General features: G+C 36.6%; 4 protein-coding genes and 1 long non-coding RNA gene across 30 annotated transcripts in view; 3 read left to right on the top strand and 2 right to left on the bottom strand.

The window, feature by feature from the left end:
- Positions 1–17545: 17545 nt before the first annotated feature.
- LOC147841879 (uncharacterized) lies at positions 17546–89953 on the bottom strand. 10 transcript variants are annotated; one of them, XM_087274386.1, is made up of 9 exons: positions 88791–88887; positions 86972–87079; positions 82961–83037; positions 72533–72640; positions 69157–69201; positions 49041–49250; positions 48869–48929; positions 21406–21450; positions 18363–18505 (listed from the first exon to the last, which is right to left on the bottom strand). In XM_087274386.1, the coding sequence occupies exons 1-4, from the start codon at positions 88885–88887 to the stop codon at positions 72614–72616; spliced, it is 309 nt and encodes a 102-aa protein (XP_087130512.1). In that variant the 3' UTR covers positions 18363–18505; positions 21406–21450; positions 48869–48929; positions 49041–49250; positions 69157–69201; positions 72533–72613. The 10 variants fall into 10 exon arrangements, 1 of the variants encoding a protein (XP_087130512.1); XR_015502938.1 differs by lacking the exons at positions 82961–83037; positions 86972–87079; positions 88791–88887 and adding exons at positions 74351–74425; positions 76373–77444 and having other exon boundaries at positions 17546–18505; XR_015502943.1 differs by lacking the exons at positions 82961–83037; positions 86972–87079; positions 88791–88887 and adding exons at positions 74351–74425; positions 76373–76483 and having other exon boundaries at positions 17546–18505; positions 72533–72637.
- Positions 48206–49483, top strand: LOC141376662 (uncharacterized). The gene is made up of 3 exons (XR_015503038.1): positions 48206–48342; positions 48887–48949; positions 49058–49483. It is a non-coding gene; the product is annotated as an uncharacterized LOC141376662 (long non-coding RNA).
- si:ch211-122l14.5 lies at positions 74629–82064 on the top strand. 2 transcript variants are annotated; one of them, XM_087274226.1, is made up of 8 exons: positions 74629–75892; positions 77544–78487; positions 78533–78737; positions 79421–79563; positions 79863–80241; positions 80596–80772; positions 80885–80973; positions 81503–82064. In XM_087274226.1, exons 1-8 carry the CDS (start codon positions 75757–75759, stop codon positions 81521–81523), a joined length of 2094 nt encoding a protein of 697 aa, XP_087130352.1. In that variant the 5' UTR covers positions 74629–75756; the 3' UTR covers positions 81524–82064. The 2 variants fall into 2 exon arrangements, with proteins under 2 accessions (XP_087130352.1, XP_087130351.1); XM_087274225.1 differs by having other exon boundaries at positions 77544–78737.
- pimr127 (Pim proto-oncogene, serine/threonine kinase, related 127) lies at positions 89667–96561 on the top strand. Of its 4 annotated transcripts, none has more exons than XR_015502882.1 (8): positions 89667–90338; positions 91992–92522; positions 92614–93242; positions 93929–94071; positions 94371–94749; positions 95104–95280; positions 95393–95481; positions 96008–96561. XR_015502882.1 is itself a non-coding variant. In XM_087274220.1 (7 exons), the coding sequence occupies exons 1-7, from the start codon at positions 90203–90205 to the stop codon at positions 96026–96028; spliced, it is 2196 nt and encodes a 731-aa protein (XP_087130346.1). In that variant the 5' UTR covers positions 89667–90202; the 3' UTR covers positions 96029–96561. The 4 variants fall into 4 exon arrangements, 2 of the variants coding, with proteins under 2 accessions (XP_087130346.1, XP_087130347.1); XR_015502883.1 differs by having other exon boundaries at positions 91992–92657; positions 92749–93242; XM_087274220.1 differs by having other exon boundaries at positions 91992–93242.
- A 17724-nt stretch (positions 96562–114285) lies between these two features.
- Positions 114286–126770, bottom strand: part of epha8 (eph receptor A8) — a 336681-nt gene continuing 324196 nt past the window's right edge. For all 13 annotated transcript variants that reach the window (XM_087274196.1, XM_087274198.1, XM_087274200.1 and 10 more), the window contains 7 exons: positions 126015–126200; positions 123519–123580; positions 123196–123405; positions 122147–122296; positions 120466–120656; positions 118320–118475; positions 114286–114959 (listed from right to left, as the gene is read on the bottom strand). In XM_087274196.1, the coding sequence (XP_087130322.1) occupies positions 114845–114959; positions 118320–118475; positions 120466–120656; positions 122147–122296; positions 123196–123405; positions 123519–123580; positions 126015–126200 (1070 nt within the window). In that variant the 3' untranslated portion in view covers positions 114286–114844. The remainder of the gene's footprint in view (positions 114960–118319; positions 118476–120465; positions 120657–122146; positions 122297–123195; positions 123406–123518; positions 123581–126014; positions 126201–126770) is intronic.

Here is a 126770-nt window from a genome sequence, read left to right as displayed (position 1 = left end):
TGAGTTTTTCCTAAAAACAAGTCTGGTGATCCCTGTTTTACACATTGGATGGCCTTCTAGATGCAACCCAGTACTGGGAAACACCCACACACTTTTACATTCACACACAGAGAACATGCAAACTCTACACAGAAATGCCAACTGGCCCAGTCGGGACTCAAACCATCAACCTTCTTGCTGTAAAGCGACAGTGCTAACCACTGAGCCACCGTAAAACTCATAATGACCAAAAAAAAAAAAGAAGAGATTTTAATAAGCTCTGAATTTGATCAAACCAGTCCATTTACTCTGTAGTCTGTCAAACGGATTTCCAACAGACCGTTAAAAGTTCAGTGAATCGAGGTGTTCACTTCCCTTTCTCCCTCAGTAAACAAAAAGCCTTATCAGACTCCAATGATAACCAGTGGTCCATAATCCATTTTGTATGTTTGACATTCAAGTGTTTTCTTGTTTCCTGAAAATGGATCTCAAAATTACGACAGCAGTGGGGAGTCTGGCTTGAAAGTATAGCGTTTGCTGCGAAGACATTAACCATGCTTGAACTATACTCGTTTTTTTTTTCACTTTTCCTTTGGTTTGCGTTGTTGCCAATCCATCAGAGAGAAAGCCCCCTCCTGTTAAGAGTAATGACTGAATGAGTGTTTGGCTTTTCTGTCGCTCGGAGCCAGTCAGAAGCGTAACACAGCTTCATTACGCTAGTGTTGCTGTGGGCCTCAACTTTTTACCACTGACTTCCAGGAGAAAGATTTCCATTAAATGAATGAATGAATGAATGCCTGCTGGCTCTCCATTATGAGACTAACAGATGATATTAGCCAATGCTGATGACATTATTAACATTAATTAGAACCCTTTAATATGTAATTATCATCATAACCATTGTCTTTCTGTTTGTTGATATTAAAAGAGATAGTTTACCCAAAAAAATGTACAATTCTGTCATCGTTTACTGACTCTTTACTTATTTCAGACCTTTATGAGTTTCTTTCTTCTGTCGAACACAAATGAGGATATTTTGAAAAATGTTAAAAACCTGTAACCATTTACTTCCATAGAATTAACAAATAGTACTATGGAAGTCAATGGTAATAGGCTTTCAGCATTCTTCAAAGTATCTTCTTTTATGTTTAACAATTATATTGGTAACACTGAATTACATTTGTAACGTTTATTATAAGTATTTAATGTGTAATTATCATCATAACCGCTGTTGTTGTTCTTCTGTTTGTTTATATTAAAAGGATAGTCACCCAAAAATGTACAACTCTGTCATCGTTTACTGACTCTTTACGTGATTCAGACCTTTATAAGTTTCTTTCTTCTGTTGAACACAAATGAAGATATTTTGAAAAATGTGGAAAACCTGTAACCATTGACTTCCATAGTATTTTTAAAATTAACAAACTGTACAATGGAAATCAATGGTTACAGGTTTTCAGCTTTCTTCAAAGTATCTTCTTTAGTGTTCAACTGAATTACATTAAGAACACTAATTAGAAGTATTTAATAAGTAATTGTCATCACAATCATTGCTGTTCTTCTTTTTGTTTATATTAAAGGGACAGTTCACCCAAAATAGTACAATTCTGTCATCGTTTACTGACTCTTTACTTGCTTCAGACCTTTATGAGTTTCTTTCTTCTGTCAAACACAAATGAGGATATTTTGAAAAATGTTGAAAACCTGTAACCATTGACTTCCATAGAATTAACAAATAGTACTATGGAAGTCAGTGGTTACAGGTTTTCAGCATTCTTCAAAGTATCTTCTTTCATGTTTAACAGAATTATATTAGTAACACTGAATTACATTAGTAATGTTTATTATAAGTATTTAATGTGTAATTATCATCATAACCACTGTTGTTGTTCTTCTGTTTGTTCATATTAAAGGGATAGTTCACCCAAAAATGTACAACTCTGTCATCGTTTACTGACTCTTTACGGGATTCAGACCTTTATGAGTTTCTTTCTTCTGTCGAACACAAATGAAGATATTTTGAAAAATGTGGAAAAACATGTAACCATTGACTTCCATAGTATTTTTAGCATTAACAAACTGTACTATGGAAATCAATAGTTACAGGTTTTCAGCTTTCTTCAAAGTATCTTCTTTAGTGTTCAACTGAATTACATTAGCAACACTAATTAGAAGTATTTAATATGTAATTGTCATCATAATCATTGCTGTTCTTCTGTTTGTTTATATTAAACGGACAGTTCACCCAAAATAGTACAATTCTGTCATCGTTTACTGACTCTTTACTGGTTTTAAACCTTTTTTGAATGTGATCTACTGTTGAACACAAAGGAAGATATTTTGAAAGATGTTGAAAACCTGTAACCATTGACTTCCATTGTATTTGTTAGCATAAACAAATAGTACTATAGAAGTCAATGGTTACAGGTTTTCAGCTTTCTTCAAAGCATCTTTTTTTCAACAGAAGTATTTAATATGTAATTATCATCATAACCGTTGTTGTTCTTAAAGGGATCGTTCACCCCAAAATTGAAAATTCTGTCATCAATTTTGGGTTTCTTCATCTGTCAAGCACAAATGAAGATATTTTGAAAAATGCTGAAAACCGGTGTTTAACGGAAGAAAGAGAAATTGCTCTGTACAAATGGGTGCTTTTTTGACATTCATCTGCAACATTTTTCAGTTTAATGTTTCATTTTCACAGGAACATTTGTAAAAAACAACATGCAAGAGAAGTGACCTTTATTGTAAAGTTTTAGCATATATGCATCTAAAAATTTGTATCCAAGAGCCATAAGATTTAAAAAATTAAATAATAAATTCTGACAGCTATTAGTAGTTTAGTGTTTTTTGTATCTGAAATCTTCATTTTTACAATACATATTTAACAAATGAAAAATAATGTGTGTATCTTATGAATTTATAATTGTTTGTTTCAAATTGTTTCATTTGTTTGTTTTAATGAGATCTATATATGTATTTATGTATACACAGCTGGAAAAAAAGGGTCCCTTCAAAATATTTCTCTGCATTTGCCATAAATAAGTATGTTTTAAGTAAACAGGTTTATTTGTGTTTAATTGTTTTATTGTACACCACTGATTATGTGCATTCAAATTTGCAATTAATAATAATAATAATAACAATACCACTACTATTACTACTGCTAATAATAATAATAATATCGGTTATAATTAATATTTATTAATGGTAATAATGAAAGTCATAATAATAATAGTAATAATAATAATAATAGTAATAATAATAACTATTATTATTTTTAATGGTAATAATGAAAGTATTAGTAATATTATTAATAATAATAATAATTATTATTAATATTATAATTTTCATTAATAAAAAAATAATAACAGTAATATTTTTATTAATAATAGCAATAATAATACTATTTTTATTAATAAATATAAATTATTATTGTTGTTTTTATTATAATTATTATTTTATTTAATATTATTAATAGTTTAATAATAACAGTATTAATATTATTATTATTGATCATTATTGTTATTATTATTATAATCATAATTGTATTATTACTACTAATAATAAACATTTAATTCAATGTGTGTTTGTGCAATTTATTACCAAATTGTTGGAGTAAAAATGTATACCCTTTTTCAGTATAGATCAGACTGACAGACAGACAGACAGACAGACAGACAGACAGACAGACAGACAGACAGATTTTCTCAGTTCCTCAGTTGCAGTAATCTGAAAGTCTAGAGTTGTCCTCTGAGGGGCAGTATTTTCCTTCTTCTCCACCATTTCTCCCCACAGACAGTGGATTGTTTATCACACACAGACAGAGAGAAAGAAACCCTTCACGTCTGTCTCTGGAAAATGACAGTAGTAATTTTAGTGCTGGTTTGAGAGAGTTTGCAGAGACTGAGGAGGTGAACCTTTGAAACGGCCTGTTTTCCAGAGCTGCAGGTCACAGTCATTTTACTGACAGACTGCAGATGACCGTTTGACAAATGACTGAGACAGAGACTAAGACGGAGACTGCTTAATTAAGCTTTTCATTAAGGGCGCTCTCATAAAGGAGACAATGCTTATGAAATATGGGCTGTAGATGATGCAGGGATGTTTCAATAATTACTGTCGGTTATCAAAATGATGAAAAGAAAAAGAGCAAGGAATCAGTGGAGGAAAGTTGGTTATTGCTATCTGATAAAGCTTAGAAATTGCGCTCAATTAGAAGGTTTTCCAGCTCATGACTGTCTAATATATAATATATATATATATATATATATATATATATATATATATATATATATATATATATATATATAATATACATAATATAATATATGAGCATATTACTGATGTATTTTTTGAAAGGTGAATTATTATGGTTTGCTATTACTTTTATAGGAGGTAATTCAAACTTCTAGTAAATTCTGAAGAAATCATTTACTAATATTCACCACCTTACTAACTGCATAGCAAAACCCCTAGCAAATTCCCCCTAATATGTTAAAAAACAACTTTAGGCTACTGCATAGCAACACATTGACAACCACCAAAACAACCGAGCATCTCCAACCAATGCTCTAAATTAACAAAAAACTCCATAGTAACCACATAGCCACACCTTGGCAACCACCAAAACATCTGAGCATCACACAAACATGACTAAGAACACCTTAGTAACTTCTTAGCAACATCTTGGCAACAAAAACATCTATAGTAAGTAACATCAAAGCATTATGCTATAAATGACTAAGAAAACTTTAGTTACCACATAGCAAAACCTAACATAGCACATACCGGAACACCCAAGAAACACACAAAAAATTTCAAGAACACCTTACTAACTTCTTAGCAACATTTTGGCAACCAAACATCAAAGCAACTTCGAAGCAATATGCTATAAACGACTAAGAAAACTTTAGCAATCACATAGCAACAAACTGGCAACCACAAAAACATCCAAGCAACACACAAAAAAAATGACTAAGAACAGTTTAGTAACATCCTAGCAACATTCTGGCGACCAAAACATCTAAGCAACTTCAAAGTAACATAAATGACTAAATGAAACTAAATGAACAATCTAGTAACCTTAGCAACACCCATGGATATTTCCATTAGACGTCGCATCCGCTGTTGTTGTCTATTGGAAGGAATGCAGCAATAAAGCCGCCATTTTAGTACAGGGTAGTGCTCCTTTGAAATGAATGTGGGAGCAAGGTGCAGTGGAGGACTGGCCATCCGGAGACATATAGATATACAGTGCATCAGGAAAGTATTCATAGCGCTTCACTTTTTCCACTTTTTTATGTTACAGCCTTTTTCCAAAATGGATTAAATTAATTTATTTCCTCAACATTCTACAAACAATACCCCATAATGACAATGTAAACAAAGATTTTTTGAAATTGTTGCAAATTTATTAAATATACAAAAAACTAATAAAATCAGATGTACATCAGTGTTCACAGCCTTTGCTCAATACTTTGTTGATGCAGCTTTGGCAGCAATTACAGCCTCAAGTCTTTTTGAATTTGATGCCACAAGCTTGGCACACCTGTCTTTGGGAATTTCTGCTCATTCCTCTTTGCAGTACCTCTCAAGCTCTATCAAGTTGGAAAGGGAAGTGACGGTGTACAGCCATTTTCAGATCTCTCCAGAGATGTTCAATAGGATTTAGGTCTGGGCTCTGGCTGGGCCACTCAAAGACATTCACTGAGTTTTTGTGAAGCCACTCCATTGATATTTTGGCGGTGTGCTTTAGGTCATTGTCCTGCTGGAAGATGAACTGTCGTCCCAGTCTGAGGTCAAGAGCACTCTGAAGCAGGTTTTCATTCAGGACGCCTCTGTGCATTGCTGCATTCGTCTTTCCCTCTATTCTGACTAGTCTTCCAGTTCCTGCTGCTGAAAAACATCCCCACAGCATGATGCTGCCACCACCATGCTTCACTGTTAGGATGGTATTAGCCTGGTGATGAGCGGTGCCTGGTTTTCTCCAAACATAATGCCTGGCATTCACCCCAAAGAGTTCAATTTTAGTCTCATCAGAACAGAGAATTTGGTTTCTTATGGTCTGAGAGTCCTTCAGATGCCTTTTGTCAAATTCCAGATGGACAGTAGCTTCCGTCTGGCCGGTCTACCATACAGGCCTGATTGGTGGATTGCTGCACAGATGGTTGTCCTTCTAAAAGGTTCTCCTCTGTCCACAGAAGAACGCTAGAGCTCAGACAGAGTGACCATCCGGTTATTGATCACCTCCCTGGCTAAAATCCTTCTCGCCCCATCACTCAGCTTAGTTGGCCGGCTAGCTCTAGGAAGAGTCCTGGTGGTTCCAAACCTTTTCCACATACGGATGATGGAGGCCACTGTGCTCACTGGAACTTTCAGAGCTACAGAATATTTTCCTGTAACCTTCCCCAGCCTTGTGTCTCGAGACAATCCTGTCTCAGAGGTCTACAGACAATTCCTTTGTCTTCATGCTTGGTTTGTGCTTTGGCATGCTGTCAACCCTGGGACCTTATATAGACAGGTGTATGCCTTTTCAAATCATGTCCAATCAACTCAATTTACCACAGGTAAACTCCAATTAAGCTGCTGAATGATCAGTGGAAAAACTTTTCATTCAGATGTTTTAAACCTAAACTAAATGAGTACTTTGAACTTACTCCATTTAAGCTGAAGTTATGAGGTATTTATTTAACTCATTGCCTTCAACACTGAGTTCAAAACTCTTTTCAAATGAGTAGCATCAACATTCGGTAAATTTTGAGTCAACTACACTCATTTCAATTGATAGAGTTTACTGTCTGGTTTTACAGTGTAGTAAATTTTATAACTGATTACTGAGAAATAGTAAGAAATAGTAACATAGCATAGAATATATTCAGAAAGATATTGGACTAAATGTACAATAATGAAGAAGAAAGCCTTGTAAAAGACTATTCAACTTAATATATTTTTCACAAATCATGCTGGCCATTTCAAATCAGTCACTAATGAAACGTCATTCTGCTTAGGATGCTGTCTACAAAGACTAGGTTTTGAAATGGAGTGCATTTTTCACAAATTTGATTTAAACGCCGTTCAAAGTCAGCAGAACCAACAGGAAATCCTTTAACAATCAGCTCAGTGTGTCTGGCCTCGCACGCTCACCCACTCAAAACAGAAAATCTTTACGCTAAATGAAAGGCGCTGGAAATCCTATTAGCACTCTCGTCCTTGGATCTGGTCTGCGTACAGCGCTGATGGCGTGTCTGTGACACCCACATGACCCTGACTTTGCATCATTAACATTGTGCTTGGACAAGCGTGTGCGTGAAACGTTATGAAATTAGACCCCCCGGCGTCCACAAACATCCCGATACCCAGAGTTTAAAGCCCGTGGGGTGCATTTCGTCACACTCTCTCCTTCAAAAACCCAGCTCCTGGTGGATGCTGTCTTTAATGCTGATCTGGAGTCAGACTGCCATGTGCGAATCCCAACTCGAGGCGGTACAGGCGGAGTCATGAACTCATTTTCGCATCAGTGTAAAGAAATCATATAGCAACACATTGGCAACCAGCAAAACATCTAAGCAATTTTTTTTTGTCTTTCTTACTGCAAACTTATATGAGTGAAAATATCATTAAAATGTCGAGGGGGGCCTTACAATATTTTCAGGGGGAAAAGGGGGTTTCAGGCAAAAAAGGTTGGGAACCACTGCTATAAATGACTAAAACACTTTATTAACCATATAGTAACACATTGGCAACCAGCAAAACATCCAAGCAACACCCAAAAAATGACTAAGAACACCTTAGTAACCTCCTAGCCACATCATGGCAACCAAAACATCAAAGCAACATGCTATAAATGACTAAAACACTTTAATAACTACATAGCAACACCTTGGTAACCACCAAGGTGTTAGAGTAACAGACAAAAAAAAATGTTCATGTGATGTAAAGTTTATTTGTATAGAGTATTTCCCTAATGAAAAAAAAACAGCATATGCTGGTAAGGTATGTTTTGATGCTGACATGCTGGTTTTGCTGGTTTCAAAGCTGGATTTGCTGGTCTCGATGCTGGTTCTGCTGGTTTCGATGCTGATCTTGCTTGTTTCAGTGCTGGTCTCAATGCTGATTTTGATGGTCTCAGTGCTGATCCTGACCAGCATCGAGACCAGGAAGACCAGCATTCAAACCGGCAAGCATCGAGACCAACAAAAGCAGTATCGAGACCAGCAAAACCAGCATCGAGACCAGCAGTAAGACCAGCATTGAAACCAGCAAGACCAGCAATGAGATAAGCAAAACCAGCATCGAGACCAGCATTGAAACCAGCATCGAGACCAGCAAAACCAGCATCGAGACCAGCAAGACCAGCATTGAAACCAGCATCGAGACCAGCAAAACCAGCATAGAGACCAGCAAAACCAGCATCGAGACCAGCAAGACCAGCACTGAAACCAGCAACGAGACCAGCAAAACCAGCATCGAGACCAGCAAGACCAGCACTGAAACCAGCATTGATACCAGCAAAACCAGCATTAAAACCAGCATAACCAGCATCAAAACACACCTTACCAGCATATGCTGTTTTTTTTTGCAGGGTTGTATACTGTTTTTAATAATATGCAATTAAAAAAATGATGTAGGAACAGTTGTTAGCAACTTTACCAACAACAGAAGCTTAGCATAGAATTAATTCGGTAACATCCATTCATTAATTTCCTTTTCGGCTTAGTTCCTTTATTAATCACCAAAGTGGAATAAACCACCAATATATCCTGCATATGTTTCACGCAGCGGATGCCCTTCCAGCTGCAACCCAACACTGGGAAACACCCATACACTCTTGCATTCACACACATACACTACTGCCAATTTAGCTTATTCAATTAACCTATACCACATGTCTTTGGACTATAGGGGACACCCTGAGCACCCGGAGGAAACCCACGCCAACACAGGGAGAACATGCAAACTCTACACACAAATCCCAACTCAACCAGTTTGAACCAGCGACCTTCCAACTGCGCCATTGTGACACTCCGATTCAGTAACATACTGAATTAAAAGCCCAATTCTGAAGCAGAAAGACAGTAATCAACTTGAAATATTGCTCACAAAGCATGCTGGTTATTTCAAAGCAGTCTTTAACACTGATCTTGGGTTAGACTCCCATGTGCGAATGCCCACCCGAGGCGGTACAGGCGAAGTCATGAACTCGGTTTGGCATCAGTGTAAAGGAAGCATAGTGACTCTTTAAAGCAGGTGAGGTTGAAAATGAGGCTGTCAGACTGCTCTTCCTCTGATCCAGCGTGAGTCATGAGCGGGTAGGAGGATGTTTGAGACGGTGCCAGTCAAGAGAAGCAGTGCCACACGGCTGAGGCAGAAATGGGTCACCGAGTGTCTGTCACTGAGATTAAACGCTAAAGCCCTTGATTGCTCACTTAAAGGGAGAGTTCGTCCAAAAATTACAATTCTGTCATTAATTACTCACCTTCATGTCATTTTAAACAGAACACAAACAAAAAAAAAGGTTTTCAATGAAATCCTGGAGCTCTCTGACCCTCCATAGAACCCACAGTTGCTCAAATATTCAAAGCTCTGAGAGTAAGAAGATCAGAAAGATAGTGAGGTGCCAAGTCATGAAGAGCTGTGTACACTCACCGGCCATATTCTAGGGTACACCTGACCAACTGCTTGTTACCACAAATTTCTAATCAGCCAATCACATGGCAGCAACTCAACGCATTTAGGCATGTAGACATGGTCCAGACGATCTGCAGCAGTTCAAACAGAACATCAGAATGAGGAAGAAAGTTGATTTAAGCGACTTTGAACGTGGCATGGTTGTTGGTGGCAGACGGGCTGGTCTGAGTATTTCAGAAACTGCTGATCTACTGGGATTTTCACACACAACCCTCTCTAGGGTTTACAGGCCAGACTGGTTCGAGCTGATAGAAAGGCAACAGTAACTCAAATATTAACTCGTTACAACCGAGGTCTGCAGAAGAACATCTCTGAATGCACAACACATCTAACCTTGAGGCGGATGGGCTACAACAGCAAGAGATCACACCGGGTGCCACTTTTGTCAGCTAAGAACAGGAAACCGAGGCTACAATTCGCACAGGGTAAGCAAAATTGGACAATATAAGACTGGAAAAACATTGCCTGGTCTGATGACTCTCAATTTCTGGTGCAACATTCGGATGGTAGGGTCAGAATTTGGTGTCAACAACATGAAAACATGGATCCATCCAGCCTTGTATCAACGGTTCAGGCTCGTGGTGGTGTAATGGTGTAGGGGATATTTTCTTGGCACTCTGTCTTTCCACTCTTGCTTCCACTCTATGGTCTGTCTTTCCACTGTTATGCAGATGACACTCGAATTTACTTGCCCTTAAAACCAAGTTCAAGTGGGTTGGAGACTCTTATGTCTTGTCTGTTGAACGTGAAAGCCTGGTTGTCTTTGAACTTTCTAGATTTTAATGAGAGTAAAACTGAAATAATTGTGTTCGGCCCGTCAAATTCTTATAGGAAACCACCAGTAAATCACCACCAGTTAATTAAAAAAAAAAAAAGTCAAGTTTTTCAGTGAAGCCTTGGGTAAAAAATCTGGGTGTTATGTTTGGTGATGGCTTGAGATTTAAAAAAAAAGATTAACGCAGTGTTCAAATCCTGCTTTTTTCAGCTTCGACTCTTAAAAACAAAGCTATTCTATCTAGTAATTAAAAAAAATAATAATTATGCTTTCATCACTACTCGATTGGACTACTGTAATTCACTATATTTTGGGATTAGTCAGACAACTGTCCCGCCTACAGTTAAAAATGCTGCTGCAAGGCTTTTAACTGGTACCAAAAAATAAGACCTCATCACACCCGTCTTACGCTCTTTGCACTGCTGGCCTGTGCACAATCATGTCACTACAAATTATTCTCTTGGTTTTTAAATCACTAAATGGCTTGGCTCCTTTCTATCTGTCAGACCTGTTGACTGAACATCAGCCTGGTCGATCTCTTCGGTCTCATCTAACCAGAGACTGTTATGCATCCCAAAGTCGAGGCTGAAATGCAGGGGTGACCGGGCTTTCGTAGTAGCTGGTCCAACCTTGTGGAATGCTCTGCCCCTCTTTATTAGGCCTATATCATCTTTGTCTGTTTTTAAATCAAGGTTAAAAACTTACCTCTTTGATTTGGCATTTTATCAATGAGAATTGTTTGTTTTAGCTATAATAATTATCAGTGAGAATTGTTTGTTTTAGCTATAATTTTATCTTCTTTGTAATTTGTAATGTGCAGCACATTGGTCAACCTTTGGTTGTGTTTATTAGTGCTACTGTATATATAAGATTGACATTGACACTCTTTGGGCCCATTAGTACCAATATACCAATAGCAAGAGTATTGTTGCTGACCATGTCTATCCCTTTATGACCAGTGTACCCATCTTCTGATGCCTACTTCCAGCAAGATAATGTGCCACGTTATAAAGTCTGAATCAAAAGTCTCAGAATGGTTTCCTGAACATGATAATGAGCTTACTGTACTTAAATGGCCTCCACAGTCACCAGATCTCAATCCAGTAGAGCACCTTTGGGATGTGGTGAAACAGGAGATTCGCATCATGGATGTGCAGCCGGCAAATCTGCAGCAACAGCTTGATGCTATCATGTCAATATGGACCATAATCTCTGAGGAATATTTCCAGTACCCTTATGAATCTATGCCACAAAGGATTAAGGCAGTTCTGAAGGCAAAAGGGGTCACCTAAATCCCCTTTCCTCCCCATTTTGATGCTTGGTTTGAACTGCAGCAGATCGTCTTGACCATGTCTGCATGCCTAAATGCAATGAGTTGCTGCCATGTGGCTGGCTGATTAGAAATTTGTGTTAACGAGCAGTAAGACAGGTGTACCTAATAAAGTGGCCGGTGAGTGTATGTACATTTTGTAAGAGCAAAATAATACCTAGTGCTTTTGAATATGGCACAAAAAAACTATAGCGTGCATAATATATTTACATTCACAGTCATCAAATTAATGAGGCAAGTTTGACCCAACGCAGAACATGCATTAATTAAACCAATCACTTACGCTTTCACTGTGATTAATGATTATAAATAGTTAATGTCATCAATTACAACAGCCTAATTATTGCTATCAATCCGAAAAAACAACAACTTTTAAGTAAGTACTTTCAACAGAAGTCTTAAATTCTTCTTTTGCAGTCTTAATTAATCAGTCTCTCCTTCTCAAGTAGATTTAAAGCTTATAGTGCGTGTGCAAAGGAGCCTGGGAAAAGATCAGAAAGAGCCTGAGTTCAGCCGTACGGTGAGGAGGGTCACATCACAACTCGCATATTAATCTGCGAGAGGCGTATCGATCAGGTAAGCATGCCGAAGCTTTCCTAGCAGCCGACCATCACTGTGCGACTCCAACAGATGCCGTTTCCTCTCGACATGTGTGCGCAGACTGACAAGAAACGGTGGTAATCGCATGGTAAACAGATGTGAGCGGCTAACTCAAAACTCACTGGAGAGGAGCACGTCGCTTCTTAAAGCACAAGGAAATATGATTGCGGTTGGCTGGATTTGGATTGAAATATCACAAGGTTTTTTCTCCACATAATCCCTCATGCCTGAATGCAGGAATGTTATGGGTGTGTTTGGAATGTTTATTCGTAGTTTCGCACCAATGAGGCTTGTGTGCATTGAAATGTTGTTTGAGTTTCCTAATTTAATTGGTATGGATGGGAACAAGATCCATTTTAGTTGCTTTTAGTAGTCTGGTAATACATTTCAGACTACAGTTGAAAGCCTAGTTCACAGTACATGACTTTTTAAGGGATAGTCTAGAGCAGTGGTTCCCAACCTTTTTCTTTGGGGCCCCCCCCATAAACATATACAAACACTGGAGCCCCCCCACCATATAAATACACACGCACGCACACACACACATATGTACTGTGCATATATATATATGTGTGTGTGTTTGTGTAATATTTAGTAATATGTATAGAAAATATTAATTAATCAGTTTTAACTTGTCTTGGCCTTCAATAAAACCAAAATTTAGGTAGGCTTTGTCATACTGTCTAATCTTTTTCTTCGCCTCTGAAGAATCACAGCATTTACGTTTGTCTGCCATTTTTGTTTTGATTTTGCCTTTACGACACGTTGACAAGCAGATTGCCCGAGTGAGCAAAATTTAAATAATTATTTAAAGTTATTTATTTTAATTATTTTCACTATTATGTTGGAATTTTAAGCATGTGTTTAGATTATTATTTTTTTTTTTTGGGCTGCTCGATTTTGGGAAAAATCATAATCACGATTATTTTGGTCATAATTGAAATCACGATTATTCAAAACCATTGCCAGTTAAAGTCAAAATTATTAGCGCTCCTGAGATTTTTTTTTTTATAAATATTTCCCAAATTATGTTTAACAGAGCAAGGATTTTTAACAGTATTTCCTATAACATTTTTTATTCTATTTGTTTTAATTTAGCTAGAATAAAGACAGGTTTAAATATTTTGAAACCAATTTAAGGTCAATATTATTAGCCCCCTTAAGCAATATATATTTTTGATTGTCTGCAGAATAAACTACCGTTATAATGACTTGCCTTATTACTCTAATTAAGCCTTTGAACTGCACTTTAATCTGAATGCTTGTATTTTGAAAAATATCTAGTAAAATATTATGTGCTGTCATTATAGCAAAGACAAAAAGAAATCAGTAATTAGAAATGAGATATCAAAACTATTATGTTCAGAAATAAGTTAATAAAATATTCTTTCCATGAAACAGAAATTGGGCAGGAAAAGGTTTGCTAATTTTCAAGAGGGCTAATAATTCTGACTTCAACTGTATACATACAGTTATTTTCCACCCTGCAATGGAAAGAGAAATAAATACAATAGAATAAAAATATGAAACAAACTGTGCTTTAAGCATCTTCACTGTAAGAAAAACACTTTAGCTACAGCATTCCTTCAGTCAAGAGCAGCAAAGGTTTTCTCGTTATGTTTGTTTAATAATAATAAAAACAGGCGGCAGGATTATAGCGCGCTGTATCTTTAATGGTTTCTCTTTCACGTCTTTTGATCCTCAACTCGTTTGTTTATTACACAAATGAGGGTTAATGTAAATAATCACTAAACACCGCGTTTTGACACCTATTTGACCATTAAAGCGCTCACGTTAAGATGACTTTAGATGTCTGCGCTCCTCTGCTCGTCTCAGTGTGTGAATGAGAGTGAATGCTGACCGGCCGCATGCTTCTGACTGCGTGATCGTGCTGCACACACACATAAGCTCTTTCGCGCTTTTAAGAGCAACACGTGTACAACTGTGGCGAAATATGATGCAATAATCAATTATCTCGATTAATGCTTTTTTATAATCGTTTGAAACCGAAATCTAAATCGGATTTTCGATTAATTGCATAGCCCTTTTTAATAGTGGACCATTTTTATGCCTTTTTCTACCTCAATACTTATCCTCTCCCGCGCCCCCCCTGTGAACTCTGGCGCCCCCCTTAGGGGGGCGCGGACCCCAGGTTGGGAACCACTGGTCTAGAGCAGGGGTCTCAAACTCAATTTACCTGGGGGCCGCAGGAGGCAAAGTCTGGATGAGGCTGGGCCGCATAAGGGATTTTACAAAAAAAAAGTCCTCAAATGTCATTATTAACAGTTTTAATTATTTCTTCTGAACATGAAGTGTCCTGAACATTAATAGAAGATTGAGTGAAGATTATGAACAGTTCTTCTGAACATGGCATCTTTTGCCTACTTCTTGCTGCCAGAGACTTGACAGCGCTTCTTCTCACAAATCTGAACCACATTTGGCTTTAGAGCGGAAGCAGTTGAGACCCTCAGTATGGCTTGAAGATGATCATCATTAAGTCTAGACCTGTACTTTGACTTATTGAAGTCCTAGGGAAAAAAGTGGGGCAACTCACTCAAAACTTCCATTCCCTCACCTAAAAAAAAGGCGTATATATGTATAAATAAAACACCCCCACCCCACTCCAGTCACATCAGTCTGTACCAGTCTGAATCTACTTATAATATATATAAGATGCAGGGCAGGCACGTGCACACATAGGGCTCAACCTGTGCAGAGCACATGCCCTTTTTAGTCTTGCATAGAAAGTGCCCTTCCAAAATGATCAAAAGTGCCCCCGCGACGCGACACACCCTCGGTCCCGCCCTGTATTTTTAAGGCTTGGTTGTGTTTATAAGATGTAAACAATGTGTGCTCATGCTTCATTTGTGGAAAACCACATTATCTTTTGATATATCCTACTTTGATTATATACAGCTACTCAGCTAACATGAAAACCACCATCATATTTCCTAGTTTCTCCGAAAAGCCTGTTTTCAAGAGGCTCTGATTGGTCAGCTAACATAATATGCTGCGATTCACTGATTGGCTCCACGTTACTATGAAAAACCTTACGCCTCTACAAGCACTTGCTTTTGTGCTGTGTAAATACACTGTCAGTTAGAGTAGCTGTTATGCTGTGCTCACACCAGACGCGGAACGCGCGGATAAATCGTGCGTAAATAAACGCATGAACATTTGAGTTTACTCGATTCATTCGTACATGAAAATCTGCTTCATTCCCGCGTCAAATTCACTTCACAATAGACGCCGATTCGCGTGATGGGCAGGGCTTCTGTCTGGCCGGTGACTGTAGCTTCATTGCTAAATGGCTAACATGGATTTTATTGAGAAAATAGCTGTTTATGTGCTTTATAAAGCCTGAAAAACAGCATCGATACGTTTGGGGCCGTGTCTGAGTGTACTAGATCCTTTCAGAGGTGCATCCAGCTCTGTGAGCTCATAAGCTCCTCAAGAAACTTAACCTGGATGATGGAAGCATTCAGCGGTGCTTCTGACTGAGCCGAGCCCAGTGTGATCAACTGTTGTCAGTGTAGGCAGGAGGATTTCACCCTGGGACGCAAACAACAGATGCTACGTCATAATCACTTCCCCACAAGAGCAAGCTCCTGATTCGTTAACGCGGCATGAATCTCCGCTGATGTTCAGATTTTTCAAGTGATTCGCGCGAAACACATGTTAAGCGAGTCAAACGCGCAAAACGCTTAATTTGTGCTGCGCTGTTCGCGTATATCGCCACATATCCCTGTGAAGTCATCACCTTCGCTGCCAATAAGAATAGAAGCTCAAAGTTTAAAGGGATGCGAGCGGGGAAGCTATTTCTGTAAGTTTTCAATGCCTCTTTGAGTAGTCTTAGATATAGCATGCAAATGCTGAAGATGTTTTATTTGTTTATTTTCTATTAGGTAGTTCAGAGGGTTCTTTTTCAGCTAGTTTTGGAATTCTGTTATATTGCATTCTTTTATCTGGCGCCACTTAATTCTTTTCCCCATTCATAAAATGAGACTCTAACTTGTATATAATATTTTTGCTATTTGACTTCTTTTCCCTTTTGTAAATAAATTCAATTATTGTTGAATTATTTGGTTGTCGTTTTGCTCTTTTGCCACCAATTCACCACAGACTGACTCACATCCAATGTTACCTCTTTAACTCCTAGAGATAAACTTAAAGTCGTAACAGGAGCCAAACAGCATTTCCAGTTTTTTACATCCTTGTTTACGTCCTCGCTGCAACATATCATTAATGCTAGACACTGTGCATGTAATAATTCAACTTTAACAAATCAAAATATTACAGGTTGTGACCCACAATCCACAGCTACATCTATTATGATTGGAGGAGTTTTAAGCCGAATCCAGCACCGAACTGGGAGAGATTCTAGAAGCTGTCCTTTGTCAAATGCTAGCTATACCTTTTTTTATATTCTTCAGAACATAATTAAAAGGAAGAAAGAATGGATGAATGGATTAATTGACTGTTCAATTGACTGACCAAATAACTAAGGTATAGATGGATTGATAGATAGATCAATTGGCCGACTGATCGATTGACTGACCAAATAAATGATGGATGGATGGATGGATGGATGAAAAACGAGTAGCGAAAACTAGGGGTGTAAAAATTAATTGTTTCTTCGGTGCACCGTGAAGTACTGCACAATTTGGTATCGGTAGAGTAATAACCATAGCCGGTTATTATGTACTGACGTTATTTATCTCATATGCGCTATGTCGCAGTAGCTTACTATGGCGAGGGAGGCGAGTATTTACAAAGTTCCAACTACTTAAAAATGCAGAAACTGCACAATTTCACTAGATGTGCGTTTGCTAGACAGTCTTTTACTGACACTTACAGCAGAAGCTCCTATTTCACTGCTACTGAGAGAATGAAAGTACTCCATCTCTCTGTCTCTGTGGCCCATTTGACCTGCTGGCATGACTTGTCCTCTCCTCTCAGCTGTTACAGTGATATTTCTGGATACAGACACGAGCGCGTGTCTGCAGAGTTTTCTCCACCGCATCTATCGTAGATCAGCTGTGATCGCCGCTGCCGTTTATTAGTGTCACTCATCTATGAAGAGCGCCAGTACGTAAGAGCCAATCACAGCTTTTTCTGTTGAGCGTGTGACCAATCAAAGCGGTGTAAGAAAGAGCTCGCCAGACAAGGCTCAGAAAGCGAGTGGGATATTTGTCTATTTGCTATAAATGCTCGTGTTGTTTAAAGGTACAGTTTATATATCTGGCTTTTTGTATTAAAGGACAAACTTGTATTCCAAATAGTTTATAAACATATTTATACATTTTAATACAAGAATTGCTTCTGTGAAATATAAAACTGAGTATGGAAAGCATCGTCAATGCACCATGATGACCGAGATATCGAATTGAATCCAATCGATGGCATGATAATCATAACCGAACCATGAGACCAGTGTAGGTTCACACCTCTAACGAAAACTGTTAAATGTATCCACTGTATGCTACATAGTATGCTTAAAGAGACATGCGTTTGATTTTTAAAAGTTTTACAATGTAATTTCCAGTGTCACTTCCATCACACACAATAAATCACCAAGCATACGGTGGAAATGAAACTTTTGCAGAGAACACAAATGGCACAAATCTCCCATGATTCATGCCTGTCCACACAAATTAAACCAGCGCGAGTGTGCAAACAGCGTTTCATGAGTTTATTTTCTACATGGCCAAACGTATCCATAGTGGAAGAAACACCTGGATGTTTTTTTGAGGGTGTAAATCTCATAGCTGCTGAAATGATTTGAAAATCATATACTGTTTTCCACCTTGCACCTTTTTTTTTTTTGCCCAGCAGGCATCTGATGAAAAACCAACCATATTTCACCTCCGCGTTTGAACGAATGCTGCTTTTAAATGACGTTATTTTGTGTATTTTTTTTCTTTCCTTTTTTCTGAGCTGTTGGTTTTGGGCTTCATTAATCAAGAAGTCCGGAGAGAAATAGCTCACTTGCTTGCTGAGGCGTTTATCTTTAGCTAATTTCCTGGCGGGATGCCTGTCATGCTGTGTTTAAAACCATGAACAGGTGTAAACAAAACAGGCCGGGGTCTCAGGACTGTCTCTGTATCTGTGGATGAGACCTGCCGCAAAGACTGAGATAAAAAAAAAAGAGAGAAAAAAAAGCACAGTATAAGTTTTGTTGCTCAGCTTTGAGGACTGCTTTTCTGTAAATGAACCTCTGAGTTAGAAGCTTCAAAGAAAGAGATTTATCAGTGTGCATGAAACAAGCATCTTGATTGGATTTGCTTACTCTGATTTCCTGAGGGCCACATATATTGATTTGTTTTTAGGCATATGCAGACATAAATGGTGAATCTGACAAGCTCTTTTATTATCATATTTCATCTAAAAAAAGGATTTTGTTGAACATTTTCATGGTATTGTGGGTCAAAGAATGAAGTATATTTACAACTTATTTACAATATAAAACTAATCACTAATTCTGAATAAACATTATTATTAGTCATTTATTCATTCGTTTTCCTTAGTCCCTTTATTCATCAGGGGTCGCCACAGCGAAATGAACCGCCGACTTATCCAGCATATGTTTTACACAGCGAATGCCCTTCCAGCTGCAACCCAGTATTGGGAAACACCCATACACACTCATTCATATACATACACTACAGCCAATTTAGTATGTTTAATTCACCTATAGCACGGGTTTAGACTGAAACCCACACCAACACGGGGAGAACATGCAAACTTCACACAGAAATGCCAACTGAAACAGCCGGGGCTCAAATCAGCAACCTTCTTGCTGTAAGGCAACATTGCAAATTATTATTATTATTATTATTATTATTATTATTGTTATATTTATTATTATTATTATCATTATTGTTATTATTATTATTACTATTATTATTATATTTAGTATTATTATTATTATTAGATTAGATTCAACTTTATTGTCATTACACATGTACAAGTACAATGCAACGAAATGCAGTTTAGGTCTAACCAGCAGTGCAATAGCAGCAAGTGCAGGATACAGGAATAAGTTATAAAGTGCAGTTATAGAAAACTATGGTGATATTTACAGATGGATGTACTATGAACATTATATACAGGTTGGATAAGCTATGAACAGATTTACAATATATGAATATATGTGCAGGTTGCTATTAATAATCAGTAGTGTGCAGATTGATAAACATGATTACAAGTGTATATGTTACAATATATGAATATATGTACAGGGATAGATAAACATGATTACAAGTGTATATGTTACAATATATATATGTACAGGTTGCTATTAATAATCAGTAGTATGCAGATAAATATTATTATTATTATTTTATTATTAATATTAAAATATCTTTATTTATAATTTACAATTTATTTATTTTAATTACAGTTACAGTTTTATAATGGTCAAAATGTTTTATATTTAATTACATATTTTTTATATAAACACATTGATCATTTATGTATAGTGTTTTATAGCATTATGATCAAATGATGGCAAATAAAATAACTAATTAAACAAAAAAGTAATTATTTAATTAATAATATTAATAGTAATTAATATGAGAAAAATAAATATACATTTTTTACATTCAAATAAAAAAAAAATTAGGAACAGAAAATACAATTGTATTTATGTTATTAAATTCTAAAATCCTACAAAGCATTACATTCATTTTATTTTTGCTACTTACCCTTTATTCTTTATTTACATTATCAAATACAATTTCAAGCATATTTAATGAAACTCACCATGAGTGATGAAAATTTACATTCTAAAATCCGAAAAATTTCACCTGCATTAAAAAAAAAATACGTTTTTTCCTTGAGTTCAAGTGTGTCCCAGGTCTGCCGTTCAAACCATCTGCCACATGCACGCTAACAAAAAACACGACTTTCTATTTAAAACTGACTTACCAATCATTTCTAATAACTGTCAAACAGTCAAACATCTTGTCCACAATAGCAAGCGCAATGCAAAAAAAACACATAATTATACATTGCTCGGAGATGAAAATAAACATGGCTAATTAACATGCAGCGCAGACGTCGCCCAAATGGGAGAAAGACAATGCAGCGTGAGCTTCTAGTTAGGCATCTGTGAGCTTCCAGGCTCCATCGGCAGAAAAAAAGCCACCCGCTCCAGCCCAGAACGGCTCACGGCAGCTGGAGCCAAAGCCCACAGCTGACAGCTGGTTTGGGCTGAAGCTCGAGAACGTGACCCGGACGCTTCCAGCTCCAATGACAAGGCTGTACAGAGACAGAGACGCTCAGACAATATGGCATTCACAGAAGAGCAAAGCGCAATCACACACCGTTTGGAGTCAAATCTGACGTTTGTGTAAGAAGCACACTCGGATACAGTATTTACATATCAATATGAACAATGGGGATTGTGCGAGGGCATTGTATGGTTTTGTCAGAGTTGTATCTGTACAGCGAGTCTCCCTCTGGCCCTCACGTCTGTCTGCAAAGAGTTCGACACACTTATGAAACACACACACACACACACACAGGTTTGTTTCACTCTCTTAGCGAGGACATGACATAGACCTACATTGTGTTTGGCATCACCCAACCCTCACAGAAACAAGTGCAGATCATATAAGAGATCATATAGTCTATAAGAATATACACTACTAGTCCTGAATTAGGTAAATAATACATGCAGCATTAATAATAATTCATAGTGTGGGACGACAATGTATGCAGTTTTCTTCTTTGCCCTCAAATATCTTGTTTTTCCGTAACTCCACAGGCATTTTGAATACATTATACCCTAATTCATCTTACAAACCGTAGCTTTAACAAACAACCTGCTGTGTCTTGAAATGACGAGGTCTTCAGAGCAGATGGTTGCTCTGTGAGGCACTTACTTGGAAAAAAAAGGACAATTCTGTCCCTCACTGTGATAGAAAATACAAGTCTTGACCAAAGAAGGACGAACTTGAATGTTCAGTCACATAATTACTGTGGTTCAGTGGTTATAAAGATCTTTTAAAGTTGTGATGTCACTCACCTGGAAAACTTAGGCAAATCCTATTTTTCAGGTTCAGTCGTCCCACTTAAAAAGAGAAGCAGAAGAAGCTAAAATCAATGTCAAAGTCAAAAGAATTAAAAATAAATAAACTTTGTACACCCAAATTTAAATGTTAGCGAAAAAACAATTAATACAAATTAAAAAAAGAGGCAAAAAATCAAGAGAAACAAAAAATGTATCAAATTTAGTTGAAGTTTGTATGTTTTTTGCAATATTTTGCATGAATTTAAATGTATTATCCTTTCATTTCCAATGATTTTTTGTGACTAAAATATTATTTTAATAAATATATCTGTTTAATAAATATGTTTTGTTCAAATGCACTAAAATACATTACCTATTTTACAAAAGAATTGATAAAAATTAGGGCTGGGCGATCTGGTCTAAAATCAAAATCTCGATTAATTCAACAATTTACCTCGATTATGATTAATGAATGATCATTTTATTTATTTATTCATTTATTTATTTTTGCAATTATAGTTCACTGACAAGTTTTGTAAAGTAAACATGCTCACATAATAAAAATGCGAGATTTTGAATAAAGTATGCGTTACTCGATTTTAAAATAATTGAAGTAAACACACTATCTACTATCTTATTTATTGAACATCAACGTTGAACAACTGAAATTAAAACACAAATTGCCTAAAACCAACAGTAACTTTTATTTTATAAAAGTGAAAATACACCTTTGTAAACAAAATCAATTATTGTCATTGTTTTTCATATTAAAAGTTGAAAATAAGCAGTATCTCTTCTAAATAAAATAACTCAATTATCCTGTAAATAATATTTTAAATAGTGCATTTCTTGCATCTTCTGTAAACAAACATTTTAATGTAAATTATCATTTTAATGTTGCAGAGAAAAATCCTGTAAATCCAGACAAATTTTATGTTTCTTAATTTTTTTTTCTATAACTGTATGTATAAACAGACACAAATTTACTATTGGGAAAATCTCAAGAAATATTATCAGATATTTATAGAGGAAAAAACAAATATTAACATTTAACTAATAAACATAATAAAAGCTGAAAACTGAATTATACTATAGTTTCTTAATTTTTTATTTATATTTACATAAACTAAAACACAAATGACCATTTTACGCCAAAGGCATATCTATAAATGACGAATCCAGACCATCGATAATTTCTTTGAAATGTTTTCCAGAATTATATTGCCCAACAAAACTTACTTTATTTAACACATTTACATAACTCACATGCTTTAAAGGGCACCTATTATGCCTCGGTTTACAAGATGTAAAATGAGTCTCTGATGTCCTTAGAGTGTGTATGTGAAGTTTTAGCTCAAAACACCACACAGATAATGTTTTATGTAAAACTCTTAAATTTAAATGAGATTGTGCTCTTTATAAAAGAGGGCGGAGCTACAAACACCCGTGCGTCAGCATAGTGGTAGATTCAAAACACGAACAGAGTTATCTCTGAAAAAAACTGAAAATGTGAAAAGAAGCATCTCAGAAGAAGGCAGTCTATGAAGACTACAATTGCTCATACATATTAAACAATTGCTTATAGATATTAAATCTAAAATTTAATATGTATAATTCCTTGTAGTTGGCTACAGCAGCTACAGTGCGAAATCTCTAATGGCGGACGACTGCTTTTCACTCAGGGCTGTCAATGCTTACGAGATCATCACTAATGGGCGGAGCTTTCTTCCTCTGATGACACGTTCAATGGGAGCATGTCAATCAAAGTGTTTCTGCAGATTGTTTTAGCAAGTGTGCAGGGTTTCTACTAGGGATGTAACGGTATCAGAATTTCACGGTACGGTAATACCTCGGTATGAATGTCACGGTACGGTATTTATTGAATCATTTCCAGGAAAAAACAAAACTTATGAAAATACTCCAAAAAAGTGCCAAAAGTGTCAATGACATACAAATTAGTCATCTATCTGTAAGCTTTGAAACAGGAACTTCAATTTTAATAACAAAAAAAATTAAACCATGTAAAAAAATTAAGTTTCAATTTAGTATTGTTGAAAACTCATCACATTCAACATTTAATCACTCACTCACTTAGATAGAGATGGGTTTAAAGGAAAATTATCATATAAATATAATCTGGTAAAAGCTGGTATCTCTGGGTATTTACAATGTCCCCTGCAACAGAAAAAAACCCTCTCATTTGGGACTGAGGTTTCTGGGACAGAGAGATATGACTTGGCCCAGGTTGACAGCAGTGGGTAACGTTGTGCATTGTCTTTCCCCCACTTGAGAGGACAAACCATGAGTGAGATAGAGATCTCATGTCTGCATCAATCTGAACAGTGTGCTGTGTTTCTGTAGTCCCCATGACTGATTATTAGTCCTATTCCCCAACTTGCAGGCACGTGCACACACAGGGCTCAACCTGTGCAGTGCACATGCCCTTTTTAGTCTTAGATAGAAAGTTCCCTTCCAAAATGATCAAAAGTGCCCCCGCGACGCGACATACCCTCCGTCCCCGCTTTACAGTACGCGCGCGACAACACAGCTGATAAGAACTCGCGCGACAACACCGCTATTCAGTAGGCGCGCGACAACACAGCTGATAAGAACTCGCGCGACAACACCACTATTCAGTACGCGCGCGGCGACAACACCCAGCTCTTTTTCATCTCCGCTTCTAGCAGCACACTCCATTTCCGCATTACTGGATCTGTAGCGACAACAGACCGCAAGGGATTATGGCCAAGCCTGGGCTGATGGGAATTGTAGTTTCCGGTACCTCCCGTTCGCTTCATTCGCCTGAGCAAATTTTCTCAGAAGACCTATAGTTTTACCGGTAATATCGAAAAAAATTAATATTGCGGTATGACGGTATTTACAATACCGTTACATCCCTAGTTTCTACAGGTTTCATCAAGTCAAATTTAAGACTTTTTAAGACCTTTTTTTAAAAATAATTTTATGAATTATTGGGCATAATGAATGAAATTTCAGAATTACATAAGGCTAAACGCTAAATGGGTTTTTAAATGGCCAAGCTAAAACCTTAAAAAAACATTAAAAACTAATTTTATTGTAAGTAAGATTAAACCATATTAATAAGTAAATAGAGTTAATAAATAAACATTTCTTAAAACTTTTATTGAAATATATTGTTAGTGATGGGATTGGTGTTGGCCCAATTGGATATAACTTTACACATAGGAATAGGAACACAGGAAAATTCAGATCCGTTTAAAATGATTTACAACACATTACTTCAGTGGATTTAAGACTTTTTAAGGCCAAAAAAATTGTTTTTTGAAATTTAATACATTTTAAGATCCTGCAGATACCCTGATGTGATTATAAATAGAAATAATGGATTTTTTTTATTAGAAGCTGGTTATAGTTAAACACTGTTGCCACACAACTGTGCTTAATCCACTTATAAAAGTGATTTTTCCATAATATGTACCCTTTAAATCCTTGTTATCTTTGTTTACAGATGATCACGGTTGACGATAAACCGCACATACTCTTCGCGGCCTCTTCATGACCCCGTCCTTTTAACTTCTCCGTCTGTCTTCTCTCCTAAAACTGCCTGTTCGCTCGAGCGCTGTGAGCTTTGTTTTCCTCCTGACCCGCGGTATAGTCTTTGATCACAGCTCTGCCCTGAAGGCCTGCCAACGCTAAACTCATCCAAACCACTTTCTCTCACCTCCAAACCCGCGGTAAGAAGCGCAGCCAGTGTTTATTCTGCTCCGTCCATCAGGAGCTGCCACTCATCATCACTCAAACAAACTCAGAAAGACGCACGCTTCAAAACCAGAGCAGAAACGATGAAAGGACAGCAGGGACGTTCATAGCAAACCCAGCAAACGCATGTACATTTACGGCACGTCCTAAGCTTCGTTCATCTTCAATTTCCACATCCTCAAATGATGATTGGCTTTAATGTTGGCCTGAAAATTACCTTTAAATAAATTTTACTTTAATATTTTCCGTTTTATAAGATTTTATCAATTTTCTCAGTTTTATTTTCATATTTCGGCACTTAAAATTTAGAAACGATAACTTCAGTTTATTCATATTTTGAATTAGCTCGTGTTTATAAATTCAGATTCATTTAAATTCTTAGTAATTTTTTGATATCTTCAATATTTTTGAATTAAATAAATTGATAATTTTTTTATTTGTGTTTTTTTATAAATTTGAAATTGAATAAATGAAACAAATTTCCTCTAGTTGCCATAAATTATTTATATTATTATAATATTAAATATATAATATTATTAATTGTATTATTCGTATAATATTATGTTTTTTTTTGTTAATATTGAAATTATATTGATAACATTATACTATAAGGCTTGCTTTATTTGTTGTTGCCAGATAACTAACTACATAAATTAAGAACGAACAATAATTCTATATTAAAACTTATTAATCATAATTAATGTTAATTATTAACATTAATTAAAATCCAAAGACTTGGTTGTTAGCATAGTAAATCAAGAAACCATTACTGAACTAGTTTTTTTATTAAGTAACACAAACATTTGAAAAACTGTAATAAATATTTAGTTCATTGTTTATGATGGCAAAAACATTAACATTAATCGCTGTAACCTTATTGTAAAGTTACCTATATTTTTTACACGTCTCATTGGAAATACGTGCTTCAGTCTACATTATTTGTGAAACTGCACAAAAACATACATTTGACTGCAATTTCTTGCTAAAATAAACACTAGGGGGCAGTATGATGCCAACTATTTTTGTTCCATTTCACACTAGTGATTTTTACAGAGACATAATCGGCCAATACATGATTATTTTCGTTTTTCTACAACACCAAATTAATACTATATAAGTTTTCTAGTGTGGTCAGTTTGCTCAGTAGCTCACCTTGTACATTGTTGTACTTGTGATGCAGAGTGCTCGGGTTTGAGTCTGGTAAAGCACAGTTCAACAAAAGGCATAAAAGCAACGTAAAATCAAAGTTAAACTATGTGGCTGCGGTGGACTTGCGTTTGCTTTTGAAAACACAATTGGTTGTGTTTAGGGAAGAATTTAGGTCAGTTGTTCACTATAGGTAATAGGGTTGTCAAAAGTATCGAGTTCGCTACCATTGGTTACTAAAATGTCTATTTTCTGCTAACATTTGAACTTTGTGGAGCATGTTCTTAAACACAGTTGATCGGCCACTGCGTTAACGTGCACAACTGAAATGACTGTGACTGGCTGTGAAAGTAAATGCTCTTAAACACTGCTGATTGCCTATTCCGTTTACATGTTCAACAGAAATAACCATCAATGATCATTTTAAAGTAGTGTTGATCTGCTAGTCTGTCTATGAGCTGACATACTAGCAATCCGCTGATGGATCTACTGATCAACGCAGCTTTGGAACTGTTCATGTTCCTGTATCTGTGTTATCACTTGGTGAAAAGCTGTGGAGAATGGTGAACCGATGACCTTCATGGCCAATCACAGTAATTTCTGTTAAACACGAGAGCACAGTGGCCAATCAGCAGTGTTTAAGTTTGCGCTCAAATGTTTGCAGGAAACGGACGCTTTCAAATGTCAGATTGTTAGCTAACTCCACACTTCCCTAATAGGCAATATGTAAAACAAGCCCTGCCTACATGTACAAGAAAAATGTGTATTTGAAATGTATAACAAAACTCCCCAAGTAACGTATTTCAGATTCACAAAAATGTAGACAGAGCCGTCTAGTGGATTTGTCATTTGAAACACGCGATGAAACCTTATCTGTATCCGTGTATCTATGTTTGCACTCGGTGAAAAGCGGTAAAGAATGGTGAACCAATGACCTTCACGGCCAATCACAGTCATTTCTGTTGAGCTTGTGAAAACAATGTGTTTTGCTCAACAGCGCTCTCTAGTGGATTTGTCAATGGTCAATTGTGTTTTGCTCAACAGCGCTCTCTAGTGGATTTGTCAATGGTCAATTGTGTTTTGCTCAACAGTGCTCTCTAGTGGATTTGTCATTTGAAACATGCAATGAAACGTACCGCGAGCAACGTATTTTACGCAAAAAATTTAGGCTCAAGCACGTATTTCCAATAAGAAAAAAATGAGTTTTTTAGAATTATTTTCACTATAATAAATATACAGACATGAAATACGATTACAATCTCACAACAATTCGTAACTTTTTGATTTAGTGATTAAATTGCGTTAATTTATACAATCCCATTAATAAATTTTAGTAAGATTTGCTTATACCCGAATGTGGGGTAGGTTTAGGGACAGGGTTTAAAGTTGTCCTTTTAAAAAATTGCAAGTTTTCATACGAATAAAATCATACAAATTCATACAAATTAGCCACTTTTCTGACACTATGTAAATTAGCTACATTTCCTCGTGAGATTGGGCTGGAAATACCAATTAAGTTATTTGGTTTCATGCTGCTTGTGAACTATAAACTGCCTCTCACTCAAACACTCAAAAAGACGCATAAAGATGCAAGCGGGGACACGTCAAGCCCAGTAAATTTGACTCTGTTCTTCCGTCATCTGTAATTTCCAGGTTCTGAAATGGAGATTGACTTCAGCTGGCCTGCACGGGTCACCAGGGTCTGGTTGACTGGCTGTAAAAGGCGTCCCGCAGAGATAATCACTGTTTCCATCACAGTGCCAAAACCCAGACCTCCTTCACACCACAGGACGGACTGGTGAATGGCTTTATGATTATGCAATGAAAGATGGAACGGGAAATGGAGAGCGAGAATTTCCAGCGAGCCAGAGCCGTAATTATATGAGAAAAGGGGCAAAATGAAGAGAAAAGAGAATGGAGGAAAAAGTGGTTTGGTGCACAAAAGCGCGCAAGCATGGTACATTCACTAGGTCTCAATTTCATTGTTGCATTTATTAAATGGTGAAAAACACTTCAGCGATTACACTCAAAAAATAATTACAAAGTTTATCATTAATTGTTTGTAACCTGGGGCGAGGCAGTGGCGCAGTAGGTAGTGCTGTCGCCTCACAGTAAGAAGGTCGCTGGTTCGAACCTCAGCTCAGTTGGTGTTTCTGTGTGAAGTTTGCATGTTCTCCCTGCCTTAGCGTGGGTTTCCTCTGGGTGCTCCGGTTTCCCCCACAGTCCAAAGACATGCGGTACAGGTGAATTGGGTAGGCTAAATTGTCCATAGTGTATGAGTGTGTGTGTGAATGTGTGTGTGAATGTTTCCCAAAGATGGGTTGCGGCTGGAAGGGCATCCGCTGTGTAAAAACTTGCTGGATAAGTTGGCGGTTCATTCTGCTGTGGCGACCCCGGATTAATAAAGGGACTAAGCCGACAAGAATCTGAATGAATGAATGAATGTTTTTAACCTTTTGATTCAACAAGGTACTTGAAATATTCCTCAGAGATTATGGTCCATATTGACATGATAGCATCATGCAGTTGCTGCAGATTTGTCGGCTGCACATCCATGATGTGAATCTCCTGTTTCACCACATCCCAAAGGTGCTTTATTGGGTTGAGGTCTGGTGACTGAGGAGGCCAATTGAGTACAGTGAACTCAGTCATATTTAATAAACCAGTCTGAGATGATTTGCACTTTATGCCGTGGTGGGTTATCCTGCTAGAAGTAGCCATCAGAAGATGGTACACTGTGGTCATAAAGGGATGGACATGGTTAGCAACAATACTCAGGTAGGCTGTGGCATTGACACAATGCTTAATTGGTACTAATGGGCCCAAAGTGTGCCAAGAAGATATCCCCCACACCATTACATCACCACCACCAGCCTGAACCGTTGATACAAGGCAGGAAAGATTCATGCTTTCATGATGTTGATGACAAATTCTGACTCTAACATCTGAATGTCGCAGCAGAAATCGAGACTCATCAGACCAGGCAACGTTTTTCCAATCTTCTATTGTCCAATTGTGGTGATCCTGTGTGAATTGTAGCCTCAGTTTCCTGTTAGCTGACAGGAGTGGCACCCGGTGTGGTCTTCTACTGCTGTAGCCCATCTGCCTCAAGGTTGGATGTGTTGTGTGTTCAGAGATGCTCTTCTGCAGACCTCGGTTGTAACGAGTGGTTATTTGAGTTACTGTTTTCTTTCTATCAGCTGGAACCAGTCTGGCCATTTTCTTTGACCTCTGGCATCAAGGTATTTGCGCCCACAGAAATCCCACTCACTGGATCTTTTCTTTTTTTCAGACCATTCTCTGTAAACCCTAAAGAAGATTGCACAGGAAAATCTCAGTAGATCAGCAGTTTCTGAAATACTCAAACCAGCCCGTCTGGCACCAACAAATATGCCACGTTCGAAGTCACTTAAATTACCTTTCTTCCCCATTCTGATGCTCAGTTTGAACTGCAGCAGATCGTCTTGACCATGTCTACATGGCTAAATGCATTGAGTTGCTGCCATTTGATTGGCTAATAAGAAACTTGTGTTAATGAGCAGTTTGACAGTTGGTACCTAATAAAGTGACTGGTTAGTGTATGTTGTCAGATCCTTAGAATCAATCTTAAACTGTTAAAATCTAATATTATTACATTAAATCAGTAAAAAAAAAAAAAAAAAATAGTGAATATGGTATAAATATATCTAGCTGTAGAAAAAGCCAGATCCAATTAGTTTAATTGAGATTGGTTTACTTAACGTACAGGGGCAAAATTGATCCATACTCCACACAATAGATGAATTAATAAGAAGCATTCAAAACGCATTGAATTTATAGATATACTATAAACCTTTTATTATTGTTTATTTTATAACTACTAAAACGGCTTTTCTTATTTAACATCAGCTTCATGCATAACTCATCATCTTTCATCATCCAGGACATATAATAAGCTGTTTTTACACTATAAATTGCATTACGCCTATAGGGAGTCCTCATCAACCACTAAAACCAACATGTGTGTGTGTGTGTTATTGTATTAAAGAAAGCTCCCGCACAGAGACCCAAGCAGACAGTGATGACCCTCACTCCATTAGAGGCAGCTCTGCACTTTGTTAATGGAAGAATGAATGTTTGGACGATTAAACTTTATTGGCCACTTCAGATGTTGCACTGACAGAACTGTGTTAGTTGCTACAAGGTGGGAAAGGTCAGCAATTTTCCGAGGCAGTCGACCCAAACTAATCTGTTTTTGAGAAGTCAATTCCAGAGACACGAGCTTCACTGCGCATAAGGAATATTATAAACATCAGTGAAAATCTGCCAGACAGTCACCTTAATTTCAGAGGTTAGACTGTTTGCGCGACGCCATTATATATATGGCAAAACAGTCTGACGGAGAGAGACTTTTTCTAAAGCTTTTTTTTTTTTTTTTTTTGAAGTGCACTTTAAATGTTTGTCAAGGTTATTTGTACTGTTTTGTATACTTTGTCTTAACTTTGACTTCTAAATAACGTGTTTTTTCCTTTGAGTTGATACTTTATACAGACTAGGCTTGTCGCAATATCATTAATTAATCTTACGATACTCTACCAAATGAAGTATCACGATACCAAGTAGTATTGCGATACTGCAATTCATAACTCAATTTATAATGAAAATGTTTAGAAATACTATGTTTTAAGTTATAATAGGCCTACTTTAAAGGTGTAGGTGATTGTCTTCAGAAACATTTTTTGTTGTGCTCTTTGAAAGTCTCTTCACAGTCTTCATAGTCACAATAGTTACAATAGTAATGATTACAGTAAATAATCTAAATGTGTTTATATGTATTTTCATATTTTGGGTAAGAAATAAAACTAAAAAATGTTCATCCAATTAATAAGAGTCGGGCCGATATCTCTCATAATTCCGATAAGTAGCTCAAACTGTCTGTCAACAAATGCAGATTTGAACAACTGCGCAGCCTTTTGTACGCAGCTCCGCAGACTTTGTGCTGCGCATTCACAAGCGAGGGAGAGAGAACACGTGCGCGATCTGTAAAAACCTGCTAAATCAAAACTTTTTAAAACCTGAATCAATATTGGAATTACCTTTGCACGCTGAAGAAAGGATGACAAAATGGCTGAAGGATTTCTCTTAGACAGGTAATGTTCTGTTTTAAAACTGTTTTAGCTTCAGATGTTGTTGTTAATTGATGTAATCAGATGTTGTTGATTGATAAGACTATTTTCAGTTTCATAAGGGACGTTTTACAGCATCGATAATGTAGATTTTAATTAGTTTTACAACAAGACACAAGTAAATAGCGCTATCCCGCCTAGCTTCTCCCTATATTGTTTTCCATGCAACTCTAATATTCACTCTGCAATAGCATGTCAGTTTGGCTTGCACACCAACTAGTGGGTTGTCTGCTGTCATGTCTCAATGCGCACATTCACGATTTCAGGAGGCGTGGCTTTGAAAAACAGTCTCTCCCCGCCATCCAAATATAACATGCTAAGCGGTTAGCATTTTGGCAGATCACCTACTGCACCTTAAATACTGTATGACATCATATTTGATCAGAAAATGTTTATAGGTTTACTCTGACACCCACTGTAAAAAATAATTCATTGGATTTTTACTCAATTTTTAAGGTAAGTGTTTGCAAACAATTTATATAGAGTGAATTTAAACATACTAATTAAATTCAGTAATGTTCAACTTAATTTGTTTGCTTAAATTCAGTCCAAGGCGAAGCAGTGGAGCAGTAGGTAGTGCTGCCGCTTCACAGAGAGAAGGTTGCTGGGTTGCTGGTTCGAGTCTCAGCTAAGTTGGCGTTTCTGTGTGGAGTTTGCATGCTCTCCCTGCGTTCGCGTGGGTTTCCTCCGGGTGCTCCGGCTTCCCCCACAGTCCAAAGACATGCGGTACAGGTGAATTGGGTAGGCTAAATTGTCTGTAGTGTATGAGTGTATGTGTGAACGTGTATGTGGATGTTTCTCAGAGATGGGTTGCGGCTGGAAGTTGGCGGTTCATTTTGCTGTGGCAACCCTGGATTAATAAAGGGACTAAGCCGACAAGAAAATGAATGAATGAATGAAATTCAGCCCATGCAAATGCTTTCAGTGCAGTTTAAAGTATTAGATAACAGAACACGCCATTCAATCTTTCTACTTAAGAATTTCACTTCAATTCAATAGGTTACTTTTAACTAGGGCTGTCAATTAATTAAAAGATTTACTATATATTTTTTTATAATTAATCATGATTAATCATGAAAAGCCATATTTATTACAAAAATAAAAACACAAGCATGTAAGTGCCATTTGAACTTCAAAACAATCCAATACCAATATAATAAATATGACCATGGTATAAATGCACAGTATAGTTAGGAGCTTACTGCCACATTATATTGTTAGCATAACATGATATATGCCTTTGGTGATTTCCTGAAGATAAATATCAAAAAATAACACAACTACAATAACTACAGCCGTCACGATTGTTGATTTCGACTGAAGAAAGAGATCGCAATGACATATGATGACATGTGCAGGTGCTGTAGTGATGTCCCATTTCCTAAGGATAAATTTTGAAGCCCTTCCCCTTCACACTCTGTTCCAAGGGGATGGGGTAGGGGTACAAAAATAGAATTGGGATTGGGCCTAAGTGTGTTTTTCCTTAAATCAAGCTAAATGCTCTGCCAATAGGTAAAGCAAAATAATTGTGAAAACGCAAAACGAGATTATTTTGCTTATTTTTTAAAAAACAAGACAACATGCTTTCCGCTACATTCAATCTTCCATGGCGGGGCGCCACGCCAATATTCATCCCACCACGGCTACATTACAGCTTCTCATTCAAAACATTTTATTTTTAATAGCGGGTAATAACCGCACCAAAACGTATTAAAGGGTAAACGAATTATAACAGCGCAAACTTTTCTGTAACCCTAGTAGTGCTGTGCGTCGTTTGTTTAACCCTTTAAGGTTACGTGCTGACTGACTGGCAGGCGCGTGATGCCAGCAAACACAACGTATAGCTGTTTCACTTTACATTTACATTTACATTTAGTCATTTAGCAGACGCTTTTATCCAAAGCGACTTACAAATGAGGACAAGGAAGCAATTTACACAACTAAGAGCAACAATGAATAAGTACTAAAGGCAAGTTTCAGGTCTGTAAAGTCTAAGAAGGGAAGTGTTAGTATTTTTTTTTTTTTTTTTTTTTTTTTTTTTTTTTGTATAGTTAGTGTGATATTTAAAGAGGCAATTGCAGATTAGGAAGTGAAGTGGAGACTAAATAGTTGAGTTTTTAGTCGTTTCTTGAAAATAGCGAGTGACTCTGCTGTTCTGATGCAGTTAGGGAGTTCATTCCACCAACTGGGCAGATTGAGCGTGAGCGTTCGCGAAAGTGATTTTTTCCCTCTTTGGGATGGAACCACGAGGCGACGTTCATTCACAGAACGCAAGTTTCTGGAGGGCACATAGATCTGCAGAAGTGAGTGCAGATAAGAAGGTGCTAGGCCAGAAGTCACTTTGTAGGCAAACATCAGAGTTTTGAATTTGATGCGAGCAGCAACTGGCAGCCAGTGCAAACGGACTAGCAGCGGAGTGACATGTGCTCGTTTAGGTTCATTGAAGACAACTCGTGCTGCTGCATTCTGGAGCAGTTGAAGAGGCTTGATAGAGTTAGCTGGAAGCCCAGCTAGTAGAGAGTTGCAGTAATCCAGTTTGGAGAGAACAAGAGCTTGAACAAGGAGTTGAGCTGCATGTTCAGATAAGAAGGGTCGGATCTTTCTGATGTTATAGAGTGCAAATCTGCACGATCGAGCAGTTCTAGAAATGTGGTCAGAGAAGTTTAGTTGGTCATCAATCGTTACTCCAAGGCTTTTCACCATTTTGGATGCAGTAATGGTTGCCCCATCCATCTGGATTGAAAAGTTACGGTGTAGAGTCGGGTTGGCAGAAACTACAAGCATTTCCGTTTTTGCGAGGTTCAGCTGAAGATGATGATCTTTCATCCAGTGTGAAATATCCAACAGGCAGGCTGAGATACGAGCTGGAACCGAGGGATCATCAGGATGAAAAGAGAGGTATAGCTGGGTGTCATCAGCATAGCAGTGGTAGGAGAATCCATGTCTCTGGATGACTGGTCCTAGAGATGATGTGTAGATGGAGAAGAGAAGTGGCCCAAGAACAGAGCCTTGAGGTACCCCAGTGTTTAGATGCTGTAGGTTGGACACCTCTCCCCTCCAAGACACCCTGAATGACCTGTCAGAGAGGTAAGATCTGAACCATTGTATAACAGTGCCCGCAACGCCCAGTGACTCAAGCGTAGATAGCAGGATCTGGTGGTTGACAGTGTCAAAAGCAGCTGACAAGTCCAGCAAAATGAGGACTGATGATTTAGAGTCTGCTTTAGCCAGTCTGAGATCCTCCACGACCGAGAGCAGGGCAGTCTCAGTTGAGTGGCCTTTCTTAAAGCCAGATTGCTTGTTGTCCATGAGATTGTTTTGAGTAAGAAAGTCCAGGACTTGATTGAACACTACTTTCTCCAGAATCTTGGCCATGAATGGAAGCAGGGATACTGGTCTGTAGTTTTCAAGTAGCGTATGGTCCAGGTTGGGTTTCTTTAGCAGTGGGGTTACCCTAGCCTGCTTAAATGTAGTGGGGAATAAACCAGAGTCAAGAGATGTGTTAATTATGTGAGTCAGTGTTGGTATGACTGCAGGAGAGATGGCTTGCAAGAGATGAGAGGGAATGGGATCGAGTGGACAGGTGGTTGCATGGCTAGATAGCACAAGTTTGGACACCTCAGACTCAGAGAGCTGAGAAAAAGAGGTGAGTGTGTGTGGTGTTGGTGTTGTATCTTGCGTGTTTGTTGTAGGTGCAGCAAATTGAGCACTGATTTTTGCAGTTTTGGTGCAGAAGAATGTAGCAAAGTCATCAGTAGTAAGTGTGGAGGATGCGGGTGGAGGAGGAGGATAGAGGAGGGAGGAAAATGTTTTAAAAAGTAGGCGAGGATTAGTGGCATTGTTGATTTTCAGACGGTAATACGTCTGCTTTGCAGAAGTAACCTCAGCTGAGAAAGAGGACAGAAGAGTTTGGTATGTTAAGAGATGTGCAGGATTTTTAGTTTTCCGCCAAATTCTCTCTGCAGCCCGAAGTTTTGAGCGATGCTCACGGAGAGCATCCGAGAGCCAGGGTGCAGGAGGACTGGCACGGGCTGGCCTGGATGCAAGAGGACATAATCGGTCTAGACATGATGTTAGTGTGGAGCAGAGTGTATTAGTGGCACTGTTCGAATCAAGTGCAGTGAGTTTGCGAGATGGAGGAAGAGAATTCCTTTTACTTCCTTTACTTTTACTTTACTTCAGGACGCAATAATATCACTCTATAGGTTTATTAGGGAGACATTCATAAATATTCCTAGCAAATCTAATAAATGCTGGAGACATATTCGTTACATTAACACACTAAGGGTGCTTTCACACCTGTGAATCGATTCAGTTGTTCCGAAACAGAGATTAAAATTGTTACATTGTTGCTCTTTGCTCTTGGAGCGGTTCGCTTTCACACTGCAAAGTTTCTAATCGGACCAAAAGAGCTAAAACAAGTCACGTGCGAGTAAACTCTCCTTACATTGGTCAGAGTGTCAGGGTTTATTTTACAGCGTCCCGCTCAGCTGTCAGGAGAGGTGGTGGTTTGGTGGTGATTGACAGGGTGCGCGTGCGTGACGTGTCTGAGGAGATCTCGACTTCTAATACTGCGCTCAGGACATTTGTCATTGAAATAATGCCACAGGTTGATCTGTGAAAAAAAGAAAAAAAAAAAGACCTGCTGCCACAGCTGGAAAAAATCCTAGAGGAAACACTGGACAATATATTTAGTTTTTCTAAATTATAGTTTTTGATTTAAGGTATTTGGACTAGAAACAAGACAAAAACAATGTAAAGCATTTTGGTCAGTGTGTATAATGTAATGCACACTATAACTAATAACATTTTACTTGAATCCAAGTGCATTCAACAACTCATAAAGCCAAATTACTTCCCTACAACATCTTACTCATAACCGAGAAACAGCTACTCCATATCCCTTGTGTAAGAACAGTCTAACAAGGCGATCAGATGCAGTCATTCTCTTGCTTTTTTATAAAAACAGCGCTGGATTGTCAGATGTCAAGGAGAGTCCTTGAACCGACTCTGCTAACTGTTAAAGAGTGTCAGTTCGCCCTGCGCTTCTCCACACAATAGAGATTTTCACACGGCTTTTCGCTTCAAACGCTTGACCTCTGACTCGGACTCAAACCACGCAGGGAGATCCAGCTTCTTTTATTGTGACATTGAGAGAACTACACAGGCAAAAAAACCTCTAGGGTCCGAACCATTAGCATGGCTTTGAAAATATGTTTTTATGAGCGTGTTCTTTTATCGGCCAGCACCTGGGAAAAGCCATTTGTTGAATGCACAGCTCTGTGACCACCATTTCAACTCTTTTCATTTAAAGTCTGGACGAAATCAAAATTTATCAAGTCTATTTTGCTAGCGCACATTGTTAGTCTTAAAGTGAACAATTAATCTGTGTGAGTCAATCCACTGAAAAAAAAGAAGAAAAAAAAAGAAACATCTTTTTTAGGTAATCTTTAATCAAAAATCTAATTGCTTTTGCTGAAACGCAGTCCTTCTCTGATGACATCAGCTTGCCTGCTTGGACAAAATATGCATAGCCACGCCCCAATAAAAGTTATATTGATGTGAATTAGGAAAATAAACAGAAGGAGCGCAAAAATAAAGCCCCACCCTTTACTCAATATTACAGTGGAGCCGAAAAGTATTCATAGAGCTTCACTTTTTCCACATTTTTATTTATTACAGCCTTATTACAAATTAAATTAAATTCATTTATTTCCTCTAAACTCTACAAACAATACCCCATAATGACAATGTTGAAAAAAATTTTTTTTTTGAAATTGTTGCAAATTTATATATATATATATATATAGGTCTGGGCTCTGGCTGGGCCACTCAAGGACATTCACAGAGTTTTTTTTAAAGCCACTCCATTGATAAAGAGGCCGTTGATGGCGGTGTGCTTTGGGTCATTGTCCTGCTGGAAGATGAATTGTCGTCCCAGTCTGAGATCAAGAGCACTCTGAAGCAGGTTTTCATTCAGGGCGTCTCTGTACATCGCTGCATTCGTCTTTCCCTCTATCCTGACTAGTCTTCCAGTTCCTGCTGCTGAAAAACATCCCCACAGCATGATGCTGCCACCACCATGCTTCACTGGTAGGATGGTATTAGCCTGGTGTTGAGCGGTGCCTGGTTTTCTCCAAACGTAATGCCTGGCATTCACTCCAAGAGTTCAATTTCAGTCTCATCAGACCAGAGAATTTAGTTTCTTATGGTCTGAGTCCTTCAGACGCCTTTTTGCAAATTTCAGGCGGGTAGTGGCTTCCATCTGGCCAGTTTACCATTCAGGTCTGATTGGTGGATTGCTGCACAGATGGTTGTCCTTCTGTAGGGTTCTCCTCTCTCCACGGAAGAATGCTGGAGCTCAGACAGAGTGGTCATCGGGTTATTGATCACCTCCTTGACTAAGGCCCTTCTCCCCCGATCACTCAGCTTAGATGGCCGGCCAGCTCTAGGAAGAGTCCTGGTGGTTCCAAACATCTTTTACTTTTGGATGATGGATGCCACTGTGCTCAATGGAACTTTCAGAGCAGCAGATTGTTTTCTGTGACTTTTCCCAGCCTTGTGCTTGAAAACAATCATGTCAAAGGTTTTCAGACAATTCCTTTGTCTTCATGCTTGGTTTGTGCTTTGACATGCACTGTCAACCCTGGGACCTTATATAGACAGGTGTATGCCTTTTTAAATCATGTCCAATCAACTAAATTTACCACAGGTAAACTCCAATGAAGCTGCTGAAACATCTGAAGAATGATCAGTTGAAATAGAATGTACCTGAGCTCAATTTAGAGCTTCACGGCAAAGGCTTTGAACACTTCTGTACATGTGATTTTTATTTTATCATTTTTTTTTTTATATAAATTTGCAAAAATTTGCAAAACTCTTTTTCCAAGGCTGTAACATAAAAAAAATGTGTAAAAAGCGAAGCGCTATGAATGCTTTATATATATACATACATATATATATATATATATATATATATATATATATATATATATATATATATATATATATATATACATATATATATATATATATATATATATATATATATATATATATATATATACATATATATATATATATATATATATATATATATATATATATATATATATATATATATATATATATATATATATATACATATATATACACACACACACACAGTTGAAGTCAGAATTATTAACTCCACTGCACTGTTTATTTTTCCCCCAAATTCTGTTCTGTTCTAGAAAAATTGTTTTAGTACATTTTTAATCATAATAGTTTTAAAAACTTATTTCTAATAACTGATATATTTTATCTTTGCCATGATGACAGTAAATAATATTTTACTAGATATTTTTCAAGACACTTCTATACAGCTTAAAGTGACATTAAAAGGCTTAACTAGGTTAATAAGGTGAACTAGGCAGGTTAGGGTAATCAGGCAAGTTATTGTATAACGATGGTTTGTTCTGTAGATTATCGAAAAAAAAAAAAGCTTAAAGGGGCAAATAATTTTGTACCAAAAATGTTTTTAAAAAAAATTAATAACTGCTTTTATTCTAGCCAAAATAAAACAAATAAGACTTTCCCCAGAAGAAAAAATATTATCAGACATACTGTGACAATTTCATTGCTCTGTTAAAAATCATTTGGGAAATATTTAAAAAAGAAAATTAAAATCAAAACGGGACTAATAATTCTGACTTCAACTGTATATTTATAAAGTGTGGAAGTCAGAATCATCCTGAATTATTGGCCAGCTGCCCTGTACATTTTTTCCCCAATTTCTGTTTAACGCAAATATATATATATATATATATATATATATATATATATATATATATATATATATATATATATATAATTATATTATCTTATATATATATATAATATATATATATATATATATATATATATATATATATATATATATATATATATATATATATATATATATATATATATATATATATATATATATATATATATATTATTCTAGCCGAAATAAAAATGTACTTACATTTGAACAAAATATTTTGCCAGGATTTGCCAAGATTATGAATAATTCCAGGCTTGACTGTACATCCCAATAAACATATTAATTCATTAATTTATTGTGTGTTTGTTTGTTTGTGGTGAAATATGACTTCAGATCTTCTTTTTTTATCCACTTATACAAATACTACAAGCTCTGGGCTTGTATTTCTCCACTCATCAGCATTGAATGTGGATTATATTACAGACTGCAGGTGTTTTGAGTATCTATTTTTATTCAGAGCCAAGATGAGTGAATTATCAGAGCAGGATCCATAACCACAATTACAAAACGATAACAGATAACATAAGAGGATATAAAGCACGACGTGAACAATTCCAACAATTACTAATCAACTTTCAACCGTAACTTGCTCGACTGTAAATGGAGACGACGTCGCAATAAAAGAACAATTAGCCGACAAAATTAACACATGCGCTTGTTAATTTGCCATATTCATAACCGAAAACTAAATGTGACCCATTTGTGAGATCATTTTAAAGAGAGCGACGCTTCAGTTTTGATAAGCTTATTCATAATGTCCTGCTCGAACGATCTCAGTCTTCATTAGGCAGGGAGACAGCAGCTTATTTAACGATAATGACGCCGCACAAAAGCGCAGCTCAATCAAGGAGTTTTTTTCAACTTCTACAGCTGAATCGCTTTAAGCAGCTGCTTCAGGTGGATCAGCAGTGAGATCTTCACCTTTCGCTCTCCCTGAGGAATACATCAACTTTTGGAGACAATCAGACGTTCACAAAAACCACTTCTCATTACATAGACCACTGCGTACTGTTAAAACCAGGCACGTGTCCAACGCAAATGGACTGAAGTTAAGCGTGGTGTCAGGACAGCTGGTTTGTGGATAAGAAATGCAGCTTGTGGTCTTCTGGAAATTGGGAAGAAAACAAACAATGCAGCTGTAGGGTGGAAAAAGTAGCGGGTGGAAGCAGTTGGTTTAGTTTACAGACTTTTAGAAAGAGAGAGATGTTTCATTATAATCCAAAAGACAAATAATATTTCAGGATTTCACCATCATTGGATGCTTTTCGATCTAATTTAAGGACATATTTTTACTCTCTAGCCTTGTTATTTTATATAGAGGTGTGAACCTATACTGGTCTCACGGTTCGGTAACGATTATCATGCCTTCGATTCGGTTCAATTCGATATCTCGGTGCATCACGGTGCATTGACGAGGCTTTCCATATACAACATTATATTTTAAGGGGGAGGCTATAACAAGCTGTCTGTATAAATACACAGACACACAGCACCACACTGTCTCTTATTCAAACACACACACAAACATAGACAGCATCTAATATAAAACACACACACACACACACACACACACACACACACACACACACACACACACACACACACACACACACACACACACACTTAAGCCCTCACAACAAGGAGAGCTTGTGCTGAGCGGAGCAGAAAAACGGAAAAAAGAAGCACTTTTCTGACGGTCCCTTACTGAGAGCTCCTCTCAGCTCGAGCTCTCCCGGCTAAACACAAATTGCGAGGGCTTAAAGGGAGCAGTGCTCGTAATGTTGAGCGAAAAACAAGAAAAAGACAGCTGTGAAATATAACCAGCTTTGTCTTTATGTAGGAAACACACTTTAGATCTTTTTAGGGTAAGAGGTTTTTGAGTTATTGCCGTCTATAACGTTAATTGAATGTGTGTCAGAAAAATCGAAAACAAAACCAACTGAACCGCGCTCATTTCTGGCGCCTCCCTGGATATACAGCGCCCTTATCATTTGCCTATGGTGCCTACTGTATGCCACGGGCCGGCCCTGAGTTGGCTAAGTGTTGTAAACACTCGCGCTCTCCTTCCTCGTGACAGATTTCACCATCATTGGATGTTTTTCGATCTAATTTAAGGACATTTTTTTACTCTCTAGCCTTGTTATTTTATACCTGTATTTTTTTGTATTCCTCTTAAATTTTTAATACTAGTGTAATGGTCTTTAGCCTTCTTGTTACCGTGTGTTCTTACTGAAAGCGGCGAGAGTGTCAAAGTAGCCGGAAGTCATTCATTTTCAATGGGAGCCGGCGGTGATAAGCGGCGAGGTACATCTTTGCCGGTGTGGGAGTCGAGGAGAGTTGAAATCAAGTTAATTTTATGGTAATGAGCTATGATGCAGTTCGACGGCAAGGAATCGTAATGTAGATGTTCAGTGACAGAGGATTCCAGAGGACAAATTCCTGTGAACTTTGGTTATGAGCACAGTTGTTTCCAAGAGTTTAAATATTGCGTTCGCCGGATTTCCAGTTATTTACGATGCTTTCTTACAGGCACTTAAATAAAAAATGTTACTGGCCACATTTAAAGCCACAGCATATGCAACAACTTGATCTTCCGTAGTTAAGTGAATTTGATAAAATGTGCGCACTATTTTTACACCAGCACACACATTTTTTATGTGGGAATGTAGGTGATTTGCTGATATGCTGCAACGGCCTCTTTAAATTTGAGATCAATGTAGGGAATTTTGACGCTTTGAGCTGGGATCGAACCAGCAACTCTTCTCATGGGAGTTGGTTGCTCTAACTGCGCGTTTAACTGAGCAATAACCCTGTCTGCTTTTACAGCTCTGGCGGCAAACTTTGACACTTTTGTCGTGTGAACGCACAGTTAGAGCACCCTACTCCTATGCCAGAAGTCGCCTGTTCAATCCCAGGTCGGAGCGGGCTGAGTGGTGTAGGACCGGTGGGGGTTACATTGGTGCCATGACCAGGATTCGAACCGGGGTTGCTGTGGCCACAATGCAAAGTACTAACCAAACCCAATGCAATCTCATGGCAATTCATAAGTTTTTAATTTAGTGGCTAATTCGTATGAATTCGTACAATTTAATTTGCAAAATTTAGTATGATTTGCTCATCAACCAATGAGGGTTGGGGTTAGGGGTGGGGTTTGGTGCCACGCCTCCTTTTAAAAATCATACATTTTCGTACGAGTTTCTTACGAGAAAATGTACATACATTTTTGGTTGACTGAACTCGTAAAAATTCGTAAGAATTAGCCACTAAACTGACAAAACGTAAAATACTTGCGTTTCCTCGTGAGATCAGAATCCTGGTCAAGCCCCCATGTGTTACTCACCGGTTTTACTGCACCAATCCCGATCTGAGCTGGCATCAAACCGGCGATTCTTTGCATGGGAGTCAGTTGCACTAACAGGAAGGCTAAAGTCCATGGCCTTTAGTCAGAGAAGTGAGGTTTACCTGCATATCATTTCATTAGCTGGCCTCCGTTACTTAGTTTTTATGATATTTTTATTATTTTAAAGCACTTTGGATCAACTATGGTTGTAATATTATAAAGTTGTGCCTATTACTAAGCATACTTGCATTTTGACAAAATTACAAACACCGATTAAATCTTTAGTTCTGTCCTACTGTCATTATATGTAACAATTCCACGTGTACATCATTTTTATTTGAAGTTTTTAATCTGTGTTTGTTATTCAATTTGTGTTTTTGTTTATTTTATTTCAGATACAGATTTATAGTAATTTTAGAATATAGAATAGAATATTTAAATTTTTTCACCATTTCAATTGCAAGAATTTTGAAGAAATTTTTTTGGTAAAAATAACGACACTCAAAAAATACAATATTGGTTGAACAATGCCATAAGTAAAAATATTTTGATATATATATATATATATATATATATATATATATATATATATATATATATATATATATATATATATATATATATATATATTCTTTATTAATAGCATCAAAACCTAACCAATAATTACTGAAATTGTGCACGATTGTGTGCATTGCATATTACCAGCAAAAGAAATTAAATAATTCTAGAATAATTATGTGTGAAATTTAGTGCACATTTCTGCATTTGAATATACACTGAAATTTACAAAAATCTGTTTTGACAGCATAATTAAACATTTACACAGGCAGTAGGTACACTGAAAAAATGAGATCTGCAAAATTGTTGCCAACAATTTATAAGAGTTGAATTTAAACAAACAAATTTAATTTAATAATGTTAGTTTGCTTGTTTAAAATCACCCAAATAAATTGTGTACAACCATTTACCTTTGACTCTTTGAATCATTTGAGTACATCTTTACAGTTGTCCCACTTTATATTAGGTGGCCTTAACTACTATGTAGTTGCATCAAAAAATAAATACAATGTACTTACTTTGTTCATAATGTAATGTACAACACTTGTGGTGCCCTTGAGATGGGATACAGGTAGGGTTAGTGACAGGTTTGGTGGTATGGGTAGATTTAAGGGTGGGTTAAGTTGTAAGGGATACTCAGCAGTGTAATTACAAGAGATGTATTACAGGTGTTATTACATGCATGTATTTAATTAATCACAAGTACAATGTAAAAAACATGTATTTATTTACACAATAAGTACATTGTAACAAATAAATAATTTCAGTGTGAGTACATATTAGATAAGGCCACAATATAAAGTGGGATCAAAGTACTCAATCTCATTTTTTAACATTTTAAATTTGTAATATTATAACTTTTATAGTGCCTATTACTAAATTGAGCATGTGCAGTTTATCATAATTACAAATAGCAATGAAATCACACTGGGTTTTCAAACTGTCAATGTCGGGTAATTAAAATGCTGTTAGCGATAATGTGCAAATGCTCCAGAGGAACAGATATCAAGAACTCAGTTAATTATTGAGAAGTGAGAGTAAATGTTATCACGGTTTAACATGTGACACCATTACTGATAAGTGCTCTTAATTGTCAAACATAATAAAACAGGCTTAAAATAGTCAGTGACTACAAAAAAAGAGCAAGTTTTGCATGCTTGTTGTTTCATCTCCAACATTATTTATTCAATTCTTGTTTTCTTTCTTCTAAAATACCAGCCATCTGGCCGCTATAGCGTTACTGGCAGTAACTAATTCCGGCAAATATTCTGTCATTTACTGCTATCATGACATGCCATAAAAAATTATTCTCTCATTAATAACGTATTTACGGGCAGAAGAGGTGCAAGTGAGAATGTGTATCTTTCACTCAAATGAAAGAGTGCAGCAGGAGGGCGAGAGAAAGAGAGAGGCAATCTAATTATGGCAAATCCACCTCAGATATACTCCAAATCATTGTTATGGTGCTAATAAGCTGTCGGAGGTGTCAACACAACTCTTATTGGCTGGACTTTTCAAAATAATGGGCTTCTTAGTTGAAGTTTTCTAAAAGAAAGGTTTAATTTTTCTATAAATAATCACTGTTTTCAAACAGGTTTCCCATCTGCTATGATGCATTAGGGTCCATCCATTTTATTTAAATTAACTTTGAAAAAAAAAGGTCTCTGTTGTAACTTTTAACATTGTTGTATTTAACTCCTAATAAAGGTCTTTGTTGTATTGGTATTTAAATGCATCTGTTTTTTTCACACTGCCTACGTTAACATGGACATCGGTTATCGATTTATTTGCTTTGATCTAATTAGGAGAATAATAAAACTATGGTGTTGACATGAGTTGCTTTTTGAGTGTTACTTTCATGATCCCGTTTTACATGTTATAGCACGTAATTCCATTAATGTCATTGCGTCAGCACGCTATACGCATTTCCTCCGGAGTATCATGCAATTTTGGGTGTTTCATTTTTAATTTGTTGACTTTAACTGCAGCTTGCCACTTTCACTTTCATTCACGGACATTTCATACACGCCCTCCGTTACCAATGAGATATTGGATGCAACTATGAACTGCTGGAAGAGTTATGTTTTAATGGAAGTTCATACTGCATGCTGAATGGAAGAAAAAAACATTAGCATTTCACGATGCAGGTGTGCAGACGCGGGTGTGCGTGTGTATGTGTGTGGACTGTCCTGTCGCAAAATGCTGCGAAAAGTTATACATGGCGGTGATAATTCGATTAAGGTGTTTACATGTCTTTAATGCACTTCAATAATGCGACTAAAATCAGCATACCCCACACGTCTTAATTCGATTTTTCTTTAGTTTGATTATGACCTTAATCTGATTACATTAATTTTAAAAGTCGCTGTTTACATGGTTAACTCTTAATCAAAGTATGTTCTTAATCGCATTAAAATCAAACTATCGGTGTCCATGTAAACGTAGTGAGTGTTAATTTTAATCGGTTAGCTAACGTTTACTAAGGAGACTGAATTGAAAAACTGTTACGTTTGGTACTTTGATATTTGACTTTGATCATTTTGCTAATTAATTTAACGCATTTGTACAATTGAACATGTATTTATAATAAAGCAATACACCAAGTATTTTATTATACCTGTGAAACGTAATCTTTTTTTGCAGTTTGAAACCATCACAAGCTTACAGTGCTATAACGAATCATAAATCTCACGGTTTGGACCACACTACGGTTATTGAGTCACGGATCGGACCATTTTTCGGATCAGCAAATAAGGGAGGAGACAAATATCATTTGCTTTTCATTTAAACAAACAAAAAAAAATGCTGCAAAAACCATTGGTTTAACAAAAAGAACTTAGAACCTGTCATTTGAATAAAAATTTAAATCAAGAAAGAACCTGCTGAAAAAAAAAGATCTTTGCTACTGTTGCTGATAATGCTAAATACAGAAATCTAACATCTTGTACAACATATCATATTTTTTTAAGCTTATAATTTATCCTTAATTTTCCTAAGGAAGTCTTTACTTGCAGAGTGAATGTTGAACTCTATTGGTCAGGTAAAAAGTAGTCCTGCCTACAAACTCACACCATTGGTTGAGATGTGCTTTGTGATCTGTGTTTACACCGTTGGATGGAATCAACCTCAAAAAATAGCTATTTATCCACATTATCCTGTACCACAGAAAAGAGCTATGATATTATCCTCTAAACGTCTTATTGAGTCCCTCTTTCAACGTTCATTTATAGTACAATAGCTATCCATTAGCCTTCCTATTCAGTTCTAATATATTGCATTTTCATTTTAAAACATTCTGGCTGCTTTTCTGAGTCTTATCTATGGTATGTATGGATTCTAGAACAGTAAAGTCCTTGGTGTGATGATTGCACTCAGCCAAGGTTGCTGTGATCTCCTTAAATGTAAGCTGTCAAACACTTTCAGTCCACCCTCACCGTTGCTGTGGTTGTTTCTTTGCTGTGAAGGTCGAGTGAAGTCTCAGACAGAGCCTTCTCGAATAAAACACTGAAAGTTTAAAGAGCCCTGCATAATATTAGTCTAGAACTGAGCTCAAAGTATTGCCTATTTAATATATGATCTGTCTTTCTACTAGGTCTGCACATTATATCGAAAAATTATCTCATTATTGGGATAATAGTATATGCAATATCCACATTGCAGGTAAGCGCAATAAATTCAGATAGTTTTATGTGCCAAGCATGTGTGTACTGGATGCATAGGTTGTTTATCTAGATCTAACCGATCCAACCAGGCTTAATAAAAAATATGTGCCCTGGGATACATTTTTGAGGACCGACAAATGTGCATCGAGAACTACGTTTTCTTGTGGTTTTTGCTTTCACAAATTCACAAGAGGGTGCTGTGTACATTTTTGCCAATCCTAAATACGTTACTGGGGCACGTTTTCTCATATGTTCCATTTCTCGTGAATCCCTCAGAGGCCGCTGTGTGCATTTCTGCACATATTAACGGAATTTTCTTGTGTGTCTGTGAGAGAAGCCGGTCAGCTTGTCATCATCCATAATACATCGGCTTGATTTCAACCGACCCCCCACACACCCTTCTCTAAACCCAACCGATAGTGTTTTCAAAAGCAAACTAGAAGAAAATATTTAGGTCAAATCCCAAAAGGAGCCTTTTTTAGAGATGTATAACATTATTTGTGTGCTATTTTAAGCTGAAACTTTAAGTACACGCTCTAGGGACATTGTATGAAATTTTTTGGTTTGTGTTAAGAATAGAATAAAGAATAAAGAAACTCATAAAGGTTTGGAATCACTTACGATATATATGAGCAATATCACACGAGTAGCAGTGCGATATGGCTGTATATCGGCACTGTTGGGAGGCGTGCGTTGTGCTTAGTGTCCCCACCAGTGCTGATATACAGCCATATTGCACTGCTACGAGTGTGATATTGTGTTTATACAAGAGTTTGACGGCAAAATTGTGTATATTAAAACAAAATCAAACATGAAGTCTCAAAAACAATTTTGTTTGAGGAACTACTTTCTTCTGGATTCAAATCATAAGCTGACAGTTAAACAGTTGAGCGTGCATCTTTTAAACTTTAAATCTGTAGTGTCTGCTTTTTGCTGGCTGTATGTGGGCGGAGTAATACACAAAGGGTAAAGAAGCTGTAGGATTTCTGATATTGCAGAACATCACACGGCTATCAGCCAATCAGATTCGAGAACCAGACAGAACTGTTGTATAAAATGTAATATATTGGAGTACATGGTGAGCATATTTCCATTTTTGGGTGAACTACCCCTTTAAAACTTTAAAAGGACTGTTGTGAATTTGACAAACCCAGGGAGATTTTCGGGTATCTGAAAATTTTGTATTTTGAAACTTTTTTTTTTACTCCATAATATTTAAACCAGGGCGACGTGGTGGCGCAGTATGTAGTGCTGACGCCTCACAGCAAGAAGGTCAGTGGTTTGGGCCTCGGCTGAGGCATTTCTGTGTGGAGTTTACAAGGCCTACAAGTCTATAGATGCCTACAATGTTATTCTGTGTGATCGTGTGCAAGAAATAACATTCCATGATTACCAGATTCAAAACCAGTAGTGCTAAAAACTGAGGTTCTGTCTATAAAGGCAAAGAAAGAAAACGGAACTGTACAAGGCCTGGGTAATCATCACCAAGCAAAACAACTGCATTCTGACAGCAAACTACACCTGTACAGCAAGGTACTTTACATTTCATTCTAAGCATTTAGTGTCGGCAGTTTAAGCATATGTAACTGTTTTTGCTGAAAATATTGCTGCAATCAAAAATGATTAATGTGTATGATTCAGCGGGAACTTATCTGATATAAATTGAGAACTGCTGAGTAAAGCATTTTTAATTGGGTCCTCACTCCATTCAGCTCTTCTGATGGCTGTTAGCCAGAGACATTGACGGTTGGCATTAAAAGCAGTGTGGTGTACAATCATATTCACGTTTTTTAGCATCTTACCCCACAACTTGACATGTTTGCTATTGCAACCGGTCTTTATTTGCAACCGGTATGCACGGTTGAACCCGTGTGACGTCATATGTGACGTAGGTTGGTAATTCCCCTATAACATACTAATTCAACATCTAAACAATGCTATTTTAATATCATGGGAAAATAAAACAGCTTGTGTTGTAGGAGCCTAACAATCATCAGCTGAAAGCTCCAGTTTGGCTTTGCTGCTCATAGGAAAATAAAAAATAAATAGTGTAACTCACATTAGGTTGTTTTCTCAGCTTCTGTCCTTCCCATGACACCTTCTCCGTCTCATCTGGATAACTATTAATATGACAAAAGAGGTGAGAGTTGCTCCCCCAAACAAATAAACATGCAGCACTGCGTGATTTATATCCAGTGCCAACACTCTTTATTAGACTGTCAATACATTACCTGTTGTCTATTTGCAGCTGTCGAGGCTGAATACACAGACAGGCCAGGAGGAGAATAAATGCGTCTGCGGGCGGGTGAGAAAAAAGCCTCCAGTGATGAGACCCCGTGATGGACAGAGTGGTAATTGTGCGCCGGACCGGATGCGTGTGATGAAGGCTTTTTTTCCTCTGGATCCCGCCCGATGTTTACCCTCCTCTGAGCTTGCTTTGCCTGTCGATCGGAGCGGGGAAGATATTGCGTGTCAAGTGCTCTCCTGGGCTAAACTATCATTTCCAAGTGTTATCACACAATCCTGACTCCCAGGGGCCTCTCGGCTGGCAGGAGCTCCAGACTTTGTCCGGGCTCAGCAGATGCTGCGCGACAGTGGCATCCCAGCAAGGGCACTGAGGATGCAAATGAGGGCAGGCTGTGCAGGTAACACTCCAATAAAGCAAATGATTAATCAGGCTTTGTATGTTTGAGGCGATAAAAAAAAAAAGAAAGCATGCTAAATTAATGGCTTATTTTGAGTCTAGCTGATAATAGTGTGTTATATGGAAAGACAAGCAGCGATTGGAAGAAGAAATGGATTCAAACATGTTATATTTTTGGCCATAGCATGCAAAAAAAAAAAAAAAAAAAGTTACATAAATATGTTTCACGAAGATATTTTCAAATTTCCAGCTGTAAAGATGTAATTTTTTTATAATAATTTTTTTTTATTAGTCAGATTTTCAAAATATTTGTCTCTCAGCTAAATGTTGTCCGATCTAACAACCATACACCGATTAAAACTAATCTATTCTGCTTTCAGGTGATGTACAGTATAAATCTCAGTTACATAAAATGTACATTTATGACGTTATGGACCACTTCTGGTTTTGTGGTCCAGGGTAATGTATCTAAATTCTAATTTTAATCTAAATGAATTATATTTACTGTTATGTTACATCTAAATATTATTTTATGAAACAATGTAACATTTTTGCATTATATAAAGATTAAAAAAATCTGTAATGTTTTCAAACATGCTTATATAATTCCAACTTTTTAACTTTAAAGCACTTTAAATTTAAGAAAGCAACATTTGGTGGAATAACCCTGATTTCAATTACTTTCAACTATTATTATCCCATACAATAAAAACGTGTCCATATTTATTCATTCATTCATTTTCTTGTCGGCTTAGTCCCTTTATTAATCGGGGGTTGCCACAGCGGAATGAACCGCTAACTTATCCAGCAAGTTTTTTACGCAGCGGATGCACTTCCAGCCGCAACCCATCTCTGGGAAACATCCACACACACACTCATACACTACGGACAATTTAGCCTACCCAATTCACCTGTACCGCATGTCTTTGGACTGTGGGGGAAACCGGAGCACCTGGAGGAAACCCACGCGAAGGCAGGGAGAACATGCAAATTCTACACAGAAACACCAACTGAGCTGAGGTTCGAACCTCGTCTTCATCCTAGTCTGTCTCTGTCACTGACTGCTGTTTATCTGATGTAATGATGAGAAGCAGACACGCTTGTGGGAAAGGTGGGCGGGGAGAAGCAGCTCATTCGCATTTAAAGCCACAGGCTACAAAAACAGCTACACTGTATTCAGACACCAAAATGGGCATTCTGAAGGCTTTAATAAATAATCTGATGGGTGTTTTGAGCTGAAACTTGGAGACAACGAAGGCTTATCTTACAGTACATCTTATAAAAAGGGTAAAATAGGTGCCCATTAAGTTAAATAACATTAAATGATGACTAAATACCATAATAAATGTATTACTACATTAGCCATTTATGACTACATTTACCTAATGGACCTAATGTTACACAACCAACGCAATCTCACGGCAATTCGTAATTTTTTGATTTAGTGGCTAATTCGTACAATCTAATTCATACAATTTAGTTCGATTTGCTTATCACCCAATGACGGTTGGTGTTAGGGGTGGGGTTGGGTGCCACGCCTCCTTTTTAAAACCATACATTTTCTTCAATTAGCTTCCTATTAGTTTCTTCGTGAGATCAGGCTGGAATGTCTTAGTTACTTTAAAACAACTATTAAACTATATACAGAAAGCTTTAAAATGACCATTAAACATTTCAATGAACACTTTTTTGTCTGTTTGTAAACATATTTTGATGATAGAGGTATGCATTTTAAGTTGAACCTTGAAAAAGTTCCAAACCAGTTAAAACAGTATAAGAAATAAAATATCCTCTTAAACTTGATTCTGTATCTATAATGACAGTATAAACCATGTCTAATGTACATACAAGGTCAGAGAGGGCAAATGTCAGCAAGTTGCATTTTAAATGATTACGCGTTACTAATTGGATCACCCCTGAACAGGGCAAATCTGAGCAAATTAATTTTGTAGGCCCAGTGTCATTTCAAGGACGACTCCAACAGTGACATCTGTTGTTCTCAGCAGTCAATGTGTCTTCTTCACCCTACGCTAACATTTGTCTCGCCTTAAAAACAGTTCTGTCTTTGACTTTTGTGGAATTGACTCCCCAGTTACTGATCATAGCACCATATAAATGATTTTAAATAAATAATGTGCTTACTTCATTCATTATTTTACTGTCTTTACATGTGCAGAGTTTCTGCAGGTTTCATCAAATCAAATTTAAGACTTTTAAAAAACCCTTAAAACTTGCATGGGTAAACACTAAGGATTTTTGAACTTATATTGATAATTGATAATGTCTTGTTGGACCAGTGGATTTTTTTCTCTCTCTTTTTTTTTTTTTTTTTTTGCTTGTCACAAAATTCAAATGTAGTTATTTCTAAGCCACATATTTTAAAGTGTCAGAAAACTAGTTTTTTTGAGTGTAGACACTTTTATTTCAATATAAATGTTTCATTTTTTAATGCAAAGTTTAACATTGTTAAAAGTATTTTTATTAAAGGGAAAATTACATGAATAATCAACAATATATTTGTTGGCTTTTGGTCCAAAGGGATTGAGTCTAACTCATATTCAACCTAATGTGTTTCTGTTATAAAACCTAACGTTTCATGTCTATTTATAAACACTATGACCACTCTCCCCTTACTTCTGTAAAGAGTTTTTGTATAAATGGAAGATCATGTAAAGGGATATGCTGCGCTGTTATTATCATGAGTAGTTGTGTAATTGTGTTTTTAGTTTAGAAATTTTAATTTGGAGAATTTGCTGGATCTCTTAGAAAAAAACTTAAAAAAAAAAAAAAAAAAGTTGTATTGAGATGCATTTTTGGTGACTGGATGGATCTCGGCCCGATTGGGTAGCTTTACTTGGACAGTGGAAATTTAAGCCATGTTTAAAACAATTTAAGACATTTTAAGACTTTTTTTAGACCCCGCAGACCCAGATGCGAGACAAGTAAAGGGGTAAAAAAAACTAATTCAATAAAACTTCAAGGTGTTTGTTGAATTCTAAAGGCGCGATGCGAGTTGTACTCTATAATCACTAAACAAATAAAAAAAGCTTTTTAGAAATACTCGTAGGGTTTAAATCTGCAACTATTGGGTTATCAGGGTGCAAATATTAACCTGAAAAGGCATAATGTCTTTTTAAAAAACAAGCATTTAACACCATTCATTCATTCTCTTTTCGGCTTAGTCCCTTTATTAATCAGGGGTCGCCACAGCAGAATGAACCGCCAACTTATCCAGCATATATTTTACGCAGCGGATGCCCTTTCAGCTGCAACCCAACACTAGGAAACATTCAACGCTATAAAAATGTATTAAATATGAATTAATATACTAAACATATTTCATTTATTTAAGGCATTTAACTGAATGCAAAATATTTAGTGGAGATCATAATATACCTGTAGGGCAAGGATTTATTGGAATTTAATTGGATTGTGAAAAGTCCGTTGTAACACTATAGGCTTTTTTGGTGGCAAATTTTATGCCAAAAAGTTAGTAACTGTATGTTATGACAAAATGTTGCATACATTTTTTTTATTGGAAAATTAATCGCTTAGCTGAATAATTTATCAAATTAGTAGACACATTAATCAATATAACTTAAGTCATTAGTGGCAGAATAAAATATAGTGTCCAATCAGGAAAATTAACAAATAAAATAAAAAACTTTCAGAATATACATATGAATAAAACTGTAAAGATTGTTGTAGAAGTGATTAGCTCACAGCAAGGTGTTCGAGCCCCAGTTGGCATTTCTGTGTGGAGTTCTCCCTGTGTTGGTGTGGGTTTCCTTCAGGTGCTGCGGTTTCCCCCTCAGTCCAAACACATTCGCTAGAGGTGAATTGAATAAACTAGTAAATTGACCATAGTGTATGAGTGTGTATGTGAGTGAGAGAGTGTATGGGTGTTTCCGAGTACTGGGTTGTGGCTGGAAGGGTATCCGCCATGTAAAACAAATGCCGGAATAGTTGGTGGTACAATCCGCTGTAGGAACCTCTGATAAATAACGGACTAAGGCGAAGGAAAATGAATGAATGAGTTTGTTGTATATAAGAGTTGCTGAAGAGAAGATTTATGGCTCATAAAACCTTTTAGGCTTTAAAGTCGCTATTTTTTTCCCTCATCAGGAACATCACTTGAAATAGTCTTTAAATGAATGGTAAAAAGTAGAGCATTGCATAATTTCCTCCTTTGGAAACCGATTAGATTGTTGTAAGATCAGCGTTGCTAACAAAGAGATGGACAAAATTCAGAGCAAAAACGACACACACTGATAGACCCTCCCAAAAGGCAGACCATGTGACGTTTTAACACAAACACTACCTGACAAAAGTCTCGTCATTGATTCTGGTGGTAAAAGCTCTAAATAATAACTTGACTTTTTGTTGATCATTTGGAAAAGTGGCAGAAAGTAAATTTTTCCGATGAATCGTGTTAAAGTGCACTCAATGATCACAAATACTGCAGAAGACCTATTGAGACCCGCATGGACCCAAAATTCTCACAGAAATCCGTCTGGTGAAGGAAAAATCACGGTTTGGGGTTACATTCAGTATGACGGCGTGCGAGAGATCTGCAGAGTGGATGGCAACATCAACAGTCTGTGGTATCAAAACAATTGTACTGCCAATTACACTAAAACCACTGGAGAGGGCAAATACTTCAGCAGGATAGCGCTCCCTCTCATACTTCAGCCTCCACATCAAAATACCTGAAAGCAAAGAAGGTCAAGGTGCTCCAGGATTGGCCGGCCCAGTCACCAGACATGAAAATTATGTCTGGGGTAAGGTAAAGGAGGAGGCACTGAGGATGAATCCAAAGAGTCTTGATGAACTCTGGGAGTCCAGCAGGAACGCTTTCTTTGCCATTCCAGATGACTTCATTAATCAGTGATTTGAGTCATTGCAGACATGTATGGATGCAGTCCTTCAAGCTCACGGGAGTCATACACAATATTCATTCTTTTCCCACTGCAGCATGACTTTATATTATATGCTGTACATTATTTCTGTTAAGTGATAGGATTTTTGTCTAAGCAAAGTCAGACCTTACTGTCCTATTTAAATAATTAAAAATCAAGGCATGATCATATTTTATTTTGGCAAAATAAGCGTAATCTAGAGGCATTTGCCTTTCATTTGAGCCACTTCTGATACCAAACGATCAACTAGAGGTCAAGTTATTATTTGTTGTTCCTAAAATTTGGATAGGCAACAAGACTTTTGTCAGGTAGCATATTTAATCATATATAATAAGTTATATTCTTTGTTACTTTGATTTCTTACACTTGCAGGGCTGATAGTGGAAAAAATTCCTGAGCCTGAACTTTTTTTCCTTGCTGATGTTTTAATTTAAACGCATTTATTTTATGTATTCGTAGTCATACTTCCGTACTTAATATAGTCATTTGACAGTACATGTCAGTCAAATTTGTTGTGGTGATAAATTAATGATAAACTAATGATTTGTTTATAAGTATCATTATGCTGTGTTGCTGTCACTGCAGCTACATGCCAGTAATGTCAGTGACACATGCCAGTAATGTCAGTGACACATGCCAGTGTCAGTGATCTTGTGACATGTGCCAGTAGGTGTCAGTATAAGCACGTTATAAGCACATTAATCTTATAAGTCTCTTTGCTTTAATATTTAAAAATCATTAGGCAAATGACACCTGTTATCTTACATGCATATATGTTGTGAGTTTTCAACATGCATCTTATTATAACTTTTTAAAGGATATTATTTAAAATACCTTAAAATGAAAATAAGTTAAATAATAAAATAAATGAATTAATTAAAAACATAGAGAAGTCCATATTGTAGGGAACAAAGGAACTGCCAGGATGCAATAATATACAGTACAACAGATAAGTGTAACCCCTCCCATACATAAGCATGTCACAATAAATTTGACTGACATGTACTGTCAAATGACTATATTGCGTACGGAAGTATGACTACGAATACATAAAATAAATGCGTTTAAATTAAAACATCATGGAGTAGCTCAGCAAATAAACTAACTTGCGACGCGATAAATTAGGTTAAAAGTCGCGTAATGATTAAATATGGTTTTGCTCGTGTTAATTAAAGAGCCCATATTATACATGAAATAGGGTCATATCTTGGTTGTAAGGGTCTCCAACAACAGTCTAATATGCATGCAAGGTCAAAAAACACTTTCATGGTCTTATAATCTGCATTTATTTTTAGCTAATTATTCCAGCGACTCCTGTATGAATCGTCCAGTGATTCATTTGTTCCCAAACCCCTCCTTAGCGCGGAGCTAATCTGCGCTGATTGGACCGATGACAGTCTGTCGCGATTGGTCGACTGCCTTCGGTCAGAGAGGGAAATGGCCAATAGCTAATCAGCAATTTAAAAAGTAATCACAGTGCATACACGCTCGATAGTGTAGACGTGGATTTTAGCTGCCACACTATGGCGAGTGGATAGTGCCACGGATAACCGAACGAAGGAGACAGTCGTGTACTCGCCATACCACACACACACAAAAACACACACACACCTCCGGATGACAACGCTCCCGCTTCCGCCCGCACCCGCCAGGTTTTAGCCTGAGAACCCGCTCCGTTTTCTGCCCGCCGCGCCCGGTCCCGCTAGAGCGGAGAACACAACCAAAAATCACCCAGTATACAGTCCAGACAGCCAAGCTGTCTTCGCTCTCTCTCTCTCTCTCGCATACATGCGCACTAACACACACACAAGCACCACGCAGACTCTCTCTTTCTAATTCGCATAGCAATATCCGTGATATTGCTAGACAGCCCGCTCCCGTCCCAAATTAAACCCGTTACCGACCGCTCCCGCGATTTATTCGGAAATTTATTCACGCGGCTGTCCCCGCGCCAGATTTCTGCGGCGCGGGAATAAATTTCCGAATAAATCGCGGGAGCAGAACTCTAGCACGGAGCTCCATAAACAAACAGCACGCGTCGCGTTTTAAACGTGACTTTGCACGCGATAAGAGAATATAGCCAGTTAACCTGATACAGTACACGCGGTTACAAGTAACAAATCACAACTAAATACATTTGCAAGCTAGAGTAAACGAGGCAAGTTTAATCGCACGTACTTACACTTGAGAAATGGAGGAAGAAACCCATCCTGACGTCCAGCAGTTACTCTTTACTGATCCTTCCTTTAACAAACTCAGATGAAGTATTCTTTGTAGCATGTAGCTTCCAGAAGTTTCCAACTGCTTGGTTATAATGCTGATGTTTCATCTTTGGGTAGAGACTCAATATAATGTCCATCTTCAGTGTGACTTCAATCGACCGGCATGTTTGTGTGCGTGTGTTTGTGGGTGTGCGTGTGTTTGTGGGTGTGTGTGTGTGTCTGGGTTTCTGCGTCAGAGGGCGGGGCCTCAGGTTTGAAATCTCCCGGGTTTGCGCGTGCACGTGAATAACTTGGTTTCGTTCGTACATCATGGCGAAACACCTAATAAGTCGGTATCAAGGCGACTCGTTTGAAGCACTATGAGTCGACTCTTTTATAGATGAATCAACCGTTTTAAACACTGTATTCTTACAGATTTAAGCCTTAGCTGGATACTTCACTTCACTTAGAGCTGTGTTACACACTACATGGAGGGGAATTTTCAAAAACCCATAATATGGGCTCTTTAATGTCATAAGCTTCGCCGGGTGTCGAGGTCACTGCAGTGACATGCAGCGCGACACTCTTGAGTGACACAGTCACTACACATGCCACTAGCGAGTGACACATGACAGTGGAAAACCGGACGTGCCACCGGAAGTGTCACTACTAGCCGCATTTCCACTATCAGGCCAGTGCGAGCCAGGGCTTATATCGGGCCAGGCCGGGCCAATCGCCTGGGAGGTTGAGCAGTGAGGCCGAAATCATGTCGCGTTTCCACTGTGGGGCTAGTAGCTAGCAGCGCGTCAGCAAACCCCGCCCCCAGAACATCCCCCGAATCGAACGTCACTCAAACCGCCCACTTCAGCGAGAATCATGCAGATAAAGCACACCATCACATCATCACGAAACTATTAAAATTAGGATAACCAAAACAAACAAATGACACGTTACTGTACAGTAGTACAACGCATGTCTATACGCACATGCCTGTGTGTTTTCATTCATCATATTCATTTACTCGCCGACCCACTGGCATCGAAATCCAGTGCTTGCCACCAACGGAGGGGCCTAGCACAGGGAGCGCACACATCCATAATATAACACCACATATATAAAATTCTCCGTTAATAACTCGATATAAAATGTATTTTATAACATCCTCTAGACAGACGCTGTCCAACATTCATCCCAAATGCTCCGGAGAGAACTGAAACATGATTATTTTTCCCTATAGGCTTTACGACACGACACTTAATAGGTGATTCCCTTTATTTAAAGATGTTGCTTATTATATCTTAAAGGAAAGTGTTCAGTGTTTCAGCACATAAGAGCAGCACGTAATAAAATATTGCCTATATTTCGTTGCGCTCAGCAGCAATGCACTAATAAAGCTCTTTATGTATTTTAAATTTCCTTTTTTAATTTTACCACGTCATATAAAAACACACACACTTGTTTGAGGACACAGAACACAGTTTGAACTTGCAGTTTTCCCCGTCAAAAAAGTGCTGCGCAGCTGAAGACAGAAAAAAAGGTCGCCTATTTCTGCTTTCACTCACCCCTAAAATGCTCTGTTTGCATGATTTGATTAATTTCATCGTATCCAAATACTTTATAAATAATATTTAAAACATTTTCCGGTGTTTATTTATTTATTTATTTAGAAAATCCTTTTTTCAAAGAGGCTTTTGAAAAATGAAAGTTTAATATAAAATTGAAACAGTTTGATATAGTACCTAATTGTTATAGCTATAGCTTTTGTTAGTTTTATATTGGTTTATTTATTTAATGTGATTTTATTATAAGCCTATCTGATAATTGTTTAAATTATTTAAATATAGCTTAGGCTATTTTATCTAGATATGACACTATTGTTTTGAGCCTACAAAAGCGGACATGAAAATTGTAAAGTTTAATGTCTTTCTGTTGTATTCATATAGTGTATTATCTCCAAAATAAATTAAAACAATAAAAAGAAAAGAAAAAAGCCGCTCGCGGCATCAACAGAGCTATGAATGGAGCGCTCTTTTCCTCGGTCTCACACACATACACAGACATCTAAACGCGCAAAAACACTTATTAAACTTGACAAAACCTCTTGAAATCCTTTACTGTCTGCTGAGTCTTTAATATGGTGTAAAGATTAGTTATTGAAACATCAAAGAGATGCAGCAAAGAAAAGTGACTTATTAAAACTATCATTTTATGCAACAACCTTACATTTAAAAGAGAAACATAAGGGCGATCATATGCAAAAAAGACCCCAGCCTATAATTTGTTCCAGATGTTTTCTTTCTCTTATTTATTTATTTGTTTATGTGTTTGGCGCATGTACTCGTGTGCGATCGGAAAACTGTGCCCGCCTCGGCTGGCCCTCTTTGGCCCAAGGTATTCGGCGGGCCGAAAAAAGCCGGCCGCTGGCCCCAAGAAAGCCCCGCTTTGGCCCGATTAGGCCCCGGAAGTGACAGTGGAAACGCCACTGGCCTTGGCTTGCTCGCTTTAGGCGCGATAGGGTTATCTGTACGTACGACAGTGTCATCTGTACATGTTAAAGTAGTGTCTCTCCATGTTAAAACTGCTACTGTGAATCCGCGTTTAAGCGCACACAATAAGCTAAAACTTGCCCCAAGCACCGGCAAAAACAAATAACAATGAATGTGTCGAGGAAAGAGTAAGGACATATCTTAATTATTTATTAATAAACTTATTCTGAGTCAGTGTCGCAAAGATCCTGACTGGCAATCTCCTGTTGGACTCGCCTTTAGAGAGAAATTCATCTTTACGGATTACATGAAGGAGTTTTTTTGTTTTCGATTTGTTTTATTTCGTCAAGTAACAATTTAAAGCTTTCTATAAATATATTTATTATGTCTGTGAGGCATATACATTTTGCTTCATTTTGTTAAGCGCTCCTGTTCAAAAACCAGACGACAGAAAGCGCATAACTTTGGTTTTCTTTATTTTATAAAAACGCTGTAACGTTTTTTTGATGTAGCCTATTACTCGTACTTTGTGAGCAAAAATGACGGATAACTTAAATTGCTCCCACTGAAAAAATGCAAGTGATTGCTCTGGCGCCGCGATGTCCTGCAAGCTTTTATAAGCAAACTATGCGCCTAATAGCACACATTCTTTAACGTTTAAGCTACCATTGTTTTATACTTGAACTTATTTATCTTTTATTTTAGGCAAGTCGTGATGATCTGAGAAGGCAAACTGATCAAACAGACAATGATGGTCTTCCGCTGGGCGATGTTCGTTAAAAAAAAAAAATAAATAAACTTATTTTTAACGAATAACAAATGCTCCAAACGTTTTTCTAAATAAGCTGAATAAAAAACGAAACTAAATATAAACACTTTGCCATTAGGCTACATACAAAACTGAACTATTTCATAGCTGAAACACTAAGTTGTTTAAGGAGAAGGGGGAAATATATTTTTGTCCCGTCTATTGCTTCACCGTTATTTCGAGAATAAACCCAGCGTAAATATGCAGATGTCATTCCCAAAACATATCAGCGTAGCCTATATGTGCCGAAAACGAAAGTTTCATACAAATTATGAATGGATTATAGCCTGGAAAGTGCAAATAAGCACGCTCCTCTTATTATCACTAAAAAGCGTCACTAATCTTAGTTCATAGAGATCTCACAAAGATCCGTTATAATTTATAAAGCTCTCTAAATTACACAATTAATCTTTTATTTACATGGCGTCTACACTCAAAAGATGATTCACGAGCACACAAAATGGCACTTAATAAAAACCAATCCCTCGCTTTCAGCAGTGAGTGAATTCTGTGAATCTAGAGAAATGACAGATCAATATCCGTGAACCTGATTTTTCCCCCCCCGCAGCCACAGTACGCCGGAAATCCGGCGTGGTGCCGGAACGCTATCACCCCTGCACTTGTATTTTTGTTTTTTCATTCTCATTTATGTAAAGCAACTTAAAATACTATGAAATGTGCAAAATAAGTAAACGTGCCTTGCAGTGTCTGACCTGAAAACACCCAGGCAAAGTTGAGTCTCAGAGCCCACCCAACATGGCGGCTGTTTCACCAGCTCTTCTTAAGTCAAGGATTAGCACGTCTAATTGCGCACCAATAGCCAAACTCTTTTAGCTGATAAGGAGCCGCATGAGTAATGCATTTCTGTCTTCCTCTGAGCGCCGTGGACACAGGCAGGATTTAGTCCTCCCTCAAATCTCCCTCTCCTCGTGTGTGAACAGCCTCAGAGGGATCATTCTGCCGGCTCTATCAACATAAGCAATCAAATCAAATGGCGCATTCACGTAGCCTCTTCAATTTAGGGCCAACTACGCAGACGGGGCACTGCTGAAATTGTTTCTCCTTTTCTCTCTTGTTGACTTTCTCATCATTTTAACTTTGGGTGAGAAAAAAAACCCTGATAAACAACTTCTTGAACTTACGACTAGTTTGTCAGAAGAAAGAGCCACATTTGAATTGTTGACAGTTAGCAATCAATTCATCGACATTCATTATTTAGCACACAGGGCCGGAGTGGGACTCTTTTTCAGCCCTGGAGTTTCAAGCCTTAGACCCGCCCACCTCAGTTCACCGACTATATTAAAATAAGGTCATTTCCAATTCAGTTTCTAATTACACTATCACGTCTTTTTTTTTTTTTTTTGAGAAAACAGCTGTTTTAGAACTTCAAATGTTCCACAACCCTTAAAGTATTATATGTCTTAACAATAAAAATGAAAAAAAAAAATTTTACTCAGACGAGGACCGAACCCGGGTTCTTGGCGTCATAACTTAACATGCTAACCACTGTACCACACGAGGCTACAAGAAAATAGATAAAAAGAGCATAGCTGCGGTAAAATAATGAATAAGAAGACTGTGGTCAAGTGAATAAATAAATTATTTTTAAAAAGTGTGACTGCTGAGAGCAACAGATTCTGGAGCTAGGCCAAAGATTTTGGCCCATGCGGCCAAAAAAACGGACCGGCCCACCGGGAATTCTCCAGGTCCTCCTGATTAGCCAATCCGGGCCTGATAGCACTGTTGCCAATGCTAAAATATAGCATAATTATTAATATTATGTTAAGTCAATGCTTATGGTGTGCTTCTGTTAAAGGTAACAGCATTAAAAATGTGAAAGCATAAAGCCTAATTTAAAAGCATCACAAACGGCAGGTTCACACTAACAAAATTGGAAACAATGTAACTTAATGAGCCCTATCATACACCGACGAAATATGGTGCAAGACCTATATATGTATATGTGTAAATATATATATATATATATATATATATATATATATATATATATATATATATATATATATATACATACATATGTATATGTATGTATATATATATATATATATATATATATATATATATATATATATATATATATATATATATATATATATATAAATAAAGATGCAATGGAGAGAAGTACTGGACATCTTTGGATGTGCAGTTAATTTCGTGACTCTGAGCCTTGCGGTGTGGAAGGGCAGTGAAAGCTCTCTCATGAATGAAACATTGCGGCTAATGAATTGAAACGCTCCATTTCCACCAGCTCAAACACACGCTTGAGCCCACGGACACAAACACACTTCATGTCCAGCCCATCTATATTTGATGCTGAAAACAGTAACTTTTTCTCCCTTGTATGGGGCTTGGTGGGCTCGGATGGCAAAGCCAGCCGATGGAATGACAGCGTTTGGTGGTTTTCGTGCAAAAACGTCTGGCTGTGAGCGTGCGTGCAGCTCTCTCAGGAGGCCTGCGTGACTCTGACTGACTGAAGCTTAAAAGAAATATAGACCTTCCGCGTGAAACAATCTTCACTCTCTGACCTCCAGCTGGACTCTTTTTGATACAAAGGCTAAAGATAACCAATCGTCCATCTGTGTTTCTCTAATTAGAGATCTGCTAGTAAACCTGCGGGAGTATTTCCAGATCATTTGTTTAGGCTTCAGAGCAATAAAAGCCAGCATGTCATTAAAGTACATTATAACAGTAGTCATATTATACAATTAATTTATTAACAATAATAATTATGAACAGTTTTCAGGTTTAGGTCCTGGTTTCGGAACGGTTCGGTATATATGTTCAGTAAAAAGCACATTAAACTTTAGTGCTCATTGATGGGAGCCTTGTTTCAGCACATAGACATACTTTCTAACATTCCCAGTGCCAGTTCAGACAGTAATTAAAAGATTGTAGTAAAAGCAAATGTTTTTTTTTTTTTTTTTGCGAAACCTAAAAACCCAATATCCATATATGCATTGAACCGTGGAGGTCCTACTGAGTATATGTTAGAGCTGCACAATTAATCGTAAAAAGATTGCGATCTCGATGATCTTAATCCAGCATTTCTACGATTCTGTCAATCATATTTTCAAGTTCAGGAGAGAAGCAATGGTGGCCGCACAAGTCTTCACAGTGTTTTACATAGGTTGTTCAGCAACATGGACACCTCCGAATGGTGTTGAAATGGTCACATGCTGTTTTTATAAGATATAATTCACCCCAAAATGTCATTTCTGTTTTTAGGTAATGTACCGTATTTGCGACAGCAAAATCACACGTGAAGTGAGCTGGCCGTCAGCTGTCACCACAGCGACTGTGAGTGCACGCGCCTCTGAATGAAGTCTACTTTAGTGAACAGAACCTACATAAGCTTTAAGATGGAAATTACAGATTGTATATGTTTCAAACGCAATAATTTAACATCAGAGTTATCATCAGCATTAATGACCAGGACAAATCTAAAGTCTGTTTAAGTCCACCATTCCAAGTCTATACAAAATTTAGCATTTTAACCAACAGTACAGCTACACAAAGCCTATTGCTGTTTTACCACATGTTTGAGAATAACAATAATAATAGCCCACTCAAATTAACTTTTATTTAATATCTACAGAATCGTGAGAACATCGTGATCTTTAGTTTAGGCAAAAAAAAAAATCATGATTCTCATTTTAGTCAAAATCGTGCAGCCCTAGTATATATACACACACACACACATATACACATATATATATATATATATATACAGCGGGGAAAATAAGTATTTGACACATCAGCATTTTTATCAGTAAGGGGATTTCTAAGTGGGCTACTGACACAAAATTCCTACCAGATGTAGCCATCAAGCCAAATATTGAATTCATACAAAGAAATCAGAACATTTAAGTATACAAGTTGAGTCATAATAAATAAAGTGAAATGACACAGGGAATAAGTATTGAACACATGAAGATAACAAGGTGCAAAATGGCATAGAAAGTCAGGAGATCTGTCAGTATTGAGAGAAAAACCCTGCTCCCTATCAGTACTAATTGATATCAGCGGCTTTAGTCCTAATTGATGGCCTATAAAGGCTTCTCATTACTCAGGAGGCACACAGGAAAGACTTCATGATGGGTAAAAACAAAGAACTCTCTCAAGATCTGCGTAGTCTTATCGTTGAAAAGCATTTTGATGGGAATGGTTATAGGCGCATTTCCAGAATGCTGAATGTTCCTGTGAGCACTGTGGGGGCTATTATCCGGAAATGGAAAAAGCATAAGTTCACCATAAACCGGCCACGATCAGGTGCTCCACGTAAGATCCCTGTCCGAGGAGTCCAAAGAATAATCAGGAGAGTTCTCCAAGAGCCAAGAACCACTCGGGCAGAACTTCAGGAAGACCTCGCATCAGCGGGTACTTTTGTTTCAAAGAAAACTATAAGCAATGCACTGAACCACCATGGCATCCATGCACGCTCACCACGCAAGACTCCATTGCTGAACAAAAAGCATGTTGAGGCCCGGTTAAAGTTTGCGAAACAGCATTTGGAGAAGCCTGTGGATTATTGGGAAACTATAGTATGGTCAGATGAAAGCAAAATTGAACTTTTTGGCAGTCATTCTACACATCATGTTTGGAGAAGAAATGGCACTGCCCACCACCCCAAGAACACTATACCAACAGTTAAGTTTGGGGGTGGAAGCATCATGGTTTGGGGCTGCTTTTCAGCAAGGGGTACTGGCAGACTTCATATTATTGAAGGTAGGATAAATGGAGAAATGTACCGGGACATTCTGGATAAAAATCTGCTGCCATCTACCAGAAAGCTGAAAATGAAAAGAGGGTGGACATTTCAGCAAGACAATGATCCCAAACACAAGGCCAAGGAAACAATGAAGTGGTTTCAAAGAAAGAAAATCAAGTTGCTTGAATGGCCCAGTCAATCACCTGACCTAAATTCCATAGAAAATCTATGGAGAGAACTGAAGATCAAAGTTCATAAAAGAGGCCCAAGGAACCTTTAAGATTTAAAGACCGTTTGTGTGGAAGAATGGGCCAGAATCACTCCTGAGCAATGCAGACGACTGGTCTCTCCATACAAGAGGCGTCTAGAAGCTGTGATCACCAACAAAGGCTTTTCTACAAAGTATTAAGTAAAGTGTGTTCAATACTTATTCCCTGTGTCATTTCACTTTATTTATTATGACTCAACTTGTATACTTAAATGTTCTGATTTCTTTGTATGAATTCAATATTTGGCTTGATGGCTACATCTGGTAGGAATTTTGTGTCAGTAGCCCACTTAGAAATCCCCTTACTGATAAAAATGCTGATGTGTCAAATACTTATTTTCCCCGCTGTATATATATATATATATATATATATATATATATATATATATATATATATATATATATATATATATATATATATATATATATATACATATATATATATATATATATATATACAGTTGAAGTCAGAATTATTAGCCCCCCTTAATTATTAGAACCCCTGTTTATTTTTTCCCCAATTTCTGTTCAACAGAGAGAAGATTTCTTCAACACATTTTTAAACATAATAGTTTTTAATAACTCATCTCTAATAACTGATTTGTTTTATCTTTGTCATCATGACAGTAAATAATATTTTACTAGATATTTTTCAAGACACTTCTATACAGCTTAAAGTGACTTTTAAAGGCTTAACTAGGTTTATTAGGTTAACTAGGCAGGTTAGGGTAATTAGGCAAGTTATTGTATAACGATGGTTTATTCTGTAGATTATCGAAAAAAAAGTTAGCTTAAAGGGGCTAATAATTTTGTCCTTAAAATGGTATTTAAAAAATTAATAACTGCTTTTATTTTAGCCAAAATATAACAAATAAGACTTTCTCCAGAAGAAAAAACATTATCAGACATACTGTGAACATTTCCTTGCACTGTTAAATATATTATGGGAAGTATTAAAAAAAGCAACAAAAATTCAAAGGGGGGCTAATAATTCTGACTTCAACTGTGTGTGTGTGTGTGTGTGTGTGTGTGTGTGTGTGTGTGTGTGTGTGTGTGTGTGTGTGTGTGTGTGTGTGTGTGTGTGTGTATATATATATATACATATATACATACATACAATCTGGCAACCTGCACTTGTGTTTGTTTTGATCCTCGAGTGCAATACCTAGTTCAACCACTGAGTGTCAAAATTACATACTGCACCTTTAAAAGGGAGAGTAAATGATGAGGTAATTTTCATTTTTGGGTGAACTATCCCATATCAGTTCTAAAATGAACCATTATTTTTTAAGTGTGAACATGTTAATAATCTAAAAAGCCCTTTTTTTCAGTATAAAGAACTAAGCTTCGAAAAAAATTTAAAAGATGTTCACAGAATCTTTGATGCTAATGAAGAAGCTTTATTTCTGAGTGTTTTATGTTGTAATATATGCAGTGTGGGCTGTAAGTGAACAGACACCTCAGTACATGCTACAATGCTGCCTAATTTATTTTCGCCGCCGCGGTCGTCTATCTTGAGGACGTTTCCAGGATTTGAAGGTGAGAAAGTTTTAAGGTTCAGTTCTTGCACAGCATGTTGCTAATTTTACTGAAGTCGCGTTCACATAAAGACAAAAGCAGCTTGCTTTCATCCATGGTGCTGAACTTTTCTCTTCAAAAAGGCGTAGATGCTATCTGATACAAAGCGCTGCTGCTGAAAAAAAAAAAAAAAACACAAGGAAAAGCGCAGGCCTGTAGGTTGCACACGGGAGAGTAAGACCAGCAGTGAGAGGTTCAGCCAGCGAACATGTGTGCCCAGAGGATGGACCGGAGGAGAAAATCAGGCTAGGGCATGACTGAGACTCCGGGGGTTTGGAGATCAATGCACATAAATTCTGTGCTCTATTTCTACACGTGCTTTTTTTTCCCCACCCTCTCTTCCTCATCGCAGTTCTTAATGAGAGCCGGATTGAAACGTGCTGATTCCCTAAAATGTATTTTTGGCATGGACATTAGTGTAATTTGCATAGAGTAATCAGACCGGTAATCAGTCTTGCTTAGTTGTTTGTCCACACAAACAAGCACAGCAATACAGGTGTGAGATTTTGCCTGAAACTCTCATCTGCATTCTATATTTGGATTTGCATCTATTCGTTTCTAATTGGGTCAATAATTTTTTAGGTTTAGTTCAACTAAGCAGTGAACATATGAAGGCTTTGTCAATCCTTTGTTCGTTTTGTTCATCAAAACTAATGATGAGATGTCTCATTTTGGTGCCTGCATCAAATTAAATGTACAAAATGGATGTCATATATTTATAGAAAGCATGTATATTACATCCATTTTGTACATTTAATTTGATGCAGACATTACAGGACAATTTCTGATGCATATAGAGGAACTTTTATTATGTAATCACTATCTGCCACTATTAAAATAAAGACTATTATTAAAATACACTATTAAAACTTATAGCAAGACATATATTCAAGTGATGCAGTAGAGACATACAGACATGCAGGGCCTTATAATTGAGGGCCTCACAATTGAAGCACAGCATGTCATGCGCCTAAATGAGAACATTCCGACAGAGCGTATGCAATACATTTAGACAAATGTATGCATTGACCAAGACAAAAACAACCCTCGCCAAAATAGCATACATAGAATCATTTAGAAAGTATGGAAACAACATGATCATATGCAAACACATAATGGTAAGCACATGCTATATGACCTTTAAGATATGTAAAAACAGAAAAACATACAGCTATTAATTAAAAAGCTAGGATCCTATTGGAGCCCGAGAAATGGCGTGATGCTACACCACATCTCACGATGACTATGGGAAAAAACTGTATATAAACTGTGGGTTTTTGGACATTGGTGGGAGAGAGATCGATCGACCACCTCTGCTGTAACAATAAACTGCTTCAACTTGAGAACTTCGAAGACCTCAGCCTCTTTTTTGAAACTTAGATGTTTGTCGAGATTCCACAACAACATCTGAACACTTAACACTCCCAACACAGACACACTCTTCCAAACCCTTCACTGCACACCATCAATATGTAGCATGCACTGCACTTTAACAATCCATACTTGAAACAATACTGCCCACAACTATGGGTACACCTATTCATATGACATAATCGCTTTCAATATTACATTGTCGTGTTTTTTTTTTTTTTTTTGAGGAGTATGCTGTTGTATTTGCACTGTCTGTATTTTGTATTGTCTGGAGCCAGCACCTATAAGCTTTTCACTCATCATAGCACACGTGCTGCTGATGATGTGACAATAAAAGTGATTTGATTTGGTTTTTTATTATTGGTAATATAATAAATTATAATAAATAATTATTGGTAAATCCTAAACATTGGTAATTACTAACAGAGAAAAGGGTGTCAATCAGATGAAATATACAGTAACATCATTAAGCAAACTATAATTAATATATACTTTATAGATTCATATTATTCACATATTAAATCTTTCTTTTCATTTTCATTCTTTAATAACCTATTTTAACACATTTTTTTCATTTTCTAATTATTTGAATAATTTTTATTTTATAGCTTCTTTTATTCTTGTTTATGTAAAGCACTTTGAGTTACCATTGCGTATGAAATGTGCTATATAAATACACTTGCCTTGCCAAACAAAAACCTGTTCTGCTTCAGATTTATTTTATTTTATTATTTGGTCACGTTTTGAATGTTTTAAATTGTGAAAATGAAATGTTAATATATTGGCAAAATAATTCTCCATCGTCATTCAGCATCACAAATATATTCATATAAAAATAAACATAACAAGTGGAATAGTGCTACTTTCCAATGCAATTAAAGGTAGCCTGCATATAAATAAAAAAGACCAAGATAAAAAAAAAAAAATTAAAATCCTATTCTCAAAAAAATATGTTGGAGCTTGTTTAAACTCCTTATGTAAAATGAGCTAAAACAACACAATTATTAAGATTTTTTGGGACAACTTAATTGTTTTATATTCAATCCACTTAAATCTGTTAAGTTTACTAAACTGATTTGTGTTGGGACAACATAAATGAATTGTGTGAAACCCAGCATTTATAAGAGTGTATAGAATTACAAGCAAATCCAGCATTATTTCAAACTGCATGGCAATACACTGGCTTCATAGCAGTAATAATTGCAAAGACAGGAATAACTCAAAACTAAATGTATCATTTTCTTTTTGATTTGTGAAATTGTGAAACTTTTAGGTCGCTACGTTGTTCTGAATTTGGGAAATGTTGTAAGGAGAAGACAGACTCTCCGTCTGGGGTAACGTACCCGTCGCTGGATCCTTGTACTACACCGGCGGGGAGCTGCAACATGCTGGGAAAACAAACCACAGGCAGGATCAGCCAGTTAACTAGGACAGTTCAAAACTTTTCCGAAAGAAAAAATCACAATGCCTTCGAAACACACTGCCTTTTGAAAGACAAGAGACTTAACTGAAGAGAGTGTTGATTTGACACTGTTCCCATTTTGACATTTGGATTCATGCAACTGTTACGGCCATGTTTGCAAACATCGCCAACGAAAACTATGCTAATCATTACAAACACAATGTTAGTTTGTTTTTTATTATTAAAGTAAATTGGTTGAACAAATACATTTACATAACTAGACATATATGACAACTAAATTAAAAGCAACACAGAAATATAATTACAAACCAACTCCAGGGCCCGGTTTTTCAAAAGTAATCCACTAGGATTTTGGATAACTGATTGGATCAAATCTTGAAAACGGGTTTTTCAAAAGAAAAAAAATGGATTACCTAATCGGATTAGATCACGTAATCCAATCTTGGTTTTGATCCGGATCAAATCTTTAGGTTGGGTTTTTCAGACCTTTTTTGTAGGATTTGGATCACTTTGATCCAAAAAACCTGGATTAAACTGATCCCATCAGAAGGGTGGATTTAGCGTGGATTTCATGCCCAAAATGTAATGAAAACTTAAAAAATGTATTAAATAATACTATTTTTGGATCATGCAGTATCTTACGAGATATACTATTTATTCATAAGGTTTTAATCTTATTTGTTTATCTGTCAGGCTATAGTGATTATAGGCTTTAACGTATTTAGTAAGGGTGTCAAGATCCTCCAAATCCTCGATTCGATTACATTTTAGATTCTAAAGTCACGGTTTGATTCGATTTTCGATTATGAATAATTAATTAATTATTAACGAATTAATTATTTGTAGCCTACCGTTTAAACTACCTGACCTGCATGGTCTTTGTTTTACCCATAAACAAATCATATAGTAAATTAATAAAGGTAAGTTACACAAATAATTACCACCTGTCAATCACTTTTTTTCTGCGGGACTCGTGAATAGTCAGTGACCTGTGTCGTTATACTATCCGTGTCGTTATGATAAGAAATGCTACACACCAGTGTGGATGTGGATCGTTGTTGTTCTAAAATGTCATTTAAAAACAAAGACCTATTAGTGTGAACAGGATCTGAGTGTGTATTTTTCGCCAGCGGATTTGCAACGGGGGCGGTGCGGAGGATCGCAATGCGCCCATCGTCTATCGGCCCAACTCTAATACTTACATAGCAGAGCTTGCAAACTGTTTTTTTTTTTGTCGACAACACGAACGTTGTCAACATAACTCACTAGAAATTCAAAATACTTCCACACCGGCGACTTCATTGAAAGAGGAGAGGGTTTAAGCTCTGTCGACGGGTCTCCCGCATCTGCAGTTAAACAAGCACTTCAACAAGCGTTTTTTCCCGCTTGGCAAGCCAAGCTGACGTGACATGGGGGCGTGGCAGCATCGACGATTCTATATTTTGATTCGATAACCAAAATTGAGCATAAATTTTGATCGATTTCGATTTAAAATTGAAATCGTGACACCCTTAATTCTTGCGTTTGTATTTAAAATCCAAAAGTGCTCAAAGTTGTATTTTCGTGTGAGGATTATATGGCTGGACAAAACATACAAGTGTAATGAACAGTGTTTTAACACAGAGCTTATTATTTGCAATCTTCGAAAAGCCTATGGGAAAATCCCATAGGGATTTTCACGAGGGAACCAGTTTTATGCTAGCAGCCGATTAGCCTACAAAGTGACCTCATAGTTCCTCCACTCTATAGCACTCCCTATTTTATTCTTTAACAATCTGTTTGTCCTGCTTCTTTGTTCATTTAAAAAATAATAATACAAATACACACACTGCTAAAATAACTAAGACTTGTCACTGCATCTACATCTTGTTGTTTTCTGAGGATCTGAAGTGCTTCTATTATCTTCATGCTTTAGATAAAAGCATCTGCTAATTGTAAATCGATTTTAAAGTTCAGTCATAGCAATGGAAAACAAAGACATCTGATTTTTGATTTGGTGTGTACTCATTTTATAAGCCACAGTCAGTGTTACCAGGAGTGTTGAATTGAATGAATTACTATTAGGTAGGGCTGTGGAATCGAAAATCCGATTTCGATTTTAGCTTCAAACCATTTTGAAAAAGCATTAATCGAGATAAACGATTATTGCATCATATACCGCCCCCTTTCCAGCTGTACACATTTGTTTCTCTTAAAAGCGCGAAAGACCGCGTGCTTATGTGTGTGTGCGGCACGCGCACACAGTCAGAAGCATGTGGCCGGTCAGCATTCGCACGCTGAGACGAGCACAGGAGCGCAGACATCTAAAGTCATCTTAATGTGAGTGCTTTAATGGTCAAATAGGTGTCAAAACGCGGTGTTTTGTGATTATTCAGATTAACCCTCATTTGTGTAATAAACAAACGAGTTGAGAATCAAGAGACACGTGAAAGAGAAACAATTAAACAGCGCGCAATAATCCTGGTGCCGCCTGTTTTTATCATTAATCAAACAACAAGGAGAAAAATCCCTCTCTGCTTTTGACTGAAGAAATTTTGTAGCTAAAGTGTTTTTCTTAGGGTGAAGATGCTTAAAGCACAGTTTGTTTCATATTTTTATTCTATTGTATTTATTTCTCTTTCCTTTGCAGGGTGGAAAATGTAATATATGAAAACTGTATATATACTGTTGAAGTCAGAATTATGAGCGCTCCTGAATATTAGCAACCCTTTTCCTGCCCAATTTCTGTTTAATTGAAATAAGTTTTTTTTTTTTACTTATTTCTAAACGTAATAGTTTTAATAACTACTTTCTAATTACTGATGTCTTTTATCTTTGCTATTATGACAGTACATAATTTTACTAGATATTTTTCAAAATACAAGCATTCAGATTAAAGTGCAATTCAAAGGCTTAATTAGAGTAATTAGGCAAGTCATTGTATAACAGTAGTTTCTTCTGCAGACAATCAAAAAATATATTGCTTAAGGGGGCTAAAACTATTGACCTTAAAATGGGTTTCAAAATATTTAAACCTGCTTTTATTCTAGCTAAAATAAAACAAATAAGCCTAGAAGAAAAAATATTATATTAAATACTGTTAAAACTCCTTGCTCTGTTAAACATCATTTGGGAAATATTTATTTTTAAAAAAATTCTCAGGAGTGCTAATAATTTTGACTTCAACAGTAATCGTTTTAAATAATTGTGATTACAATTATGACCTAAATAATCGTGATTATGATTTTTCCCAAAATCGAGCAGCCCTACTATTAAGTAGTAAGTATTACACTAAGATGAATAATCGTTTTTTTTACCTGCATTGCCTCTGAAAATAAAAACAAGCGATGAAAATCCCTGAAGATGTCTACTGTGGATGTGGTATATGTGTCCAGTTTCTAATGTTCTCCATGCGCTTGAGTCTGCTAAAAAACAGAACAAAGAGAGAAACTTTAAACAGCTCATTCGTGTCAAACCTCAGAAGAATCCCAGCATCAGAAATAAACAGACATCTCATCTCATCTCATCAGACATAACATCTCAGACTGCTGATTAACTGTGAATGACTGTTTTAAATTGATTATAGAAATTTTGAGGCCATTAATACAAAATAACAGATTTAGATTCGATTACTAGAGGCTGTAATTGTATTTGCAATACCTTGCTGAATTTGAGTGTATTGTTTTATTATCCTGTACATGTTGTGAGCACACTCTTATGTTAACACTTTAATAAAAGTGTGAATAAAATTTCTGCAATACAAATGGTCATTATTTAAATCATTTATAATTTTCCAAAGGTTGTGCATAAAAATATATCAGTGCAGCCTGGCTGTATTCTGCAATAATTCGGTTGTTTTATTTCTGAATGACAGAGGGAAAAATGCGGCATGTAGACAGATATTTTTATGGCAGCTATCAAAACTATTTAATAAAGATTCATGGGAAATTATGTAACATCTTTTAAATATGTTTGGATTCTTACCAGATAACATATAATCACCGGCCACTTTATTAGGTACACCTGTCCAACTGCTCGTTAGTGCAAATTTCTAATCAGAAAATGCATGTAGACATGGTGTAGACGATCTGCTGCAGCTCAAACTGAGCATCAGAATGGGGAAGAAAGGGGATTTAAGTGACTTTGAACGTGGCATGGTTGTTGCTGCCAGATGGGCTGGTCTGAGTATTTCAGAAACTGCTAATCTACAGTTTTTTTATGCACAAACATATCTAGGCTTTACAGAGAATGATCTGAAAAAGAAAAAAATATCCAGTGAGGAGCAGTTCTGTGGGCACAAATGCCTCATTGATGCCAGAGGTTAGAGGAGAATGGCCAGACTGGTTCGAGCTGATAGAAAAGGCAACAGTAACTCAAATAACCACTTGTTAAAATCGAAGTGTGCAGAAGAGCATCTCTGAATGCACAACACTCGACCTTGAGGTGGATGGGTCTCATCAGGTAAGAATCCAAAGTCAGTTTAAAATGTTGATGTTAACATTTAAAGCCATCCGCAATCTCGCCCCTCCATATTTGCCCTCATCCACATTTCTCTTCCTTCTCGCACCCTGCATTATGTTCCTACCTCCACTTGTCTATTCCCTGCTTGATAAAGCCTATAAAGAAAGACAACAACGCAAAAGAATAGCAAATAAAAGTAAAAAAAAACAACAAAAAAAGCAACCCAAACAGAAAAAGTGATGTTTGTTGTGTTTGATTTTGTTCAGTTACTTTCAATTATTTAGAAAAACAAATGTGCTTAATTGACCATTCTCCAATCCATAATTGACTAGTCAGACATTAGTTCTGAAATGTGTGGTTGTCAAGCTGTCAGGATTCAGACTCTTACAACATGCTTTGTTATGGTACTTTTAATGTGGAAGGTTCCCGGCTGGTTCACTTTACCACTTTGATTTTTCTGGTCTGTCTCAGTTTACCCCGAAGCTGGGGTAAAGTGAGACACAAGACCACTTTTTTTTAAACAATCATATTTTCACTTTACTTTACCCTAAATACAGTCTGATAAAATCCATTGCTAGAAAACATTCTGAATTAATGACAAATGTTTACATTTTACTGATAAATAATTTTAGCTCGCTTGCAGGGGAGCAAATGTAATAAGTGTCTCACTTTACCCCGCTCTTCCCTACTTGGGTGGTTTGTTCTTCTCTCAGTTGCATCACATTCTCCGTGTATATTTCCTCTGCATCCTATTAAACCAAGAACAGCCATGTTTAATATTATTATAATGATTTACACACTCAGACATGTGCAGAGACAAACACTAAGTTAGTGCTTCTACTCAGACTTACTAACATACTAACTTTCTACTAACTTAGATTATTTTTGTCATTTTATCATCCAATTGTATTGAATCATTTATATTTTATTGAAGTCTTTTTATTTTCTGACTGTTTTTATTGTTCTGCTTTGTTTGCCATGTATGCCTGTTAGCGCTTTGGAACTGAGAAAAAGGGCATTATAAATAAAATGTATTATTATTATTACTCTTACTAGATTTTTGAGCCAGTCTACAGTATATTCTCATTCCACAATTTTTTTTCAGTACTTAAGTGTATTTTGAGAGCATTTTTAAGTGCCATTTCTCAAAATCCAACATGAAAAATGGATGGTCCAGGACACTGACCGAATCCACAAAGGTATGTTTACATCACACTTTATTAATAGTTATGTTTATGATATTGTTACATAAATACATAATTAGTCATTCTTTAACAAACAGATGTGAAAAATAGAAGTCAATTCCGAACATTAATTAACATAAAACATTAATATTGCTTCTCTTTGTTGTCAAATAACAGAACAAATAAAGAACAAATAATTTATAAAGCCAAACAGGAATCAACACATGCCGCCATTTTATTAATCTCAGCCTCACATTACTTCGGTAAGTAATTTGAAGTGTAATGGCGTTTGATAAGGTAGATCTGCTTATTTTAATAGATATACACTATAATATCTCGTGTTTCATGTGTATACAAGCGCTTATCGCCAATAACTGACATTTGAAGTGCAAAATGCCGAGACGACTCTTACCTGTTTATGTATTTAAATCGACCCTGATTAAAAAAACGAATCTCTGGTTCACCAATCGAACAGTAATGATTCATCAAACAGGAAATATTTACGAGTCAAACAAAGATTTCCTGAAAATTCGTTTTATTTTGCTCCCAAAACACCCGTGGAGGAAATAAACAACCGCTTGCTATTGCATTTTTCAACTCGAAGAAAAACTGAGCAAAACTGACCAATGACGTAACAGCTGACTCGTAGAACGTTGGAACGCGTTCGAATTCTTGGGAGACACACCCTACTACAATCCAACTTTCGCCATTGCTTTATTTGACGATAATCTAGTTAGTTGTACAACATTTGCTTCGTATAATTTGCTTTTTTATATTGTCAATTGATAGCATAAAGGCTCACTCTGATAAACGAGCTTTACTTACAGTAAATTTCAGTATTTATTGTAGGTTTATTTAACATTTCTCATATTTAAGTGTACGGAAATTAATCTATCATGTTATTTACCGTACTCGGAGTTATTGCTCTCTTCCTGAGAGAAAGAACCATCAAATCCACCGTCTCAGGTCAAGAAGAAAGATTCGACCGTCAGGAAGGATTGGTCACGGCACCCCCAGTGACTAACAGTGATGGTAAATAATGTTGTGTGTTATAAGAACATGTAGCTCATTTTGTATACTGGAGTCTGGGTAGGTCTCTACACTTATTTTACCTTGCTGTAAATATTATTTACAAAAGTGAATAAGGTTTTTGGTAATAATATACGAGTAATAAAAACTACTGGTGTAAACGCATTAACAAATAATATCAAAACTATCAATTATCGAATAACTCCACCCTCCCCCCAGCAGATTATTTAGCTTGTTTTAAAGAAAACTCAGTTCATTTTGACATATTTCTGAAAGCAAGACACTATTTTAACTTGTCAAGAAAATGCTTCTTGATTTAATGTTTTGATATTTGCAAAAGAAACAAGACAAAAACTAAGTAAAGTATTTTGCTTTGCATTAAGTTTTTCAATTATGCATTTGTAAAGACAAAATCATTTTCTCTGCTTCAAGATGGAAGGGTTAGTTCACCCAAAAATGCAAATTCTGTAATTAAGTACTCACCCTCACGTCACTCCAAACCCGAGACCTTCCTTCATCTTCTGGACACAAATGAAGATGTTTTAGATGAACTCTTAGCACTCTCTCGTCCTGCATATACAGCAAGGTTCCTGACTTGCTCAAAGTACATATGAATACCACAAAAACATCCTCAAACAGACCATATGCCTACAGTGGTTCAGTCTGTACACTTATTAAGCTACACTAATACTTTTGTGTAAACAAATTTATCCAACAGTTTATTCTCTTCAGTGTTGGTATATTACATGTGTTCACAAACACTGCACTGATGGATGCCTGTGCATGGCTTCCTCTGTTATTTGATACTTTCTGGCCTTTGAATGAGTCTGGACCCTTGCTATCTATGGAGGATGAAGGAGCTCTCACCTAAAACATCTTAATTTGCGTTATTAAAATGAACAGAAATATTGTCTACTGCCATACAAAGTTAATAAATAAAATATTAAAACGCTCAATGTGATTTGAGTTCGACACCCCTGTTAGATGCCTTGTCTCTACTTGTTATTTGCTGTCTTCTACTGGGGGCATCTTAAAAACACTAAATCCTTTAGGAATATGTCCTAAAACACAATGCAGTGGTTTTAATGGATAACAAATGGTGATGTTTAATGTTTTAATAGTATTTGTAGTGGAAAACGTGAAATCTTTTCTCATAGGTTTTAGTTGTTTTTGCCAAGCTTAATGTTATTTTATTTATTGTTATATGATACAAAATATATCAACTATAAGGTCATATTGACATGTATTTATACAAAACAAATTATTAATCGCAAAGTGAATTCGATTTGAACAGTAATTTCATCATGTGACATTTTTTTATTTAATGGCATAATAGGCCGACCTAATTTAATGGCTGAAAGGAAGATCAATATCTAGATGTCTAATATCCAGTATCTAACTATAAACTTAACAATAAATATTTGGATGATCTGATTATATATACATTCAGCAAATTAATTAAAATCACTATGTTGGTCATAGCAAAAAATATCCTTGCATGTGCACACACTAACCAACAACTAAAAGTAGAAAGAAATAACCTTAAAAGTCACTTTATAGTTGACAGCGTTTTTTTCATATCAATAACAAACACTGGAATAATATTATTCAAGTAAAACTAAAATCTTTTGTTTCATATTATTCCTTCCTTTAGGTCGAGAAATCGGTGACTGGTGTGAAGATTCATCTTTGCATCTGGAGGAACAGATCAATGTTCAGACTGAGGAACCGTCACTGGAGGAACCTGTTGATGATCATAGTGAAGAATCATCACTGGTAGAGCCTGACAGAGTTCACGGTGAAGAATCATCACTGGTAGAGCCTGTCAGTGTTCACGGTGAAGAATCATCACTGGTAGAGCCTGACAGTGTTCACGGTGAAGAATCATCACTGGTAGAGCCTGACAGTGTTCACGGTGAAGAATCATCACTGGTAGAGCCTGTCGATGGTCACAGTGAGGACTTAGCCAGCTCCTCCAGCAGTGATGATGTTCCTCCAAACATTTTCTACGCTGAGTCCAGCAGTAGTGATGACTTCCCTCAAGAGTTTTACTCAGCCGGATCCAAATGTAGTAGTGAGCTCACAGCCAGCTCCTACAGCAGCTTCTTCTCTGCTGAGTCCGGCTGTGGTGATGACCACTCTACAGATTTTCTGTCCGCTGAGTCCGGCTGTGGTGATGACCCCTCTACAGATTTTCTGTCCGCTGAGTCCGGCTGTGGTGATGACCCCTCTACAGATTTTCTGTCCGCTGAGTCCGGCTGTGGTGATGACCCCTCTACAGATTTTCAGTCCGCTGAGTCTGGCTGTGGCGATGACCCCCCTCCAAATGTGGTCTCTGCTGAGCCTGGCTGTAGTCATGATGACCCTCCAAAAGTGGTCTCTGCTGAGCCTGGCTGTAGTCATGATGACCCTCCAAAGGTGGTCTCTGAAAAGCCCGGCTGTAGTCATGATGACCCTCCAAATGTGGTCTCTGCTGAGCCCGGCTGTAGTCATGAAGACCCTCCAAAGGTGGTCTCTGCAAAGCCCGGCTGTAGTCATGATGACCCTCCAAAGGTGGTCTCTGAAAAGCCCGGCTGTGGTCATGATGACCCTCCAAAGGTGCTCTCTGCAAAGCCCGGCTGTAGTCATGATGACCCTCCAAAGGTGGTTTCTGAAAAGCCCGGCTGTAGTCATGATGACCCTCCAAATGTGGTCTCTGCAAAGCCCGGCTGTAGTCATTACCCCACAACAAAAGTGGTCCCTGCTAAGCCCGGCTGTAAAGCTGCCGCTCAAGGTGCAACCTGTCAGACGAAGGGCGCTGTTCCACATCATCCAAAACAGCTGAATTATAGAAACACACACATCATGGGTAAGTTTACAGCCCAGTCACCCAACACACATGCATATTTTAATAGTGTTATGACTTTTATGCTTTAAACTGGCTTTAATACACATTTTGTTCAGGGATAGCTGATAACTAAGATAGAAATATATATATACAGTTGAAGTCAGAATTATTCGCCCCCTTTAAATAATTTTTTCTTTTTTAAGTATTTCCCAAATTATGTTTAACATAGCAAGGACATTTTCACAGTATGTCTGATAATATTTTTTCTTCTGGAAAAAGTCTTATTTGTTTTATTTCGGCTAGAATAAAAGCAGTTTTTAATTTTTTAAAAGCCATTTTAGGGACAAAATTATTAGTCCCTTTAAGCTATATTTTTTCGATAGTCTACAGAACAAACCATCGTTATACAATAAGTTGCCTAATTACCCTAACCTGCCTAGTTAACCTAATTCACATAGTAATAGTGAAAATAAACAGAGGGGCTAATAATTCAAGAGGGGTAATAATTTTGACTTCAACTGTATATATATATATAAATCAATCATAAAAATCATAATCATCTAGGGAAGACAGAATAAAAAAGGTTTAGATGATGGGGTTATATCTGCTGTGTTGACCCCTGATGGAGCAGGTAGTTTTAGATGAAGGCAGCACTGTCACTAATTCCCACATTTGATTAACTTCTCTTCTTTGTCTTTTTACAGAGATCAACTTCAAGATGTATGAAATTGGCGCTAAGCTGGGCAAAGGAGGCTTTGGAACCGTTTACACTGGGACCCGTATAAAAGATCGCCTTCCGGTGGCATTAAAAGTGGCTGACTTCAAGGTTAAGCAATTCATCCAAGTTGTAAGTAGTCTGCGCTCTTTGCTCTGATTAACTATGTCTATTTTAAACATGTCATATTAAGGGTGCTGTATGCAAGTTTTTGACTCTTCTAATGCACAAAAATACCATAATATGTTTGCAGATATTTTAGAAACATGCCAAGTAAACAAAAGTCAGTTATTCTCCTTTAAAAAGAAATGTGTCTGTCTGTGTTTTGATCTCTATAATCTGCCCACTGCTTTTTATGATAGACGTGGTCAACAGTTTTACCAGGAAATAACTTTCCCATCAAATGATCTGAACAACTTTCTTTCTTCTAGGATGATTTTCTCCAGCCACTTCCAGCGGAGATCGCTCTGCACTTTCTTGCCTCTAAAGGCCCCAAAGCTAAACCAATTGTTAAGCTTCTGGACTGGAAAGTTGAGGCTAATCGTTACTTACTAGTCCTAGAGCGGCCCGTACCCTGTGAGAACTTATGGGAATTTCTATGTAAATACGACGGTAGAATCCCAGAGAAGATATTATGGAAAATCATGTTCCATACAACAATTGCAGCTGACATCTGCTGCAAACGTGGAGTGCTTCACCGCGATATCAAGGCTGAGAATTTGCTGATTAACCTGCGGACCCATCAAGTCAAACTGACTGACTTTGGGTGTGGTGAACGCCTTACTAGGAGCTGTTACAAAGAGTACTGCGGTAAGTAAATCCTTCAAAGCTCTAAGGAGCTCTTGTGATGGGGCAAGGGTCATTCACATGAGACTCTTGAAACATCCGCTGTTGTTTATCCATACCAGGGGTGCCAAAGCTCAGTCCTAGAGGGCCGGTGGCCTACAGAGTTTAGCTCCAACTTGCTTCAACACACCTGACAGGAAATGTCTAATATACTTAGAAAGAGCTTGATTAGCTCGTTCAGTTGTGTTTAACTGGGGCTGGAGCTAAACTCTGCAGGACACAGATCCTCCAGAACTGGGTTTGGGCACCCCTGATCTACACTGTTGTTTGTGGAAATTTAGATGATGTGCTAATGGAAACAAAATCTCTTTCTTTCAGGCACACCACAGTACTGCCCTCCCGAGTTCAATAGCACTGGCTTATACTACGGGGAGCCAGCGACAGTGTGGTCACTCGGGATTCTTCAGTATTTGCTGATGTTCAAAAAATTTCCAGACTACCATGACCTCCAAAACTTGACTTTCACGAATTTAGGGCAATATGGATGGTCAAAAGGTGAGATCTTCACTTCAGCTAAAGATGGTTGTGTAGGACAATTTGAATGTCAATGAAAAGTTTACAATTTAAGGCAATAATTACATGTACCTCTTCCTTTTTTCCTACACAGAATGCTGTGATTTCATTAGCTGTTGTCTGCAGACTGACTACAAACTTCGGTCTAAGCTGCAAACACTCCGTACCCATGACTGGTTTAAGGTAAGGAATACATTTCGAGGATTTTGTCATCAGTCAAATGAATCTGTCATGAGCTGAGTTTCCATCGTAATGTGATGCACACCTTTTTAAAGTTTACTAAATATATATATATATTGTAAATATAAATGTGAATTATGTGCAAATGATTTACATCAAGTTGGTCGAGCAGCTAAACTGTGGAATTGGTAACCTCGTAACCAACAGTAAACAAGGGAAGTATAATTGAGAAATGTTTGCTACATCAAAGTTAATTTGACAAATGCATTTCTATCATGAACCCTTTTTCAAAAGAGTCCAAAATGACCTCAAGTGAGCATAAAAACGTTTTAGTAATTAAAGGATTTTTATTTGAAACTTGTTTCTCATGTGATAATGCACCTTTTTAAGTAACACAGGCTGATGGAAACCCAGCTATTGTCAGACAACAGTCTTGTGTTCTAAAATGTCCTTGATATTTATGGCTTTTCTTTTTATTTTATGTTGTTTGTTTAATGCATTAAAGCAAACCTGATCACTGTTTTTGTTTCAGGCGGAGAACAAGCCGCAATGAGGAGAGATGTCCTTTTTTAATAGGTGGATCTAGCCAGTCCATCCATGCCACCATAGTCCTTTAGCTAAACATATCTTCATCCATTACAACCTTATAGAGAGAAAGCTGAACATAATTTGGTTCTGCATTGTTAAATCTCTCCTATTTTTCAACATTTACACTGGCTCTAATAAAAAAAAGAAAAAAAAAAAGATAAAGCACTTAACAGTTTATATAGTGTACACATCCCTTCCTGTAATATCAGATTTTGCTTTAACTCTTGCACTTCCACATGCTAAAATAAAAATAAAAAACAAAAAAATATATACATCTCAGTCGTTCCCAGTCCAGGTCCACATATTTTGGGTGTCTCTCTCTAAAAAATGTCATTTGAGCCAGAGGAGAGAGACTCCTGACCAATGATTACTGGGATCAACTGATATATATACAGGGTTTGCAATGAACATTATCACTCACCAGCCAATTTGGCCACAAAACTAGAAAAAAAATATATATATATTTAAAAAAAAAGTAAAAAAAAAAAAAAAAAAAAAAAAAAAAATATATATATATATATATATATATATATATATATATATATATAATTAAATTAAAAACTGGAATTATTTTTATAAAAATAAAAAAATAAAATAAAACAATAAAAAGAAACATCATTAATAAATAAAACAATAAAAAAAACTGCCTATATTGAAGTATAAATCTATAACTAGCCATGTTATTGACCAGAAATTCTTCTAAAAACAAACAAAAAAAGATTAATTAAAAAAAAGTAAGCTATGTAATTCATTATTCATCATCATGTTCATCTTCAGAACTATTTTTACAATTTTTATCTTTATCTAAGAGCTCCCTCATCCAGACTCAAAGTCTACAAAAAATCTCATCAAAACAGATCATATGCCTTCACATAAAACAAACATTTTTATTCAACGTTTCTTCTCCTCAGTGTGATTATAGGGCACGCGTTCACAAGCACTGTGCAGTGACATATACCCCACGGGATGCCTGCGCGACTTCCTCTCTGACTTCCTCTCTTAAAAAAATACACAGGCGCATCCAAGGTTATATGTCAGAGGTGCGACATGTGAACGCGTGCCCTATACTGACACTGAATGAAGAAATTGTTGAATAGTTAATGTTGTTTTATGTGCACATAAAAGTATTCTCATAGTCAGGAATCTTACTGTCTATGAAGGATTAAGGAGCTCTCAGATTTGACTAAAATATCTTCATTATTTTCATTCAAATATCTTCAGTTGAGTTCTGAAGAGAAATAAAGTTACTACGTTTAGTATTTGCTTTAACATCGTCCTCATATACAACCTTCTTCAGTCTAATGTTTTGCTAATGTGGTATATGATTTAAGGTTGGAGGACATCATTTATTGACTAGTGATTTTGTGTGTAGTTGTAGTTTATGGTGAGTGATAATCCAAACCCTGTATATATAGGTGGCGAAGTCCGTTCCTCCACGTGGTGCCACTGGAAACTGCCCATCTTGAAGGTGGTGCTGAGCTGAACACGGACAAAAACTGACATTAGTCTGGGGAAACAAACCTCACGACTGATGACAATTACCAATTTTGTACTAAAGTTTGAAATAAAGTCACTTTTGTCAAAAATAAGTATTTCTTCTATTTTTTAAAGGCTGATTACTGCTGATTACTGTGTTTCAAATCATTCAGGAACAAAAAATGACAACGTTTGTAGATTTAACATTAACCTAAAATTAGCTGGATTTAATGTCACTGAGCTGAATGTGTTTGATGTAAAAGCATACATGTGATGGAATTTCTAGCACTAATGCAGTGTAAAAAGGCTTCCCTTCCAGCCGCAACCAAGCATTACGCTGGGAAACACCCATACACTCTCTCATTCACACACACAGACACTCATTCAATATGGCCAATTTTGTTTATTCAATTCACTTATACTGCTCGTGTCTGCCTGGACTGTGGGGGAAACTGGAGCTCCTGGAGAAAACAGACACAAACATGAAGAGAACATGCAAACTCCACAAAGAAATGCCAACTGGTCCAGCCAGCACCTTCTTGCTGTAAGGTGACAGTGCTAACCACTGAGCCCTGGTCTGTTTGACCAGGACTTCATCCTCCAACAATAGAGTGGAGGAACTATGACGTCAATTTTTATGCAAAAACCTGGAAGCGAGTTAGCATTTTAGCAGTTCCGGTTCCCTCGTCCCAATGTCAATGGGTTTTTTCAATGGGGTTTCAGTAAAATCGCTTAAATAAGGTTCGTGGCTAACACAAACTCAAGACACTTTCACGTTTTGTTCTACGACATAAAACACATCAGTTACAGCACGCTCTTGATGTTTTAAACCGGTTATGCTTCTTTAAAAAGACGGTTGCTATCAAGTTGCTAAATGGGACTACAGGCGGTGTCGGGGACGTTATACGTCATCGAGCTGAAATGATCTGGAGCGCAGCTCGCTTGTGTTGGGCATTTGGATTTGTCTGTTATTTAGGTATTTTCATGAATAGTATTTTATAGTTTGTAGTATTTTTCTAATTGGGAATTCAGATTGTGTGTAGATAATTCCTTCACTTGTAAAGACCGTCGAGACAGATTGTTTTGTTGATCTTTTATTTTAAGAAACAATATTATGAAGATACTGCTCACCAGTGCAGCCTGCCTCTGTCCTGCTCTCAGTCATGCAAATGTGTGAATAAATGTGTAAAAATACATGCATGTTAACTGTCATTTTCACGTGATCAAGTGATTTTTCATCTTTCTTTCTTCATCTGAACACTTGGTCATAACTGCAATGTTTACACTCCTCCATAAAATGTATAGCATATGTGACTGTATGGGCTGCTTTTCACTGTACTTCGTGACAAAAAAGGAATATTGAATGTTGCTCTGTGTCCATGATGGAACTTGTTCCTCACGCCTCATTTCTGTCGTCTGTTAAGGTCATGGACTGTAAGGTAAGTGGGCTGTGTGCACGCGAGTGATACAGTTGTTTAAATATGTACTATAATAATACTATGTAGGCAGATTTATACACACAGTTTTAAAACTTTTTACAACAACCGTAAAGCAAAACAGATGTATTTCCCACGTAAAAACGATCCAAAAGCCACATAGGTCTATGTGTTTTGCTTATTTATTTGTTTATTATATATGCCATGGATTGAAAATATAGTAAACAGAGAGATTAACTCTTTGTCATGGACATTATTTCTAAAAAAAAAAAAAAAGCTTGATAAGTTGTCTGTAGCAGTGTGGTGCTGACGTTACAGACGAGCGCCCCGAGGGCACTGTAGTCCGTTTATAGCCTAATAGCTTTTCAATTCCTGCTAAGGGTGTCACGATCCTCCAAATCCTTGATTTGATTACATTTTTGATTCTAAAGTCACAGTTCGATTCTCGATTATGAATAATTAATTAATAACGAATTAATTATTTGTAGCCAACCGTTTAAACTACCTGACCTGCATGGTCTTTGTTTTACCCATAAACAAATCATACAGTAAATGTGTAAGTTACACACATAATTACCACCTGTCAATCACTTTTTTTTCTGCGGGACTCATGAATAGGCAGTGATCTGTGTCGTTATACTATCTGTGTCGTTATGCTAAGAAATGCTACACACCAGTGTGGATGTGGATCGTTGTTGTTCTAAAATGTCATTTAAAAACAAAGACCTATTAGTGTAAACCACAGACTGTGGTGTAAACAGGGCCTGAGTGTGTATTTTTCACCAGCGGATTTGCAACGGGGGTGGTGCGGAGGATCGCAATGCGCCCATCTTCTATCGGCCCAACACTAACACTTACATAGCAGAGCTTGCAAACTGTTTTTTTGTTTGTCGACAACACGAACGTTGTCAACATAACTCACTAGAAATTCAAAATACTTCCACACCGGCGACTTCATTGAAAGAGGAGAGGGATTAAGCTCTGTCGACGAGTCTCCCGCATCTGCAGTTTAACAAGCACTTTAACGAGTGCTTTTTCCCGCTTGGCATGCCAAGCTGACGTGACATGGGGGCGTGGCAGCATCGACGATTCTATTTTTTGATTCGATAACCGAAATTGAGCATAAATTTCGATCGATTTCGATTTAAAATTGAAATCGTGACACCCTTAATTCTTGCGTTTGTATTTAAAATCCAAAAGTGCTCAAAGTTGTATTTTCGTGTGAGGATTATCTGGCTGGACAAAACGTGCAAGTGTAATGAACAGTGTTTTAACACAGAGCTTATTATTTGCAATCTTCGAAAAGCCTATGGGAAAATCCCATAGGGATTTTCACGAGGGAACCAGTTTTATGCTAGCAGCCGATTAGCCTACAAAGTGACCTCATAGTTCCTCCACTCTATAGCACTCCCTATTTTATTCTTTAACGATCTGTTTGTCCTGCTTCTTTGTTCATTTACACAGTCAGAAGCATGTGGCCGTTCAGCATTCGCACGCTGAGACGAGCACAGGAGCGCAGACATCTAAAGTCATCTTAATGTGAGTGCTTTAATGGTCAAATAGGTGTCAAAACGCGGTGTTTAGTGATTATTCAGATTAACCCTCATTTGTGTAATAAACAATCGAGTTGAGAATCAAAAGACACGTAAAAGAGAAACCATTAAAGTGACACCGCGAAAAATTCCTGCTGCCGCCTGTTTTTATCATTAATCAAACAACAAGGAGAAAATCCCTCTCTGCTCTTGACTGAAGAATTTTCGTAGCTAAAGTGTTTTTCTAAGGGTTAAAGCACAGTTTGCTTTATATTTTTATTCTATTGTATTTATTTCTCTTTCCTTTGCAGGGTGGAAAATAACTGTATGTATACTGTTGAAGTCAGAATTATTAGCCCTCCTGAATATAAGCAACCCTTTTCCTGCCCAATTTCTGCTCAATGGAAATAAGTTTTTTTTTTTACTTATTTATAAACGTAATAGTTTTAATAACTTATTACTAATTACTGATGTCTTTTATCTTTGCTATTATGACAGTACATAATATTTTACTAGATATTTTTCAAAATACAAGCATTCAGATTAAAGTGCAATTCAAAGGCTTAATTAGAGTAATTAGGCAAGTCATTGTATAACAGTAGTTTCTTCTGCAGACAATCAAAAAATATATTGCTTAAGGGGGCTAAAACTATTGACCTTAAAATGGGTTTCAAAATATTTAAACCTGCTTTTATTCTAGCTAAAATAAAACAAATAAGCCTAGAAGAAAAAATATTATATTAAATACTGTTAAAACTCCTTGCTCTGTTAAACATCATTTGGGAATTTTTTTTATTTTTTTTAATTCTCAGGAGTGCTAATAAGTTTGACTTCAACAGTAATCGTTTTAAATAATTGTGATTACAATTATGACCTAAATAATCGTGATTATGATTTTTCCCAAAATCGAGCAGCCCTACTATTAAGTAATAAGTATTACTCTAAGATGAATAATAGTTTTTTGTTTACCTTCATTGCTTCTGAAAATAAAAACAAGCGATGAAAATCCCTGAAGATGTCTACTGTGGATGTGGTATATGTGTCCAGTTTCTAATGTTCTCCATGCGCTTGAGTCTGCTAAAAAACAGAACAAAGAGAGAAACTTTAAACAGCTCATTCGTGTCAAACCTCAGAAGAATCCCAGCATCAGAAATAAACAGACAGTTATAACATCTCAGACTGCTGATTAACTGTGAATGACTGTTTTAAATTGATTATAGAAATTTTGAGGCCATTAATACAAAACAATCAGATTTAGATTCGATTACTAGAGGCTGTAATTGTATTTGCAATACCTTGCTGAATTTGAGCGTATTGTTTTATTATCCTGTACATGTTGTGAGCACACTCTTATGTTAACACTTTAAAAAAAAGTGTGAATAAACTTTCTGCAATACAAATGGTCATTATTTAATTCTTTTATAATTTTCCAAAGGTTGTGCATAAAAATATATCAGTGCAGCCTCGCTGTATTCTGCAATAATTCGGTTGTTTTATTTCTGAATGACAGAGGGAAAAATGCGGCATGTAGACAGATATTTTTATGGCAGCTATCAAAACTATTTAATAAAGATTCATGGGAAATTATGTAACATCTTTTAAATATGTTTGGATTCTTACCAGATAACAAATAATCACCGGCCACTTTATTAGGGACACCTGTCCAACTGCTCGTTAGTGCAAATTTCTAATCAGAAAATGCATGTAGACATGGTGTAGACGATCTGCTGCAGCTCAAACTGAGCATCAGAATGGGGAAGAAAGGGGATTTAAGTGACTTTGAACGTGGCATGGTTGTTGCTGCCAGATGGGCTGGTCTGAGTACTTCAGAAACTGCTAATCTACTGTTTTTTTCATGCACAAACATATCTAGGCTTTACAGAGAATGATCTGAAAAAGAAAAAAATATCCAATGAGGAGCAGTTCTGTGGGCACAAATGCCTCATTGATGCCAGAGGTTAGAGGAGAATGGCCAGACTGGTTCGAGCTGATAGAAAAGGCAACAGTAACTCAAATAACCACTTGTTAAAATCGAAGTGTGCAGAAGAGCATCTCTGAATGCACAACACTCGACCTTGAGGTGGATGGGTCTTATCAGGTAAGAATCCAAAGTCAGTTCATTTTCAAAATGTTTTAAAATGTTGATGTTAACATTTAAAGCCATCCGCAATCTCGCCCCTCCATATTTGCCCTCATCCACATTTCTCTTCCTTCTCGCACCCTGCATTATGTTCCTACCTCCACTTGTCTATTCCCTGCTTGATAAAGCCTATAAAGAAAGACAACAACGCAAAAGAATAGCAAATAAAAGTAAAAAAAACAACAAAAAAAAGCAACCCAAACAGAAAAAGTGATGTTTGTTGTGTTTGATTTTGTTCAGTTACTTTCAATTATTTAGAAAAACAAATGTGCTTAATTGACCATTCTCCAATCCATAATTGACTAGTCAGACATTAGTTCTGAAATGTGTGGTTGTCAAGCTGTCAGGATTCAGACTCTTACAACATGCTTTGTTATGGTAGTTTTAATGTGGAAGGTTCCCGGCTGGTTCACTTTACCACTTTGATTTTTCTGGTCTGTCTCAGTTTACCCCGAAGCTGGGGTAAAGTGAGACACAAGACCACTTTTTTTTAAACAATCATATTTTCACTTTCCTTTACCCTAAATACAGTCTGATAAAATCCATTGCTAGAAAACATTCTGAATTAATGACAAATGTTTACATTTTACTGATATATAATTTTAGCTCGCTTGCAGGGGAGCAAATGTAATAAGTGTCTCACTTTACCCCGCTCTTCCCTACTTGGGTGGTTTGTTCTTCTCTCAGTTGCATCACATTCTCCGTGTATATTTCCTCTGCATCCTATTAAACCAAGAACAGCCATGTTTAATATTATTATAATGATTTACACACTCAGACATGTGCAGAGATAAACAATAAGTTAGTGCTTCTACTCAGACTTACTAACATACTAACTTTCTACTAACTTAGATTATTTTTGTCATTTTATCATCCAATTGTATTGAATTATTTATATTTTATTGAAGTCTTTTTATTTTCTGACTGTTTTTATTGTTTTGCTTTGTTTGCCATGTATGCCTGTTAGCGCTTTGGAACTGAGAAAAGGGCATTATAAATAAAATGTATTATTATTATTACTCTTACTAGATTTTTGGGCCAGTCTACAGTATATTCTCATTCCACAACTTTTTTTTTCAGTACTTTAAGTGTATTTTGAGAGCATTTTTAAGTGCCATTTCTCAAAATCCAACATGAAAAATGGATGGTCCAGGACACTGACCGAATCCACAAAGGTATGTTTACATCACACTTTATTAATAGTTATGTTTATGATATTGTTACATAAATACATAATTAGTCATTCTTTAACAAACATGTGAAAAATAGAAGTCAATTCCGAACATTAATTAACATAAAACATAAATATTTCTTCTATTTGTTGTCAAATAACAGAACAAATAAAGAACAAATAATTTATAAAGCCAAACAGGAATCAACACATGCCGCCATTTTATTAATCTCAGCCTCACATTCCTTCGGTAAGTAATTTAAAGTGTAAATGGCGTTTGATAAGGTAGATCTGCTTATTTTAATAGATATACACTATAATATCTCGTGTTTCATGTGTATACAAGCGCTTATCGCCAATAACTGACATTTGAAGTGCAAAATAAATGCCGAGACGACTCCTACCTGTGTATGTATTTAAATCGACCCTGATTAAAAAAAACTAATCTCAGGTTCACCACACGAACAGTAATGATTCATCAAACAGGAAATATTTACGAGTCAAACAAAGATTTCCTGAAAATTCGTTTTATTTTGCTCCCAAAACACCCGTGAAGGAAATAAACAACCGCTTGCTATTGCATTTTTCAACTCAAAGAAAAACTGAGCAAAACTGACCAATGACGTAACAGCTGACTCGTAGAACGTTGGAACGCGTTCGAATTCTTGGGAGACACACCCTACTACAATCCAACTTTCGCCATTGCTTTATTTGACGATAATCTAGTCAGTTGTACAACATTTGCTTCGTATAATTTGCTTTTTTATATTGTCAATTGATAGCATAAAGGCTCACTCTGATAAACGAGCTTTACTTACAGTAAATTTCAGTATTTATTGTAGGTTTATTTAACATTTCTCATATTTAAGTGTACGGAAATTAATCTATCATGTTATTTACCGTACTCGGAGTTATTGCTCTCTTCCTGAGAGAAAGAACCATCAAATCCACCGTCTCAGGTCAAGAAGAAAGATTCGACTGTCAGGAAGGATTGGTCACTGCACCCCCAGTGACTAACAGTGATGGTAAATAATGTTGTGTGTTATAAGAACATGTAGCTCATTTTGTATACTGGAGTCTGGGTAGGTCTCTACACTTATTTTACCTTGCTGTAAATATTATTTACAAAAGTGAATAAGGTTTTTGGTAATAATATACGAGTAATAAAAACTACTGGTGTAAACGCATTAACAAATAATATCAAAACTATCAATTATCGAATAACTCCACCCTCCCCCCAGCAGATTATTTAGCTTGTTTTAAAGAAAACTCAGTTCATTTTGACATATTTCTGAAAGCAAGACACTATTTTAACTTGTCAAGAAAATGCTTCTTGATTTAATGTTTTGATATTTGCAAAAGAAACAAGACAAAAACTAAGTAAAGTATTTTGCTTTGCATTAAGTTTTTCAATTATGCATTTGTAAAGACAAAATCATTTTCTCTGCTTCAAGATGGAAGGGTTAGTTCACCCAAAAATGCAAATTCTGTAATTAAGTACTCACCCTCACGTCACTCCAAACCCGAGACCTTCCTTCATCTTCTGGACACAAATGAAGATGTTTTAGATGAACTCTTAGCACTCTCTCGTCCTGCATATACAGCAAGGTTCCTGACTTGCTCAAAGTACATATGAATACCACAAAAACATCCTCAAACAGACCATATGCCTACAGTGGTTCAGTCTGTACACTTATTAAGCTACACTAATACTTTTGTGTAAACAAATTTATCCAACAGTTTATTCTCTTCAGTGTTGGTATATTACATGTGTTCACAAACACTGCACTGATGGATGCCTGTGCATGGCTTCCTCTGTTTTTTTGATACTTTCTGGCCTTTGAATGAGTCTGGACCCTTGCTATCTATGGAGGATGAAGGAGCTCTCACCTAAAACATCTTAATTTGTGTTATTAAAATGAACAGAAATATTGTCTAATGCCATACAAAGTTAATAAATAAAATATTAAAACGCTCAATGTGATTTGAGTTCGACACCCCTGTTAGATGCCTTGTCTCTACTTGTTATTTGCTGTCTTCTACTGGGGGCATCTTAAAAACATTAAATCCTTTAGGAATATGTCCTAAAACACAATGCAGTGGTTTTAATGGATAACAAATGGTGATGTTTAATGTTTTGATAGTATTTGTAGTGAAAAAACGTGAAATCTTTTCTCATAGGTTTGAGTTGTTTTTGCCAAGCTTAATGTTATTTTATTTATTGTTATATGATACAAAATATATCAGCTATAAGGTCATATTGACATGTATTTATACAAAACAAATTATTAATCGCAAAGTGAATTCGATTTGAACAGTAATTTCATCATGTGACATTTTTTTATTTAATGGCATAATAGGCCGACCTAATTTAATGGCTGAACGGAAGATCAATATCTAGATGTCTAATATCCAGTATCTAACTATGAACTTAACAATAAATATTTGGATGATCTGATTATATATACATTCAGCAAATTAATTAAAATCACTATGTTGGTCATAGCAAAAAACATCCTTGCATGTGCACACACTAACCAACAACTAAAAGTAGAAAGAAATAACCTTAAAAGTCACTTTATAGTTGACAGCGTTGTTTTCATATCAATAACAAACACTGGAATAATATTATTCAAGTAAAACTAAAATCTTTTGTTTCATATTATTCCTTCCTTTAGGTCGAGAAATCGGTGACTGGTGTGAAGATTCATCTTTGCATCTGGAGGAACAGATCAATGTTCAGACTGAGGAACCGTCACTGGAGGAACCTGTTGATGATCATAGTGAAGAATCATCACTGGTAGAGCCTGACAGAGTTCACGGTGAAGAATCATCACTGGTAGAGCCTGACAGTGTTCACGGTGAAGAATCATCACTGGTAGAGCCTGTCGATGGTCACAGTGAGGACTTAGCCAGCTCCTCCAGCAGTGATGATGTTCCTCCAAACATTTTCTACGCTGAGTCCAGCAGTAGTGATGACTTCCCTCAAGAGTTTTACTCAGCCGGATCCAAATGTAGTAGTGAGCTCACAGCCAGCTCCTACAGCAGCTTCTTCTCTGCTGAGTCCGGCTGTGGTGATGACCACTCTACAGATTTTCTGTCCGCTGAGTCCGGCTGTGGTGATGACCCCTCTACAGATTTTCTGTCCGCTGAGTCCGGCTGTGGTGATGACCCCTCTACAGATTTTCAGTCCGCTGAGTCTGGCTGTGGTGATGACCCCTCTACAGATTTTCAGTCCGCTGAGTCTGGCTGTGGTGATGACCCCCCTCCAAATGTGGTCTCTGCTGAGCCTGGCTGTAGTCATGATGACCCTCCAAATGTGGTCTCTGCTGAGCCTGGCTGTAGTCATGAAGACCCTCCAAAGGTGGTCTCTGAAAAGCCCGGCTGTAGTCATGATGACCCTCCAAAGGTGGTCTCTGAAAAGCCCGGCTGTAGTCATGATGACCCTCCAAATGTGGTCTCTGCTGAGCCTGGCTGTAGTCATGATGACCCTCCAAATGTGGTCTCTGAAAAGCCCAGCTGTAGTCATGATGACCCTCCAAACGTGGTCTCTGCTGAGCCTGGCTGTAGTCATGATGACCCTCCAAATGTGGTCTCTGCTGAGCCCGGCTGTAGTCATGAAGACCCTCCAAAGGTGGTCTCTGCAAAGCCCGGCTGTAGTCATGATGACCCTCCAAAGGTGGTCTCTGCAAAGCCCGGCTGTAGTCATGATGACCCTCCAAAGGTGGTCTCTGAAAAGCCCGGCTGTAGTCATGATGACCCTCCAAATGTGGTCTCTGCAAAGCCCGGCTGTAGTCATTACCCCCCAACAAAAGTGGTCCCTGCTAAGCCCGGCTGTAAAGCTGCCGCTCAAGGTGCAACCTGTCAGACGAAGGGCGCTGTTCCACATCATCCAAAACAGCTGAATTATAGAAACACACACATCATGGGTAAGTTTACAGCCCAGTCACCCAACACACATGCATATTTTAATAGTGTTATGACTTTTATGCTTTAAACTGGCTTTAATACACATTTTGTTCAGGGATAGCTGATAACTAAGATAGAAATATATATATACAGTTGAAGTCAGAATTATTCGCCCCCTTTAAATAATTTTTTTCTTTTTTAAGTATTTACCAAATTATGTTTAACATAGCAAGGACATTTTCACAGTATGTCTGATAATATTTTTTCTTCTGGAAAAAGTCTTATTTGTTTTATTTCGGCTAGAATAAAAGCAGTTTTTAATTTTTTAAAAGCCATTTTAGGGACAAAATTATTAGTCCCTTTAAGCTATATTTTTTCGATAGTCTACAGAACAAACCATCGTTATACAATAAGTTGCCTAATTACCCTAACCTGCCTAGTTAACCTAATTCACATAGTAATAGTGAAAATAAACAGAGGGGCTAATAATTCAAGAGGGGTAATAATTTTGACTTCAACTGTATATATATATATATAAATCAATCATAAAAATCATAATCATCTAGGGAAGACAGAATAAAAAAGGTTTAGATGATGGGGTTATATCTGCTGTGTTGACCCCTGATGGAGCAGGTAGTTTTAGATGAAGGCAGCACTGTCACTAATTCCCACATTTGATTAACTTCTCTTCTTTGTCTTTTCACAGATATCAACTTCAAGATGTATGAAATTGGCGCTAAGCTGGGCAAAGGAGGCTTTGGAACCGTTTACACTGGGACCCGTATAAAAGATCGCCTTCCGGTGGCATTAAAAGTGGCTGACTTCAAGGTTAAGCAATTCATCCAAGTTGTAAGTAGTCTGCGCTCTTTGCTCTGATTAACTATGTCTATTTTAAACATGTCATATTAAGGGTGCTGTATGCAAGTTTTTGACTCTTCTAAAGCACAAAAATACCATAATATGTTTGCAGATATTTTAGAAACATGCCAAGTAAACAAAAGTCAGTTATTCTCCTTTAAAAAGAAATGTGTCTGTCTGTGTTTTGATCTCTATAATCTGCCCACTGCTTTTTATGATAGACGTGGTCAACAGTTTTAACAGAAAATAACTTTCTCATCAAATGATCTGAACAACTTTCTTTCTTCTAGGATGATTTTCTCCAGCCACTTCCAGCGGAGATCGCTCTGCACTTTCTTGCCTCTAAAGGCCCCAAAGCTAAACCAATTGTTAAGCTTCTGGACTGGAAAGTAGAGGCTAATCGTTACTTACTAGTCCTAGAGCGGCCCGTACCCTGTGAGAACTTATGGGAATTTCTATGTAAATACGACGGTAGAATCCCAGAGAAGATATTATGGAAAATCATGTTCCATACAACAATTGCAGCTGACATCTGCTGCAAACGTGGAGTGCTTCACCGCGATATCAAGGCTGAGAATTTGCTGATTAACCTGCGGACCCATCAAGTCAAACTGACTGACTTTGGGTGTGGTGAACGCCTTACTAGGAGCTGTTACAAAGAGTACTGCGGTAAGTAAATCCTTCAAAGCTCTAAGGAGCTCTTGTGATGGGGCAAGGGCCATTCACATGAGACTCTTGAAACATCCGCTGTTGTTTATCTATACCAGGGGTGCCAAAGCTCAGTCCTAGAGGGCCGGTGGCCTACAGAGTTTAGCTCCAACTTGCTTCAACACACCTGACAGGAAATGTCTAATATACTTAGAAAGAGCTTGATTAGCTCGTTCAGTTGTGTTTAACTGGGGCTGGAGCTAAACTCTGCAGGACACAGATCCTCCAGAACTGGGTTTGGGCACCCCTGATCTACACTGTTGTTTGTGGAAATTTAGATGATGTGCTAATGGAAACAAAATCTCTTTCTTTCAGGCACACCACAGTACTGCCCTCCCGAGTTCAATAGCACTGGCTTATACTACGGGGAGCCAGCGACAGTGTGGTCACTCGGGATTCTTCAGTATTTGCTGATGTTCAAAAAATTTCCAGACTACCATGACCTCCAAAACTTGACTTTCACGAATTTAGGGCAATATGGATGGTCAAAAGGTGAGATCTTCACTTCAGCTAAAGATGGTTGTGTAGGACAATTTGAATGTCAATGAAAAGTTTACAATTTAAGGCAATAATTACATGTACCTCTTCCTTTTTTCCTACACAGAATGCTGTGATTTCATTAGCTGTTGTCTGCAGACTGACTACAAACTTCGGTCTAAGCTGCAAACACTCCGTACCCATGACTGGTTTAAGGTAAGGAATACATTTTGAGGATTTTGTCATCAGTCAAATGAATCTGTCATGAGCTGAGTTTCCATCGTAATGTGATGCACACCTTTTTAAAGTTCACTAAATATATATATTTTGTAAATATAAATGTGAATTATGTGCAAATGATTTACATCAAGTTGGTCGAGCAGCTAAACTGTGGAATTGGTAACCTCGTAACCAACAGTAAACAAGGCAAGTATAATTGAGAAATGTTTGCTACATCAAAGTTAATTTGACAAATGCATTTCTATCATGAACCCTTTTTCAAAAGAGTCCAAAATGACCTCAAGTGAGCATAAAAACGTTTTGGGAATTAAGGATTTTTATTTGAAACTTGTTTCTCATGTGATACTTAAAAAGATGCATTAACACAGGCTGATGGAAACCCAGCTATTGTCAGACAACAGTCTTGTGTTCTAAAATGTCCTTGATATTTATGGCTTTTCTTTTTATTTTATGTTGTTTGTTTAATGCATTAAAGCAAACCTGATCACTGTTTTTGTTTCAGGCGGAGAACAAGCCGCAATGAGGAGAGATGTCCTTTTTTAATAGGTGGATCTAGCCAGTCCATCCATGCCACCATAGTCCTTTAGCTAAACATATCTTCATCCATTACAACCTTATAGAGAGAAAACCTTATAGACTGAACATAATTTGGTTCTGCATTGTTACATCTCTCCTATTTTTCAACATTTACACTGGCTCTAAGAAAAAAAAAGATAAAGCACTTAACAGTTTATATAGTGTACACATCCCTTCCTTTAATATCAGATTTTGCTTTAACTCTTGCACTTCCACATGCTAAAATAAAAATAAAAAATAAAAAAATATATACATCTCAGTCGTTCCCAGTCCAGGTCCACATATTTTGGGTGTCTCTCTCTAAAAAATGTCATTTGAGCCAGAGGAGAGAGACTCCTGACCAATGATTACTGGGATCAACTGATATATATACAGGGTTTGCAATGAACATTATCACTCACCAGCCAATTTGGCCACAAAACTAGAAAAAAATATATTTATATACTTAAAAAAAAGTAAAAAAAAAAAAAAAAAAAAATATATATATATATATATATATATATATATATATATATATATATATATATATATATATATATATATATATATAATTAAATTAAAAACTGGAATTATTTTTATAAAAATAAAAAAATAAAATAAAACAATAAAAAGAAACATCATTAATAAATAAAACAATAAAAAAACTGCCTATATTGAAGTATAAATCTATAACTAGCCATGTTATTGACCAGAAATTCTTCTAAAAACAAACAAAAAAAGATTAATTAAAAAAAAAAAGTAAGCTATGTAATTCATTATTCATCATCATGTTCATCTTCAGAACTATTTTTACAATTTTTATCTTTATCTAAGAGCTCCCTCATCCAGACTCAAAGTCTACAAAAAATCTCATCAAAACAGATCATATGCCTTCACATAAAACAAACATTTTTATTCAACGTTTCTTCTCCTCAGTGTGATTATAGGGCACGCGTTCACACGCACTGTGCAGTGACATATACCCCACGGGATGCCTGCGCGACTTCCTCTCTGACTTCCTCTCTTAAAAAAATACACAGGCACATCCAAGGTTATATGTCAGAGGTGCGACATGTGAACGCGTGCCCTATACTGACACTGAGGGAAGAAATTGTTGAATAGTTAATGTTGTTTTATGTGCACATAAAAGTATTCTCATAGTCAGGAATCTTACTGTCTATGAAGGATTAAGGAGCTCTCAGATTTGACTAAAATACCTTCATTATTTTCATTCAAATATCTTCAGTTGAGTTCTGAAGAGAAATAAAGTTACTACGTTTAGTATTTGCTTTAATATCGTCCTCATATACAACCTTCTTCAGTCTAATGTTTTGCTAATGTGGTATATGATTTAAGGTTGGAGGACATCATTTATTGACTAGTGATTTTGTGTGTAGTTGTAGTTTATGGTGAGTGATAATCCAAACCCTGTATATATAGGTGGCGAAGTCCGTTCCTCCACGTGGTGCCACTGGAAACTGCCCATCTTGAAGGTGGTGCTGAGCTGAACACGGACAAAAACTGACATTAGTCTGGGGAAACAAACCTCACGACTGATGACAATTACCAATTTTGTACTAAAGTTTGAAATAAAGTCACTTTTGTCAAAAATAAGTATTTCTTCTATTTTTTAAAGGCTGATTACTGCTGATTACTGTGTGTTTCAAATCATTCAGGAACAAAAAATGACAACGTTTGTAGATTTAACATTAACCTAAAATTAGCTGGATTTAATGTCACTGAGCTGAATGTGTTTGATGTAAAAGCATACATGTGATGGAATTTCTAGCACTAATGCAGTGTAAAAAGGCTTCCCTTCCAGCCGCAACCAAGCATTACGCTGGGAAACACCCATACACTCTCTCATTCACACACACAGACACTCATTCAATATGGCCAATTTTGTTTATTCAATTCACTTATACTGCTTGTGTCTGCCTGGACTGTGGGGGAAACTGGAGCTCCTGGAGAAAACAGACACAAACATGAAGAGAACATGCAAACTCCACAAAGAAATGCCAACTGGTCCAGCCAGCACCTTCTTGCTGTAAGGTGACAGTGCTAACCACTGAGCCCTGGTCTGTTTGACCAGGATTTAATCCTCCAACAATAGAGTGGAGGAACTATGACGTCAATTTTTATGCAAAAACCTGGAAGCGAGTTAGCATTTTAGCAGTTCCGGTTCCCTCGTCCCAATGTCAATGGGTTTTTTCAATGGGGTTTCAGTAAAATCGCTTAAATAAGGTTCGTGGCTAACACAAACTCAAGACACTTTCACGTTTTGTTCTACGACATAAAACACATCAGTTACAGCACGCTCTTGATGTTTTAAACCGGTTATGCTTCTTTAAAAAGACGGTTGCTATCAAGTTGCTAAATGGGACTACAGGCGGTGTCGGGGACGTTATACGTCATCGAGCTGAAAAGATCTGGAGCGCAGCTCGCTTGTGTTGGGCATTTGGATTTGTCTGTTATTTAGGTATTTTCATGAATAGTATTTTATAGTTTGTAGTATTTTTCTAATTGGGAATTCAGATTGTGTGTAGATAATTCCTTCACTTGTAAAGACCGTCGAGACAGATTGTTTTGTTGATCTTTTATTTTAAGAAACAATATTATGAAGATACTGCTCACCAGTGCAGCCTGCCTCTGTCCTGCTCTCAGTCATGCAAATGTGTGAATGTGTAAAAATACATGCATGTTAACTGTCATTTTCACGTGATCAAGTGATTTTTCGTCTTTCTTTCTTCATCTGAACACTTGGTCATAACTGCAATGTTTACACTCCTCCATAAAATGTATAGCATATGTGACTGTATGGGCTGCTTTTCACTGTACTTCGTGACAAAAAAGGAATATTGAATGTTGCTTTGTGTCCATGATGGAACTTGTTCCTCACGCCTCATTTCTGTCGTCTGTTAAGGTCATGGACGGTAAGGTAAGTGGGCTGTGTGCACGCGAGCGATACAGTTGTTTAAATATGTATTATAATAATACTATGTAGGCAGATTTATACACACAGTTTTAAAACTTTTACAACAACCGTAAAGCAATACAGATTCATTTCCCACGTAAAAACGATCCAAAAGGCACATAGGTCTATGTGTTTTGCTTATTTATTTGTTTATAATATATACCATGGATTGAAAATATAGTAAACAGAGAGATTAACTCTTTGTCATGGACATTATTTCAAAAAAAAAAAAGCTTGATAAGTTGTCTGTAGCAGTGTGGTGCTGACGTTACAGACGAGCGCCCCGAGGGCACTGTAGTCCGTTTATAGCCTAATGGTAGCTTTTCAATTCCTGCTAAGGGTGTCACGATCCTCCAAATCCTCGATTTGATTACATTTTTGATTCTATAGTCACAGTTCGATTCTCGAGTATGAATAATTAATTAATAACGAATAAATTATTTGTAGCCAACCGTTTAAACTACCTGCATGGTCTTTGTTTTACCCATAAACAAATCAAATAGTAAATGTAAGTTACACACATAATTACCACCTGTCAATCACTTTTTTTCTGCAGGACTCGTGAATAGGCAGCTAAGAAATGCTACACGCCAGTGTGGATGTGGATCGTTGTTCTTAAATGTCATTTAAAAACAAAGACCTATTAGTGTGAACAGGATCTGAGTGTGTATTTTTCGCCAGTGGATTTGCAACGGGGGCGGGGCGGAGGATCGCAATGCGCCCATCGTCTATCGGCCCAACTCTAACCGTACGTTCACACCGAAAGCGGCGAGAGCGTCAAAGTAGCCGTAAGTCATTCATTTTCAATGAGAGCCGGCGGCGATAGGCGGCGATAAGCGGCGAGGAGCAGCGTGGCGCGTCTTCGCCGGCGTGAGCGTCGAGGAGAGTTGAAATGAAGTCAACTTTATGGTAATGAGCTATGACGTGGTTCGGCGGCAAGCAATCAGAATGAAGACGTCCATCGCTTGATAGCAGTTCAGAGAACACAGACCAGTGAACTTTGGTTCCGACCACAGTTGTTCCCAAGGGTTTGATTATTGCCGTCGCCGGATTTCCAATTATTTAAAATTTTTTCCTACAGGAACATACATTAAATAAGTTACTGGCGAGTTACTGATGTTCATTAATGATATATAAATTTATCTTAAAAAAGCGGGAATCTCACGCGATGCGACAGTACAAAACAGTACTGCTGCTTCAGGATATTTCAGACATATGGACACATATTGGATAAATAGAGCAAAGCCACACCACACGCAACTTGATCTTCCATTGTTAAATTAATTTGATAACAAGTGCGCAACATTTTCACGCTAGAAACATGTTTTATGCAGGAATGTAACTGATATGCTGCAACGGCTCCTTTAAATATGAGATCAATGTAGCGAGTTTTGACGCTCTCGCCGCAGGAGCTGAAGGCAGAGAGCGTTGTCGCCAGGGCAGCCAGAATGACCTTGGACGATCTCGCCGCTTTCGGTGTGAACGTACGGTAATACTTACATAGCAGAGCTTGCAAACTGTGTTTTTTTTTGTCCACAACCCGATTGTTGTCAACATAACTCACTAGAAATCCAAAATACTTCCACACCGGCGACTTCATTGAAAGAGGAGAGTGTTTAAGCTCTGTCGACGGGTCTCCCGCATCTGCAGTTTAACAAGCACTTCAACAAGCCTGTTTTTTTCCCGCTTGACAAGTCAAGCTGATGTGACATGGGGGCGTGGCAGCATCTACGATTCTATTTTTTGATTCGATAATCGAAATTGAGCATACATTTATCAATATATATATATATATATATATATATTTATATATATATATATATATATACATATATACATACATATATATATATATATATATATATATATATATGACAATGAAAAATATTTTTGTTTTTAGAATATTTATTAGTGATGCATGCAATGATTACAGAATAACCAAAAAAATGCAAAGAATGGCATGATTTTTGAAATTACCTTCAACAATGGCAAAAAGAGACTGGCAGAGGAACAACTGACTCTGACCAAACTGCAGCAAACCAAGGCCAGACTTGAGATCCGCCTCCTAAAGGATACGCTCAGACAAGCAGGTCTCTCCACATCAGATGAGGAAGTCTGAAATTATTGTGGAGTTTATATAAATAAAAATAGCGTACATCTAAAGAGATACAAAAGAAGAATATAAAGTTTTCATTTCATTAATATAGTAATATCCATGTTTTAGAGAATTTCTAAATGGTCTAGGTCAATTCTGAATAAACAAAAAAAAAAGAAAAAGGTTTAGATCCACCAAACTTTTGTTTAGAAATATGAAACTTGGCTAACAGAAAACATAAATTACATACATATTAAAACACAATGAAAGACGTATCGATTTAGCTAACTGGAAGAATCACATAACTCAAATGAATGAATCAAATAACTGTTGTCATCATTCATATTAAAGGAGTCTACTTAAGGTAACTTTAAGTAACATTACGTGACTTTAACGACAATGTTGGTTTAAAACTAGCTAAAACTTACAGTACCTACCAAGAACAATTGCGCTTACTTCATAAAACAACGTTTTGAACGAATCTGTTAACGTTAGATGAATCATTTTAATTCTCTCGTTAGTCGTCGTCTTCGCACACAACACCTCGTGTAACGTTAGCCTATGTTTTCTACATCATGTTTTAACGTAACGTTAACTTAGTAGCCTACATTAAGCAAAATCGCTTTTAGGAAAAACAACAACAGGCTAAATAAGTTTCTGTAATTATTATGCTAAATCCATGTGCTGCTCCAAGCCTACTGATGTAATTTTAGAGGCAACGATAATGTGATTATACTTTAAAGTTACAGAAAACAGTTACAACTGTGACTTACATTTAACATCATTTCTCAAGTTACTCAGTCTAGTTTTTTCATCCAGCCACAAAAATTCCAGAAACGAAGGGCGGTTAGCATGGAGGGTAACGTTATCCTTCCTGAATGAATCAGTGTTCCGAACTTCCGATCACTGTAAGTGATTCAAATGATTCACTGAATTAAGTGTTTTGAACGAATTGAAGTGCCTGATCATCGCCGAATGTCACTGCCATCTACTGGTGTAATTATAATACTTTTTAATAGTAGCAATAGAGCAGTAAAAACCTTATATTTTATACAACAAACACATATAATAATAATTTTATAATCTAATTATCGTTCTAATCCTAATGAGTCTCATATTACTGAACACTCTGACAGCCACAATTCTATATATTTTGCCTATTTTGAGATGAAAAATTACAATTAATCAGTTTTTGATTTAAACAAATGAGTAAATGGTTCAATAGACTGAACGAATAAGCATTCTGAACAGATCCGTTGAATTTACTTATTCATACCGTAATTGCAAATATGATGTGTTGGTATTTTAGCATTTTTTATATAAAATGAAACTATTCGTTCCTGAACAAAAATCTAAATCTGTCATCAATTACATTTAAATAATTTCTTTGTGTTGAACAACTGGAAGATATTTTTTAAAATGTTGCAAAATCAATAGATCCTTGTTTTAAAAAACAGCTTAAACTAGCCTAGGATGTTTCAGAGAGGTTTTGGCCATTTCCAGACTGGTTTCCAGTCATTTCCAGCTTGGTCTTAGCTAGTCAGGCTGAGAAATGTCCAGAAACCAGCTTGATGAGCTTGGTTTAAGCTAGACGTTTTAGCTGGTCATCTCCCAGCCTAACGGCTAAGACCAGGAAATGGCTAAAATCATGCTGGAAATGGCCAAAACTCCACTAAAACCAAGCTGATCGACCAGCTACAACCAGCGTAGGCTGGTTAAAGCAGTTTTTTTTTTTTTTTTGCAAAAGTAGCCTATCTAACAATTGTGAAAACATGAAGCCTTTTAGACAAGCCAAAAAAATATTGTCTTGTTTTCAGATATAATATGCCTGAAAACAAGCAAAATAATTTGTCAAACGGGTTAGCAAAAATAATCTTTTGTCAATTTTACATAATATTATTTTGCTTACCCTACTGGCAGATCATTTTGCTTGTTTTAAAAAATATTTTTTTTAAATCCATGAGGAAAAGTACAGGCCTGTAGGTTGCACACCGAAAACAAGACAATTTGTGCATGCTTCATAATTTAAGATTTTTTTTTTTCATATTCAACCTAAAAACAACACAAAAAAATCCAAGTAGCCTAAGAAAACATTTTTTTAGCTACTTTTAGCTACTAAGTTTGTGGCTTAAATTTTCCAACATTCTTCAAAATATCTCATTTTACGTAACTCATAAAGCTTTTGGAACCACTACAGGGTGAAATATCTCTATCATAACCTTAACTTTATTCAGAAAAATGTTCTTGCCATCAATTAAATCCTTAATTTCAGAAATGTGTCGACACGTTGGCTGTCTATTGAGTCAGCTTGTTAGCACAATGCTAAAACGAATGCTAAATAATGATTTTAATGTAGTGTTCAAAACAACCTCCTACAGAAATAAGACAGAGGAATCAGTTCATTACTCGTTGAATTAGCTGCACGAAAAAAGTGCCACAGTAAATCCTGCGTGTGACGGAAAGACTCTGAGCTCTATTGTGTGAATCTTTTTCGTGCTAATAAGCTCCGTGAAGTTGAACCAGCGGTCAGGCCTCGCTGTGACTAACAAGGTTTAATCCGGGCCAAAAACACCACAGAAGCGCCTGATTCAGCATTTGCCCGATACCGTTCACGTTTCTGCGGCCCTTAAAAATATCTTATCTTCCGAATTAGGGCTTAATTTCTCCTCTGTCTGCTTGATATCTCCGGGGGCGCGATAATTTGCACAGCATGGATTGTATCAGATTCATGCAAATAAGGATCATCGGTGACAGACTTTGCTTATAACATCAAAGGGAAAGTTTGAGTGGTTTCGGGTGCAAGCAGAGGGCAGCCGAGGAAAGGTTTGCATTGGAATGATGCCGATTTGCATATATGCTAATGAGGGCGCTATTACATTTCACGAGGAACTAGCGAACGCCTTAACTCTGTGGGCTGGGGAATCCTTATTGGACTTGTTGAGGTAATTGGGTCACTGGCTGTAGATCTGTTAATTCTTAATGCATGTGAGCTGTGAGAGTTTTATTATGACTCATGGCACAGTCATGAGATTCATTAAGCTAATTAAGAGATGCTTGCTTACAGTGTGAGTTCACTGAATGTATTTGTAGCACATAAATGTTTAATTATTTTCTTTTCAGTTTATTTGTGATCTTTTTTTTTTTTAAATCAGCCCACCGGTTATAGAAGCTCTTTCCACTGGAAAAGTGGGTCATGTGGATTTATTTATTTGTTTATAGTATGTACAGACGTGAAGAAAATGTTTGGTGTCCTTCCTTTGAAGGAGGAAAACCTACAATGGTAACTGAAATCTTAAAACAAACCAAAAAAAAAGCAATAATTAATCCGAAATTACTGAAAATACTCTAATGAAAACCATATATTGCTGTCGAATTCAACAAATGTTGCAGTGAAAATTTTCTTGGCACACTTTGGCCCAATGAGTATCACTTGTTGCTGACCATGTCCATCCCTTTATGACCACAGTGTATGGTTACCTCCCGCAGGATAACACGCCATGTCATAAAGCGCAAATCATCTTAGACTGATTTCTTGAACATGACGATGAGTTCACTGTACACAAATGGCCTCCCCAGTCACCAGAGCTCAATCCAATAGAGCACATTTGGGATGTGGTGGAAGATTTGCATCATGGATGTGCAGCCGACAAATCTGCAGCAACTGTATGATGCTATCATGTCAACATGGAGCAAAATCTCTGAGGAATATTTCCAGTACCTTGTTGAATCTACGCCACGAAGGATTAAGGCAGCTTTGGAGGCAAAAAGGGGTCCAACCCGATACAAGTGTACCTAATAAAAGTGGCCGATGAGTGTATGTTTGGACACTCTATCCAATGAGAAAAGCTGATAGCAAACCCTATACATACACAACAGTGCTGCAAACTAAAGGTGCTCATGAATTTTTAATCAAAGTGTTTGTAGAAATTACAGGCATTGCAAATGTTTAGCCGTCAACAAGAGAGCCACTGTTTGCATTTCGTCCCTTTGGATAAACGTGGACAATAACATTTAAATATTTGTCTTGTTGGTTCGCAAAAGTAAATTTAGGTGCTGTTTGGCGTATCCAAATTAATATGGGATATGTTCTGCATTCTGATTATATTTATAATATAATAATATATCTTTATAACGTGACACCAATTTTCACAGAAATCATTTAACTTACAAGCAGTGAAGGATGATGCACATTTGCTGGGGTATTGAAACTTGTATTCAAGATTTTTTACAGTTGAAGTGAAAATGATTAGCCTTAGAATTATTAGAATTTTTTTTAGTAAAGGACAATGCACAGATATTGATGTTTCACAATGTTTTTACACTACATTATTTGAATCTACCAAGCTTAATGTTTGCAATGTTTACATTAGATCTAAATCCAAAATATCAGAAATTGTTTTCAGATTGTTAAGATATAATTAATGTCAATTTTAGTGCACTTGACAGATTTCATTCATTTTCCTTCTGCGTAGTCCCTGGTTTATCTGGGGTTACCACAGCGGAATGAACCGCCACTTACTTGACAGATGTATTTTTAACTTTAGATGGTTTGTGTAATGTGTTTTATGTTTGGTAAAATACTTTCTAATTGCATTTTTTTTTGTGATTTTTAGCTAATTACACTTATTACACTTACACATATCTTGACCCAATATGTGGATTTAGATGTTTTTGCAAAAAAAAAAAAGCAGAAGTGGATTTAGCTGATTTTGACGCTAAAGAAAATCGACCTTGATATAAACCAAAGAATTGTCTAAAGTGACATTTTTAAAACAAAAAGGATATTTTATTTACTAGCTAAAAACCCTATCGGTACATATAAAACGAAACTTCTAAACCTTATCAGAGGAGCCTGATAGAAATCACTCATTTACAAGAAAAGAGGTCTGATGGATTTAGAGGGTTTTGCATCTGAACTCTTCATATATATTTACAACTGATGCGTCTTCATAAAAAAGCATTACTTTTCCTAAGCTCCTTTTAATTAACAATACTTAATGCATATAGGCAAACATCAACAGAAAATATGATTGTTTAATTAATCTTGTAAAATGTATGTTAATTCAATATTATCCATATACAGTGCTCAGAATATATAAGTACACCCCTCACAAATCTCTCTTTTAAATTTACAGTTTATTGGAAGCTATACAATATTATATTTGTGCATATACATTAGATTAGTCAGTACTAATCTGGAGCTAATTAACAAAATAACTTACGATAACGGTCCACAAACTAGTACAGCTAAATTTATGTTATAGAAAAATATTAAATACAAATAAAAAAAGAGAAAAAATCAAGAAAAGCAAAAAAATTGAAATATTTAGTTTCAATTAATTCAATTAATTTTTTTCAATATTCAGCTTGAATTTAATTGTATAATCTTTCAGTTTCTAAATATGTTTGGTGACTAAAATATTATTTTAATAAATATATCTGTTTAATAAATGTGTTTTGTTTAAATGAACCAAATTACATTGCCTATATATTCATTGAGAAATGGATACAAATATTCATTTTCAAAATGAGGTGCACTCATATATGCTGAGCACTGTGCATTCTAAACTACGCATACAATTCTTCTGAAAATCCATACATGTATATAAACATTCATACATTTTTACTAAATATGTCCACTAACATTTTTAAAAAGCATATACGTATAGTAATTAAAATCTGTTATATCGGTAACTAAACTTACACTCTCAGTCAAACCTCTTCTGTGTCCTCATATCATCCCAAAATGTATGCATTATGTTCCATGTTTTGCATGATTTGTAACCTGCTGATATTCAGTTTGACTGCACCGGCTCCTCGATGGAGGACAGGATTCACTCATCACCAACACACACACACACACACACACAAACACTGAGTTTTCTGATGCACCGAGGCTTTGAATTCAACTCCAACATCTGAGACCGAAGATTTGACATCCACTGCAGAAGAAAGTCACTTTTACTGTCTGTGAGAAATGCAGATCAACTTCACTGTTGACAATATGCCTCTTTATAGTTAGACAGAAGCTTTAAATGTATTTGAACGTTTCGGTCCCATAAAAAAAAATGTCTGAATCTTATTGCATTAAATAAAATATCAAACATATGTTTCTTAACTTTCGCTGAACTTCTAACTCTGTCAACTTTTTTCTTGCTCAGTGATCTCATTTGTGAAACAAAAATATATTAGAATATAGTGGACTAATATAATGGAATACATTATACCATAAAGCTACCAATAGTGCATTAAAACAATTATGATATACTAATATTGTTATTAATACAATAATTGCACTAGATTTTATATATCTTCATTAAAATATGTCATATAATATGCAATAAATGTATATAGCTTTATTTAAATATTTTTTTTCAAAAAGATGATAATTTTATTTTTTTATTTGGAATGTAATTATATTGATTATAATAGTTACAGTTTTTTCTCAGTCATTAATCACAGCACTATTTACATTTGCACAACAGTTAATGCATTTCTCAAAACAAGTAGTATAAACTGCAAAACCTTGCTGATAACCTGCAAAAGCATGTCACTTGCTCAGAATGGATAGCCCATTCCTCAAAAGCAAGTATTCATGTCAAATGTCATCAAGATGAAAAGTCCTGACACCGTTGTTGACACCGTTGTTTATGAAGAAGATGTTCATTATGTTTTTTCATTATGACAGTTTACCCTGTACATTTTTTTCACTGCGAACAAGTCAGATTTTGGTGACTTGCTGAAAATGCTCAAGTCAGCACTTTATACTATTTGCACAGCCATTTGAAAACTACAGTAAAGTTAGACATCACTGCATTTAGTGAGGTATCTGAGTCCAAGACACTGAATATGTTTCACATTTTACTGCATTTGCTCTTTGCAATTCTAATATATTTACATCATTGTGCAAAAGAATTGTAATAAATCTGTATTTTTTAAATAAGTATAGTATTTTTGTATATATTAATGTATTTCTTCATTCTAAATCTTTGGTAAATGTTTTAATACATCAAAAAATTGTGATTATGATGACCATCCGACAAGCTAATCCAGCAGAGGAAAGTGCTTAAAATGCAGAATTGAAATCTCATATTTAAATAGAAAATGAGGTGAATAACTACAAAGATTTCCACTTTTTAAGAAAAAAGGAACCACCTATTTCACCAGGCGGCTACAGGCCTGAATACTTACTCATCACTTTTTGTTTATTTGAAAAATTAGCAATGTAAATGACATTCAGACACTTTTTTTTTCCCTTTTTAGCACGTAGAAACTAGATTCTCGGACTGAAAACTCTTCACCTGGACCTAATTCTGGGTATAATCCACTTCAAGGTGACATTTGTGCATGAATGCTTTCAGTGTGTCACGCAGAGAAGCGTCCAAATGGGCAAGTTACATTCCTGGCAAAGGCGAACACAGAAGAAAAAATAAATAAACTGTAAAAACACTCTCTAATACTTTTCCTCAACATAGAAGAAAACTTTCATAATGTGACAATAAAAGCCAAAAATATTAATATAGATCATTTTGAAGGATGTAAACAACAACAATGGCCCTAACATACTTCCTGTGTTCGATTTTTAAAGAGCCCCTATTATACATGAAATGGGGTTACATTGTTTGTTGTAGGGGTCTCCAACAACAGTCTAATAATAGCATCCCTAAATGTTACACAGTTTAAAACATGAATGTATCTGAATAGAAAAGAAGCATACTTGAGCAATACACTGATTTTTAATGCTTGGAAATACAACATTTGAACATGTTTGTAAAAAAAGGTCAACGTAGGTGTCTTTTAAGGAGCAAAAATAAAGCATATGGGCTCTTAGATTGCTGTTGTGTCTTCACTTATATTGCAAGTCATATTTCTCCGGCGCCTCATTTGGGATGATTTCATGAACTGGCCCCCATGACAAACTAATTGAATATCCCTGGTCTATACAAACAGTACTGAATCCGTTTTAAGGCAAAACACTGCAGAATGGGGTTAAAGAAATTACTAAAAATAACCACTAAGCCACCGTGTCGCCGCAATTGAACTCTGCAAATATAAAATGCTAAAGTGTGAATATAAAAGAAGTGTATTTTGGATGCTTTTGTTGCATTAGACAGAAAACAAAAGACTTTATCAAAAGCCAAAAAGCCCTAAATCTCAAAACTGACAGGCGCATGAAGAACAGTTTTGTTGCCTGCAGTGTCTCGCCGTAAGACATTAAATTCTCAGCTTTATGTTAAAGTAATGAAGAATCCTCTCAAAGGAGTGAATTAAAGCCCAGGGGACATTAAAAGCAATTGCTCTGCTGTCACCACAGTGCTGCTAGAGTGAGTTTCAGACACAACACTCATATCTACACCTGATAATACACGATAATCTTCTCACTAATATTCATGTGGGTCACCCAAACTGTGGAAAAGGTGTCAAATTTTACAACGTGTTTAAAAGAAAGGGGCAGTTCACCTAAACATGAACATTTGCTGATCATTAACTCACCCTCAGATCGTCCTACTGGTGACTTTTTTTGCTCTTCAGCAGAAGCCGGATTAAAAGATGATTTGTAGGTGAAACTGTGGTCTGTGGAGATTCATAAAATGTAAGTCAAGACAAAAAAACAAACATATACAGGCAAAACAAATATAATATTGGTTCCTGTAATCATTATTTGCATCAATGTTAACTTGCTGTGTAATACATCATACATTTTCCTTCGGCTTATTCCCTTATTTATCAGGGGTCGCCACAGTGGAATGAACCGCCAACTATTCCAGAATATGTTTTATGCAGCGGATACCCTTCCAAACACAACTCAGTACTGGGAAACACCCATACACTCTCGCATTCACACACACACACTCATTCACTACGGTCAATTTGTTTTTTTTCAATTTACCTGTACTGCATGTGTTTCGACTGTGGGGGAAACCGGAGCACCCGGAGGAAACCCACGCCAACACGAGGAGAACATGCAAACTCCACACAGAAATGCCAACTGGCCTAGCCAGGACTGGAACCAGCGGCCTTCTTGCGGTGAGGCGACAGTGCTAGCCATTGAGTCACCCTTGTAAAGTTGAAGTCAGAATTATTAGCCCTCCTTTGAATTTTTGAAAGTTTTTGATGTTTAACAGAGCAAGAACATTTTCACAGTATGTCTGATTATATTTTTTCTTATGGAGAAAGTCTTATTTGTTTTATTTCGGCTAGAATGAAAGCAGTTTTAAATTTCTAAAAAAACATTTTAAGGTCAAAATTATTAGCCCCTTTAAGCTATATATTTTTTTCAATAGTCTACAGAACAAATCATCATTATACAATAACTTGCACAATTACCCTAACCTGCCTAGTTAACCTAATTCACCTAGTTAAGCCTTTAAATGTCACTTTAAGCTGTATAGAAGTGTCTTGAAAAATATCTAGTCAAATATTATTTACTGTCATCATGTCAAAGATAAAAGAAATCAGTTATTAGAAATGAGTTATTCAAACTATTATGTTTAGAAATGTGTTTAAAAAAATCTGCTTTCTGTTAAACAGAAATTGGGGAGAAAAATAAACAGGGGGGCTAATAATTCTGACTTCAACTGAATATATATATATGTATATATCAACCTATATATATCAACCTTTTTTTTCAGACGTATTGCTTTCATTGATTTGCCTGTATATTTTTCTTTTACTCTATGATTGCAAGTCATCGAAAATGTCTTTGCTGTTATAAAACATTTATTTTTTTATTATGAAAAAACTAAATTACCTAATAAATTATTTAGTGAATGCACTATAACAGGGGAGAGCCGCCTTCCTGCAGATTTCAGTTGCTACCCATATCAAACACACCTGAACCAATTAATTAGCACCTGAACACCACGTGATAATTACAGGCAGGTGTGTTTGATATGGGTTGCAACTGAAATCTGCAGGACGGTGGCTCTCCAGGAACAGGGTTGGCCACCCCTGCACTATAAGAAAACAACAACTGTGAAACAAAAAAGTTGACTCAACTTAAAATTGTAAGGCAAACTGCTGCACAGCTTTTTTGAGTTGACTCAACTTTTAACCCAAGTACTGCACTTGACTTGATTTCAAGAGTTCACACTTAGCTCATGATTTATACATAGCTTGTTTGGCATTCTGTCCCGGGAGAGAGCCCTGAGCTCAAGGGATCCTCGAGCCCAGGGCTCCCCCCCTTTTTGCAGGGCGAGTGGAGATTGAGCTCAGGTCTATCTCAAACTCCCCCGCTGCTGAGGCCAAGGCGAACTTCCTGAGAGTAAGACATTATAAAAAAGGTTTAGGCTTGTTTTATCTATAATATAGAGCACATTTGGATGGTGGGAGGAAACCGGGGAACCCGGGGGAAACCCACGCGGACACGGGGAGAACATGCAAACTCCACACAGAAATACCAGATGGCTCAGCGAGGACCCAACACCATTGGTATTCTGCTGTGAGGCAACAGTGCTAGTCACTGGGCCACCGTCCCGCCCATTCTGGATAAAGGAGGAAGAGTGGGGAAGATTGGGTTTTCTTCCAGACGAAGATAGTTGTAGAAAGGAAATGAGGATATATATATATAGTGATTTGGGATCCTTTGATTGGAGGATCATAATTAGCTAATGTGGACCAGCTGGGTTAATCATGAGCACATGCTCCTCTCGAAAGTAGTTTAAAATTAAACTTCACTTAAGTTGAGTCAACTCAAAAAGTTTGAGAAGGGTCTGGCTGCAGACATGGTGCAGTGCAAGCTGAGCTGCATCCAATGCTTTTAATTGGGCTCACTTAACCCCACCCCTAACCCTACCTCTCCCAGTGACGTCACTAGCTCCATTGAGTGCATTGTGTCTGATACTGCATCATTGAGAAATGCAATCTCAGCTTGCATCATTAGGGCTGCATCCAGATACTATTGAAAAGTTCTGCAGCAAGTTACCTTTCAATTTTAAGTTGTTTTACAATGTTGTTGGTACACTGTAAAAAAGTGATCAGTTGCCTTTACTTAGGGCGTACTCACACTATGTACAGTTGCCTTGAACCGGGCCAAAGCACACTTGTCCCCACTCCCGTCTCCCCCGACAGCCCACACTCACATTACATTCGGGCCTGGGCACACTTACGTCATTGATGATGCGTTTTTCTGTAAGCGCTTTCGCTCAGCACAGTGGAGATTTCTTTAGTTATATCGTTTCAGTCGTTTGATATGCAGTGACAAGCAGTCAAATATTTCGCCGAACGGATCAGCCACTTTGACGCTCATAAACAATCATAAAGTCCTCGTGCTGCAGGAATTAGGAGGTTTGCTGAAGGTGCAGCTGTCGTGCAGTGAGGGGTTTGAGTCTTTAAAAATCGACGACAGTTAGCGTTCCTTGAACAGTAAGAATGATTAATAAATCCATATGAAACACTACCTTAAAAGTGAACTGCGCTCTGGCACACCTCTTCCAACCAGAGCCCCATTCAGAGCACTCACACTTTCCAAACGATCCAGGAAATGGGCCTGTGCATGGTTCTGATAGCATAGTGTGAGTACACCTGAAGTCAACAGGTTTACTCACTTTAAGTAAAGCAACTAAAAGCTTTTTACAATGAATAGTATTCATTGTGACATATTAATAATGTTATTATTAATATGTCATACTAATAATGTCTCTAGATACCAGCATAATTATGACAATAAAAAATAGCGTACAAGATTAAAGCGAACTGTAATCAAAAATAAAAAATTGTGAAATTAAAATCAGAATGAATTAAAAACAGTATACATCAGCTTAAGCTTTATGCTAAATACAGTGGGGGAAATAAGTATTCACAGTCATATGAATTGCTCAGGTGTGACTTTTCACATATTTGAGAGTTTTCCTGGCTGTGTTTTGAATCATTGTTTTGCTGAAATGTCCACCCTGGTTTCATCTTCATCATCCGCCAGTTAATGTATATGTTGTACTAAAGCAGCTGATATTCATTTACACTGTGAAAGGGCAGAGAATTGCTGAATAACTACTGAGCAATTTCAGCTGCTGTCTGGGCTTTCACTGTCTTTCTACACCTCCCTTTCTTCATGTGTTCAATCATTTTTCCATGCATCATTTCATTTTATTACACACAACTTAATTTGTGGACTAATTAATATTGTTTTCTTTGCATAAATAGATTTGTTTGGATGCCATCAACATTTAAAAAGTCAACGGCACCTTTAGAAATGTTTCCTGAGAAAAATAGTGACGAGTTTAATACTTATTTCCTCCACTGTATTTCTCATGCTATTAATTTGAACTACTAAAATGAAAATAAATATGTATAAAAGCAATACAGACATGTTTTAATAGAAAAAATCAATAATACAAATGACAGAAATGCACCAAAATTAAGAAAACAATACATTTTAATGAACACAAATATAAAAATAAAAGAAACATATCGAAACGTTAACACAAGTACCTCCATGATACTAAAACATTATCATATTGATAAACACATTTAAATATCCTCTCTGCGTTTGCTAAATGCATTGACAGACACAAAATGACAGTGTTTTGTTTTTATTTGCAAAGAAACAAAGAAAGAGCGCGCCAAAAAAAACAGTATTTTATTCATATTTACATATACGATTCATGGGAAACTAATTCCACCAAACAAACGCACAATTAATTTAATTAAATCTGATTAATCATAATTTAATAAATAAAAAAATAAGAATGAACATACAGATAATACCCTGTTGTCAAAAATTAAATGAGGTCCAGTGTTTTGGTAAAGTCAACATGAAATTTGTACTGACAACAAAGTTTAATGCACTTAAAATGCATTTTGATGACAAAATAAAACATGCACCGATGATGAACCGTCCATAATAATACACTGAGAAAAGTAATCAGGGTCAGTTTTAATTTCACGTTGACTTTAAAAGCGTCAGTCCCATCAAAATCCACACATTTATGTTCATTTTGCACCAAAATGAATCATGTATCCGATGTAAAACAGCCCGAACTCTGCGAACGCTAAGAAGAAATATTTCCAAACGGGTCTGAACTCTGAAAGAAAGACACACACTCCATTTCAGACAGATTTCAAAAGCGCTTCTGTTTTCCGCAGACCAACATTTACACACATTTATTCCTCTCATTTCCAGAGGGATTCGCCGCTGTACGCAATAAATAACAGCCGCTTGAGTTTCAGAGCGTTTAATCAAACACATGACATACATAATTGCCTTTCCCCCCTCTTTTTATGACCACAGAGACTAATTCAGCGTTTGTCCGTAATCTTGTGAAGAAGCTGAACGTTTCCTCCGGAGGGTTTCGGTTTTTGTCCTACAGTAGATTATTCGTTTATTCTCTTGCGACGTCTTGTTTTTTCTCGGTGTCATGTTTCAGGCACTCGTAGTTTCATCCGGCGCTGTGGTGGGTGTGGCCAAACTTGTACACTATGCATATTCATTTCCATGGTTTTAATATTCATTAGGTCCGCTCATTACATATTCATGACTCTAGAATTCAATAAAATCTTTATCCATGTACAACGATATTTAAATTATGTCATTTAAGGCAGTCCAAACATTTACAAAAGGAAGTAAAAGAGAAGAGAGATCATTGCTGAAGAAGAAGAAAAAAAAAACCTCCATCCTTTATCGCAGTAATAGTCCAGTTTTTGTTAAGGAGGGGAGAGTTTTTTTTTTTTTTGCAGTTCGTACATGAGACCCAAACATGTATCAGATCAGTCAGTGACTATATGTGCACGGAGGGCACGCTCTGGTTCAGTACCTGCGCTCTCATCACCTGGACGCTGGTCATGATCTTCTTCTGGTGGCCCATTAACGTGACGCCCAACCGCTGGATGTCGCTGAGATGGATGGAGAGAAAGAAATGTTATTAGATGTTACGAGATTATGAGAAGTCATCTGTTGTAGAATGTGTTATTAGGCATTGGTACACACACGGACGCAAGCACGCACGCATATATACAACTGAAGTTAAAATGATTATTCCCAAAGTGAAATAGTGAGCAAACTTTGTCAATAGACAATAGATAGATAAATCAAATGTATTTGATTACAAATCATAGACACCAGTACGTTGTTTTGTGGTATTTATTTGGTGATGTGTACCAAAATAATCTTTTATTTGCTGATAATGTGTCCTGTAAATATCATTAGTGTGGAAAGGAACAAATGCTGTTGCCATCACACTGCCCCCTAGTGTTTATTTAACTAAAAAAACTGCAGTCAAATGTATGTTGAAGTACGTTGTTGCGCGATTACACAAAAAAATGTAGCCTAAAGCACATATTTAAAATGAGCTTGTGTTGGTTAAATCTTATGTACCCTAAAAAAAAAGCCCCCATTTTTCTCATCAATATCACCAATTGATTAAAGGCTTCAGAGTCTCCCAATCCACTAAAACTACTGTATACCAAGCGGCAACCTCCCGCTCTCCCTCAGGAAGCCAATACGGAAGTAACTAAAACTGCAATTCATATGAAATTCCGCTAGTCCTGGCCGCTCCTGGCTCCAAAACAGAGCAAATTTCAATTGAGCCCACTGTTAGAATGGCCAACTTTACATCAGAAAAAAAGGTGTTTACAGCCTGGTACAAAAAAAGATTTTGGTTAATACAGCTAATATTACCCTTCATGACAACTGTGAGGGGGGTGAATTTCTTTATAACTCATCCGTTTCCTTTATATTAAGTTATATTAAGTTTGCATAATTAAGGGAGTGGCCACTTGAGTGACAGTTAGGTCTCGCTGGTCGCTGTCACGTCACCTCTGCAGATTAGCGACTGAACTCGGCATATTTATCGTATTTCTGTGTTGTTTTATGTGGCTTTTCACAGTCAACTGCCTTTTGGACTTGTTTCCCACAATTATTAGATGGCATGGCATGCTGAGGGCACTTAATTGTGCTCACAAACCATTCACGTGGCCTCCGTTTCCCATGTGAGTAAAGTTATATACTTATATACCATCTCTGTACATGTATTTGTTTTATTTAAGATCATTTATCGTTTATATTTATATTTAGAGCTGTAATGCACTCCAGAATCTGTCAGATTGATTAGCTTTAGGCTCTAGAACAGTCATCTGAAGCGTTGTCATACAGTGTTATGCTGGAGTTCATCAATAGTCTTACAGTAACTAACACAGACTATATCTGAAGTGTTTGGAAGTAATTCGCGTTTTCCTCCTGTTGAAAAACGTCATAAGAACAATGTTTAGTGGCTCAATGCATTACAGCAGTGTTTTTAAAAGTCTAAACACTTTATTGATATAGTATACAACCAAGCACAAGTGGTCAGAATACAAACGAGTCACAGGTGATAAAGTATTAAGCGTTCTCCCAAAGTAAAGTGTGTCTGAACCAGGTCCAAGCTAAATGCTAGCAGGTGTCTGTAGCTCCGCTCACTCTCCGCCTCTTTGCCCTTGTTTGGTATCCCGCCGTGGGTGTGATGACGCGTGACCAAAATGGCGACGGTTGGCCGCGCCTACTTGTGGCTTCTTTTGCGCTCTTCAGAAACCTATGGGTGACGTCACGGACACTACGTCCATATATTTTACAGTCTATGCTGTATGCCAACAGAACCAACCTATTGGAAAATCATAGACACCATCAAGTTGTTTTGTGATATTTATTTGGTGTTGTGCAATAAACTGTGCAAAAAATACTCCTTTATTTGTTGATAATGTGTCTTGTAAATGTCATTAGGATGAAAAGGAACCAATGCTGTCTGTGTTACACTGCCCCCTAGTGTTTAATTGACTAAAACTGCAGTTAAATGTATGTTGAAGTACATTGCTGTGCAATTTCACAAAACAAACTGTAGACTAAAGGACATATTTCTAAACAGCATGTGGAGGTTCAATCTAGGCATATGTAGGTTCAAAACCTCCCATTGATTAAAGGCTGCAGTGTCTCCCAATCTACCAAAACGATTGACCTTATTCTACAATGCGGAAGTGCGCTCATTTTTGCAATTGTTTTAGAACTTTCGATTTAGTTGTCTATGGGAGAAAAGACTAGGAATAATAAAAGGCAGAAAGCAGTTAAACTACTTACTCTACAAACAAGCGTTTACATGACTATACAGACAAAATAGAATCATACAATACAAGAAAATATCAGTTTGCAACATGAAGCAGCAAAACGAGATGTTTTTATTGTCTAAAAATGAATGGAAGTGAATGAGACGGGAAGTCTCGAGCCAAAAAGTTTCAAATGGCTGTGCCCGCTCGTACACGGAGAATAAGGTGAATACCAACCGTACCGAACTTTTGGCCAACCATAGACCCCATAAAGTTGTTTTGTGAAATTTATTTGGTGTTGTGCAAGTAACTGCACGAAAATACTCCTTTATTCGTCAATAATATGTCATTGTCAATAACGTTAGTGAGTGCAAAACTGCAGTCAAATGTATGTTGAAGTATTTTGTTGTGTGATTTCACAAAAAATAAACACTAAAGCACAAATTTCCTATCAGCTTGTGAAGGTTCAATTTAGTGTAACCTCCAAAATATTGCATTTTTACCATCAATACCACCCATTGATTAAAGACTGCACTGTCTCCCAATCTCTAAAACTATACCAGCAGGACCAACCTACTGTATTGGCTAACCATAGGCACCATTAAGTGACTTTTGTGGTATTTATTTGGTGTTGTGGAAAGAACAGCATGAAAGTACACTTTTATTTATCAATAATATGTCCCTGTAAATATCATTAGTGTGAAAAGGAGCAAAAGCTGTTGCAGTCATACTGCCCCCTAGTGTTTATTTGACCAGTAAACTGAAGCAAACGTATGTTAAAGTATGTTGCTGCGCGATTTCACAAAAAAATGTAGCCTAACGCATATATTTCCAATAAGCTTGTGTAGGTTAAATCTAGTGTACCTCAAAAAGTTCCCATTTTTACCATCAATATCAGCCATCGATTAAAGGCTGCAGTGTCTTCCAATCCACTAAAACTATCCCAACAGGACCGATGGGCTAGACGACGGCCACACAGTCCCGAAACCACATCTAATGGCCATTGATCATCTGACTTGAAGAGGTGATGATCAATCAAGGCCTTAAAGCCATAAAGACACCTCCAATCTGTCCTCCATCCACCTCCGCCAGCTGGAGCCCTGCGATCTAAACGGCTTCATTTCTGTGTTAGCAATCTGGAGCACTCCATCGTGTTACGGAGTAAGAACTCAATCAACTCACTGTTGTTTCATGCTCATCACATGTCCAAGTGTGCGATACCCTCCTGCGGCAAAGTGGTCCTTATAGCGGCCCATTTTAATGGTGTCCAACCACTCGTCCACCGATCTGCAGCTGGTGAAATCAGGAATACTTCTGTTCATCAAAGGACTGTTTAGTCTGAAATGAGAGCGGAGGGTGTGAGGAGACACGTACGAGATGTACCTTTGAAATGCTGCGAGCGCGGGCAGAAAATCAATATGAGTTAAAATGATAGAGAAGGTACAAAGAGGGGGGGGGGGAGGCTGTAGGTCTGGCCGGTTCGGGTAGATTAATACAGGGATGAAATCCTTATTTCTTCCCATCAGCGCATCTGGATATGCACCGGCAACTTGACAGGACTTGGCGCTCGGAGCTGAGCAATTTATACAAGTCCAATTGTGAAAGCAGAAGCGTTCGTTTTCGGTTCACCGCAGATCAATGTCAATATAGCGCAGAGGTCTTTTATTTAACAGCGAACACATCTATTTGAGACCAGCTTATTGGAAAACGTACACTGGCGTCTTAAAGCTGCAGATTCACAGCCTCTCGGATCAAACTTTCTTGTCAACTTTGTACGACTTTTGAAAATGATCACATGTGCAAATGATTTCTGCTGCTTGTTCAGATTCCATGTTTAAAATGACAATTCCTGACTTTTTCTTCGGCAGTTAATATTATTTGTGTTGTTCAATTCACCTTGACCTAATTTTTTTTTGCTAAATTGTTGCAAACAATTTATATGGGCTGAATTTAAACAAATTAAACATAATGTTTATGTCACGCTGGTAGACAAGGAAGACAGAGGTGGTTATCTTTCCACAAGTTCTATTCAAAACGAAGTCACTAACTATAAAGGGCACTCAATGGGTTGGTATATATGCTGATGTGTTCTTTATACACGGCAATATAAGTGTCAATAGCTGTAGCATTCGATCTCACTAGAAGTCGCTCTCATTGGAAACGGCAGAAGAGTATACGAACACAGTTCATTAAGCAGGTAGTGGATCTTCTAGCACAGTGGTTCTCAAACTGTGGTACGTGTACCACTAGTGGTACGCGGGCTTCCTTCTAGTGGTACAGGGAGGAATGAAATATGTCATGTACATGCTACATACATTTCAAAATGGATTAAAAATTATGTATATAATATGCCATATATGATGTATAGCCTAAATTTCTGAGCTAATCTGCCAGGTTTTTTAACTGTGCAGAGTTGTAGCTGATTTACTGGGCCTACTATGCTACTGTATTTCAATACTGCTCATTTTAGTGGTACTTGGAGAGACAATTTTTTTCTAAGGTGGTACTTGATGAAAAACGTTTGAGAACCACTGTTCTAGCATATCTGTCAGCCCTCCCAATTTTTCCGGGATTCTTCCGTATTTTACTGTTCTATCCCGCTATCATCCCGTAAAGCTATTTTCCCATATTTCTCCCGTATTTTTACTCTTTCTCTGAACAGCTGAGCCTCCCTATACGCAACCCATACCGCCGAACCACCAGGGGTCGCCCCTTGCTCTTAATTGTGAGTCTGTTCTGCTGTGCTTTCGCTTTGTTTAGGAATGAAAACATGAAAAAACTTATAAATATTAAACACGGCGCGATTCCCTTTCCTTTTAATTACAGGTGCTGTCGCCCGTCCTATACAATCCTCAAAACAGTCATATAATGGTGCATTACTGTCAGCTGACGTGCTCCATAGTGATAAACAGACGCTGTTTCCCAAACAGATTCTATACACGCGATTTGAAGCGGAGAGTCTGGCTTTTAGGTGCGTGTTTAAACAGACATACACACATAATAATAATAATAATAATAATAATAATAATAATAATAATAATAAATATCTCAATCTTGGTGTTTTTTTTTCAATACAGCTAATTTTGTCTTAAATGAGCATAAAAAGTTAAGAAAGCAGTCGAATGCTTTTCATTATAATGTTAGATGTGTGCATTATTAAAGTGATATATAAATTTATTTATATATATATATATATATATATATATATATATATATATATATATATATATATATATATATATATATATATATATACTTATTTATAATTTTATTGAATGACACATTGCTTTTATTATCCATTAGGATTGTATTAATTACAGGAGCTCACCTGCACAATGTTTCCACTGATTTGAGTGTTTCAGGAGTGCGGATCAGTTTGTCCAGGACTGTGACGATCTGGCAGAATTTGGGTCTTTCGTTGCGGTCTTTCTGCCAGCAGTCCAGCATGAGGGTGTGGAGGGCCCCGGGGCAGCCCATGGGGGCTGGGAGACGGTAACCCTCCTCTACGGACTTGATCACCTGAGGTAAAAAAAAAAAAAAGAAAGATTTTATATGTGAGATATTGCATTAACTTTTCAGTTTGTCAAAAAAGTAGCATTTCTATGAAGACAGGTTCATTTTTGTTCTAGTTTACTGCAATTTAATGCCAAAATAAATTTAGCCGAAGGTGTTAAGAATATTATAATTCATTTTAATTAAAATAAAAAAATACTACCTTAATAGCTGTGGAAACAATTAAAATGATTGTTAAAATTACTTTTTTTTGTCATTATTCTTCTTCTTGATATTGTTAGAATAATAATATTAATAATAATAATAATAATAATAATAATAATAATAATATTTTAATACTTTTATTATAATAAAACATTTTAATATTATTTTGGTTTTAAGGCTTTATATCAACAACAACAATATAATAATAATAATAATAATAATTATTATTATTATTATTATTATTATTAGTGAATTAGTAGTATTAGTAGTTATTAATGAAAGATTATTTAAAATAATAAATAAGGTTGTGTGTGAAATTTAAGACAAAATTATTGATAGTTTTTTATAATATAGTTTTTATAAAACAGTTTTATATATTTTTAAAATATTTTCCTAATAATTTGTCTTCATCTGTACGTCTTAACTATTGTGACTGATCAAATAATGTAAAAAATAAGTTACCTCTATCTCATATTATTTATGGATACTGCATCTTTAAATTAATCAAATATGTGCTCCTTTTATAATAATAATAACAACAACAACAATAATAATAATAATGATAATAATAATAATAATAATAATAATAATAATAATAATAATAATAATAATAATGTTTTAATACTTTTATTTTAATAAAACATTTTTAATATTATTTTGGTTTTAAGGCTCTATATCAACAACAACAATATAATAATAATAATAATAATAATAATAATAATAATAATAATAATAATAATAATAATAATAAATACTTTTATTAATAAAACGTTTTAAAATTATTTTGGTTTAAAGGCTTAACATCAACAACAACAACAACAATAATAATAATAATAACCTAAAAAATTATTACAATATTAATAATAATAGTTAATTAACCTGTTTTTAATGCTATTTTGGTTTAAATGCTTCATATCAACAACAACAACAACAAAAATAATAATAATAATATTAATAATAATAATAACATTTTATACTTTTAATAATAAAACGTTTTAGAATTGATTTGGTTTAAAGGTTTCAAGTCAACAACAACAACAAAAACAACAACAACAACAACAATATAATAATAATAATAATAATAACAGTAAAAATTATAATAACAACTTTGTGCTTTTTAATTATTATTTTGATTTTAAGGATTATTAAAAAATTATTAAATCCTACATTTACTTACTACTGCATGATAATATGTCAAAATACTAATATTAAGATTTTTTTCCCTGCTGTATGCTAGCAAACTACTTATAAAACAGCTCATAGTTTTAAGGGCAAGTGTAGTTTAGACCCACATCTCTGTTGGTCAAGTTCCAATATGGCCGTTCTCCATATGACATCACTTCCCACATCACCACTCCATAACTCCACACATCACTGGAGGAGGAAAACTTTCGATAGGCGATGGCCTCCGGTGCTGTCCAGCGGATGGGGATCTTCCCTCCCTGAAATTACACAGAAAGGGAGGAAAAATAACCAGCATTCACGTGTAAAAAAGATGAATTTGCTGCGATCAGCAACAGTTTTTATATGATGTTTGAAAAACAAAATTGATTCATTCATTTTCCTTCGGCTTAGTCCCTTATTTATTTAGTGGAATGGACTGTCAACTATTTCAGCATATGTTTTACGCAGCGGATACTGCAGCCCAGTACTGGGAAACATATATAACCATATGTAACCCCGCCTGTCCAACGCCACCCAACCCGCTCCGAGCTGGTATTGAACCGGTCACCTTCTGCATGGGTGTCGGTTGCTCTACCAAGAAGGCTAAAGGCCATGGCCTCTAGCATCTGTCACTAGAGCACCTTTAGAGGTCAGAGGAGTGAGGTTTACCTGCACAGCACTTACTAGCTGACCTCCATTACACTCACCCCCCTAAACCTCACTCCCATCCAGGTCACGACACCAATGTAACCCCGCCGATCCTACGCCACCCAACCCGCTCCGAGCTGGTATCGAACCGGCGACCTTCCGCAAGGGAGTTGGTTGCTCTACCAAGAAGGCTAAAGACCATAGCCTCTAGCATCTGACACTAGAGCACCTATAGTGGTCAGAGGAGTGAGGTTTACCTGCACGACACTTACTATGTGCATGTGTTTACATAAAATATAGCCTTTTCACATTAATAAATAATTAAAGCGGTATCAGACATCTTACCTGTGTTGTGCAGTGTTAATCTAATTTTATTTTATTCATTAAATTTAGTTTTATATTTTATTCATTCATTCATTAATTTTCTTTTCGGCCTAATCTTTTTATTAATAAGGGCTCGCCACAGCGGAATGAACCGCCAACTTATCCAGCATATGCTTTACAACAGTAAACAGTGTGTTAAACTCACGCTGGTGGTATACGCTGCATCAGGATCGTCCTCCAGCACTCGTGAAAGCCCGAAGTCTGAGATCTTGCACACCAGATTACTGTTGACCAGAACGTTTCTGGCGGCCAAATCCCGGTGGACGTAACCCAGATCAGCCAAGTAAGTCATGCCAGCCGCGATGCCACGCAGAATCCCAACCAGCTGAATAATGGTGAACTGACCGTCGTGTCTCTGTTTGCAGGAGGAGAGAAAGAAAAGATTGAACTGGGCTTCACAGGGAGATTCGCTGAGGCGAAGCTGAACTGCAGAGATATAAGAGAACAAACTGAAACGTGTTTACAGACCCTCAAGAAAGAGTCCAAGGAGCCGTTCTCCATGTACTCTGTGATGATCATTACCGGTTTGCCTTGGTGGAGAACGCAGAAAACACAGAGAAGAAAAAAAGACGGAGAAGAAGATGTCAGGAGATTGGAGAGATGATGCAAGAGAAATTGGAGTTTTTTTGTTTTCTTCACTTTTTACTCTACTGTGGGTGAATTATTGATTTACTTGAGGACCAGTGTACATTCAGCCGGTCATTATTAAGAGATAAACCTAGACAGGGTGATCAGGAAGCTGAAGGGGTTTTATATTTCAACACAATAGGGTTTACAGTGCAGATTTCTTCCATAATACAAGACTACTTACTTTAGAAATCTATGGATAAATTCACAATGAGTTGATTTGAGTTATGTAAATATTAACACAATTTATTTGAACTTTTAAGATTCAATACAATTAAAAGAAAATACTTTAAATGACTGATTTTAGATTATTATATACCATACTATTCATTCATTCATTCATTCATTTTCTTTTCATATCCGGGACCAGGCCATATCCTGAGCTGCTGCTGCGCTGATGGTCGTGGGGAGTGGAGAACATGAGTCTGATTCCAGCGACGCTCCAGGGACAGACGAGTCTTCGCTGAGGCCATCTTCCAGCCTAAACCACGGCGAATGAAGTTCTGCACAAGACTTTTGGCCAGCGGAGAAATTAAAATGGTCGTGCCCAACTGAGTCTGGTTCTCTCAAGGTTTTTTTTCTTCACTCCCATCAGGTGAAGTTTTTTTTCCCTCTCCGCTGTTGCCACTGCCTCGCATGGTTCAGGATTGGTAGAGCTACGCATCGATGAATTTGCTCTTCGGTGTTTGAACTCTCAGTAATGATTAAATCACACTGAACTGAGCTAAACTGAACTGAACTGAACTTAAACACTAAAACCTGAACCACACTGTTCCAGTTACTGAACCACACTGTTCCAGTTACTATGACCATTTATGTGAAGCTGCTTTGACACAACCTACATTGTAAAAGCGCTATACAAATAAAGCTGAATTGAATTGAATTGAATTTTCGGCTTAGTCCTATTATTAATCTGGGGTTTACCACAGCGGAATGAACCGGCAACTTATCCAGCATATGCTTTACGCAGCGGATGCTCTTCCAGCTGTAGCACCCACTCTCATTCACACACATACACTACGGACATTTTAGCTTATTCATTTCAACTATAGCGCATGTCTCTGGAGGAAACCCACGCCAACACAGGGAGAACATGCAAACTTTACACAGAAATGCCAACTGACCAAGCCGAGGCTTGAACCAGCGACCTTCTTGCTGCAAGGGGACAGCGCTACCCACTGCGTCACCACACCGCTCATACCATATTTTTATTGTATCTTATTTTAGATATTTTTATATCTACAAAATTAATTAGAACTTTAAGATTTAATAGTATTGAATTGAAAAATATATAATTAAAACTATTGATTTTCAAATAATATTTACCATTTTTTGTATATTTTTATATTTACAAACTTAATTTGAACTTTTAGGTTTCAATACAACTGAATTTTTAAAAAAATTATAATTGAAATGACTGATTTTAAAACGATATATAACATTTTTATATGACCATATTTTACATATCATATACAATTTAATAAATTATAATGTATTTATTTATAAATTATATATTTGTAAAATATATTTAAATTGTTTTATGTAATATATATATATATATATATATATATATATATATATATATATATATATATATATATATATATATATATATATATATATATATATATATATATATATATGTAATTTTTTATTTTATAATAATAATATTAATAATTCAATAAACTGATTAATTATAATCTATACACTGTAATAAATTTATAAGATGAAGCATTCATTTACAAATATGACAATATAAGTAATAGTATTACATTTTAATTTATTATTAAAAAGAACACAACAAAAAATGAATAAATAAATGTATTTTTTAATTGAACTATATATATATATATATATATATATATATATATATATATATATATATATATATATATATATATATATATATACACACACACACACATACATATACATACATATACATATATATACAGTATATATGTATGTATTTAGATATGTAGATCTATCTATCTATCTATCTATCTATCTATCTATCTATCTATCTATCTATCTATCTATCTATCTATCTATCTATCTATCTATCTATCTATCTATCTATCTATCTTTTTTTAAGCGATCAGTAACTTTAACTTTGAAAGTTGATTTTCCGTAAAGTCAGTAAACCCATTGACTTAACTTTTATAATTATGCACATAGTAAGTCTACTTAATAATTGTTAGGCAACAAATTTACTCTTAAGTCAACATATTGGTTTTTACAGAGTATAAACATACAAGCATTCATAAATGATTAAATATGGCATTCCAGCAAATAAATACAAGTGCATGAACACAAAAAGACGTGTTTGGTTCTTACTGCGAGTAACCACCCCCTCGAGGTGGATGACGTTTGGGTGGTCGAACTGTGCCATAATGCTGGCTTCAGCCAGGAAATCTCTCCTCTGCTTCTCGGTGTATCCGGCTTTAAGAGTCTTCAGAGCCACCGGGACGTCACGTTTCCCCGGCAGCTTCATCCGGCCGTAACACACTTCCCCAAACTCTCCTGAAGAGCGCCAGAACAGAGGACAGTTCATAATCACGCTCCAATCACAGCCTCTATTTTAATGAACTAAGAGCATGGTCTAAAGCACACAGCACTTAGAGATGTATTTAGAGTGTCCAAATCAGTGGTGTAAAGTAGCAAAGTACAAATACTCAAATGACTGTAATTGAGTAGTTTTACTCAGGAATTTTACTTTACTAAGCTGTTTTAACAATGTGTATTTTTACTTTCCCTTGAGTCCATTTTTAGTGCCGTGTCTGTACTTTTACTCCACTATTTTCCTTCAACCTGCAGTCACTACTTTATTTGTTCATGTCTATGGGGACTGGCTAAGTAGAAAAGATGAGACAAGGGATTCTTGTCCAATCAAATTGCAAAAAAAATTGCAAAAGTAAGAGAAATTCATCAGGTATGGCAACCAAAATCCAACGGCTGATAGACATTATAGTGGTAACATTCACACAATTTCAAGCTGTAACATCATCAGATGATGACATTTGGTTGGTTTTAGTTTGGAAGTTTGAGTTCTGAATGCATCTAAACAGTCTCTGGTTCAATGCACGTAAAGAT

The sequence above is a fragment of the Danio rerio genome, chromosome 11 (genome assembly GCF_052040795.2).
Source record: "Danio rerio strain M-AB ecotype USA chromosome 11, GRCz13ab, whole genome shotgun sequence".
NCBI classification, from domain to species: domain Eukaryota; kingdom Metazoa; phylum Chordata; class Actinopteri; order Cypriniformes; family Danionidae; genus Danio; species Danio rerio.
Note: the sequence above shows the minus strand (reverse complement) of the source record. Positions and strands in the feature narration are given on the sequence as shown.

Coding starts and splice junctions, on each gene's coding strand:
- LOC147841879 (XM_087274386.1), bottom strand. CDS start 88,887: ATGGCTGTTCTTGGTTTAATAGGATGCAGAGGAAATATACACGGAGAA. Junction 83,038..86,971: donor TATTTTCAGAAGCAATGAAG/GTAAACAAAAAA, acceptor GTCCGTGTTCAG/CTCAGCACCACCTTCAAGAT. Junction 72,641..82,960: donor TCGCCACCTATATATACAGG/GTTTGGATTATC, acceptor TCTGTTTTTTAG/CAGACTCAAGCGCATGGAGA.
- si:ch211-122l14.5 (XM_087274225.1), top strand. CDS start 75,757: ATGTTATTTACCGTACTCGGAGTTATTGCTCTCTTCCTGAGAGAAAGA. Junction 80,773..80,884: donor GCAATATGGATGGTCAAAAG/GTGAGATCTTCA, acceptor TTTCCTACACAG/AATGCTGTGATTTCATTAGC. Junction 80,974..81,502: donor GTACCCATGACTGGTTTAAG/GTAAGGAATACA, acceptor TTTTTGTTTCAG/GCGGAGAACAAGCCGCAATG.
- pimr127 (XM_087274220.1), top strand. CDS start 90,203: ATGTTATTTACCGTACTCGGAGTTATTGCTCTCTTCCTGAGAGAAAGA. Junction 94,750..95,103: donor CTGTTACAAAGAGTACTGCG/GTAAGTAAATCC, acceptor TCTTTCTTTCAG/GCACACCACAGTACTGCCCT. Junction 95,482..96,007: donor GTACCCATGACTGGTTTAAG/GTAAGGAATACA, acceptor TTTTTGTTTCAG/GCGGAGAACAAGCCGCAATG.